At 38.9% G+C, this 144,179-nt stretch overlaps 6 protein-coding genes across 6 annotated transcripts in view; 4 read left to right on the forward strand and 2 right to left on the reverse strand.

Annotated features, from left to right (window-relative positions):
- The window catches only part of LOC118821712 (cytochrome c oxidase assembly protein COX18, mitochondrial), a 23,225-nt gene extending 18,643 nt beyond the window's left edge, over positions 1-4,582 (forward strand). Inside the window, exon 7 of the mRNA XM_036590446.1 lies at positions 4,130-4,582. Coding sequence (XP_036446339.1) covers positions 4,130-4,306 — 177 coding nt within the window. The 3' untranslated portion in view covers positions 4,307-4,582. The remainder of the gene's footprint in view (positions 1-4,129) is intronic.
- A 4,226-nt stretch (positions 4,583-8,808) lies between these two features.
- igfbp7 (insulin-like growth factor binding protein 7) lies at positions 8,809-23,755 on the forward strand. The gene is made up of 5 exons (XM_036589180.1): positions 8,809-9,176; positions 13,964-14,073; positions 16,803-16,910; positions 20,169-20,295; positions 22,605-23,755. The coding sequence occupies exons 1-5, from the start codon at positions 8,810-8,812 to the stop codon at positions 22,625-22,627; spliced, it is 735 nt and encodes a 244-aa protein (XP_036445073.1). The 5' UTR covers position 8,809; the 3' UTR covers positions 22,628-23,755.
- Positions 23,756-28,066: 4,311 nt separating this feature from the next.
- Positions 28,067-45,330, reverse strand: polr2b (RNA polymerase II subunit B). The gene is made up of 25 exons (XM_036589181.1): positions 45,213-45,330; positions 43,923-43,995; positions 43,379-43,529; positions 43,148-43,260; positions 42,715-42,934; positions 42,453-42,611; positions 41,640-41,804; positions 41,169-41,365; positions 40,732-40,851; positions 40,374-40,560; positions 39,965-40,108; positions 38,361-38,500; positions 37,938-38,049; positions 37,472-37,626; positions 36,829-37,027; positions 36,227-36,395; positions 35,993-36,089; positions 35,802-35,896; positions 34,451-34,701; positions 33,548-33,637; positions 32,331-32,438; positions 31,376-31,489; positions 30,253-30,413; positions 28,965-29,160; positions 28,067-28,384 (listed from the first exon to the last, which is right to left on the reverse strand). Exons 1-25 carry the CDS (start codon positions 45,229-45,231, stop codon positions 28,295-28,297), a joined length of 3,525 nt encoding a protein of 1,174 aa, XP_036445074.1. The 5' UTR covers positions 45,232-45,330; the 3' UTR covers positions 28,067-28,294.
- A 206-nt stretch (positions 45,331-45,536) lies between these two features.
- On the forward strand, positions 45,537-51,546 carry noa1 (nitric oxide associated 1). The gene is made up of 7 exons (XM_036590429.1): positions 45,537-46,884; positions 47,055-47,219; positions 47,807-48,018; positions 48,100-48,231; positions 48,433-48,549; positions 49,057-49,174; positions 51,068-51,546. The coding sequence occupies exons 1-7, from the start codon at positions 45,645-45,647 to the stop codon at positions 51,283-51,285; spliced, it is 2,202 nt and encodes a 733-aa protein (XP_036446322.1). The 5' UTR covers positions 45,537-45,644; the 3' UTR covers positions 51,286-51,546.
- A 918-nt stretch (positions 51,547-52,464) lies between these two features.
- rest (RE1-silencing transcription factor) lies at positions 52,465-63,275 on the reverse strand. The gene is made up of 4 exons (XM_036589569.1): positions 63,135-63,275; positions 57,219-58,180; positions 56,806-56,889; positions 52,465-56,386 (listed from the first exon to the last, which is right to left on the reverse strand). The coding sequence occupies exons 2-4, from the start codon at positions 58,168-58,170 to the stop codon at positions 53,706-53,708; spliced, it is 3,717 nt and encodes a 1,238-aa protein (XP_036445462.1). The 5' UTR covers positions 58,171-58,180; positions 63,135-63,275; the 3' UTR covers positions 52,465-53,705.
- Positions 63,276-72,633: 9,358 nt separating this feature from the next.
- b4galt1l (DP-Gal:betaGlcNAc beta 1,4- galactosyltransferase, polypeptide 1, like) lies at positions 72,634-103,674 on the forward strand. The gene is made up of 6 exons (XM_036590352.1): positions 72,634-73,525; positions 77,373-77,608; positions 88,580-88,767; positions 95,601-95,723; positions 97,672-97,776; positions 100,291-103,674. Exons 1-6 carry the CDS (start codon positions 73,228-73,230, stop codon positions 100,424-100,426), a joined length of 1,086 nt encoding a protein of 361 aa, XP_036446245.1. The 5' UTR covers positions 72,634-73,227; the 3' UTR covers positions 100,427-103,674.
- Positions 103,675-144,179: the final 40,505 nt, after the last annotated feature.

Raw genomic sequence — 144,179 nt, forward strand, 5'->3', positions numbered from 1 at the left:
GTTCGAGTGAGCGCTATTTCAGGACAGATTTGTTACAGGATTGAATCAGATCAACCTGTTTTCCATCCGATATCCACTCTAACGTTTCCTACTGATATCGCCCTGATACCAATCCCTGGTATCAGGTCAGTGGCATCTCTAATTTTCCCTTCAGCTTTACTAAATAAATAGTTTGTCCATACTTGAATGTTTTGACTATGTTGTTGCTACTTAATGTAATTATGCACCAAATTAATGTCATGTGACGGGTCATAATAGCATATCTCACCTACTAACAAACCAAACCACGGTGACTTTCCATTATATGGTTCATAAAGGGAATTCTACCGATTCATAAAAAGAATTCTGCATAATTCAGTTGAGATGTAAACAAAGTTAAAAGTGTTTGATGTGAAGCGGTTCACTGAAGAGAAACTTACTGATACCACAGTAGTGGTGATGGGAACCAGGAGTCACAGTGTCTACAACAAGCGTAACTATTATGTTTATTATCAGTATCCACCAGTGGACTTACTTGTGTCTTTTGAGTTTTATATTTTATGTTGATAACGGTCAAAAGTTTTCTTTGGGGCCTTCTTTGCCTTACAACACCCTTCCTGTACCCCTCCACCATGAACAGGGTTTTGAACATATGTTATAGGCCATTTAAAAGATCATTAACATTACAACATGCACAGTAACATTAACACTGAATAGTAACATTGTTATGTAGCTTTTAGAAGTTTCGCATGTCTGGTTCCTATCACCAGCACTGTGAACGGATCTGTCTCTGTATGTTTCTCTAGAGTGCCACATTTCATATCAGACCACTTTTGATGACATTGTTTATATCCTAATGGTTTAATTATGCTGAAAATTTTGAAAAAGGTGGAATTCCACTTTTACTACTGCCTCATAGCTACCTCATGCATGATCTTTCCTATTAATATGGCTGATAGCAAACTGAAAGGCTAGTTTTTTGCATCATGTGAGCATTTTCTTCAGTTCTAAGTAGTAGAAATCAACAAAACTGCTAAGAATACACCCTCAGTGTGACATTTTTATTGTTTAAGACCTGTTTAACCCGTACTGCCCAGCATCGAGCAATTTTCTATATATTCAATCCATTTGTTCAGTCAATGGACAAGTCAGGAAAGCCAAGCAAAAATAAACGTGTTAACATTTTGCACTGTACAGTGTTTTTATTTGATTAAGCAATGTTGCAACAGCAGTTTTAGTAATTGTTATTTGTTATAAACAATGAACCTCATTCACCAATATCTTCCCAAGTTTTTTTCTTAAACTTGTTCTTGAGAAAGGTCCTAAGAAAAGTCTACGTCAGATTCATGACGTGTTCTTAACCCACAGAATTGTTCACACCTTTGAGCTCTTCAGTGTGTGTAGATTCTGTCCTTACCTAAGAACAAATCCCAAATAAGAAAACACTGGTGAATGTCAGAATCTTCATGAAAAGTATGCGAGTGGGTTTTAAGAAAAATTTTCTTGGTTGGAATGAGGCCTAATGTTATTAAGCAAGGCCCTTCTGTAGCAGAACAGATCTAGCTCATCTGTTCTGTCTCCTGGGCTGTTCGCACTGCTCTTGGGCGAAGATCACTACTGTAATCAGCCGTGGCCATCAAAGCCTTTAGTGTTGTGTCTCTGTGCTGCTTACATAAAAGAAGGTGAACGCCACAACAGAGAGTTGCAGAACCAAACACATGTGCTGTGTGCTATTTAAACAGATATCTTCTCCACAGCACCGACTGGAGAAAGCTGGAGAAAGCTGGAGAAAGTCGACGCAGGGTTCCCGCGGTTCTGAGAACACTGGAAAAGTCAGTGTATTTATAAAGTGTGCCGGGTCTGGAGATCTCATGAATTAAAGTAAACTATACAATAGTTTGTCAGATTATACACTCTGATTGGTCTGTTCTATCCATGTTGTATCTGATACATTTTATTTTATTTTATTTATTTATTTTTTGTACCAGAGGGGAACGCTTAGGGCTTCTAGGCCTCCAGAGAAGGACTAAAAACTGGGTAGCACCTTACTTGAACCCTGCTACATAACATTGACATAAGCATGCCATAAACATGTCATGGCAGAGGTCATATGAGTTGCCATAGGAGATTTTGTTCAGTGACAGTGTCGTGACCATTACCGTTAATTGTCATGGCAGATGCTATATCACGACATCAAACACTGACATATGTCATGACAGTTAACTGTCATGGTAGCAAGACACTGTTATGTTATTGGATTAAATGTGTCGTAAAATTTTACCAAAATGTCTAATTTTTAGCTTTTTTTTTTAGTAACTCATTTATCATTATTGTTTAACCCTTTCATGTTCTGCTCAACCATTTGGTAGAGCACATTTTGAGTCACTATACATGCCACAAAGTGCCATCTCAACCGTTTGGTAGACGTGAATATTTTAAAAATTGTGGGGTCAAAAAAAAAAGAAAAAAAAAAATAATAAAACTAATAAAAAATGCAAAAAATGAAATTCCCTCGCTTTTTCTCTTAGTGAGGACATTAAAGGGTTAAACTCGTATCGATACTGCGCTTATTGCATTGTTAAGTTTTGGATGGAAATAAAAGGCTTAAATTCTTCAACCGCCAAATGGAAAATTGTCCAACCAATGGCTTTCTATGTGGTATCTAGAGAGATACAACCAAGCAAGCTCTCCCATTGGTTGCGCCTTCAGTTCAGCTCCCGAAGGCCTCATCAATGGGAGAGCTTGCTTTACTTTGTCCAATGTAAAATTGTTTGTTATCAAACTGTGTAATTACTATTGTTTATTATCAAAACAAATAGAAACTGTGGGCTTGTTACTCCAGCACGTGGAGGACCTCACAAGACCATGACCTGTCCCTGCTTTGGGGTCAGCTCTCGATTCCTAAATGCCAGGAATGTTTGGGCATAAGTGTTTGTTGGGCCTATAAGTGGCTTCCTTTCTTGATGGTCAGGGATTTATTTATGGTATCACAGCAGGTTACATTAGGGCTGTGCAACACCACAATGCCAGTTGGGCGCATCGCTGCTGTTTATTATTTACTTATTGTATTTTTCAGAAGAACGTGTTTGAATGTCCTGACCACGCTGCATAATCTTTAGCTGTGGTACTCAATACTAAAATCAGGTTATCTAAGTGATTTTAGCAGCAAACCTCTTGAATGAGAGATTTTTGTATGCTGTAAAGTTAAATAATTCATTATTTATTTGTTGTCCACCAGAAAGAACTGTATTGATCTACCATGGTTGCATAAAGACAAGTTGACAGTTTTTCAAGCGTTATAGTTTCAGTATCCCTACATAATCCAACACCCTATAGTGGTAAAAAAAGAAACAATAACAACATGACGCACACAAGAACTAAGGTAACATAAACCCTACAGCCGATGCAACATGCCCTTATAGAGTACAACATTCACCCCAATGAAGACGACATAAATTGAAATCATGCTGCCATGGTGGGCATGAAAAATGTTAATGAATCATTTACATGACTATATGTGCAGAAATCAATCAAGAAACAATGATGCACCTTTTTTTTTCCAACTCAGGTTGACATTTTGTGTGTGTGTGTGTGTGTGTGTGTGTGTGTGTGTGTGTGTGTGTGTGTGTGTGTGTGTTTGGCTTTGGAAAAGGCCTTCCTCTACTCTGTCGGGGTATCAGGTATATCTTTTGAATATCTTTTGGAGTGGCTACTTCAGTATTCAGCTCTGCTTTTATTGAAGTCATTTAAACAGTCATGGAATTTTAAATGAGTCTCTGAGAAGTCGTTGAATTATCAGGAAAGTTTTGGAGTTTTGTGTTTGAAATGGTGTGAATAGTGTCTGATTTGCTGGGAAAAGTATCTCTGAGTTTCGCAGAATTTCATCTTAATTGCTTATTGTCTGAGCTTAGATACACAACCAGCAGGTTTGTGTACATGACTTAAAGCCAGCACGAGGCACCAAGAAAGGAATTACACATATGCATCTCCTGCCGTCAGAGTGCCTCCATTTGGATGGGGTATCTTATCCCTGTCATGTTTTATCTTCATCCGTCAGAGATTCCACAGCTAGAGAAGAACAAAGCATGATATTTTTGCAACATGAGAGTCTCTGATTTGTCTGTCTCTGTCTCTCTCTCTCTCTGTCTAGTCCATGGCGTTGTATTGGCTAAGCTCCAGCTGTGTTGGACTGGGTCACAATCTTCTCCTGCGTTCCCCACGTTTCCGAGCCCTCTGCAGAATGCCCCCAACACACTCGGACTCCGACACACCCTACAGGGACATCGCGGCAGCGTTTGTGGCCAAGTACATCAAATTAAAAACATAAGGGCCGGTCTTATCTAAGCATTCTGCAGAATCTGATCACGTCCTCAAGTCTCCATCAGCCTCCGTTTCTGTGGAACGACTTGGACCTATGGTGCAAATGTCAGAGACCAGCCTTCAGTTACTTAATTTCCAGCCAAAATTGCTATTAAGTATTTTTCAGCATATTTCTGAAAAGATGTATGATAATCCACTTGCAGGATTCAGATGTTTCCAAAACTGAATTTAAAAATTTATTAAAAATGCAGAGAAAACTGGACTCCTAACAACCACCTGAAAGACCTGGTAGACCATCAAAACTGTCCCCATCAGATAAACAGCACTTAAAGCTTTCAACTTCGAGAGAGAGGAGAATATCAAGCTGCTTCAGATCTGAAAAAATCCACAGAATTTTTTGTCCATCCTTCCTCTGTGAAAAGACAACTCAGTGCTATGGGTCTGTAAGGATGTGAAGCTGTCAGGAAGCTGTTACTGAGAAAAAAGAAATATAGACAAAAAAGAATATTTGCAAATCAAACAAAGACACTCCGGGTTTTCTCAGAACAATGGACTGACCACTCCATAGTCCAGACCGCAACATCGCTGAATGTGGTTGGGATTACTTGGATCGTAAGACGCAGAAAAAAACATCTAAGGCTGAACTTTGGAGGTGTGGAAAAATATCCCTGCAGATTTCTTTGAAAAACTGAATGTAAGGCCCCCGGAAAACCATGGAAGCCGTAATAAAAGCAAAGAGTGGACACGTTACATACTGAGGAAAAAATATATGTTGAGGCTTATGTGCAATTTGCTGTTAATTGTATATTTTCTGCTGAAAAAAGAAAATCAATAACTTGTACTTAATAACCATTTTGACTGGTGGTCTCTGACTTACGCACAGTTCTGTTTATACTGTAAGCAGAACCACCAACATAATGCCTATTAAGGAATAGCTCAGCCACACTTGCTAATATTGAAGACAATGAATGGACACAGTTTAATAACGCTAGTTGGTGGCTCACTTTCATTCGTTGTTATTTCTGGGATGTGCTCTTTTATTTGTTTGGCATGTTATGTTCATGTATGAAAGTATTTATAAGGGACTTACGAAGTGGGGAATCCACAGTCAAGCTGAATTCTACATGGAAATAAACTGTTGAAGATCCCACTCAGCAGTGTTGTCCTTTTTCATTTGTGAGTTATGATATTTTGTCTGTGAAAAACGGTAACGATTGTGCCTCAACCTCTCACAGCTGTGTGATCCTGGAGGAAAACCCTGGTTCTGCACAGTTTCGTTTGCACCACCAGGGCCTGTTCCTCACTGAGTTACTGCAGGAACCCCCAGTGATGGTAAATATCATCTGAAAATTTAAAAAAAAAAAATAATAATCATTCATTTATTGGTAATTTTATGCAAACCACAAGAAGACAAATTTTCCCACAAAAGAACATAATCTAACTTTTAAACATGTTGAATGTTGTGAATTTATATTACCACTACATTTATTTACCAAACATAAAAGATATTGTTCTGTAAAGGCAGCTGTTGGCCTGAGCTGGTTGAACACTCACTTCTGCAGGCGGATATCATGTTTTAGAGCTGCTGTAAACACATCCGCCTGAATATCTACATTTTCACTGGCCACTTTATTAGAAACTGCCCTGAGCTTGTAGTTCCACCTTGCTGGCATACAGTTAGAGACTGTAGCCCATCTTTTGATATACAATTTGTGTCATTCTTTAGCCCCTGAGTGTCAAATATATGGCAAGGAAGCAAGCAAAGTTTATTTATATAGCGCTTTTTACAGCAGGTGTTGTCACAAAGCAGCTTTACAAGGAAATCAGCATTACAGAAAGAAATCCGGGTCCAAGCCCCCATGAGCAAGCCAGAGGCGACAGTGGCAAGGAACAACTCCCTAAGAGAAACAGGAAGAAACCTTGAGAGGAACCAAGACTCAGAAGGGGAACCCATCCTCCTCTGGTCGACACCGGATAGTAAACATTGTTAGTATAAAGTATTATAGGACAAAAACAGGGAAAACAGGTGGAGCAAATGATTAATTTGATTAGTTCATGCAGCAGCAGCATCAGTGGGGTCAGGTTGTGGGGGTGAGGTTTGCACGGCAAGCAGTGGCACCTGATCAAGGCAGAAGAGGCAGCAGCATCAGACGCACAGGATGGGCAGCTGTTCAACTCGGCAAAGAAAAGAAAGAAAGGAAAAACACACAGAGAGTCAGTACTGTAATGGGTGACTGATCACAAATTACAGTGTTCGCAGAGCAGCGGAGACTCTGGCAGGTATAGAACTGACAGGGAAAACTAATTACCAAAGGCTTGACTATACAAGTAAGTTTTTAACCTAGACTTAAAGACTGAGGCTGTGTCTGAGTCCTGAACATTAACAGGAAGATAATTCCAAAGCTGGGGGGCTTTGTATGAGAAGGCTCTCCCCCCTGATGTAACTTTATTAATTCTAGGTACTAATAGTAAGCCAGCACCTTGTGATCTGAGTAGGCGTGATGGTTCATAATGAGAGAGAAGTTCACTCAGGTACTGAGGGGCGAGTCCGTTTAGTGCTTTGTAAGTCAGTAAGAGAATTTTATAATTCACCCACAAGCCAGGTCTGGCACAATTATGGTTCTTATCTGGCCATCAGATGAGTTTACAAATCATCTTGTGGATCATGATTGACCATCATTGCAATACAATGATCGACACGACACTCTACCAATCACTGCTTAGCAACCGTCTCTAAGCCCGACTTCTTTCAAAGAACTCTGGCTGAACTCGAAACAGTATTGCAGTAAGAACGGTGGCGGCAGTAAATCAGAATGATTACACTTAAGAAGTGGTGGAAAGGAGTTCGTGTGGAACGTATAATGCCTGATATGCGCTATCCTGATCATCTGGAGGTGGAGCTGTGTTTTAATTATTTAAGAATAATTAAATTCTATTATAGAAGTTGAACAAGCTCTAGATTAGGCTCACAGGTCAATGGGTATGCAAGCAGTGATGCCTGGTTGAATGATTGATTAGAAATAAACCTGAATGATATAATTGATTTTAAATTGATTTTTTAGTAACTTTTTCCGATTTAAGTGACTAAAATCTCTATAATCTCATTACCACAACTCAGTGATGAAGATAAATTTGTAAATAATGCAACTGTTTTCCATTATTTGTATACTGGTGTTTGATTTTTTTTAAAGCTAATTATTAAAACATATATACTTTAGAAAAAGTATTTAGCCAAAAAGTTTATAATAAGAGAGAAACATGTATCTTTTGCTATCCTTATAGAGCACCAACTGATCTACTATATTATGTGAATGTTGTTGATCTGCTTCATGATTGCCACATATTTATGGACACAGTTTGAGGTGGTTTTATGAGAACGACCAATTTATGAAACATCCAGTTTGAATATAAAGATGAATGCATGCAGTCTTTGTGTAGCTCGTGTAGAAGACATCATATCAGCATTTAGCGTTGCATTGATCAACTTTAGTCTGATTGTGTAGGTGTCCATTCAGAAAGTACCTTTCAAATAAATGATGATAAAATGAAAACATTTATAAGGAGTTGTTGATGTTGATTTGATGTCGGACTACAGGACTGCTTTTTATGGTTCGGCCCATTTCCCTGCAGAAAATGATGGTTTATGTTGGTCTTGTGCTCGTTTAGCTGGTCACCCAGCCTGGTCATTGGGTTGGCCAGCATATCAGCATCCAAAACTCAACATATCGCTGCTGTCAGAACAAAACCTTCTATCTCCATTTTTGTCGTTTTTTTTTAGTTTTTGATGGCCCAAAATTACTTGGGGGGGAAAAAAGTCTGGTTCCATTGACTTACATTAAAACTAAAGTGTGTTTTTTCCTCCTCCTGTAAAATTATCATCTCAATCCATTCATTTTAATCCATTCATGGTAGAGGGATACATGAAGGGTGTTCAAATGCAAAATAGTCCCCAAAGAAAACAGTTTTTCCACTATTTTACCATCATCAACATTCCATATAAAACTCAGAAGGTTCCTGTAAGTTCACTGGTGGTTGTGGAAGGTAAACAAAACGGCTACTTTCCATTGTAGACATCGGGACCCCTGGTTCCTATCACCACTACTGTAAAGAAATCAGTCAGTAGTTCTCTACACTGAACCACTTCACGCCTTTGTTTTAGCTCAACCACTGAATTATGCAGAAATATTGAAAAACTAGTGGAATTTCCCTTTTAACTCTTCAGATGTCTGGTTCCCATCACCACCATATAAACAGGTCTGACTCGAAGCATTTTAGACTAAACCACTCAGAATGACTTTGTTCACATCATTTCATTATGCGGAAATTTTGAAACAATGGTGGAGTTCCCCTTTAATTTCTTTATTTATAAAACTATATCAACTTTCAGTGCCTACATGGGAAGCCCCGCCCACAGCAGGCAAGGTTTTGTGTCTGCTTTGTTTTGTGGGCGTAGCCGCGTCTCTCGCTGCCCGCTGCGCGCGCCACTGCGCCACATTGCGCTGGCCTCGTCATGTTTCGCCTCCTCGTCCTTGCGCTCGCGCTGTGGCTCTCCGTCGCCGCCGACGGGAGCGCGGAGCGGTCCTCCGCGCCCGAGTCCGAGTCCCCTTCTCGCGCTCCCGGCTTGGGTGAACCGTGTGGCCCGCGCAATGGCCCCACGGCCGCGCGCTGCGCTCCGGGTCTGGAGTGCGTGAAGAGCAAGAAGGAGAAGAAGAGCGGCAGCAGGACCGGCGTGTGCATGTGCAAGAACGACTACGAGGTGTGCGGCACGGACGACGTGAGCTACAGCACCGCGTGCGAGCTGAAGGCAGCGAGCGCGCGCGCGGAGAGCGAGGGCAAGATTGCCATCAAGGTGCAGCACAAGGGCAAGTGCCAGAGAGGTGAGTGAGAGGCTGAAGTCGGTACTAACTTTGAAGAAGCTGTTGTGCATCACATACACCTTCAAGGGGGACTCCACCGAATTTTCAAAATTTGTGCATAATTAAAGGTTAAGATGTAAACAGTCATTCAGAGTGGTTTGGTGTAAAGTGGTTCATTTGTAGAGACTCAGATTTCTTTACAGTGTTGGTGATAGGAACCAGGGGGCACCATGTCTACAACACATTTACTGTCCATTTTATTTACTATCCAAAAAAAAACAAGGCTTTTTGTACTTTTTTTGTACTTTTTAAAAGCATATGTAAAATTTTAGTACATACATTTAATGTTTACTCTTTGAACACACTTTAATACATAGTAAACGGAAACTTACAAAGTTGGAACAACAACATTTTGGAACAACTTACAACAACTTAAGCGAATTAAATATATATTAAATGCTATTAATATATATATATTAAAATATAGTTGTGCTTTTGAGTGCGGTTTTCATGAACAACTTACGTTAAACTTATAGCCCTCTACTAGAGGGGTATGAAGTCACCCTACTTTATACCCCTCTAGCTGACACTAGATGGACATGGTGGCTAGTGTGTGCCCGCCCCAGACCATCTCAGTATATTGGCTAGGCTTTTCTATGGAAGTTATACAAGCCTACACTGGTTCAAGGGTTCTTTAGTTAAAAGAGTGGCTCTATATTAGGGGTGGGAATCACAGGGCATCTCACGATACGATATTATCACAATATGTTGCCCACGATAATTATGATATCACGATACTGCGATTCTATTATACTCAATCCTCTACAATACATTACAACATCTGTGTAAGTGAAGAAAATAAAATGCTCCTAAATAGGCAAATAGCAGGAATTATGTACTTAATTAGTGTCAGTTTCACTGAATTTCACTACTAATATAAAAGTCCATGCATCGCAGGTGTGTACAACACTCTCAGCAGATTGAAGTGCATCCTCCACCTTTGCTCTCATCTTTGCATACAACGCTGGAATAACGTTTTCAGTGAGATATTTCTGGCCCGGTCTGTCATATCTTGGTTCCAGGGTTTGGAGCATTTTGTGAAAACCTTCATTTTCGACTACACTGTATGGGTGAAGGTCCTTGCAAATAAACCCAGTGATAGATTTAGTAATACTGGTAGCCGTTGGGGACGTAAAAGAAAGTTTTGCTTTAAAAACTATATTAATTGTAGGCTGACTTCGAGTTGTGGCAACTGTGGCAGCTGTTTTCTCAACAAACAGATCAGGATGATGACAACGAAGGTGGCTATGCATTTCAAGCATTTTCGTTTGTCCCTTTAATGCTGTAAAGGCCGAAGTGGGCCCAGATCTTCGACTTGAAAGAGGACGGTGCCTTTTTTTATTTGTTTTCCTCAGTTGTCCACCATTTCTCTGCTGTGAGTTTCTTTTTCTTTATCGCAGGTTTACTCTATTTATTTGATTAACATCTTAGCGCCACCATGAAGCTGAAGAAATCTAATTGGAGGGGGAGTCTGTTTAGTTTGTTTGCAGCGCATGCATGTTGCAATTAATAAATCGATATTCAGTGCCAGTGTACCGATAACGTATCACAAAAGAAAGCGATACAATATATCGTTGTATCGATATTTTATCCCACCTCTACTCTATATAGAAGCAATGAACAAAGAACTATTTGCATGCTTAAATGATTCTTCAGACTTAAGGAGAATGTGTTGTGTGTTTTTTCAACCTTTTTGAAAAAACTGGACATCGTAACAATAGCACCTTTTGGTGCTATTCAGAATCATTTTCAAAAAGATTCTGTGTAGAGCCAAGGACTCAACAGCACTTCGAGAAAATCAAGCCCCACTCTTAAAAAAAGGAGTCCTAAAAAAAGTCTACAGCCATCCTTCCACTGTGAGAAGACACCTCAAAGCTATGGGTCTGAAAGGATGTGTAGCTGTCAAGAAGCTCTTACTGAGAAAAGAAAAAAAGACAAAAAAGAAGATATCAAACAAAGTAGCTGTCCAGACCTCAGCATCACTGAACGTATTTGGGATTACTTGGATGGTGAGAAGCAGAAAGTGCAACCAACTTCTAAGACTGAACTTTGGAGGTGTGGAAAATATCTCTGCAGATTTCTTTAAAAACTGAAAGCGAGTCTTTTGAAAAGAAAGTAATAACGGCAAAGAGTGGACACAGTAAGTACTGAAGAAGAGTGACACTGCCTTTAATTACTGAGGCTTCGGTGCAGTTTTGGGTGTTTGGGATTACTTGGATGGTGAGAAGCAGACAAAACAACTTCTAAACATCACAAAGAACAAAGGGACCTAACCAGTCCACCTCTGTCAGAGTTCTGTTCCTGGTGTGAAGCTGTTTATGGTGCAAAATCGTGACTGTAACCTGCCTTGAAGCAGGTTAGATGTACAGCACACAGCCATGTTGATGTAACTCTGTAAATGAGACAGAAACTTTGTGAGACTGGCTTCAGGACCAGAGATCCATAAATTCCACAGCAGACAGACGCAGGTTGAAATATCTCCCAACCTGGTGATTGACGTTACCCTGGAAACGGTTAAGAAGGCTTGTGTGATAGATAAAAACACACCACACTTCGTCACGCCTGCAGTAGATCAGGCTGGATGCTGTTGTGTTTATGCAGGGTGGCACCCGTTTCCCCGTCGCTGAACAGACATGTCTGAAATTCCAGCCTCCCGGGGGGATTTGGGGCGGTGAATGGGAGACGTACTCTGATCAAACACCAGCGTCCCGCTTAGGAACACAGAGCTGCGCTGTTGTTAAAGGCAAATCCAGAGGGCTGTTCACACCACTGAACCTTCACACAGCTCATTACAGCTGCATGATGGCTCTGGATTAACAGCAGGGTCTGTAAATGTAAACGCCTCTCTGGCGCAGTGTCTCTCGTTCTCTCTCTCTTTTTCTCTCTGTCAATCAAATCAGTCAAATTAAACTTAATTGGCATGACAAGCAAACAAAACATTAATGTGATTGATGTTGACTGGAGATGTTAATTAGACACAAACAAATAAATATACTGTAAAAAAAAAGATTCAGTGTATTAAAGGGCCGATTTTCCTCATCATTTGTGTACACTAGAGAGTTTGATGTAGTATGTAAACATAGTTACAGTTTCAAAATTACCATGAATTACCATGAATGCCACCTAGCACAGGCTAGGTGGCATTTACTTGTTAGATTATATTTATTAGATGCTTATTTTTGTTTATTTACTGTATATATTTAGTATTTACTATTATATAATTAGTTTAACAACTTAAGTAAACGTAAAATATCTTTACTGTGAAAAACAGGACTGAACAGTGTACCTGTGGTGTTCACACATCAGCGCACAACAGCTTCTGTGGCTCAAAAACGGAGCTGAATGTTGTTTCACATTCGAATTTCTCAAGTCATTTGTCTCATACATACATCTTGTTCAATTGCGCTGCATCTCTGAGCATCAATTCCGTAAATTTCACCGTCGGTCACGCTGTCAGTGTTAGCGACTTTTAGTGTTTTTTCTGGCTTTGAGCGGACGCACAGGCCTAGCTAGCAGGCTGCTGTGGTAAGGGCTAAATTGAGGCTAAAGGCTATCATTACGCCGAGAGTCCGGTGGTTCCTTCAGCTCAGTCAGTAACATTAACTCAGACTGTGTGGCAACACAGCAGCAGACGAGTGATTGCTGAAAGAAGCAGTTCAGCTGTCCAGGTAAGCGGCTCCGTTAGCTTGTTTTTCACACCAAATGCTGCCGTTACACCGTTCTGCTGTTCTACCAAGAGTGTTTTTGCTGCGGCTTGTCGTCCCAAACCGCTGACGTGTCGTTAAGTTCTGTCTATTGGCATGCATTGCTTTGTGGTATCGGTCACAGGTATCGGTATCCCCATCACCGATACCGATACGGCGTTTAAGCGCCAGTATCGGTGACACTAGTAAATATATAGGACCCTTTAACTTAAAAAGTAAGCAAGCTGGTTGCAAAATTCTTCAAATGAGCTTCAAATAATACGGGAACAGGATGTAAAACACAGTTTATTGTTCTGTAAAGTTACCATTAGAACTTCAATGAACTCACAATTTCAGGACAGCCAGACTACTTAGTTTTTTGTTTTCCCTACATCTTCAACTCTTAATGACTTTTGCTGAACATCTGCAAGAACAACACTTCATATCACTTCAGCATGAATGGGAGAGGCTAAACTGCTATATGGTGAATGGGCAGTGATGTGAATATGGTCATGGTTATGACATCACAGTCACGAATTCAAAATGGCCTTTTTGCAGCCATATGCTGTCACTCCCAGCCGGAATACACACAGCACATGACCACAGTAGTACAGCAGATTTGCTTTGTCTTTTTTGGTTTTAAAATCAAAGAGTCACTTCAAGGTGTTCATGTATTTTGTCTGCTGTTAAGAGAATATCAAGCTGTGTGAGTAGAAATACTCAGATTTACAAACTGGAACATTTGTGAAGTGGATAACTAAACCTTCAGTGAGGTCCAGTCAGAGTGAAACAGGACCGTAATGATCTATGCAGAAGTAGATTAGCCCTCATTTGTAACAGTCTGGCCTGAAGAACAGAGCTGTAAATCATTTGGACTTAACTTTCTGTGGAATTTGTTGTAAAGGTTTGTATGAAGGCTGTTAAGGGTTGTGAATGATAAGATGTCGTTACATGCACACTTTCGCTCTAACGCTCTCTCTCTCTCTTTCTCTCTCTCTCTCTCTCTTCTCTCATCCTTTCTTTTTCTCCCTTCTCCTTTCTCACTGCAACCTTCCTCTCTCTCAGCTCCTTCCATTGTGACTCCTCCTGGAGAGGTGTGGAACGTGACGGGCTCACAGGTCTTCCTGAGCTGCGAGGCGATCGGGGTCCCCACACCTGTGGTCACCTGGAAGAAGGTACACTTCAGAGACACAGTCCTGAATGATTTTACTGACGCTTTAAAGGAACACGGCAGCGTTTTTCAACCTAATGTCTATCTGCTGCATCCGACTCCATCAGTTACCACACATGATCATTTCTTAGTAAATATGCAGATATACAGTTGTAAAATTAAATGAAATGCTGTCTTCTGGCCATAACTGACAATGTAATGACGCTGTGCATGCTTAAGGTGGCCCTTAGCAGCTTTACATTCTCCACTAATTCTCCTTAGTTGACCGTTAACCCAGTCAGAAAACTAGGCAGTGAGTCATTGAGTCTCTGTGTGTGTGTGTGTGAGTGTGTGTGTGTGTGTGTGTGTGTGTGTGTGTGTGTGTGTGAGTGTGTGTGTGTGTGTGTGTGTGTGTGTGTGTGTACAGTATGGCTCAGACTGTGTGAAAGGATGCATGCAGCTATGAATAACACCATACAGCAACAATAGGGCCGGAAACAAGGGAGGGATTTAGGAGAGGAAGTTTCCGTCCAAAATGGCATCACATCATTGCCCATTACAGCTAACATCCTCTACATGCCAACAAACATGACTATACCAGAAATTCTCTATCAGTTCCCTAAGGCCAGAGGTGTACACTGTGTGATATGCAGGCATATGCTGTGTAACTAAACTAAAGATTTAACACTAATAATTGTGGTGAGACTTTAATCCAGTATGAATCTGCAGTGTGTGTAGTTTTTACAGTCTGACAGTAATAAATGTGGAGTGATTTTAACCCAGTATGAATCTGCAGTATTAGCAGTTTTACAGTCTGACAGTAATATTGTGGTGTGTAGTTTTTACAGTCTGTGTTATTTGATGAAATGATTATAGTTCAGTATGAATCTACAATGTGTTGTGTTTTCACAGCCTGACAGTAATAACTGTGGATGTTTTTCCACTCCTCCAAAGTTCAGCCTTAGAAGTTTTTCACGATCCAAATAATCCCAAACACATTCAGTGATGTTAAGGTCTGGACTCTGGGGTGGTCAGTCCACTGTTCTGAGAACACCAGCAGCTTTTTTGTTTAATGTGCAAATTTATTTTTTACAGTTACTCCTTCTTGACAGCTACACATCCTTTCAGACCCTTAGCACCGAGTTATCTTCTCACAGTGGAAGAATGGATAAAAACACCTGTGGATTTTTTCTGATAGGAAGCCAGAGTGGATCATGTTGTATCTCCTCAGAAATTGTTTTCTGAAAAATGAATAACTTGTACTTAATGGCCGTTTTTACTGCACATTACTGTGCCTAAAAAGCTTTTGTCCTACACTTACCAGCCCCTGGTTTGTGAGGTTGTGGGTTGTGAACACCTATCTCTCTTGAAATCTCTACAGTGGAGAAACGGAACGGTTCCTACTGTGTGCTTGTCACAGCGTAGAACATCTCAATGAAAAGTTCAGTCAAAAGCAGATACGCGAGGCTCTTGGTGAATTCCTGAGAAGACACATACATCACTTTTCAATCAGGCATCAGCAGAACTCCAGCAAAACCAACATGCCATCAGATCGACCTCCGGAAAAAATGTGTTTTTGCTGGAGGTGTTTAGAGAATGTTCATCATGCTGTCAGCTCACTTTGTGTCAGTGCTCTCACATGTTGAATGAATGGAGGTCCAGAGCTCCCTGAAGGTGGTGTAATGTGTAACTTTGGTATTTTTGAAATAGTGACCCAGATCAAGCTTGTTTGCTTTTGATCATGCAAATCTTGGACTGATCTCATTGAATTCTCATTGCTTTCCATTATAATAGATCTCATGGTTCTCAAATTCTGATATCATCTCCTCAGAGCCGACTTATGTCTTAGAATTCTTCAACACTTCTTCAGCTCTTAAAGGCCCCTAAGGAGCCTTTTGGGGAAATTAGCAGACCCTGAATGGTCGCTAAATGATCCTAAAAAGTTCCTGTGCAGTGCAGAAAGGTATTATTGAGGGCAACAATTTTTTAATTTTTAATATTTTAAGTTTCTTTTCAACTTCTTGTAGAACTCTTACAAGACAAAGTGAGCCTGAAAAACTTTCCAAAAATACAAGCTCCTAAAAGGTTCTTTGCTTGGATGCACGCTCTTAAAAAAGCGCCACAAAAAGTTCTCAGAGTAACACAAGAAACACAGAAGAAACGCTTTTGGTTCCCTAAAGAACCATGCTTGAATATTTGAGATAACAGTTGAGATTTGTGAGCGTCCAGAAGGTTTAAAGGTTTAAAGAACTGCCACATAATGTAAAGTTTCTTCACCAATTTAAGGGTTCTTCCTGGAGCCTTAACTTTATGCAGAGGCTGCTTACTCCTTAACAAGTTTCTTCACACTCACACATCTCATTTACAAAAATGGTTCGCTAAAGAACCATCCATTGAAAGGTTCTTTAGGGAACCAAAAATGGTTCTTCTCTGGCATCACACAAGGAACACTTTTTGGCATCTTTATCTTTAAAAGTATATGGTTCTAGAGAAAAGTCTTTAATTGGTTTAGAACAGTTATGTTTTGTGGAGGTTGTTTAAACTATAAAAAGGTTCTTCACACTCACAAATCTCATTTACAGAAACGGTTCTTCAGAGAAAGGTTCTTTAGCCTATGACTGTCATAGAGACAACATGATCGTTTGACTTGAGATGGATGAGAAAGGTTGCTTAACTAAATCTAGTTTAGTTTTACTTCTACTGTTCACCTCTTGGATTTTACTTTTTTAATGGGTGATGTTTTGCTTTCTGTAGATCAGCAATGACAAGGGAAAGATGCTGCTTCTCCCTGGAGACCAAGATAATCTGGCCATCCAGATGCGCGGAGGTCCAGAGAAGTACGAGGTCACCGGCTGGGTCCTGGTAAGCCCTCTGGACCACACCAGCTTCCCTAACCACACTAATTAATTATCTGATTTATACCATGAGTCATTAACACATCTGATGTAACTGTTATGTCTGTAGTGGTGTTTTCAACAGACTATGGCAGACAAGTCAGATGCCAATAGCTTATTTTTTGCCAGATAATAATATGCAGAAAAATAAATCTTTGTGTTACCCCGAGTCAGCTCTGTGATTTAAAGGGCAACCCAATTTTTCAAAATTTCGGCATAATAAATGGTTAACATGTCAGCAAAATCATGCAGAGTGGTTTGGTATGAAACGCTTTGTTCTAGAGAGACTTTGAGTCAGAACTGTTAACAGCGATGATGATAGGAACCAAACATCAGAGGAGTTACATCTCTAAAAGCTTCCTCCCAGAAAGGTATTACATGAAATGGTTATGAATACACTGCCTGATGTCTGAGACATTGTTTTGCAGCAACTTTGTGATAAAGTTTTGGTTTAAACATATTTTAATCAGTTCATTTGAATCCATTCATGGTGGAGGGATACATGAAGAGTGTTCTAAAGCAAAATAGTCCCCAAAGACTTTTCAGCTTTACCACTATTTTACCATCATCAACATTACATTAAAACTGAGAAGACACACGTAGGTTCACTGGTGGTTTTGGATAGTAAATGGAATGGCTGCAGTTGCATTGTAGACATCAAGAGTCCTGGTTTTTATCACCATCACTGTAAAGACATGAGTCTGTAAGTTCTCTGCAAACGAACCATGTCACATTAAAACAATCTGAATGAATTGTACAGAAAATTTGAAAAATCGATGGAATTCCCCTTTAAGTATCTCTGCCTGATTCTTGACACATGTAATCTGCTGTTTTTCATTAGCAAGATTTGGGAGGTGACTTTGGTAAAGGGTAGTTCTTTACCTGCTATCATGTAGGCTGTGCTGAATGTTATTTTAAGCTCTATTAATTCTTTGTCATCTGAGCGAGTGAGGGGGTTTCTGTAGGAGCGATAAAATCATGTGCGATTTTATCCTGCGTTCATACCACCAGCGACTTTTCACCTCTTGTCGCCCAAATGATTGGTCATTGGCTTATTTGTGTTTAATCCCCATGTCTGTGCAGTCAGGAAAACTCACCACCACCTTTATTCCACCTCTAGTAGGAACAATTATTTAGGAACTGAAAAAGGACCGTACCGTTTTACAGTGATGGAGATAAGCGCGTACTACACCTGTTGGCAATCGCCACATCACTTCCAACTCCACCCACTTCGCATTTGCCAATTTTCGCGCCACCTCCTGTCGCCAGATCTCATTGAAAATGAATGACCTCTGTCCGCTTTGTCGCGTCGTGACGCAGCCGGTGTAAATTCAGGGTTATGTATTCAACTCTCGCAGTGTTTTTTCACCGTCTGTTATTTTTTAAATGATTCGTTCCTGTTAAGAAATCCATTTTCCAGCTACATCTTTGCTTGCTTTCGAACAGAATTCGCAATATAGTCTGCTTTATGTTATCATATCTGAGCCACGCAAATTCCTGAAGCCAAGAAGTTCTGAAATTTACAGTTATGGTATTCAGCAGACGCTCTTATCCAGAGCTTTGATAATTATTACACAGGTAGGTGAAGGTAGTGTTAGGAGTCTTGCCCAAGGACTCTGATTGGCATAGTGTAGGGTGCTTACCCAGGTGGGGGATTGAACCCCTGTCTACAGTGCAGAAGGCAGAGGTGTTACCACTACAGTGTTTCACTGGTCCTAACTGAGTCAGACTGAGGTTGAGCAGATGACCTCTTAAGGTCTGAAAGAGATGTAGATTGTGTGAAACATCTGATATTTTTCACTTCGCCATTTTCTACACGCCGACATCAGTAACGTTTTAAGATGAAAAATGATAAAAGAAAATATATACACACAAAAACGTAATAAATACAGAACAATAGTAATAGTTACCCATAAAAAATAATAATAATCGTAGTAAAAGTTGCTACCTGTCGCCACTTGCAAGTTAATTAATATTATTACTCGCAAATTAATAATTGTGGTCACAATTGCAACCATTTTAGTCACAGTCTGGAGCTTTGCAAGTTGACTTTGGTTGTGTAAAAGTGCACAAAAGAGGTTCTGTTCTGTTTTGTTTTTGCACAAAGCTGATGACACAACACTCCATAAGCTCCATAAGAACTTGTCCTTAACGCAGTCTGCACCATTAAAACAGATTGTCAGTTGCCAGAAAGTAGTTCAGTGTGAAAGCACAGTGAAACACTTCAAGATTATTAGTGTTTTTCAAATATGCTGTTTGAAGTCACTTGCAGTAATAGCCTTAGAAGATTGAAATAGTACAAACTAGACGCTAGACACAAAATAGACCGTCACATGCAAAACTTTAGTGACCAACTATAAAATGCGGCCTGTGCAAAAGTTATGGCACACTTTTTGTTCCCTATAGAGGATATGTTCACCTATTTTCACTTCAACAGAATATGTAATTTGTTTTAAGTTTTTTTTAGAAATAACAAGAACCTAAATTATATGATAAAAAATACATTATCAATGTCCGTTTATTGTGTTTTCCTTTCAAATTAGCTTCCCAGAGATTTGATCACCACTTTTGAACTACAAGGTATTCATATTTATATTTATAAAATTAATATTATGTATGATCACATGCAAAAGTTTGACCAGCCCTGGTCAAAATACAAAATAATACATCCTATACAGGAACAAACTTAAATATTGCATATTTCTACAAACTGTAGAAATACTTTTGATTTATTTGCTAAGTTTAACATATAAAACAAGCCATAACTTTTACACAGGCCAGGTTTTATGTTTTTTTCCCTAATATGTTAAATTCAGAAAATAAACAGTAATTGGGCATTCAGATATGCAGAAGTGTGTTCTCGGTAGAGGATGTGTGCTTATTTTTCACCTCAACAAAACATGTAGTTTGGTTAGGGGTGTCCAAATGTTTGTATATGACTGTATATTGTATAATTTAGCTTCATTCTTATATAGCTTTCATCTACAGCTCTGCATTAGACACATCTACAGTGTCCTGTTTACAGCTTTAAAACCTATGAAGTGGAATCACTGTATACATCAGTCTAGTTTTACATAACAGTGATTCCAGACTTCTGAGACTGGTGCCTCCAGTGTCCTAGTACAAGTGTTTGCTGATCTGGGACCACCACTTTCTCTCTGAGACAGCTCTGGTATGTACAGAACCAGATGATGGGGGGAGATAACAGCGTGTTTGTGTGTTTCAGATCTCTCCACTCACTAAGGAGGATGCAGGCTCGTACGAGTGCCATGCCAGCAATGCCAAAGGCGAAGCCTCGGCTGTGGGTACCATCCATGTGGTGGACTCCATCAGTGACATCCCCACCAAGAAGAGTGAGTGACCATTTTGTATGTCCTCAATAGCATGTGTAGCAGTTAAATGTTTATATTAGGGCTGGCACAATTACACAGTTAAAATCGATTGCTAAAACAATCCGTGATTATCGAATAAGTTGACAATTTGCATGATAAAAATGCACATCGCTTAATGAAACTAGCATATAACTATATTTGCTCACTCATGTTTAGCAGGTAGAAGATTCTCCACAAGGAGATGCTGTTCAGTAGGGTGTCTAGGATGGATAGAAATTTGACTGACCATTGTTATATTATCTATAAATTCTAAATATACTTTAATTATTATAACATTAATTACATAACATGTACACTAATTTAGGCATGTCTTAGTCAGCATTTAGCAATTAGTTAGCAATTCTTCCGTCACCACTAGTAATAACTATTATTACTGTTATTATTACTAGTAGTTGTGGTGTAAATACATAGAACGTTTGATAAATATTTCAGCATTCAGTTCAACAAAGTATAACTACAGTTAACAGTAAAATTATATGAGACTCTTGCTGAATGTGGGTGAAGTTATTGGGGGGGGAAAAAAAAAAACATTTGCTAGCAAGGTTAAACTGTAAAAGGATAAAACTGTAAATACATGATGACATGATGGGCCGTATGAAGTGAATCAGATTGGTAGATTATCCAACTACTATTATCAAGACTAACTTCAGTTACTATGAATATATTAATAGAAGTGAGAATTCTGCTGTTGACACCTTAGGAAAGTGCAATTCCCAGGAAAGACATTTTAAATAAAAATAATAATTATAATATTAATAATAATACTGCAAGACAATGGCTTACTGGATCTCAACAACATCATCCAGTGCAGCTGCATCCATGTTCCTCAAGTTACAGGTTCTTTGTAGAATAGCATAGGATGTATATGGCCTTTTCTGAAACACCAGAAACCATGTGGCTGTAAACTGGCACCTTGGCAGCAGCATGCAGTACCTGGTGCCAGTTTTCTGAATAATCCAAGGCCTTTAGCGTTCCGCTCCTGTCTCAACACGCTATCAGCTGCTGGCTGCAGGGAAAGACTGGTTGGTATTTAACCCTGTTTAAGAAGGTTTGGCGCTCTAAAGTTCAAATGTATGCAGTTTTTACATTCACCCCAAATATACTTTACCAGACATGTTTGGTGTCTGAAGTTGGCTCCAGCTTAAGGCCACCGTTTACTGGATTCGTTGAGTAGCCATCATGTAGCAGGTACAGTACAAAGCACTGCTATACTACATAGAATGTGTCGCATTGAAAGCAATAAACATCAAGTTTGGGTTTTTTTTACACTGTACTCATATAACTTATATAATAAAATAAACTTTCAACATAATTTATCATGTTGGTCCTTATTAAATCTGCTTTCAGTCTAAGAAAGTTAATCGTTTAAATAGCCAGGGCCCACCAGTGCTCCCAAAGTTTCATTACATACATCTTTAACTTAACAATAGCTCAGCCAGTTTGTACTGAAGCCTCTGTAGTTGCTGAATAATAAGCATTAGTGTGTAATAAACCCAGGATTTTAAGGGATTAATCTTGCTCTTGTGGGCAAGCAACATACATGCACAAGGTATATCCTCTGAATAACTTCCCGATCCCAATAAATGGCCGATGTATTTAGCCTAAATTCTCCTCTTTAGATGTAAACTAGGCAGTTCTCAATTTGGGCAGCACGTGCGTAAGCAGTATCCTTGCCAGTCACAAGGCTGATGTGTTTATCACGTCCAATCAGCTTTAACAAAACTGTGTTCTACTATCTCTGACTACTTTCCTCTAGTTGAATAAACTTACAGAGGAAAAGCTGACAACCAAGCGAAAGCTAACGAAGCCAACATAGCCGAGCCAGCAAGCTAGCTCATCTATCCGCCCGTCATCCATCTGCATTCATTTACACTAGCATTCCATGTGCACTTATAGCAGCAAAGGGAATAAGAACTTTACTTTCTTTAAGCCATCCACATGTAAATGATGGATATTTTTAGTGTGTCATTGACACAGCAGGGTCTACAACACCACCTGCATACCTAACACCCATTTCACTCGTGTTTTTGTGTTTAGTTCTGTGTAGCAACCTAGGAGTGACTGAGGGATGTCAGTCAAGTGTGCTCATTAGAATATTAGGACCAAGCCCAGATAGATCAGATGTTTTTAAGCCATGTTTTATTATATTTCTCTTTTTTTTTTTTAAATGCAGTGGATTATGAAACAACGTAAGGCGTATACTCTTTGATTATGTGATGTGACGAATTGCGAGACTGATTACAACTCTTACTTTGTGTATATGGTTCTAGTGGTCAAGGACGACGAGCTGTAACGGGGCCGTGTGTGTCGCGGGCCCTCATGGAACCTCCTGCAGGATCAGGATCAGACACGGACCAGCTACACACTGCTGTATATGCTTGCACACTGTGCCACCAGGGTCAACACCCTCACATACATACACATAAACCTGCTATGCACTTCACAACACAGTTAGCACTCACAAACACCTGATACTCACCAGGGGGTTATTTCATACAGGGTTTTCTCAGTTAGCCAGATAAGTTAAGCTTTAAGTCAGGCCTAACCTATAGGAGAAGAAGCTAAGGACATTTTAAAATGGGCTTTGAGGAAATAGTTCAGTGAAAAGAGGCTAATGTTGTTAATGGTAGACAAGGAAAGTGGTCAGATCGCCCCCTGCTGTTTGCATTCGAATCGTAGGTTGACAATGAATTGGAGGTGCAGCACATCACAGGTTAGTTAGATGTGGCACAATATCAACGATACTAAGGATTAATTGACATTAAAAGACAAATGATGGCTCAGCAAAATGTTCTGCTATTATACTGTACTTGTAGCTACTGTGCTAATGTGTTTGCAAAATGTTTCACAACAGTTCTAGCTTTAAGTAATTTGTCATAAAAAAATTCTCTGTGGTGAAATGAATGGTGACTCAGAATGTTTTGAAGGCAACCAGTCGATAACGTAGGTCTTTTTCTCCCTGTTAATGAAAGCGAATAGCTGCTACTTAGCATTGTGAAAATGGAGCCATGCTAATGTGGCTAGCTTCTGTTTTTTAGATATGCTGGTTAGCATGTAGGCAGTCCCAGAGTCAGATTAAGGGAAGTCTGGCCACTTCCTCTTCCTACTGTTGTATCAAAAACATGACCGCCAAACACCAGAGGGCGCTCGAGCGAGTCCTAAATGAATGGAGGGTGAATGGAGCTAATCCGCTAAAAACAAAAAGTTAAAATAATTTCTAACCATTTATCCAGGACCTTCTTTTAATTTTGGAAAGTACAAGGATGTATTTTAACTATAAAAGCAAGAAAACGTACCTGTAAATTTCCTTTTTCTACAGCAAACAGGTTTTGGGTAGCAGGATGCTAGCATTACTGCTACTGAGAGCTGATTGGACAGCATTACTGCTACTGAGAGCTTATTGGATAGCATTACTGCTACTGAGAGCTGATTGGATAGCATTACTGCTACTGAGAGCTGATTGGACAGCATTACTGCTACTGAGAGCTGATTGGATAGCATTACTGCTACTGAGCGCGAAGTGTGGCGTTACTGCTACTGAGTGCTAATTGTAGCATTACTACTACTGAGTGCTGATTGGTTAGCATTACTGCTATTGAGTGCTGATTGTTGCGTTACAGCTACTGAATGTTGATTGGGTAGCATTACTGCTACTGAGTGTTGACTAGCGTTACTGCTGCTGAGAGCTTATTGTAGTGTTACTACTACTGAGTGCTGATTGGTGAGCATTACTGCTACTGAGAGCTGATTGGGTAGCATTACTGTTACTGAGTGCTGATTGGTTGGCGAGCTGATCAGCTCACTGACTGAGTGAAGCAGTTTGCGCTCACTGGTGTCATGAATGTACGAGGTGCCAATATAAAGTCCTATAACCCTGTTCATTTTGGGCTCGCACGACAGCGCCCTCTAGTGTTTGACAAACCCAGGAGATACTATTCTGTCAAATTTTAGATTTCTGTCAAATATATTACTAAACATGTAGCTGAAACTAAGAAGCAATATTAAAATATGTTAAGGTAATGGTATCGCCCATCCTAGCTTGTTTTGTTGGTCTCGTTCCCTTTATGTAATCTGGCTCACTGAGAAATCCTGAGCGTTCGCACTGCCATTTTATTGTATGAGTGGAAAACTGACCAAAACTTGACCCGAACCTGTCCATCTTATCCTTCACTCGGCGACTCAACACCCATATCTCCCCACAAGACAACTTTGCAGTCTCTAAAGCACCCATCAGAACACTCCATCAGATTGATCTGCGTGAGATACACGCACAAAACATCTCAAAGTGAGCATGTGCAGCGCCTCATACGAAATCTCTGCGAAATCACACGCGTGTACGGGACAGTGTACGCGCCTATCTTTCACGGTCTTTGTTCCTCTTGGCAGTTTCTTTTCAGATAAGGCTTGTTTTGGATTTTGTCTTTATTCACATCATGTACTCTTTCCATGTAGCCTAGACGTTACACTCGTGGAGCTGAGGAGCCAAAAAAAGCCTGAGTTAGACTTAAGAATGTGAATGCAGGGTGTAAAAACGCATCGGCATGTGCACATGGTAGTTTATCAAGAGAGCTTAAATCCAGTTTTATATCACATTTTTAATTTTATATCACTTCTCTTGATCTAATGTTTGGTGCTATGGAAGCCAGTATGTGAAAGAGATGGACCATGCGACTGTCATTGGAACACACAAGGTTGTTTGGAGCGGTATGTGTTGCGGTTGGGACTCACAGAAAGGTTCTTTAGAAAGGTTCTTTAAGAAATTCTATGGAAAAAGAATGTAAAGGTTGCTTTTTCTCCTCACCGGTTGCCTCATTCAGGATAACTTCCTCAAGATCCTCAATGGGAAGCAAATAGTGTACATGAAAAATTATAATTGATATAATCATGCCTGAACTCACAATAGCATAACCCTGGCATCTGACACGTTTATGGCAGGGTTATGTCAGTGTTATATAGCAGGGTTCAAGTAAAGCAGGGGTGTCCAAACTTTCAAAGAGACCGAGATCATACTGTGCCAAAATACCGAGATATTATTCAAAAATGATTCAAAATATTACATTTTAGAATATCCGTGCATAGAATTAGGGCTCTCTGTGAGCTGCTGTGTTTCCTATCATAGTGTAAAAGATGCACAAGACTTATTGTTGGATTGCTCAGATTTGCTCAATTTGGTAAGCACTTATACAAAAAAATTCAATTGTTTAAGAATAACAGTAAAACATTTTTGTATATTAAAAGTATATTCTTATTCAAGTTTTTACTTACATATAATTTGTTAGGTAAACTTAACAAAAATCTATACTTTTGTTAGACTTTGTGTTCTTTACATATCAAGAGCGGCGACTGCATTCAGAAATCACTTTATTAAAGCATAAATACCCACTTTTATATTAAATTCATTAATTGTTTGGAATATGAGACACATGCATTTGCTGTGGCTCCCAATGGAAAAGAGTTCAAACTTCCATCTCGTCAAAATTGCTAGTTCTCAGTGTTAAATTTGTGCTTTATGGCTGTAGTTTTGACCAGACTTCCTTCAGTAAGCATGTCTAGTCAGAGAAGAAAAGTTCTTTAACTTGAGCTAACTTCGTTACCACAGTGTGGTTTGTTACACTGTAATTTTACGTTACTGTTGCCACCATCAGGTGAAAGGAAGAACTGCAGCATACTAATGACAGGTCATTTATAACTCACTCTGAAACAGAAGCCACCAGTAGGCCTCATTTGGTCCCGGGGCTAAACTTTGGACACCCCTGAAGTACAGTGTTAAACCCATACAGAATCATGTACATATTTAAGGAATAAGCAAACACTCCAACACGGTGGAAACTGTTAGCATGTCACATTTGGCTTTGGGTGCTACGAATTTTGAATCTTTTTGTCACAACTGTAGAGTAGTATTTTACTTTTTTCTTTTTTTTTTCCTTTAGACACCCTAAACATGGTTATGGACTACTAATACATTTGTTTAAATGTTATGTTCACTAATAAATAAAGTTTATAATGTGACGTGTTGTGTGACCTTCTTTGTGTACTAACATGGATAGTGTGAGCATGTTCCCTTTTCTGGTGTTACAGTTGCCCTCAAAAGTTAATGAAATAGTTAAAGGGGAATTCCACCAATTTTTCAAAATCTCTGTCATAATTAAAATGTGGATGTAATGAAAGTTATTCAGAATGGGTTGATATGAATGGTTCATTATAGAAATAATGTGTCAGATTTCCTTATAGTGGTGCTAATAGGAACCAGGGGTCACCATGTCTACAACACAAATATAGCCATTTTATTTACTAGCCCAAACAACAGTGAACCTACATGTGTCTGAGTTTTTATATGTAGTGCTGATCGTAAAATTGTGGTAAATCTCAAAAATTACTTTTCGTTGGGGACTATTTTGTCTTACAATGCCCTGCATGTACCTCTGCACCATGAAAGAAGTTTAAATAACACATTTTAGGCCAAAATCTTGATGACACAATGTCTCAGGCCGCACCTGAGGCATTTTACTCTTTAGAGTAAGAGTAAGTTCCTATCACCACCACTGGGAACGGTTCTGACTAAGTTTCTTCAGAGAACGGCATTTCACATCAAGGCCCAATCCCATTTCTTCTTTTTACCCCTACCCCTTGTTTTCGAGTGTCACCCTAACCCCTTTGAACTGAGTTACAAGGGGTAGTGGTTGAAATCTTGCCCTACGAAATGAGACCCTCAAATAAAAAAAAAATAAAATTAAGTAAAACTGCTTCATTAACAGCTACTAGCGGTGCTCAGTAGGCGACCCAGCCCGTCTTCAGTGATAGCAGAGAAGGGAAAAGTTCAGAAACAACCTCGCTGTTGGGCTTTAGCTACATATTGCGCATCAAATGCTTTTAAAGAGGGGGATAAGACAATCATTTACTATCGCCCACCGCTAATTCTTTGGTGATACGAAGCTGAGGTCAGCTATTTGCCAGCTTCTTGCTCGAAGTTTCCCGTTCCACCTTAAATGGTGCAGCAGTTACATTCCGGCGCTTCAGGCGTCAACACTGCTGGACTATTTAAGGTGGAAAGGGAAGCTAGCTAGTAAGATAGCTACCGAAACATTAGCATGCTATTAGCGATTTTTTTATGCTTGTTATGAAGAAAACGACCATAATAATAATAATACAACAACATTAAACTAAGATAATACGATAGTTACTGTAATTTTTAACGGAGAAAATTCTCACATTTGTGTGTTTCTTTGGTCGCTCGCGCAGCCATCTTGCCGGTTTTTCTTTTTTCCTGATAACACTGTTTGGAGTGTGACTCTGAAAAACCTCCGTTTGGAGGGCCATGTAGCCCTAACACTTCACCCCACCCCTCCATCTCAACAAAAATTGGGACACCCTAACTAGACGTGAACGCGCAAAACAGAGGGCTAAGAGGGCTAAGTGGTAGGGGAAAGGGGTGAAATGGGATTGGGCCCAAACCTGCTATGAACGACTGTTTACATCTTGATTTGAATTGCAGAGCTGCAGAAAGAGTTCCCCAGTAAGGACTGGAGGTCAGAACCATGGCAAGAGTAAACTGCATGTCGTGATAAGCATGCTTGAAGCAAAAAGTTAGACAACAGATTACTTGTCACCATTCACAGCTTGTTTTATGCCAGTGGGTCCTAATCAAAGTTCTGGGCACCTCATTTCAGGCACACTTTAGCTATAACTTCTAAGACCTTTACTGGTTATCAAACAGGAAAACCCTCTCCAAATGTTTAAAAACAAACTACTTTATTTGATTCAAAATTTTACAAAGTCAACTAACGTATCACGTCCAAAACAATAACAGATCAGAAATACTTTGACAAAATAGACATACACAGGTCAAGCCTGAGCAAGCGAGTGCATTCAGTTGACATTTAGAAATGACCCCTCCTCTTCAGTACAGTAAGCCCAGTTCCTCTTGTCTCCTGTTTTTGTAGTAATTCAGCAGTGCTGGTGTTTAGCTGGTCATCATGCGGGGTGCAATGCTCATAGACATCAGTTCCTGAAACAGAAGCTTGCAGGCGTACGGCAGCCGGACCAGAGAAATCTGTAACGAGCACAACCACGGACGAGAGTTATGTTTTCCCCACATTACTGTGGCAAGAACATGGTAAAATATGGTGATGCGAGACAAGCATTCAGACACTGATATTTAATATATTTCATGTGGGTATAAAACACAATGTCTTTTGACTTTATACTTAAAAATATAAATACAGACTTTATGTTCATAGGCATAAACAAATAACATTAGAACTTTGTTGCAAAGCTGTTATTGTGGAGATCACAACGAGCTGAATTATTGCCAGACTATTTGTTTCATCTAAGCAGAATACACTGTCCAAAGAGTTCGGAGTTGTATAAATGCCTGTGTGCAAATTATGGATGCGCATGTCTATGCTTTTTTGCAGCATTAAAATAGTTTTCATGTAACCTTTGTTTATATTTAATATGGTTTCTCAAATGTTTTTCTTCATTTCTTTTTTCCTCCACATATCTCTGTGGAGGAAATATTTATGCTTATAAATATGGACAAAAAGTTCATAAGTACACAGTCAAAACAAATTATGTGTGTACAGCTCTGTTTGTATAAAACAGTGAGGCCAAATATAAGAAAAATCGCCTACCTGAGTCTTGTTACGGCAGCCTCTGCACTCGTAGGTGTGCGTGCGAGTGTTAGCGATGGCCATTAGGCCGCACAGGTTGCACACATGCACCTGGTAGGGGTCAGAGGCCTCGAACAGACGCTCCCTCAGGAACTGTGCAGCTCCATGAGCAATCTGGCAATCTCGCTCCATCTCTCCAAAACGCAGACCACCATCACTATAAACCACACATAAATAAATATAAACCTAAGCAAAGACAAGCAAATGGGAGCAATATAGAAGTTGAAATCACTACAGTCATTCGCTGATATAGTCACAGGAGAACTTGCTTCTATGGCCTTACATTATGGCCATTCTTTTGGTATTTCACAAAGCTGGATAATTTAAGCCTAAATTGAGAGATAGTCCTGACTTCTCCTTCCATTTGAACTTTACAAGTTATCTGTCTGAACCGAGAAATCCTAAAACACTCTACATAAGCAGAATAAATAAGTAGTCATGTTGTGATGACATAAAAATTCATGAGAAGTGATAAAGGCAACAATCTCAGAAACCAATCTCCTATAGCAACTGGTAACATCATTTCTAGGAGAAATTTTTTGTGATTTTAATGCGAAATTCTGGTGCACTCTTGAAATTAAAATACAGGGATAACTGCTGTGGAATTAATTTCATTGAGTTCAACAACTGTGCAAATGCCCGTCATTTGTGTTCTACCTGCTTAATAAGTCATGCAGTACTTGGACCCCAATGATCGCCATTTGGGATGTTTTTGCTCTCAAAGCTGTTGAGAGTTCACAGCTATCAGTGTGTTCTACATGTATTTCAGAAGCAAATTAATGGAAACTGGTTGCCTTGGTTGTTAACAATGACAACCTTTTTTGCCCACCATTCAAAAGCTACTGAAGAAAGAAATCCAAATATGTGAAAACAAAACCAATTCAAGTTTCACAAAATGTGGTTCTTTTAAAATTTCAGTAACATTAACTAAGATTTGACTGGCTTATTAAAAATAAAATACTGGATTTGTTGGTTGGCCAAATAATGACCATGATCATCCACTGGATCAGAGATACCAACTCTCAGTCCGTCTACTTCAGATTCTCCTCCGAGAGTGATGATCGACTGGCCAGTCACTTCACCAATAGTTCAGTTTACTAGCAATGATGAACAGGACCAGAATTCCATTTGAATTCCAGATTTCAGTATCTCTGCCCTAAATCTTTATGGCTCTTATGGAACAGTCTGAAAGAGTTTGATTAGACTGGTCACCAGTAGAAGTGCTGTTCTGATTAGCAGCGTGTCTCACCGTGATCTGCCCTCCATAGGCTGCCTGTTGAGGATCTGGACGGGACCACGTGCTCGTGAGTGGATCTTATCGTCCACCATGTGCTTCAGGCGCTGGTAGTAAGTGGGCCCGATGAAGATCTGAGAGGTCAGTTTGCGACCCGTGAACCCGTTGTACAACACCTGGAGGACCAGAGAGAAAGCAGTGTGACAATCAGTCTACTATAACAATGGTAACTGCTGTACAGAGTGTGTGTAAGAATCAGTGGCATAGCCAGAATTTCGTTTTAAAGTGGCCTGGTTACAGATTGAGTGGAGGGCAGTTAGTTAGCATTAAGGCCCAGAGACATTGATATAGCGAGGATGACAACCACCAACTAGCTTACTTTACTGTTATTAAATCATTAGAAAATAGACCACCCACATACTATATACACACACACACACACACACACACACACACACACACACACACACACACACACACATGAATGCTTACCTCACATTTAACTGGCTAACATTAGTTACTGTATCAACTCACAGAAAACTACAGCAAAAAAGAAAATTAAAGGCTAATTAGCTAGAGGTGTAGATCTCTGGGTGTGAAAGTGTAGGGCAAATGGTTGAAGATAGCACATTTTACATCACTTTCACAGTTTTGAACTTTTTCTTCACTATATCCAAGCACTACAACTCCTTAGCTAAGTAACAACAATAAAAAGGGAACAGGATGAATATGTTTTTGGGGCTGGTAAAATTTTGCTTTGCATCATTTTGTTCAAAGTATTTATCCGAGTTGAATAAAACCAGTTCGATTTCTTGTTACCACGTGAAGTATTCTGGTATAATTTACGTAGTTTAGGTCAAACAAACCATTTTTACAGTGTTGCCCAGAGGAACTACCACTACTCAGCCACGTTCTCAATGTTGTGTCTTTTTTGCTGGACTGACAGCGGCATGCAAACACTGCCATGGCGATATTGTCGGCCAAATATTTGAGATCATCTAAGGAGAGATTTGTCAATGTATTATTTATTTAAGGATGCAAGAACAAAAGCAGCACCTTTGTCATGTCAATCTTGCAATTTCATTGGCGTCTTATCCCCCCCCACCCCTGCCTTATATGTGTGAGAAAGACCCCTCACCTCGTTTCCTCTCAGGTGGTAACCATACTCCGACAGCAGGTTGGAGACTTTCTGCACATTCACAGCATCATTGAAAGGTGTGGCATCACCGATCTCCCCCTTGTTTGCAGACACCTGGTAAAAGCCAGAAATGCACAGGAAGAATGTACAAAATTAGGAAATGAGCAGTCTGACCATTTGTGCTATAAAATATACACTTTTTAAACAATGTTCAAATATTCTAACAAGAACTATAACTATGGATTATTAAAAAAATAAAGAAATAAGTTTACAATTTATTTATTGCATATAGCCAACATAAAATGTTAAGCTTGTTGACCTACAGAACAATAACTTGCATAGCTCACACGACAAATCTGACTCATCTTGTTGAATATATATATATGGAGCATTCATTCAGAAGGAGTTCAAACTGCGGTCCAGCAGTAAAGAAAAAAACTACTTAAAAACCAATTACATGGGCTGTCCCAAACTCTAAGCCCTAAATTTCAACCTGTGGGGGAAAATTTTTTTTTTTTTTGCATTTGCACTACCAAAACAGTCACTAACAAAACATTGGGTAGTGGTTTGATTGTTTTCGAAAGTTCAATCATTTGCTTATGTATAAAATATAAATAAGTCATAGGCTCACTCAAAGCCAAAGGACTTTAAGTCAGTTACGCATCAAAAATGCGTCTTCAACTCTGAACCAACTCAGTAGAATGATCCATATATATAGCTCTGCTTACATGCTGCAATTTCACTTGAGATGTAATAAGCCAACAACAGTCTGGGGTACTACATCAAACTAAGTCAAAAGTTTATTAACAAATAAACATAAAATACATTATTTCATAAATTCCACAAATTCCAAGATGAGTTCCATCATCCATAAAGTCACATTAACAACACTCCATTTCCCACCAAAGACCAAACAAATATTAATAAATAATTTAATCATTGAGAATTTTTATACCTTCCCCTGCAGACACTCGATCAAGTGACCGACTGTCATTCTGGAGGGGATGGCGTGGGGGTTGATGATGATGTCTGGAGTGATTCCCTCACACGTGAAAGGCATGTCCTGCAGAGAAAGATCCACAGTTTATAAAGACAAGAACTGTTCCAGAAAGCTGTACTGCATTTGAAACTGCACTAACAGATGCCTTCCAACAAAAACAGTGCAGCAAAAATATACCCAACAGTAAGAACACTTCCCTGACTCTCCGTAAACTATGAGCTAATCCTGCTGTCTCTGTGACGCTGTGTGGCCCAGAACTAATAATAAGTTACTGGCAGTACAGTTTTATCGTTAGTGTTGTTTATAATAGATCTGGCATGCGAGTCCAGTTGTTGTTGGAGAGACTCGTCTGTGTTTATTAAGTACATCCTGACAAACATGTCAGTCTAAACAAACCAACATCAGAGACCACGGCCTGACCACAGATCTCCAAACAAACCGGACAGGACCTCAAGACAACTAATTTTGTGACTAAGTCTCTATAATCTCTCTGTAAAGTATGTGATCTTTTTTTTTTTCCTTCAAAAAATCCCTAAAATAGAGTTTTGAGAATTTCACATTTGGAGGTCAAACTATGATTTAAAAATCAAGAGCCTAGTAGGGCCATACAATACATTGTTAACATGTCATCATAACATCAGTCTTTGCAATACTAATATTATATTATATTATAGGTATCTGAAATATACAAAGGAGCCTCTAACCAATCAGAGTGTTTTAATATATGCTGTGAGCATCCTGACCAATACCAGGTGTTCTTTGGGTGTTGGGATGAATTAAGATATTCACATTATTTAACTAACCTTAATAATTTTGGTTCAAATTAATGTAGGACAATTTTGTAATAAATTCAATATGGTATTTTGTCCATATTGTGCAGGTCTAACCAAAATACTCAAGTACAGCTTTAAATCCCTCGCTAGATGCCCCTTTTCCATTGATAGACTGAATTATCTTGAGGAAAATTATCATCTGAAAATACTTCTGGGTGAACTTGACACATTTTTTATTTTCCAACTATAAGATTTACTGCATGCATGACTAAATTAACAAAACGTTCCACGCTAAAAGTGTACATGCTTAAATCAGATTAAAGTAATTGTAAAAAAGATTTTCAAACACAAACAAACTTAAGAAATGGCACTAAAGTGCAGTCGGCTTGGTGTCTTTACCTCCTGCCTGTACTGAATTCCACAGGTACCCTTCTGTCCGTGTCGACTGGCAAATTTGTCCCCAATCTGAGGGATCCGGACTGAGCGAACCTGCAGAGGGGGGACAAAAAAAATAAATAAAATATAGAGAAGTTATTACAACTCCACAGGCATGACTTCAACTCAAATGTACAATGACTAAACAAGCATCTGCTTTCATTTAGGTCGATAAATCGGTCAACAGTTAATCACATCATTGGCATCATCTTTACTACAGAAACAAGACTTCTCAAAACCTCTAACTTCTTTGGAAAAAGAAAAAAATAGAACAACCCAGTCTTTAGTGTCATTTCAACACTCAAGTAAACAGAGCAACTTGCCAAACCCCTCAGGGTTTGATTTCAGCACAAAATAATATCAATTTTTAATTTACACTTATTTAAAAATGATTTGAAAAATAATTAGCAAATATCAACATTTGTAAACAAATATTCACAGCAAAACTTACAAAAACCTCAAAGAATCCCACTGTATAATTATAATGCATTATAACGTATTATTAAAAAAAAATAATCAATCCTGTCATAATTATTACATAATCGGCTGATAGCATTCATTTGAGCTGGCATCAGTTATTTAAGCTGAATGCAGATTTCCATGGCTGTTAGCTTTACATGTCATATGTTGACACTGCAACAACTGGGTTGCGTTTTCATCATTTAGTCAAATGGCGAGCAACGTTTGTTTTTCCCGCGTTTGAGCTACAGCTGTCTTTTTTGGGAGTGACTAAATATTGACAACAAGGAAGTAAATCAGCCAGTACTGTAATAGCTGACTACAATAAAATTATTATTTATTTATTTTTAACAAAGCTGTTAATTGCAGTTCTTTAGATTGGGACAGTGGATCTGGAGCCCAACGCACCCGGATCTTGCAGAATTTGTAGCCCTCCTGGTTGAGGGTGACCATGACTTGGTCGACGATGCCGGTCTCGCTGGTGCGGAGGAAAGTGCTGCAGTCCCTCTTGGTGTAGCGCCGGTTCGTACTGTCCAGCTCATCGTCATTCTCGGGAAGAGTGACTGTTTTACCAATGATTACATCCTCACCGGACACACGTACACCCGGGGCGATTAGCCCGTCATCGTCCAGCTTATCATAAATAGCATGCCGCATGCCTGGAGCAAAAGTGTGGGAGAAAATAAGAGAAAGAGAGATTTGTTAGACTCTGAGAAAATGAGGAAAGAAACGTGACTAAATTAAATTAAGAGTTAAAATCACTTCTCACAGTGAGTGGGTGAAACTAATAAAAACATTATCTTAAGGCAAGATGTTACAGAAAGACTATCTTGTTTGACCAACTATTTTTCAGATGAATGTCAATCAATTCAGTGGTTGGTATAAGCGTCAGACTGGGGTACTACACTATACTAATGAGTGTCCTTGGGCAAGACTCCTAACACTACAGATGAATACATCGGTAACATGCTCAATTCAAAGGTCTTTATGGTCAAGAGAATCTGCCAAAAGTTGTAAATGTAAATGTAGTCCACGTCCACGTCCATGCAAGCCTAACCATTTTCCAAAAGGTAGCAACTTTCATTAAAGTTTAGCTCCGCCCACACTCAGAACAATAATGTGTCATATCACTGAAAAATTAGTGTCCTGTATAATCTAAACTAGAACATATTTAGAATACAATTATGTCTTGCTTCCTTTGCACTAATTACATCCAAACAAATGGTGCAAGTTATCTGAGATCTCAGTGGGTAATGCTGGGTCCCATTTACAAATAAAAAAATTCTCAGCTTCTATAATACATGCTTTCATAATGAAAAACATTTGAAATCCAACATCATACAAAGGTCAGATATTTAAGCAGATAATGTCTCATTTCCAATATTCACCTGTCGTGTCTTGCCTTTCGGGTAAGATAAAATCTAAAGGATAGGATTCTGGTGTTTCAGGACTGAGGAAAATCTCACTAAGTAACTTTAACACTCTGCCCCATTTATCTTCAGTCATGTCAATGTGAGGTACATGCTAGAACAGATATAAAAACCATGTCAAATACAGTTTCTATGTCTGATGGCTGACATGTCTACTGATATAAAGACTATATAATTCAGCTGTTGTCACAGCTTGGTCAGCAGGCTTTGCTAGAATTCACGTGGGCGTTCCTAACAAACTATATACAGCTCTTAGGTTTCACATCCAAGAGCTTGTATTGTTTTGGCAAAATAATTTCTAACTTGATACAACTTAACAGGCAGCTCACCTTGACACTCTTCACGCTTGGGTTTCTCAAAGATCTCCTCCTGGTCAAAGCCTTTCTTCGACTCCTGCTCTTTATAAGAGCGATAGAACACAGACCTGAAACCCGTTCAGACAGTCAGCGTTTCATGAGGCTTTACATATAAAATGTTAAAAACCTTCACAAATCAAATTAACCAAGAGAGGCAGGGCTACCTGAAGAAGCCTCGGTCCACAGCAGAGCGGTTCATGATGACGGAGTCCTCCTGGTTGTATCCAGTGTATGATGCAATAGCCACAATGGAATTGATCCCTACGAAAGGGAGGAGAAAGAAAGAAAAAAGGTATTTTATCCTGCAGATAAGCTGTTTATTCCAAGCATATACACTTCTTGCCTGATAATAGGGTTTTCTAAGTAGGGTGTTTAATGTTTAAAGATTATAGCGTCACCTGCTGGTAGCTCTCGGAAGCGCAGGTACTCCATGGAGCGAGTGGTGACCAGAGGCTTTTGGGGGTAGTACAGCACATGGGCCAAAGTGTCCATGCGAACATGAAAGTTAGTGATGTAGACTCCCATAGCCTGCTTCCCCATAGCAGACTGGTAAGTGTTCCTGGGAGACTGGGCACAGGAAACAACATGGTTATATATCTCCTGAGTGTAGTAAATGCTGAAACAAGGGCCTGCTTGTGCAAAGAAGGGCACCAAATAGTGCAACTACTGTAGGTGCTGCAATTTTGAAGGGTATTGGGGTCTTCTGTATGCTATAATCATACAAATGCATAGATCACTACTATTCAACACCCAAAGGCTTCCAGGGCAATCAATCCAAGGAATATAATAATCCAAATTAAATTTCAGAGTTAAGTAAACCATAGAAATTTGGTAAATGTTTTAAGGTTAGATTTGGCCCCATCATTTGATCAAGAGGGTAAATAAAAGCATTGCTCTATACGTATACGTTTGTAATCAATTGTTAAAAGGATGTGTGTGTGTGTGTGTGTGTGTGTGTCATTAATCAAGACAATAGTGAATATGAAGGGTATGCATGTACCTGATTGTGATCAGGGAAAGGAATAATGGAAGCACACACTCCCAGGATCATGGAGGGGTGAATCTCGCAGTGAGTGTAGGTGGAGCAGTACGCCACACCCTTCTCCTGGAGGTCATCTGGGGTCATGGCCAGCATTACAGTTTCCTCCTCCAGCGTATCGATATACTCCACCACCCCACTCGCTACCAGGTCCTGCCAACTACACACACACACACACACACACACACACACACACACACACACACAGCATAAGAAAAGGGTTTGGGAGTAGCTTAAATAGAACTATTAGGCTGTTTCTTCAAGTCTACACTTACTGAATTGCGACCTACACAACATGTATGACAGCAAGGACTAGACGCACTGGGACTGTGTGCTCAACATAGCCATAGTATATGGTAATAAGCAAACCGTTAGCCTAACAACTAAGAATAAACAGACAACATATTACACATTACAAAAACATCATCATTTAAAACATCTTAACAAATGTTTAACTACTACAGATAACTCACATAAACTGATTTATTTATATATAAACAAAACATGAACTGTGCAAGCAACAAGCATAAAGCCAAGATTCTCAAATGAGAGCCATGAGACAGCATTGAGCTGGTGTGTGTGTATATTATGGAGAGCCATGTACCTGTAGTTGTTGTACTCTCGTTCTTTGAGCTGGTCAATGTGGCGCCTCTTCAGCAGAAGTTTTTGCTTCTCAACGATGAGCAGCGGCCTGCAGATCCGTCCGGCATCTGTATAAATTCGGATCTCTCGCTCTCTGATGTCCCGGATCATTGACACCTATGCAGAAACAAAGCATGGGTCAGTCCAATTTAGGTGGCTGCTCATTCAGAAACAAAGCCCTGTTTACATTTAGGCTAGGACTTGGTCTTCTAAGAAACATTACAACACTGACCAAGAAGAGCTGAAAAGGTACACTAGACCATTGCCTGATTTTATTTTATTTATTTCTTACAGAGATATTAATAAAAGTAGTCTTTGCAGGCCTATGTGGTTGCATTACTAAAAAATGTTGCTGTATTACTGTATGCTAGTTTAGTCTCCTCAAGTTTAGTCCTACCTTAAAATTTCCAAGTTAAAAACTCTCTCACCTCCGATACAATGATGTCCATCTGTCTCCTCAGTTTCCTCAGCGTGTTCATCAACTGTTCAGGGTCTTTGTGTATGCCCACCCAGCAGCCGTTCACAAAGATCTTAGTGGCACTAGACAATTACAAAGAAAACCACAGTCAAGATGTTAAACACTTCGCCTAACAACTTACTGACAAAGCTTTCAGAGAGTCTGGACAAAAGCCTAAACCTGTTTTATGTTCAAGTTAGTTACTCATTTTACTTGATATGCTTGTTGAAAACTAATTACAAACTAATAACCACAGTTGCACGTTGACTATGACTAAAATCCAAAACCACCGGATTCAGAAAAAGGCTAGCCCTAACATTAATTACACTAAAATCCCTCTTTTTCGCTCTCTCCCACTAATGAAGTGCTGCCCTCTAGTGGACAATGCACTGACTCTGCAATGGCAGCAGGTGAGATCTCCTCCAGGTTCTCCATGCTCCACTCCTCCAAGAACTCTAGGATGGGGGAGGGCTGGGACCCCACAGAGATGTACGCCATCAGCGCCAAGTTTTTCACCAAGCCTACAGCATGACCCTGCAAGCAACACACAAATGCAGAGTTTCATTTTCAAAAAGAAACAAAAGTTATTGAAATTTTTCATTCTAGTCAGAACTGTGTTAAGGAGTAAAAGGACACACCAGTGAAAAATGCTAATACTGGTATTAATGAACTTGAACTACTACGATACCACTGGGGCTTAAACTCATAGGCAGTTTTGAGGTATGTCAATACCCAGTGAGCTGTCCATAGACTACTGTCTAGGTAGAGTAATTACACCAGCAATTTTCACTCCCTGCAGGCTTAGATTACCCAGCCAAGATTACAACCTAGTGCTAGCTAGGTAGTTAGTCAATAAAAGTATCAGGGCATTTAAAGTCATAACATGAGACAACAACACTAGCTAGTATGCTAAGAATACTGTTGATGTACAGTAGAGGTGGCACAGACTAGTCACCTCTGTAGGCAATCAGTTTTTCTGCTAAAGTACTTTATTAGCATTGAAGTACTGCATGAGCTGAAACTAATTCTACTGCAAGCTGTGTCAGACTGCACTGAAGTAAGCCAGACTCGGTAGGGGTTGACAAAGACCATCTATGATAGGAAAGGGCAAAACAGCCAATCACAGACCATTTAGCATGATGTTCGCACAACAAAAACAAACTTCTATTAAAGAAACGTGTATTACCGCATGTAAAACAGAAGAATCTCATTTACTTACTACCTATAGCTTCGAACAAAGTTAAAGTTCAAGTTCAGGAATAACTTCTTAAAATGAGATATTATGAACACTTCCTGGTTCAGGCCCACATCTTGCTCTTAATTGGTGAGTACAGATGCAATTGCTTGCTACCAGCATATCTACGACTACTAGTATTTAGCTTCATGAACAGTCGCCTGTTCCTTATCAAACTGATAACCCTAGTATACAGAAGCACAGACACCCAGAGACAGTTTAAATTCTCAACGAGTGGAGAGTTTGAGAGCTGCAGTGGTTTTAGAGTGCAGTTGCATCAGACAGTCTGTGTACTTCTGTGGGCAGAGTGCCTAAGGCTGAAAACAAAACCAACAAAACCTTTTCAGAAATGCACATCTCAACCACCCCAATCCCCATTAGCAAGCAACTATATCAAAAGTACTTTTTTATATTGTAAGGACGACTAGTTGACTACCTTTTCAAATGACTAATTGACTGGCAAATTCATGCAATCCCTAATGTACAGCAAATAAAATCATGAAAAAATTAAATCTGTGTGCATTTATTACAAAAACAGAAGCAAACTGCCATCATCCAATTTAATACCTTGCAATTCAAGAAACTTTACCATATCCCCCTTCTGCAATGAAAACTTTCAAGAAGGCTTTTTGTCACACTGTACTCTGGGACTGCCTTACACCAGATCATTTGCTGGTTTAAAATACTGCCTACGTAGGCCAGTCACTATGAATTGAGACAGCCTTGGTGTGAAGCAAATCCTTAAATGCAGGCGTTAGTGATACCTCTGGGGTCTCAGCAGGGCACACCATGCCCCACAGTGTGTTGTGGAGCTGTCTGGGCTTGGCCAGCTTGCCATCTCTGCCAATGGGGGAGTTTACACGCCGGAGATGTGACAATGTGGAGGCGAATGTCAGCCTGTTCAACACCTGCAGAGAATGAAGTTATTGAAGTTACATTAAAAAAAAAACAAAAAAAAACAATGATTAACAGCAAAAACTAAGTAAATACAATGTACAAGAAATGCACACATTTCCATTACATTTCCTGAGTAACCTGAGCCCACATTTTCGCTCTAACCCAGTTCCTGAGCCAGGAATAAAAACACTACCTGGCCAAAGTGTTTTGAGAGATAAAAAAATGAGTCCAAATCTCTAAACCATCTTTACAGAGTGAGGGTGCAGCACGTAGTACCTGAGACACTCCAGCTCTGGCCTGGTGGGCCTTCTTTACATCACCCCAGTTGCCCGTGGCCAAAGAATACTTCAGCCCATCCGAGATGATCCGGGTTTTAATGGCCAGCTCTAGGTTAAAGTCCTTCCCTCGGTCAATAAATTTCTGTGCATAGATCCTTATCTCCTTCAGCAGGTTCTTGAACATTCTGCAAGAAAATATGCAAGTTTTAAACAAAGAAGCAGAGAAGGGCCTTTTGCAATCACAAAACCACTAAAAATGCTCTAATAGCTGCCTGAAGATGGCATCATTTGGTCATTTTTTTCTTTCCATATAAGTTATGGAGAATTCAGAAAGCATGCAAATCCACTCTACTCACCCTCTGAAAAGGAAGGCAAGTAGAGGCCCTGCCAGGTCCAGCCTTTTGTTGCCATAGTGATCTCTGTCATCCAGCTCTCTTCTGCCCAGAGCTGCGAGCAGGAGCCTATGCACCATATAACTACATAAAAAAGAAAAAGAAGAAAGTGAAAAAAATGAACTGCACATAAATAGACTTCTTTTTGGTAAATACACCGGGGGGGCTTCAAACTTCCCACCCCAAAGTTCCCCCCACCTTCGGAGTGCATTGTCAGAAGAGAGTTTTCCTAATTTTTCAACTATGAAAAGTTCACTCTAGTAACAGATGGTAATTTTTCCACTTAGACCAGAGTGTCCCTTCACACGTTCAGATTTTCAGTAAACACTAATGTGCCATACATGAAAAGCAGTTCAATTTAGGACATTTAGAACAACAGTGCACCCTGCTGCAGAACTCACCCTAAAAAGTAGGCCTTCTTGGTCTCACAGAAGTCAGAGACACCCACATGGGGCAGAACTTCCTTCTGCAGCACCTCTTTGGCATATTTAATTCTTCTCTCCTTGGTGACACCAGGCTTGGCTCCTCTTGAGCCGATGAAGTTCAGAGCTACGTTCTGCTCCTGGATCACGAAAGCCTCGTCCAGAGATGGCTTTACCTAAGAAGACAGACAGAAAGAGATGATATGAAAACAAATATGCAAAAGGAAGTGGCTCAATTTCAGAAAAAAAAGACTCAGTGAGACCCTGCAAAATCCACAGTTAAAGGACTAGCAGCAAGTTCAGAATCACAAAGTTAGTTTGTGCAGCACAGTAATGTTCTTGGGTGAAAAGCTTTTGTTGTTGCCGTAAGAAACGTTGGCCTGGTGATTTGATATGCGGCGAGGAATCTTAAAACAAAATGTTTAATGCTGGTAAAAGGCAAGACATTACCATCTCCATCATCTCTGGGTCATCAAAGTCATAGATGATGTGCTCCAGGATGTCCCTGTCGGACACAAAGCCCAGGGCACGGAACACGATGATGATTGGCACTTCTTGTCTGATGTAAGGAAGGGTGGAGACGATTCTCTGACCAATGGCACTCTTCTTCACCCCCTGAAGGGATTTAAAATTTTGAAAAACATGACCACTACAGTCAACGTCCAGGATACAACAACCTTTAGGCTCAAACTCTAAGCAATAAAATGAGTAACTTTTAAACAAAATGCAAGCTCATTTTACACTTTACTCACAAAGATTTAACTGAATAAATATTTCAGTTCCACACATGATCACATTCAATATTCGTTAACTTACTCTTCACAAACTCTGTTTCAGAGCAAAAAGGTATGAGGTGAAATGTGATGTGAAATACGACGACAAGATGATTAGCATTTGTCTGTTTATCGTAAAGACCAAAGCTCCTATACAGAACTTTTTTTCAGGTGGTATAATATTTGAGTATTTTCCAAATAATGCTTAACAAATTTGAAAATTAAATTTGACTGAAATGCCTATCCGTAATTAATACGGCAAAATAAAAGTGAGGTAACAAAAGATAAAAGGACTAGTCTAAAATGCAGTAGGGAAATAAATGTTATACTTAGAGAACAGTACAAGGCGAATGGCAATGGTAATAAAATAGAGCAGCAACAAAGAAGGAAAAGATAAAGGAAATGGAAGGGCAGGGAGAATGCTGGGTGTGGGGCAGGGGAGACAAACATGAGAGTTTTTGTGTGAAATCCTGCATGTGCGTTATCTGACCTGTCCTCCTCTGGCCATCATGCTGACCCAAATCGAGCTGGTAGGTCTGGATGAATTCTCCAGACATGACCTGCACTCCGCTGTGTACGCATATTTGGAATCTTTTTTGGCAAACACATATACTGTGTTGGTGGCCATCTTTTCCTGAGCAATGAGAACCTGCAAGCACAAACAGAGTCATATATTAAAGCACCAAAATGATTGTCAAGATCGTCAAAAAATTACTACTGAAATTGTTACTTTTTCCCAGCAAAACCCTGACCTTCTCGGAACCGTTGATGATAAAGTAGCCTCCTGGGTCCAGAGGACACTCATTCAGCTCACACAGATCACGATCTGTCAGGCCGCTGAGCAAACAGTAGGTGGAACGAAGCATGATGGGAATCTTGCCAATGAAGGTTTTCTGGTGCTGCGTCTGAAGCTGCTCCTCTCCTTCCTTTATGATGGTTTTAGTGATGTCGACATACAGAGGAGCCGAGTACCTAAACGGAAACACATTATTATGTTAAATCTTATGTAATGTGTAGAAATCTTATCTTCTTTTTCCAACCTGACCAGATGCAAACAAGATTTGCTTAATCAGGTATGGAAATCTTTCCTTTAATAATACACCCTTTTAAACCGCTATGTGACTGAAAGACTGGAGAAAAGAGCAGGTGAGACAGGCTCACGTGCACCACAACAGCTGCACTCACGTGAGGTTTCTGAGTCGAGCCTCATTCGGCATCATAGGTGAGGGGGCTCCATCCCTTTCCCAGTGCGTAGGCTTGGACAGGTAGATCTGCTCGAACTTCAGCAGATACCGTGGCTGCAAAGCAAAGCCGCAAGATTTGAAACCGAGTGAACTTAATAGCCAGGGCACAATATCAATCTCCCCAGAAATGTGTAATTTTCTGCAGAAGAAATGCATGTGTGCTGAAGCTTACCGGCTCCTCCACCTCTCCAGAGGTGTGTTGAGCCTCAGCCTGTAGGTCTATAGGTGGAGCGTCCTCAACAATCCTCTGAACAGACATCTGAATGAACTCATCGAAGGAGTCCAGCTGCTGGCGCACCAATCCCTTCTCGTCAAAATAGGAACTGGAAGGAAAACCGCGTTGTAAACATCATTAATCAACAGCATACACTGCCCTGGGCTTGGCCAGTAGGTTTTTCACCTGAGGGTCTAAAACTATTGCTTTGTTTTTTCAAAGAACATTAATATAATTGACATCCCACATTGTTCCACTGCTTTCTCCACTTCCACAGTCTACATGTGTAATTGGGGTAACTTTCTAGGGTGCAGCACTAGAGATGGTAGTACACCATCACTTCTTGTCAGATAAAGACAACAATAATTATCCAATATTCTGCTTTAAAAACTAATAAGTACCTCTACATAGCAAAAAACACTATATTCAAACTCCACATTAAATCCTAACTGTATCTCCCAGAAGCCAATAGTAAAATAAAGGGAAACAACTACTAAAGTACCTGATAACAATCCAGCAGGCTTCCTGCCACAGATCAGGGGTGATCTCATCATCATCTTCATCATATTGGATATCTGGAGGAAATGAGGAAAGATTTTATGTTCGGTATAAATCTGAGCACAATAAACAGAAAATACAGTTATTGAAGACCACTTTCCATTTAAAAGTCAATTTTAAGTCTTTTTTGAGGTGATACATTAGCAAGGCACCTACAAACAGCTTTATAGGCTCCAAAGTAAAAGCATACATATACAGTATATACACTACTGGCACTTTAAATAAAATTATTCAGTCAGATGCTGAACAACAAAAGACCCTAAAGTTTTTGTACTGAAACTTCCACTGGTGCTGAATAATAGGATTAACTTCTTAGATTGATTAAGTCTTCATAGCTTGCTGTAATAATGCTTTGTGTGTTGTGGGTCCCTGTAGTGCAGCTCCTATCTTTACACACCTGGTAAAGATTCTGACTCTGATATTACTGACTTTGGAATCTGGAAAGGTTTCTCCTCTGCATTTGTGGACACAATTCTAATTGTGTTATTAATAAAAACACAACAAAATACCAATATTTAAACATTACCAAAGCATGAAACACCCACAGAAATGCCTTAAATTCTGTTTATTACACAAAAGCCACAAACTTAAAAAAAATGATTCTTCAAAAGGTTCTTTGGTAACAGCACTGGTTCTATTTACAACCATGAGTTCTATATAGAACCATTTCATGCTTAAATGGCTCTTTGCATGGTGAAGTGGTTCTTCAGATTGACGGAGAATGTTGTATATGGCTCTATACAGCACCAAAAAAGGGCTCTGTAAAAAAAACATAGTTCTTCAAGGGTTCTTTAGCAAAACCAATGGATCTATTTAGAACCATAAATTCTATATGAAACCATTTCATGCTTACATGGTTCTTTGCATGGTTAAATGGTTCATCACACTGATGGAGATTGTGTTATATATGGTCCTATATAGAACCTTTTTAAAAATGGTTCTATGCAGCACCAAAATGAGGTCTTCTATTGCTACGACGTCAAGCTTGTACTCATGGTGCTAAACAGAACCACTGCCTTTACTCAGGAACCCTTGAAAAACCATAATTTTAAGGTGTGTAACCATTTCTGTCTTAAACCCCAGAAAACGCAGTTAGAGAAGCTAATTAATGGAAACCGGCGCCGCTAAGCTAACAGGCTAACCAGCTCCGTTGTGTTTACGCATCATCGTGATGCCTTACACTGCCTTACAAAGCAGAAACAGACCGCAGCTACTTTTACTGCCTCGCACATACCTTCATCTTGGTCATACATGTTGTTTTTTTTCTTGTTTGTGTCCTTGTTTACGGTAAACAAGCAACAAACCTTCTCGGCCAAAACGCGCTTTATCTGCTCACTGAAGCACAGACTACAGTGAATGTCGTCACTTCCTGTAAAGGCGTCAGAAGTTCGTGTGTAAAGTTGTTTTTAAACAACTTATAATTAAATGTAATGTATATTAAGACATTTTAACGAAATAATAATTAATATGGTTTTACAATTAAAAGATCAACTGTAAAAAATTAACATTTAAAAATAATTCATAATTCGCTTCCGGTTACACGTTTTTGCAGCGACGGACAAAAACACTCCCCCTCTGTTCACGTGTGTTCGTGAGTTTTTCAGATTTTACTCACTTTTAGATATTTAAAGCTAATTATTTCTTACAGACTGCAGTGGTTGGGACAATGTTTAAATTATTACACGTGCCTGCGTTGCGAACGTCCTCTTGGAAGTGTTTGAAACACGCGTCAATGTGGAAAGAGCTGGAAAAGAGGAGACTGTGTCACCTTTACTTTGGCTTTCTGTCCGAAGGCTCTGTTTCAGTCCACAGTGTTAAAGCTTTACGGTCTCACAGCAGTGCAGCTTCATCAAAAGGCTTTGAACGAGAAGAAAAGGCCCAGATTGTAGCATCAACTCAGCCTCACACTAAAGCAGCATCAGAGACGTACTGTTCTGTAGAGCCAGACAGAGAGGAGGAGTTTGCCTTCCTGGAATTCTCTGAACCCCTGGACCAAGACCATTTTCTTGAGCAGCTTCGTCTAACAGAGTCCATGAAGGTGAGGGAGGACAAGGTGCCTAAAGTGACGAGCTCAGAACTGCGACAGAAGGCACTGGAGCTCCAGCTGAGGGCTTTGAAAGACGTTGTCAGTGAGGAGGTGGACGGAGAACCTTGTATTGAGTTCCATGATGTGGACTTTCCTCTTGAAAAATCTTCCAGAAAGAAGAAAGCGAAGAAAGAGCATAAGGTCTACGGGACGCCGGACTCAGACGTGCCCGTCAGTGACACCTGCTGCTCTGGCTGCGGGGCATTGATGCACTGCACCGTCCCAGAGGTCCCTGGTTACCTGCCTAGTGAAAAATTCAAGCAGTTGGTGGAGGAGGACAAACTGAAGAAGGCAGTGTGCCAGCGCTGCTTCTTGCTTGTACACCACCAGAAGGCTCTGAATGTGACAATGTCGAAGGAGGAATACAGGAAAATTGTCGGCAGGATCAAGTCTGAGAAGGCTCTGGTGCTGCTGATCGTGGATCTTCTTGATCTTCCGGACTCCATCATCCCTGACCTGCCTCAGCTAGTGGGCAAGAACAAGCACATCGTGATCTTGGGGAACAAAGTGGATTTGCTCCCTGGGGATGCAGAGAATTACCTGCAACGAATCAAACGGCAGCTGGCGCAGTATTGTGCAGAGGCGGGGACCCCCACCTCTGACCACAAGGACATCCACCTCATCAGTGCTAAAACAGGATATGGCATAGAGAACCTGATCACAAGGCTGCAGACGTCCTGGAAGTACAAGGGAGATGTTTATTTAGTTGGGACTGCCAATGCTGGCAAGTCCACCCTGTTTAACACCCTGCTCGAGTCAGATTACTGCAAGTCCAGAGCGTCGGATGTGATCCACAAGGCCACAATATCTCCATGGCCAGGTGGGTATCAACATGTAGGTCGCAAAGTGACCAGGATAAAGCATGGTACCTAAAGAAAGGATATTAAGATTAATCCTTTACTTGAACTCTGCTACATAACATTGACATAACCATGCCATAAACATGTCATGGCTGATGTCATGAAGACCTTTATTTTCTTGTTTATTAAGGAACAACATTGAACTTGCTGAAGTTTCCCATCATCAATCCAACACCATACCGATTGTCCCGGCGGGCAGAGAGGCTGCGTCTGGCGGCCCAGGAGACTGAGGAGGACCTGAACCCTGAGGAGCTCAAGAGGATCAAACAGTTAAGCAGGCAGGGATACCTTGTTGGTGAGTTGGAGGAGATTTTGTCTTGCGTTTGGGTTTTAGGCTACATGCTCGTGCCAAAAGAACCAGGCAGTGCTCATTAAAATACTTAGTGATTACACATATATATGATTATTTTCACATCCAGTACTGTGTGTGAAATGTGTTGGCTACTGTTACAACAAACCTGCATCACCATAAAGAAGTTTTCAATTAATTAATTGCATTTTCATATATATATATATATATATATATATATATATATATAATGTGTCACCATTGTCGGAAGAAAACCTCATATCTCCAAACGTTTGATAACATTACTGGAGAAGTCAATGTAAGTCAATGGATCCAGACATTTTTCCCAGTCATTTTGGGCCATTTCTTTTGGTCCATTCTTCATGTAATTTACACATGTAAAGGGCATCAGGCATTTTCAAATTATGTCAAAAATTGAATAACAACAAAAATGGAGATTTTCTTCTGACAACAGCGATATATAGTTTATATTAGTGGTAATTTTTATAGACAGCCAAACTTTTAGGAGTTCATGGGTTTTACAGACACTGTAAATTTCTGGATGCTTTGCTACAGTGTACAATTTATTGTAGGCCGCATTGGGAGGACATTCCGGGTAGATCAGCCATCCAGAAAAAACCTTGTGGAGTTTGACCCTGACCGTCTCAGCTTCGGAGAGGACCTTCAGAAGGACAGTTTTGGGAGGCCAGATCCAGAGCCCATAGAGGAGGGAGAGTTATCATACAATGAAATCAAAGATGCCCACTGGTTCTACGACACCCCAGGCATTATGAAGGAGTATGATGTGAGTCTTTTGGACAGTATGTGAAGTGAAAGTGACTTGACATAGAAAAAAATTTTGGTTGACTTTATCTTCAATTACCAGGTTCTCAGCTTGTTGAATGAACAGGAAGTGAAGATGGCAGTGCCTACACAAGCCATCACCCCTAGGACGTTTATACTGAAGCCCGGAATGGTGTTATTTCTGGGAGCATTGGCACGCATTGATTACTTGGAGGTAAAAATGATTTTCACTGTTAATGGCTCCTACTAAGCTTTTTGTAAAATATTTTTAAGATTGGTTACAAATATTAAATGAATGCAATTAACAAACTACCAGGAGTAGTTTGTAAATCAGCTTGTAAAAACTTAACTCTATAATCAATACTGGAATTAAAAGCACCATCAGATTTTAAAATGTGCCCTTTACCCTCATCAGGGAAATCACCCGTGCTGGTTCACGGTTGTTGCTTCGTCCCGAATCCCAGTCCACATCACCAGTTTGGATAAAGCTGACGCCATTTACCAGAAGCATGCCGGGAACACGCTATTTGCTGTGAGTTACAGCTGGAATCGTAGTAATACAGTTTATCAGAGAAAGTCTGGTCATTTGTATGCCCACAAATACAGTTCTGTGGGCAATGACACCATAAATTAGCACATACTTGTTTGTAAAGATGGGTAAAAACTCTTGACTATGGTTGTTACTTTGAATGGCTGTGAATGGTTGCAGTCTGGAATTTTATAGTTGCATTTCACAAGTTTGGAATTCAGCAACTACCCTTTAGCTTCTATTATAAGCGCATTTCCAACCAACAATTTCTCTCTTCCTTTCTAAGTACAGGAAAACGCAGTGAAATTACTGTCCATAGTGATCAATAGTGTGATACAGATGTGACAGATAGAGATTAGATTGAAAACACAATTCCTTCAGACATGTAACTATAAAAGCTTTGTTCAAATGAAAAGTAGTTCAGTTATGAATGTCCATTGTCTAGACTCTTTGCTAACTTCATAACAAGGGGAAGTTGAGTTTTTTTACAGCCCACTATTTCTTGTCCAGGTACCAATGGGTGGAGAAAAGCGCATGAAGGAGTTTCCGCCTCTCGTAGCTCAAGACTTTGAGCTCCAGGGCCAAGGACTCAACACAGCAGTGACGGACATCAAACTCTCATCAGCAGGTAATGTAAAATGAAGCTCCTGCAGGGTTTATGCTTCATCAGTGTTGTAATTAACCACTTCATGTCCACAAGCCGGTGGTGGCAGCATTATGGTCTGGGGAATGTTCTCGTGGCATTCTCTGGGCCCAGGGGCTGATGGGATCTTCCAGCAAGACAATGCAACATGTCACACGGCTAGGAAATGTCCGACGTTGGTTAGAAGAGCATGGCCAAGACTTCCAAGTACTACCCTGGCACCCTAATTCCCCAGACTTCAGCAGCTGTAGGATGCACTGCAGTCAGCATGGCTCCAGATACCTGTGACCTACCAGGACCTTATGGAGTCACTCCCAGCCAGTCCAGCTGCTGTCCCTATATATTTAATTTGCTGTTCTGCTGAAAAGAACTGTAATGACTATAGTAACTAAATTACACTACCAATGTAATGGAAGAAGGCATTCTGGAGATGTAAAGCCCTGTTGAGTTTACTTCCAACCCTAGTGTTAGTGCAGCTAACTAGCACCAAACCAGCAGATAGACTCAGTCCTGCTGGTTTTTTGTGTCCCAAGTGTCCTGTATCAGAATCACAATCTATTCACCAAGTTCTAGATATATAAAGAATTTCTCTTGGTACAAATAAAATATAGGAAACCAAAATATACAAAACATATGCGGTGTACCACCAAAACAGCTCTGACTTGCTGATGCATGGACTCTACAAGACCTTTGAAGGTGCCCTGTAACAGCTGGCACCAAGAGGTTAACAGCAGATCCTATAAGTCCTACAAGTTACAAGGTGGAACCTGTGGATCGGACTTGTCGTTCTAGCACATTCCAGAGATGTTTGGATTGGATTGAGATCTGGGAAATTTGGAGGCAAACCATTCCCGATCAATGTGTGCAGTGTGGCAAGGCTGCTGAAAAAGCCTATGCCATCGGGTAATACCATGAAGGGGTGTACCTGGTCCGCAGTGATGTTTAGGTAGGTGGCATGTGTCAAATTGACATCCACATGAAAGCCCACACCTAGGGTTTTCCAGAGAATCACTCCCTCCACTGGGTTGTCTTCCTCCCATAGTGCATCCTGTTGCAATTACTTCCCCAGATAAGCGGTGCACACGTACCCGGCCGTCCACACGATGTAAAAGTAAACAGGACTCTTTTGACGCCCAACACCCTGTCACTGATTCGTGGTTTGTCCCTCTTCGAGTACTGCCCGTGACTGCCCCACAAGCTTTGCCGTTTTGGAAATGCTTCAACCCAGTCATCTAGCCGTATGTGGTGCTTGCCAAAGTCACCTGCCTATCACTGCATCTAACATGTCAGCTACAATATCTGTTTGCTTACTGTCCGATGCATCCCAGACCTTGACATGCACAGTTGTTACAAGATAATTAACGTTATTCACTTTATCTGTGAGTGGTCATAATGTTTTGGCTCGTTGTATTGCTGTTTGCTGTATCGGTATCAGTCTCATATTATTAGAAAATGCTGGATCAGAGTGAAGAAAGAATTAATACCATCCTGTAACATATCTATCGAAAATAGACACACCCACTCTATGGAATGGGACATTTTTATCTGTGGAACTACTACTTCCTGTGGGGTAGTGGAGTGTTTGAGTAGTTTGAGAATGATATACTACCTTTAAATGGTCATCTAAAAAAGTGCTTTAATTAAAATTAGCCTCATTTTAAAGCCAAGTAGTTTTTCAAGAAGCGACATCTGATCACTATTAACCGACACTCAAGATTTTAATATCGGTATCAGAAAAGAGAAAGTGGCATCGTTCCAACTCTTGTTCTAACCTGAACCATTTTATACACCAAGTAATTTGCACGTATGGCTTTAGAAGCATCTGATTTGATGGTGTGAGTATATAAACAAACTGAGCTGAACTTTGGCTTGTTGCAGGTTGGGTTGCCGTGACTGCATCGCAAGGGGAACGTCTCCTGTTGCGAACTCATGCCCCTGAGGCAGCTGGACTATGTCTACGGAACCCGCCGCTGCTACCACACATTGTAAACGTGAAGGGGGACCGCATTCGGAAGACTCCTGCTTACAAAACGAAGAAGCCGCAGGCATTGGGTGACACGTGTTTGCCGGCAAAAGCAGAGAGGAAAAGAAAATGATGCTCACCTCCTGAAAGTTGATAGACTCTCATAAAGACTTCAACAAAACATAGTGAGCACAGAAAAACAACAGACTTTCTGTGTAAGTTATATAAATCTTTGGCTCATAAAAGAACGGAATGATGAATGTTGAAAGGATGCTGATTATCTGTGTTTTCACTCATTAATAGTCCATAAACTGGATATATTTATGTAATTTTATGTACATGTAAACATGTACTGTAAAATATTTCTATGGGTTGTTTAAACATGTAGATTCAATAAAATGGTTCTTCAGAATTGCAAGGGATACACATTTGGGGATATAATGTTTATTTAAATCTTGGTTCTTTACATACAACACAGGGCACTAAGTACACTGAATTGCAACAATTTATGTAAAAAAGCCAATTTCATTTCCTCATGGGAACTAATTTTGAACAAATTTAACGTTACAACTGATACTATAACTATCTGCACACATTAAAATTACTAATGCATTTCTGATTACGACAGTTGTAAAAAGAAAATGATTTCAGTTTAGATTCTTATAGTCATAGAAAAGAAAAAAAAAAATCAATAAGTGAAATCTCCATAAATCATGTACTAAGACAGACACAAATTTACACCAGTATATCTTTAAAGGGGTTTAAAGGGGTTTCAGGCTACCGGTGACTGGCCAGTTACAGAAAGAGGGCCTAAAGCTTGCTTTGGTATGATAATCCAATATACATTATTGCACTGAACTCACTAAAGGTGTCAAATTTCAGGCTTTTTTTCCCCTTCTCTTCTTTTAAACAATATGGCACAGATGACACATGGATTCAGATAAGGGCCAACTGAACATGTGAACATGTTCCTGCTTTACACAGTTTGGATCAGCTTTGGAATACTTCAAACTAATTCCTGTGGCAATGCTATCTGCAGTATTGGTCAACCGAATGCCAAGTTCAGGAACGGCAGCAGAAAGAACAGGAGAAAAAGGCCACCTTAAAATTTTTACCTCAGGAAAACAACACGCACTATTAACAAAACAGTATAAAAACAGGAAAAAAAAATCGAAAAGAAATGATTGTCAGAAGCGTCACAACAAAAATGACAAATGGAAATATGTACAGTGTTTCAGCAACAGGCGCAAGAGACGTATACAATCATCTTTGGACCAAATTGTGAATTTGAGACAAAAGACTGATTAAAGGTTAAGTCTCTTTGAGCTGAAGCACTGAAGAGAGTCAAAAAAGGACAACAAGAAAGTCAATATACAATGTAAGATGTGCCTACATGTTTTCTAAAGAATTTTGGTTACTGCCCAAATGTTTACATGATTAAGTAGCTACTGCATGAAATTAATAAACGTACACAAAAGTTCTACAGTAAGTCAAAGGGCAAAGACGTTGCCGGCTGTCGAGAGTTCTCTAAGTTGTTTTTTTTACAGGGACACTGACCAGTTTTGGTCACGCACACCAATGTTAATGCTCGTATTCACAAACTCGCTCCCTCTCTTTCTCTCTCTCTCCACTGGAGTGGAGCAGTACAAAAGGCTCAAGAGCTCTGTTCTCCTCAGTGCTATTCAGAGTCGGACCACCTGGCTCCATTCAATCTCAACTCTCTGCGGGGATGGACAGCAGTAGCCCTCCCTTGTGCAGCAGTGTGGTGATGAGACGGGCAAAAAGATGGAGGCTCTTCTTTTAAGTATCATTACGTCAGTACGCTCCTTAGAGATTAAGTCATTTGTTGATGATTTTTAAAGTGATACATTAGTAAGCACAAATTACTGAAATGCAGGGCACATGTCAGAAATAACTGTACAAATAAATGATGAAACCGAGCATAAACAGATGATGGTACAGAGATGAGGCTGCCTTGAACAATGTTCTCAAAAAAACACACATTTTCTGCATGATGTACAGAGTTTTGAAATAATGTGCTTTGTGACGTTCTAAAGGAAATTACAGCTAAAAAGGCTCTCCCATTGGTACCCACGGCATAGAACTGCATCTTGTTTCAGGTTCAAATGGTCAGCTTGTGAATTACGAATGACTACTATAATGCCGAAGCACAAATTTTGCCTTTTACAATGTAAATAACAGCAGAAGCGTTGGACAATGCTGCAGCACTGAGTTTGCGGTATGTTAGAGTTTCTAAAAGTGCTATGTTGGCTCATTCTACAGGGAAACCTATGGGAGGTCATTTTTGCACTGTATTTTACCACCATTATTAAAACACTGCGAAACATGCAGTCATTTTTTTCAGGAAGAAAAAAATACATTTAAGCAACGTAACTGTTTTATGTTCTGTAACGTAATCACAGAACATACTACATGGGTTCAAATTTGATAAAAACCCTCCTCAGAAGATACAACAACATGATTATAAACTGTTATGAACCAGAAAAAAGTTGGCAAATGTTGCAAAGTTAAAACTGTATGAAGTCCCATCCATCACTTGTCTCCCTGCGTTGCAGTCTCCAGGTAATACACGTTCACAAGGTGGCGGTTCAGGTGCCGCCTGTAGTCCATCTCTAGCGGGAACGTGCGGTCGCAGAAGACGCATGTGTGACTGAGGAGTTGGGTAGGAGTAGGAAGCTCTTCGGTGGGGGTTTCTGGAAGTTTCTCCGTAGCGTTCGCCAACCCATTGAGCCCAGAGTCATAACTTCCCTCAGAGGCACAGTCACTAATGTCACTTCCTCCATCATGACTGTGGATGCCTTCATCATCCTCGGCATCTGTTGGTTTGGAGCATGTTGGTCCGGGTAGTTCCAGAGATGGGCTTTCGACCACTGGTTCCTGGCTGAACCCTGGGTCGCCATCACTTTCGGTGGGGGATGGGATCTCATCACTCGTAATATCAACTTCTGAAGCCCCCTGTGCTGCACTGATTGCCTTGCTCTTTTCTTCAGCAGTGGCCTTCTCTTTTGTAGCCTCAGGCAGTTCCTCTTCGGATGATGGTTCTTCTGATGGGCTTTGTACGTTCTCCCTTATTTTGGGTTCCTCTTCAGTAGCAACACACTTCTTCTCCATTGAGCTGTGATCTGTGGCATCAATCTCTGTTGAGCAGCTCTGCAAGGTAGACTTCTCAAGCTCTCGAGGTACAGTAGGCTTCTCCACGTGTTGCTGTAGAGCAGGCAGCTTTTGCTGTACGGTAGGCTTCTCCAGCTGTTGCTGCTGTAAGGTAGGCTTCTCCAGCTGTTGCTGCTGTAAGGTAGGCTTCTCCAGCTGTTGCTGCTGTAAGGTAGGCTTCTCCAGCTGTTGCTGCTGTAAGGTAGGCTTCTCAAGCTTTTGCTGTAAGGCAGGCTTTTCCAGCTGCTGCCGCTGCAAGGTAGGCTTCTCCAGCTTTTGCTGTGCGGTAGGCTTCTCCAGCTGTTGCCGTTGTAAGGTAGGCTTCTCCAGATGTTGCTGCTGTAAGGTAGGCTTCTCCGGATGTTGCTGCAGCGTAGCCTTCTCCAGCTTTTGCTGCAGCGTAGCCTTCTCCAGCTTTTGCTGCAGGGTAGCCTTCTCCAGCTTTTGCTGCAGGGTAGCCTTCTCCAGGCGTTGCAGCTGTAAGGTAGGCCTCTCCAGGCGTTGCAGCTGTAAGGTAGACCTCTCAAGGCGTTGCAGCTGTAAGGTAGGCCTCTCCAGCTGTTGTTCTTGTAAGGTAGGCTTCTCTGGCAGTTTCTTTAGGGTAGGTTTCTCTAGGGCTTGTTGCAAGATTGGCTGCTCAGGTTCCTGTTCAGGCTCTGCAGGAACTGATACTTCCACTTGTGAAGATTCTGGTTGTTCACCTACCAAATCACTTTGCACATGAATAGATACATCAGACTCCACTGTGCTAATCTCCGCATTCATTGTGCTCTTTCTGCTCTGCTTGCCTTTGCCCTTTGAGACCTTGACCACTGCAGGTGTGGTGGCATTGTGCTGCATTGTACTGGCACTTGTGGATGGCTTGTCTGCATCCTTCACTTTCCTGTGTTTAACCTTCTCTGGAGAACCATCCTGTCCAGAGGAAACTGTCTGTGGAGAATTTGTGCTCTCTGCTTTGCGTTTCTTTGCTTTTTTCTTGCTGTTATCAGACATCTCCTGACTCTGCAACGTTTTTTCGCCATGGTTAACCTTTGTCACTCTTGCCTGCTTCTTGGCTGGTTTCTTAGATGGGGCTTTCTTGGAATCTTTGGTGTTCTCACTCTCTCTCTCCTCACCCTCTTTCTCAAGTTGTGGGCTGCTTTCTTTCCCCAAACTCTCATCTTCCTCTCTCTGCTTCTGCTCATTTCCTCTCTTTTGCCTCTCGTTCTCTTGCCTCTTCTCCAAGTCCGGTCTTCGCTTCTGTTCAGTAACAGTCTGATCTTTGGTGACCGTCTCCTTCACTGTCTTCTCTTTTCGGGAGCGACACTTAGTGACTTTCTCCACAGATTTGGGAGCCTTTCCCACTTTTTTCAGCTCCTTATCCTTTTTACTATCTTGCTTGTCAGCACAGCTTGTGGTTTCTTTCTGGGTGGTGTCAGTCTTTTCTACTGCTTTGCTTTTCACTTTCTTGTTACTCATTTCTCTTCCTTCGCTTTTCTGTGCAGTCTTTTTCTCTGCAGCCTTTTTCTCCACTCGTTTCTCATAGGTGTGAGTAATTCTCCCAGATTTTTCTCTCCCGGGTACATCTGCAGCTTTCTTGGTGGTCTCTGTGCCTGCAGCATGTGCAGAGCTTGGCCTACTGCTCTTCTTAATGGAGAGATTGATGGGGCCACATGAGTCTGTGTCCGAGGTCATCTCCGATCCCCCATCCCGCTGCCGCACCTCTTCACCCTGCTTACCACTCGCAGGAGTGGCGCTTTCTTCTCCATCTGCCTTCTTAACCCTGAGCCTCACTTTTGAGACGTCCATGGAAATGTCTGAGCATCCCGGATGCCTGGACTTGATGTGATATTGCAGGTTGCACTTCTTGGATGCTGCATACTTGCACACAGGACACAAAAACTGGCGCGGGTTAACATGAAGCTCCACGTGCTTTTTGAAGTTGCTGCGGTCAGCCGTCTTGTACTGGCAGTAGGGGCAGCTTAGCGGCTTGGGCCCATTATGGACCTGCCTGGCATGGCGGGTCACCTCGTGTTGATTGGCTGCCAAGTAGCTGCAGCTGTCACATTTGAAAGGCCTTTCACCTATTAGAGACATATGAAAAGCATGGGGTCAGGACAGAACAATGCATCTTTTATTTTCTTTGTACTTAGGGGAATAAACTCAAACACCAGCCTCATGCAGGGAAAACATATACAAAAAATACAAACACAACCTAATCACAGCACAAAACTAAGTCACTTAGTAACACAAACCTTTTACCATTTTATCCAAAGCCATCTGGCTCCATGGTGTGCAACAAAAGAGAAAAAGGTTTTGTGACAAAATGAAGATTGACAGGTCTGTATTTATAGCTTAGCTAAAGAAAAACACCATTTGCACTATTCACACTGTATTGTAATCAATGCAAAACCAAAAGTACTACCGCAGAATACTGAGTGATCAGGCAATTTATCCTAGAGTAAGAGTTTTAGGCATCAGTTCAGATCAGTTCACAACCCACCTGAGTGTGTTCTCATGTGTCTGGTCAGATGGGTCTTTTGTGAGCTTGAGTAGTCACAGTAAATGCACTGGAAAGGACGCTCACCTTGAAAACAGAGAAGGACAACAAATCATATAAATGCCATTTACTCTGGAATAGAAAACTCACATTGTCTACATTTTAATACTGTACTGGCTTAAACACCATGCTTTTTTAGGCTGTGTTTTAAACCAAATTAATACTTCAAAACAACTGTAACGTTGTAAATATTTAGCAGTATTTTATATAGCAACATTTATATAGCAACTATCACACACCATATAATTATAGCCCATGTTTTAAAGTCTTACTCATGTTTTACACATTTACACTTTTACTATTTTGCATATTTACTCATACTCATTTCTTAATAAATCCTATAGCAGCCTACATACCAGTATGGGTGCGAATATGCTGTATGTAGTTATTTTTTCTGTCTGAGAAATAAGAGCACTGGTTGCAGGTGAAAAGCTTGCTGGGAAAATGGTTCCTCAGGTGCTTTTTCCAGTGGTACTGGCTCACTGTAGAGTAGGGGCAGATGGTGCACTTAAATACCCTCTGATCATCCCCTTCATTCTTGTGATGTCGAAGGTGGGCCATGTAGTGGTCATATCGGTTGGTGTTGTAGCCGCAGCGCTCGCACCGGATCACCCCCTTGGTGCATGACACGCCATTTTCTGGTACCTGCTGCTTAGCTGTATCATTGGTTGTATCATCGTCAGACTCTCCCATACTGTTCACAACAATTAGCTTCTTAGCGCTGTGGGTACGGATGTGGTGAATAAACTCCTCCTCGCACTCTGCCTGGAACTGGCATGGTTTGCAATAGAACGGCTTTTTCTTCTTCTTTATTGGTGGCTCTGTTGAGGCTGCAGGCACTATGACTTGGTTCTGTTTACGCTTCCCAACAGCTGGGCGCTCAGGTGGGCTTGAGTCTGAAGGTTTTGAGAGGTCCTTTGGCCTTGTCTCATTGTCACTGACAGTGACCTTTTCGATTACTTGTTCTGCTGGTCCAGATTCCACCTGGCTCGGGGCGTTGTCCTCAAGGTACGTGTTCTCAGATGTCTCGGCGTTATCGTAGCTGTAGCGGACCACATTCTCATCCTCGCTGTCAGAGTAGCTGCTGCAGCCAACGTTCTTAAGCTCCACCATCTGCTTCTCCTCTGTGGAGAATTCGCCCGGAGATGGCTCAGAAGTCAGAGCCACGTTAGCCAGCATCACCAGCTGAGGCGCAGGAAGATCCGTTCTGGGAAGCTCGGTCAGTTCATGGCCATCTTCAGGCAATGGAATGCCACGAGATGGCACAAAAATGCCTGAGGCCTGCGGAAACACTGCCTGAGCAGCCATGCTCAATCAGCTGAGGGACAAACACAGATTAACAGTCATTCCTGGTTTTAAATAAGACAGATAAATAAGACAAATAAGAAAAACCTGACTTGGCCTGGGAAAACACTGCAAAGTATTACACTGTCATTGGTATAAAGGCCTTTACACACCAAGCACGATTTATTTGTGCGATTTATTTGAACAACAACATATTAATTCAAGCATGTGTATAACTAACGGTGTCTTGCACCAAACACGATTTTTTGGACAGCAAAAACGTGACATTCACACTCTGTTCAATTTTTGAGAACCTTACACTGGCAACATAAACAACCAATCACAGTCATCTCTGCTGATGGAGCAGCTGTGTTCCAGCAAAGAGAATTTTTTCACAGACACTAAAAGGAACACCATCTCCGAAAGCAGCTCAAACTGAGCTCAAACTTTGCTTAAAATTTTCGAGAATTTTTCTCTGTGGAAGCACTCCACATTTTAGCTTTTGAATGAAGTTATGAAGCTCTTCATGCTACTTTCACTTTTCCAAAATGGACAGTAGCGCAATGCCACCGTTTGCTTGATCTGTGAGAAGCAAAGGAGATCTTATTTGCCCTTGAAAACATTCAGCTCAAACTTACAGAGATCCTGGCTGTGAGTGAAAGAGTTCATAAAGTGTTAGCTCCTGAAATGAGGTGGAGAAACACTCTGTTCTTCTTTTGCTTTCCAAAAAAAGCATCCTGCACAAAGTCACAGTTTGCCCGATTCATGAGAAGCAAAGGACCTTTTTATGGATATTCTGCCTTTTTTTGTGGTGCGAAAGAAAAAGAAACAATTACAAGAAAAAAAATTGCACTGCATCCAGTGCAATCACATCTGAATAGTTCGCATTTTTGTGTCATTGTTCACATTGCATTGTGTGTAACGGCCTTAATGCTGCATTTCATGGCCAAGTTGGCAAAATCCATTGGAACAGCCTCCTACTCATAATTCCTACTCAGGGTTACTCAGGGTTTCTCAAAATTTCTGTGAGGTTCGACATGGCAGTGTTCATAGAATACACAGTAACATCACATTTTGAATGCTTTTAATCAGACGGTTGACTTTCCATTTGTGCATAATTCGCTATTTGTAAATAATATTTGTAAATCATATTTGTAAATACACTGTGCTATGGGGAGAAGCGAAAGTTTAAGTCATTTTGTGCAAGATTTCAAATAAAACTGTGTGCCATCACGTAATTTCTGGCCCTGTATTAATGGCCTAGCCTATATCAACATTTAAAATAATTGGATCACTAACTAAACTACTTTTAAATTTCTGTGCAAATGCTTTTTATGGGCCATTTAGATGCACTCAGCAGCTATGCAAGCACTAGCTTACTGTGAGCATCCATTTTTTTCCAACTTTGTTGAGGTGGTGTGAACGCTTTGAGGTGGGTTAGGATTATTAGGAAGTTCAGAGCTGAAAAATTCAGTCACCAGTCAGAATAAAAACAGCATAATAGTGTAGATTAAACTCATAAACTGATCATCAAGCCATTAAAGCACTGAATCTGTGCAGTTCTATCCCAAAATGAATGCCAGTCTTAACTAGATAAGGGATTAAACAATATTTCTTATAACAGAACACACAGTCTATTCTCAATCAAAACTAAAAATGGGAATGTTTTGACAAGTGAAGCCATATTTTGTGCTTCATTCAGAATAAATTTCACCATTTTATTGATGTTTTATTCATACACTTGAATAAGATAAACCAAATAGGCTGACAATGGCCACATTATATGCAAATTAGTTTTAAAACAAATACACTCTTGGAAGGGATCTCGAAAGCTGTCAAAACAACAAAGGGACATTTCCATCCCAATGCATTTTAATCCTTAAGACCACCAGAAACCCTACAGATAATAAAAGCTTCAAGAGGTCATACTGCCTAAAATAAACATTTCCTTCCTCAACAGACCAGCTGCTCTCAACCAATCATCAGACTTGCACAAGTGATTCAATCAACCATAACTAGCCTGAAACATTATCGTGAACATTATCATGAGAAGGCGAAAAAGTGGGCAGATCTATTTTAAAAACAGGACATATGAGTTTTACATTCAAGAAGCTGTCAACAAACCTGCTGCAGTCAATCACCAGAGTGCCTTTTTCTGTCCCTACAGCTTTTTACATATTGTTCCCTGACCAAATTTGTACATGTAGACAAATAAAAAAAGCCAGATTTTGACTGCAACAGCTATGTGGCATTCAAAAAGGTTCCTGTTCCCAACCCCCTCACTCCTTTAATTACATTCCACAATCCTCTGAAAAAAAAATGCACTCTGCAAGCATACACAAGTAGAACTGGGCAATATGACAATATTTATCATTACTGTAATAAATTAATTAATTAAAAATATTATAATATGTTACAACATTTTTCTGTGCATATTGTGAAATTAAAATTAAAAATTAAAAAACATTTTTGATCACAAAGAGAACACAATTACTGCTGTTTAACTGAATTTAATGTAGCACAGTGTGTGAAACGTTGAATACAAATAACTGAGTTATTGAATTCATTTGGTAGTATTTTTACCACTTACTTTGTCCATTCTAACTTATAAGACGTCAGAAAAAAAAAATTGTGCCATATTGTGTATCGTAAAAGACGTCAGGTATTATGATATGACCTTTGGTCATATCCCATTAATCGTCCATATCCAATGAGCATTAGTGTACTCCAAAACATCGGGAGAGGATATAGTCATCATTTCACATAATAGTCTTAAGGTCAGCCTGAGTGTGGCCTCCTTTGGAATTGTAACAGACAGCACAGTTCAGGGCTGAAAGCCATGTATGGACATGTTCCTCATGACTCATGGTGATTCAGTTTGGCAAGCATTGTCTCTTTTTCCCCCGTGAATGAGGCCTGAGGCTCTGAAATCAGATTAACTACAATGTCCGAGTATAGCCTACAGTGGTAATGCAAGCATTTGTCTTTTCATGATCTTGGTGAAGTTCAAATAATTAAAAAAGTTCAATGTAAATCTAATGTCTAACACACCTCTAAACACGTGCTTAATTATGGAGTTTGTTTTTGTTTTTTTTTTAGTAAGAAAACAGAAAGAAAGAAAGATCAAAGCCAGGCTTCCATTCTTTCATCACAGCATGCAAAGTCTCATAACTAAAGCAGGGCCTCCTCCACGTTTGCACGCTGAGGAACTCGAGTTCGGCCATTTTACATACAACAGCAGCACCAACTCGCTGCGCAAAGAAAGCCTCGGCAAGTACGCGCTCAGAGCCGAGAGATCTGCTTAAACGGGTCAAAATACAGGCTTAAAAGTCACTCCAAACTTGTAGCTGTCAGCTACTGTTACTAATCAAGCTTGGTTTAGAGTTCCTAAAAGAAGCAGCCTCCAAAACTTTCCTCCATTAAAGAGAAAAAACATTGCCCTTGTTGGACAGCTCCCAGAGCAGGAACAATATCAGAAAAAGGACAAAAAAACACTCAGGCGATCATTAAAAACGAACAACTTTGGTTCACAGAGTTTATGACATGTACACAAGTCGACTGTTTATTGTCGCAAGTCGTGACACAGTTTTAAACGTCGACTTTGACCGACGTAAAGTAACGAGGCTGAAGTTCCTGCTCGCCAGCTTCTTGTTCGAGTTTTCCCGTTCCACCTTAAATGGTGCAGCGGTTACATTCTGGAGCCTGAGGCGTCAGAACGGAACTGCTGCAACATTTAAGGTGGAACGGCAAGATTCAAACAAGAAGCTGGCGAGTAGGCAAGTTGACAAATAAGACGCTGACTTCAGCCTCGTCATAAAAGTAAGCTTTTCAAACTTTTAGAGAGAGGATTTCCGGGCGAGAAACGTTCACAGCAAAGACAGGAAATAGCTTTACAGCAAAAACGTGCAAAAAAGTGGCTGCTTCAAAAGTCGCTGTCCAGCTTAAACCCAGACATCCAAAAAGAAACGGACAGAAACACATTCGCACAGTTAGGCCAGTAACTGTTAACACGACTAAAAGCCGTTAGCGATTAACCGAGTTAACGTTAAAAGGGGGACTCGGCCGAAATTTCAAAGTTCAAAGTATAATTTAAACTTAAATATGTACACAAGGTCAGTCCGAGTGGTTTGGTGTGAAATGGTTTATTATAAAGACGCTTCTTCACAGTGGTGGTTGTAGAAACCTGGGGTCATGATGTCTAAACCCAAGTCGTGATTCTATATGAGTTTTTACATTCAAATTACATGTTGATAATGGTTAAACAGTGGAAAAGTTGGGGGTGGGGGGTGGGGGGTGGGGGGTGAGTTTTCTTTGGGGATTAACGTTACTTTGCCTTCTGACATCTGACAAATCACGTTTTAGGCCCAAATCTTCTCACAACTATCTAAAACAAAGTCATCAGGCTTTGAACTCGTAACCATTTCGTGTGATAACCTTCTGTAAGGTAACGTTAGCTTTCAGAGGCGGGCCAGACGTCTGGTTCCTATCACCACCACTGTAAAAAAAAAAACCTGAGTTGGCAAGTTTCCTTAGAAAGGAGCATTTCAAATCAAACCACTCTACATGACTTTGTTTGCATCTTAACCATTTATTGACACAGACACTTTAAAAATTCGGCGGAATTCTCCTTTAACTACCTCGAGTTGATTCGTTAGCAAGCTAACTAACTTTACTACTTTTTCCCGGAAGACAGGCGCTCCGTTTCGTTCCATAAAGCAGCCAAAAACTTATTCAACTGTGTTTTTTTCGACGAGTTGTGACCTGCTTTGTTAGTAATAAGGTGTTCGGTGTCGTTAAGGAGTTTTTTAGAGGCAGTGTGCTGGAGTTCGGTGTGTTAGCCGTGGTCCTGATCTCTCCGTGCTGAACGGAGAAGCTCAGCCCTGCTGGACAGCGCCTAGATTCGCTCTGCCTCCATTTTTACCTCACTACGACGGACAAAAGTCCGTTTTTGCAACCTAAAACGTCAATGTTTCGTGTGAATAACTTACCGTGTGCGTCCCTTCGGTTCTTTTGCGCTGTTTTCGGTTACAAATGCCTATATTTTCGCAGTTATATCCCAAAAACTAACTTGTTCGGCGAAGTTCGAGCCGCTCGCGCGCATTCCAACACATCACCGAGTTGTGCAGCTCGTGGGGCCTGTCAGTGTGACGTCACCTGCTTTCTCCTGCTGTGTTTTCACGTAGCGCTTTAGCTTCGAACATGTCCTACATACTTTATTTGATTATTTTTAAGCAATTTTACAACTAAAAAATGACAAACTCACAATTTTATATTTATAATTTTGTGCAGCATTCGTCTGTCGTAACAACTTTGCAGCAAACTTAAGTTTTGTGAAGAGCTCTTTAGGTAAAGATAAGCACTTAGGCAAGCTTGCAAACAAATAAATACTTAAATTAAAAGGGGACTTTCACCTATTTTCCGAAAATATCTGCAGAATATAATCGTTAAGATGTTAACAGAGTCATTCAGTGTGGTTTGGTGTGAAATGTTCCGTTCTAGAGGAACTTACAGAGTCAGGACTGTTCACAGTGGTGGTGATGGGAACCAGGCGTCTGCCTCTAAAATCTCCCTCACAGAAAGTTATGACATAAAATGGGTATGAATATGCTGCCCAGTGCCTAAGACATTGTTTTACAATAGTTTGAGGTAACATTTTGGACTAAAACATAATGTGGTGTCTGCCAATGGCTGCCATAAGGAGCATAGACAGTCATGCAAAGTGGCTCTGAGGATGCGCTACACTCAGTGTGATGTCCTCTTTTTTGGTGGCCTGTTCCTGGCTGTAGCTGTCCCACACTCGAAGGTCCTAAGAAAGACCTGGCAGCAGAGCAGACGGGCAGATGTCTGGTGTTGGGCTTGTTTTGGCCAACAGAGGGAGCCGGCTTCTGTTATCTCCCAACCATTTCTACCACTTGCTTGCGTAGTTTTAGAGAATACTGCTGTGTAAAACTGGACCAGAAGCTAGCAAATGTCAAGTGAGTCAACAACGTCACCACAAACGTCTTTTTTAGTGACTTTATTTCTAAAAAACAATGAATGAGAAATCTCACGAGGGGGAAGGCAGGAAATATAAATCCTTTCTCGGAGTATTGTAATATATTCCCATGCATGATTTTCTAAATTGATTTACAAAGATGTTTAGTTAGTTACCATTTTTATCACTTGTGTATCACATCTTCCCACATTACCCCGTCCCTGTGATTCATGTCAGAGTAGTGCTGGGCTGGATATTTCTTTACCTCTGTGCATGCTGAAGAAATAAAGGAGCATTCGGCTGTATGTGCAATGTTGTCCACGTCTTGTTCTGTGCAGACGCTACAATATTTTTCAAGTCCATTCATAGTGGAGAAATACATACAGAGCATAGTATGGCAAAATAGTCCCAAAAGCAAACATGCATTTTTCAGCTTCATCTCTATTTTATTGATATCAGTATTACATATATGATGGACTAATGACCTGTCCAAGGTGTTTTCCACCTTCCACCAAATGAGTGCTCCAGCTTGGGGGGGGGGCTTCTCCACCGCAACCCAAGTGGCATAGATGATGAGTGAGTAAATATTACATATATAAACTCACAAGAAGGTTCATTGGTCATTTTGGACAGTAAATAAAAAGGCTATATTTTCATTGTAAATATCAGCACTCCGGGCGGCACAGTGGCGCAGTGGGTAGTGCTGTCGCCTCACAGCAAGAATGGCCTGGGTTCGATTCCTGGCCGGGCGACCAGGGTCATTTCTGTGTGGAGTTTGCCTGTTCTCCCCGTGTCTGCGTGGGTTTCCTCCGGGTACTCCGGTTTCCTCCCACAGTCCAAAGACATGCAGTCAGGCTGATTGGACATGCTAAATTGCCCCTAGGTGTGAGTGTGTGAATGTGTATGTCTGTCTGTCTGCCCTGCGATGGACTGGCGACCTGTCCAGGGTGTATCCTGCCTTCTGCCCAATGACAGCTGGGATAGGCTCCAGCACCCCACCGCGACCCAGAAGGATAAGCGGTTTAGATGATGGATGGATGGATATCAGAACTCCTGGTTCCTATCACCACCACTGTAAAGCAATTCAAGTCAGTATGTTTCTCTACAATGAGCCATTTCACATCAAAACTCTCTGAAAGACTTTGTTTACATCTCAATGACTGAATTATGCAGAAATTTTTGAAATTCCCTTTAAGCTTCTTTTTCAGTTGGTGAGGTGAAAGCCCTTTGCTAATTTATCAGTTTTGCTGAAAGTAAATGCTGTAGTCTTTTATTATGATAAATGAAATGGTGTTTATGTAATACTGTTAAGATTAGGGACTTTCTGAACAGTCTGATCTTAAATTAGTGTAATTTATATTAATGTCTCTAATGCTGGCTGTGCTATGATGAGATCTGCTGTAAGTGAAGATAAAATTCATTCATTTATTCATGAGATTGGCAGGAATGCGGTCTGGAAAAAATGCACGGAAGCCAATAACTACTAGCTGAAGACTTGGCATAATAATTAGTCCAAGGCTACACTGAAGCACACGCTGACCAGTATCTATTATTAACTTTGTGCAGTTTGTAATACTTTCACCTCACTGACAAAGAAAATATACATTCAAATTAAGCTAATTCTACAGAAAACTGCTTGGCGACACTCTAGTATTCATAAGGAAACAGGGTTGAGCTGTTTGCCGTCAGCTGGAACAAAACACATACTGGCACCTATTCATCAACTATCTTACAGTAAAACTGCTGATCTGTGAACAGTTTCAGCCTTTCATATCCACAGGACTACATTTGAATTGACAGGCTATGAATGAACAGAGCTGATCCTGGATCATCAGTTTGATAAATACACTTCTTTATGTTGGGCTTTTCTTCAGCTTTCATGCCTGCGAAGTCACTGGTTTGTCCAGTCACAGAAGGACCTTTCAGTGCTTACAATCCGAACAGATAGCCTCACTGTCATGCTGCGTTTATGAGAAAGTCACCACATTTGTCTTTGATCAGCTGTAAATGTGGGTCAAATGTTCCAGGCCTAAATGTTGCCGCAGGAGTTAAATATACCATATGGCCAAAAGTATGTGGACAACTGACCCTTAGCTCTATATGAGCTTGTTAGACGTTCCATTCCAAAACCATGGGTATTAATACAGAGTTGTACAGCTGAAGACTTTTATAACTAAAGAATTAAAAATTCCACTTTCAAAACTGGATCAATCGGTGTCTTCAGTCTCAAAATGATTATTAAGAGCCATTGAATTGAAAGGTGATGTGACACAGTGGTAAACATGCTCCTGTCCCAAGTTTTTTGGAACGTGTTGTAGGCATCATATGTTCCAAACAACAACAACAATAAAGTCATGAAATAAAATACCAAATACTGTGTTTCACTGTTTTCTGTTTTTATTGGCATTTCATAAGCTCTCCCAACTTTTTTGGAATCTTGCATTAGTTCTTTAATACAGAGTGCATCATTTATATCCAATATTCTTTCTAGTTTTGTAGTAATCAAAATATAACACAGTAAAATTGTGAGATTTTAAAAGGAAATTGCAGCCTCAATCATTTCATGTGTTAATGATTCCATTTCATTTTAATAAAACGTCCTGGAAAACCTGGAAATTTTGAGTCATGGAAACACCTGGAAAATGAATACAATGTTCTAGAAATATTAGGCTGGCTTTACATGGTGAAACCTTCATGTAACTAGTTGTGAGTTGCCTGCTACATAATTTCAGTGCAACTTGACAGTTGCATGAAATCTAATTTTTATTTATCTGTCTAGTGTGATTTACTATATTTTTCAAAATGAGCTGGGTTTAAATAGTTATTATGGATATAGCCTAAAGGATGTCTCACGAGGACAACATTTCAGTCTTGCCTTCTGTAATAATTTTCATCTTTTGGATTCTGAATGAATCTGTGTGTAAAATTAGGGGATATCAAGAGAGGCAAAAATCAATCTAGCTATGCAGATCATGATAACAGCAGGCTAACAATGAAGAAACCAGCTGTTAGCCTTAGCTGGCTAGGTATTGCAGATGGATACAGAAATGTTAGCTTCAAGGAACTCTCGTTTGTTGCCATGGCTGAAAAAACTGACAGAATAAAAAAAAAGTTAAAATTATTAATAATAATAATCATCAACATCTTAAACTGCTTAGTCCAGATAGGGTCGCGGTAGCAGTTGGGAGAGCAGAGAATCCCAGATGACCCTGTCCCCCGCAACTTTCTCCAGCTCATTCCGGGGGACCCCAAGCTGCTAACTTGGAGATATAATGCCTCCAGCAGGTCCTAGGACGCCCCCGGGGTCTTGTCCCAGTAGGCCGTGCCTGGTAAACCCCCACTATTAATAATAATAAACAAAATAAAATCTTCAGTCTGTCTTCTGTTTTATTGTCTTGTCTATTGATCTGGTGAAAGCGATGGTTTGAAATGACATTGTTTCATGTGATCACATGATACACTGTCAGTGTTTTAATTGGCTTTTTCACAAAAATTTGTTTAGACGCTTGCAATTGTTGCTGCTGAGTTTCAAATGAGTTGCAGGATGCTCAAGTGCAGCTGAGTTTCATGTAGGTATCAAACAATTCAAGTTGCATGAAAGTTTGATCATGTAAAGCCAACCTTAGTAAGGTAAAGAAAGGTTACATAGTTTGACAAATAAGCCAAGAGTTGGTGCATTTTGGTTGCTGATTCTCTACTGAAATTTGTAATGCTGCTACAGGTGGACAGGTAAGCGTTGTTTCGGAGCGCTTTGTAGGAAGATGCTAATAAGCCCTGAAATATTTCATGCTGGTCTGTGCTCAGACAATGAGAGAACGAATGACTAAGCACTTCTAATATACAATTTTGCACAAAAGCTCTTAAGGAACCCATTCATTTTAGACTGGCTCTGCGTCGCCCTCTAGCTTTTGACAAACACTGAAGACATTATGTAGTGGCAGTTCTCACTGCACAACCTTTGCTGCTATTAACACAACAGCTGAACACGCTTGGAGGAGAGCGCTAACTGCCAGTTCTGTTATGTCAGCTAGCAGATGCCTGCGCTGGCTAGCATTGCGCTGAGTGGTGTAGGGGAAAGGGAGGGCTATCCTGCCCTCCCAGAGAGAGTGAGGCTCTTAGACTCCCAAGCATGGTTGTAGCATCAGCAGGGATCGAACTCATGATCTCCTGATGACAGGGCCAATGCTTATATATATGTTTAATATACTATGTAAGCGCATATATCCACTTCAAGCTTACAAACATGTTCTTTAAATTTGCACTTATAACTATGAACAAAAAGGAACATGTTCATAAACATAATCAATTGATATGGGAAAAAAGTATTCAGACACCTTCAATAAATAACATCAGTACATTGCTGCAAAGCCATTGATGGAAATTACAGATTCGACACGTCTACGGTAAGAACCAGTTCGGTTTTTGCAGCAATTTCAAAACCCTCCATAAATTATTCGTGGGGTTCAAGTCTGGAGATTGGCACCTTCACCTTTTTCAGAAAGTTTTGAGTTGTTTTGGCTGTAAGTTTGGAGTCATTGTCTCACTGAAATCTCCATGTTCTCTCCTTTCTTAGCTGATGAGATTTAATTCTCCTCTAATACATGCCATGTAATGCCCCAGTACATTTGGCAGAGAATATGCTCCATATTATGATGCTCCCACCACCATACTTCACTGTGGGAAAGCTGTTCTTGGGTTAATGCATGCAACTTTCTTTCTCCAAACATGATTATAGCCAAAGAGCTCTATTTTTGTTTCATCAGACTACACTGTAGAGTACATTGTTCCAAAAGAGTTCTGATTCATCTAAATGCTTGCACACAAATTTTAGACATGCATCTCTGTGCTTCTTTTGAAGCAGAGGGCATTTAATCATTGGGTATAGGAATGGATCTGATTGCAGGGCAGTTCATAGCTCATTGTTCTCTGAAGAACTGTAGTTTCGGCTGCTTTCAGGTCACTCGGCAACTCTTTGTCTTACAGCTTGTAAAGTTGTAAATGGAGATGTCACTACTTGTCATTGCAAATACTTGTCATTGATGAATAAGACACTGTTTAAACACACATTTGCCTCACACATGCTGACAAGATTCCTTGATGTGCTAATCATCATTTGTTTAACAGCATTAGCAACCTTTTCAGCTGTTTTCTTGATAGGTCTAGCTGCGTGTCAATCACTCCCAACTTGATGAAAGAGTAAGAAATAATAAAAATGCATTTGTAAAACACTATTGAACATGTTTATCACTAATAAATGTAACATAAGAGATGTTTACTTAAGTTTACTTAAACCCACCTGAAGCTGAAAGTGACCCAAAATATGTTGAAATGTAAATGTTAAAAATAAAAATATGACATAATTTTAAAAATAATCTATATATCTAACAGATCATATCACATTAGTCTTTTAATTGATAGCTGTCAGTGTCTCCTAACAAAGATCTCTTTTTGTGATGTTACATGTAGGTTTGTCCTCTTTTAGACTTAGAATGGGCAGTGATTAATTAAAAAGTTAAAAAAGCTAAAATAAACGGATTGTTAAAACTAGAATGATAAAATTCAAACATTATATGCACCTAAAACTATAATAATAATAATAATAATAATAATAACAATAATAATAATAATAATAATAATAATAATAATAATAATAAACCGCAATATCCACAAAAACATTAAGAGAAAATACGCGATTGCAAAAGTTGAAAGTGATTAGTTGAAACTATTCGCAGTGCTGTCTGGGATGTGTAGTTCATTCTGACATTAAACACGTTAAGTACGCCGTCGTGTACCTTTGACTTTTTGTTCGTTTTTCAAAATCTTTTTTTAACTTTTATAATGCCGTGATTTGTCTGGTAGCTGACTGGTTCGGCTGAGTGCTTAAAACTCTTTATATAAGGATTTTTTTTAATATATATGGGGAAAATGAATGGGATTTCTACTTCCGGAACCAGAGCCGCTGAAAAAGTGGGCGGTCACTGCTCACCATCCGGCCTCCGGGGACCCCTGGAGGCCAGAGCTCCTAGCTGCAGCCCCCTAGAGCCCTTTGGGTCTATATAGCCCTTGTGTTTATGAAGGTTTTCAGTCATCTTTCAGAGAACTAGTGTAGAAAAGATCAAATCAAATTCTGACCACTGTATGCAAAAGAGTTTTATCACTCAACGATTCAACCTGCTTGTTTATTTATTTATTTATTTATGGCTCTCACAAATCACATAGTGATAAAAAGTCTTTGTGGCCTTTTTATTACAGCGAATATTAGGCAGGTAATCACATAGCAACTTTAAATTGATGATGAAGAGTCTAAAGGCAGGATAGTGGAGGCAATTCTGGCTTTGTGCAAATGGGTTTATGTGATATGCTAGTATTATAATCCTTCTGTGACAAGTTCCACTCTGCTGTGAAAGCTTGAACATCTTACCAGTTCAAGCTATGTTTTGAGACTTGGTTGACCAGTCTGACCACCAACCAGTTGGCGAGCTGGTCACTGTGCTGGTTGACCAGTTAAATCCAGCATCCCAACATACTTATGAGTTCCTTATATTGATACAATTCACCATTTACATTCAGCAAATCAGTTACAAACACCAAACACTTATCATACCATTTTTCACAATACAGGCTTCTTTTTAAACCATTCAGGTTCAGAGTCTCTTGCTCACAAATTGCCTATATGTTGATGAAGCTATGAACTGTGTGAAACTTAGCTAGAGTTTTAAAAGAGAACAAGCTTTGGATCACATGGGAAATACTTCCAGGTTGAATTTCTAAGGACATTTGTCATTGAAAATGCATTTATTTTAGCCATTTACGCGTTTTTACTATTCTTTTACCTCATTTTTGTTCTACCACTTGTGACCACTAGGTGGCATCCAACATCGATAAAAAAAAAAAAAAACTCAAATTTTTTTCTAGTTTTCCGAAACTTTTGAGGGTCTTCAGTGCCACATTATTTCGGTCTCATATGCATTTTTTTATTCAATTTAATTCAACTTTATTATTTTATTTTTTGCATACCAGTTTGGTCTCAATAAAAGGTAAACATCAACGTGACATTGTGAATGGACTTTGGAGCTGCACTGACTAATACAATCACAATCTCTTAAAATAGAGACGGTTCATTCTCATTTTCTTATCTTAAGTTTGAAATGGTTCGTTAAACGGTTGATGTAAATAATGGTGGAACGTTGTACACGTTGTTATTTCACATTAAGCATTATTAGACTACGAAAGTAAACTATTACCAATAATCCTGCCGCTTACAGAGAGTCATGTCCGCTCCACCGCTGCATTTGACCAGGTTAATTCCACGCGTAAGCTTCCGCAGGTTGCGTAGGCTGCGCAGAGGTTGCGTAAGGTTACGTAACCACGCTGCGTCTTTTAACTTGGAAAACTGTCTTGGAAAATTATTATCCTCGGTTTTTCACTTTAACTTTCTGAACGAGGCAGATCAGATGTCTTTTTGATATATCAGCCTTAAAGGCAAACTAAAACAGCCTGTTTTAGGCGTACAGAGACGTTATGTAAAACTACATTTTAGCTGTTGATGTGCATAAAATCACACAAGTTATGCATAATGCAAATGAATAAAAGGAAAAAAAAATGTAGATTGGAAAATTCTACATAGTTAAGGGAACCAGACATCCACCTCTAATTTCCTCAAAGATACTTCATGAAATGGTTAATGTGTGCTGCTTAATGTCTGACACATGATAGTTTTGTGATAAAGTTTTGGCCTTAAAATGTATTTTAATCCATTTATTTTAATCCACTCATGGCGTAGTGATACATGCAGGAAGTTAGGCAAAATAGACCCCAAAGAAAACTTTTTTTTTTTCTGATTTGCCATTATTTTACCATCATCAACATTACATATAAAACTCAGAGGACGTGTAGGCTTTGTGGTGGTTTTGGATAGAAAATAAAATGGATGCATGTGTGTTGTAGACGTGGTGACCCCTGGTTCCTATCACCACCGTAAATTAATCAGTTTGTAAGTGTCTCTACAAATGAACCATTTCACACCAAAGCACTCTGAATGACTCTGTTTACGTCTCAAGGACGGAATTATTCAGAAATTATTCACACAACCTTGGAATTCCCATTTAAGACTGCAGGGGAACTCCTGCCTGCGTCCGAATACGTGAAAGAATAACCCTTTTCCGTTTGCGGACCCTGATTTTGCCCGATCTACAGCACATCGCCACAGCAGAGCGGACCAGCACGCAGATGTTTATGGCTACAAGATCTGGCAAAACCAAAGCCAACGTGTTGATAGGAAGTTTCATTCACCTGTTTGAATGTGTCTAAAGAAAACTGGATTGAGAAAAGACGAAAGCGATTATTTCCAGCTATTAAAGATTATTTAGACGTTATGTTTGCTAGTCAGCTATTCGTTGTACTGTAAGTGAACGTAACAAAGCGGCTTGCAGCACAACGCTAGTAAACAACGCAGCTACTGTGACTACGTAGGTAACGTAGGCTGCGTATCGTACGTAGTTCAGACTCGCTGTGACTTGTCAAACCCAAATCGTCTCCGTGCTCCGTTACTTCAACTTCAACTAACGGAGCAGCGTTTTCCAAAGGAGAAAGGCGTTTTCGCAAAACCTCGTCTCACGGATTTTAAAACGTCGGGAGAAGTTTACGTATAGTTATTATTCAGCGCTTGTTTTTTTTTATAATCTGTTAGTTTAAGCGACTCTCTTGGCTGTCTAGTTTGATAAAAATGATTTGGCTTAGCTGAGCGGCTAACGCTAGCGAGCTAACGCTAACTCCGCGGAAAAATAACTTTAAAAAAGGGTTTTGGCTGACGGAAAACATAACTGTGGTCGTTTTAATGAGAGGGTTTTTTATGTAACGTTACGTACCTACAAACTAGATATTTTACTCTAATTTAGAACATTAACGTTAGCTCCTTAAAATGCTGGTAACAAACAGGAAGATGTTTGGAGATAAGCTAGCTGTTAGCTCTAAATGCGACTAGTTACCAAGTAACATTTGTTTAGACCGAGATACTAAATCCATGTTTAGATATATATTATATCACTTAATTGTGTGATTTTTTTTTTTTTAGGCTAGCTAGGAAGGTCTGGTCAGATATTTTAAAAATGCGTGATTCAAATGTGAATTTTAGTTTCCTTCACAGGACCTGCACTCTGGTTGTGCTCCTGTGCTTTCTTCACATATCTGTCACTGTGTTTTATTATGTGAGGTCGATAGACTTTAAGCAAGCGTTTGTACAAAACCAGCAAATCCAACAGGACCAAAGAAAGCTGACAGCCTACGTACACGGCAGTGAAGGAGAGGCGAAGCCCACCACCACCTTTCCGCTTTCCAGCCATCACAACACTACTGAAAAGAGCTCGAAAAAGCTTGAAAAATGCCCCGACCCGTCGCCTATACTGGGTAAGAGCCCTTAAACTCTGTGCTTGTGTCCTTGTGTTGCTATGCTTATTATAAATACAGTTTCCATCTCGGTGTCATGGACGTGGATCAAACTGGCATTTGTTTTAGTATATTGGAAGAACGTGGCAGTGTTTTCCCAGATTTTGGATAAAAAAGTGGCATTATTATGAAGTTTTTTTTTACTAGCATTATTGTTCAGATTTGGATCCAGCTGACATTATTTCAGGATTTTATATCTTAATCTCATTTGTGTGACATGTTGCAACTTGATCTCCCATATTTGGTTTGCTGTGAAGCTCTGTTTCCCTTATGATGAAATCTGATAAACCTATCCCATTTATGTTTACTCTGAGGTTTGAGTTTGAGTTGAGGTTTGATATTATCTTCTCTTCACGAGTTTGCCTATGTGGTGTCACAGCTACTCTTCTCTCACTGCTTCGTACCATTAGATTTCATGTTTATGCAGCTGTGCTCCCTGTGAGTGATACACCTTTGAAGCTCTTTCGAGGAAACGTCCTTTGTTCACAGTCTGGTCTGGTGTCAGGGCCATTTGGTCGAGTTGCAGGGTGTTTAAATGCGTTTGGGTATGCAAATGCTGTGATCTGTAAATGATATGCGGTCAGCATTACTTTCCTGTGAAATCTTAAGTAAAATGTAAGGCTTATAAGGCTCCTACAGTTCAAAGATAGCCTAGGTGAGGCTGTACACCGCTGTCAATAGTTGACACGAGATACTAACTTCTCACAAAGCTGACAGTGAAACAAGTTGACACCGTGCAACAGTTTATGGCGTCATTACTATAGTTTCATTTCAGCGTTCAAAATAGCAACTAACTGGGTATTTTAGTCGAAAATTAGTAGATGTACCTGATGAAATGGCCAGTGAGTGTAGGAACAAGGTAAGGTGACAATTCAGTACCGCAGGAAGGCCTGCAGCCCACAGACGGACCCTCCTTACTCAGTGTCGTCTATATCTTATCTTACTTTACTGCTAGCAAACACAAGTGCCTTCATGTGCCTCGAACATGACCAAAGTATGAAGTAGTGCACCTAGGCTAACCATGATAGCCGAACTTAGCAAAGATATTTCTCAGTGCAACCTCAACAAGGTAGCGTATTTGCATAGCCTCCCTTCAATAGAAAATAATTAACCTCATATAAAAGACAATGATTGTCCCTCGTCTAGCTCTAAGCTGAAAGCTCTAGTGTTAGTTCATCTACTGATTTGTTTAGTAAAATTGAGTGTACAGCATTGTTGGTCCATTCTTTTGATACTGTGACAGTAATCCCTAAACTAAATGTAAATTCTTTCCACAGCATAACACCTTTCCTGGGTAAATATGTGTGGCTGTACCTCTGCACAGCTTATTTTGGTAACTGTGCATCAACTGTTTTTGTTACAGTAAAAATGATCTGCAAGCAGATCACAGACTCAGTGTTATTTAGATAAATGTTCTCTATTTAGAACCTAAAACAATGTTGTTGCTAAAATAGACTAGAATTGAAATAGCAGTTCTTGCCATTTAAAAACTGCAGTCTTTAAGATTGATATAAAAATGATTTATCTTTCAGCCGTGCTGTGAACTCTCTGACATATTCCAGCGATGTAAATAAGGTTGAGCTCTTCAGTGAAGCACTGTGTTATCTAGACATATCATCTAGCCATATGTTAAGGAAGCAAATGTGCACTGGTTAAAATCAGTGGTGTGGGAAAACATGCCTGTGGGGCTGATTCTGCAGCCAACTTAGAATAGAACAGAGTTTAACCTGGACTAAGTTGTTTCGATTGCTGTGGATGTGCCTTAGGGGATCTAATAGACGTTTTTTTAGGATATTGGAAGAAAGAGGCCTAATTATCACACCGGACTTCCCCCAGTTTTTCAAATTAAGGCTTAATCATATTGTTAAGATATATAAAGAAAGTTATTCAGAGCGAGGAAGGGCAATATGACAAAAATATTGTATCACTATACTTATACTAATTATACTAATTAGTTTATTATTATTATTATTATTATTATTATTATTATAATGCCATTGACAGTAACTAAAAAAAAAAACTACAGTGATTTTTATTCAGTGATTCAGTGCTCAAACCTAATTGTGCTCACTTTGTAATAAAACATGTCAGTGTTCTTTAAATATTGACTTCCAACTTGACATTCGTCATAATTTAGCGCTGCTGAAACATTTCAGGTGATGCTTCTGTACAAAAAATAAGAAAAAACGTATCAAACCCCTCCTTTTTTGAAGAGATTTTGAAATAAATGGCCAAACGTGGCCGTAGGAGAACGAGGCAGCAGTATCAATGAACAATTAAAAGTGTGAAAGCAAAGTTTAAAGAATCTAAGGACACAAACCAAAGAGTTAACCATGCGCTTTTTACAGTGAGCTCTAATACGTTCTGGCTGATGAGCCCAGCTGGCAGTCAGTGAAGCTTTATGATCGCTTCTGTGATGCTGGCGGCGATGAAAATGAAACCTCTGGGAGTGGATCAGCATATGTTGGCAGTCATGATTGTTTACCTCTAAATGAACGCGCCACATGAAGCAGCGTAAAGCATTGTTCTTTTTCACATGCTGGTTAGTTTATGACTGTGAACTGATTCTGATCTGTTTAGACTAATGTCGCATATTGTTGACAGCCATACAGAAACATCGGATGTGGTGAGAAAATCGGATTTGGGCCACTTTTACCTGCTGAGTGAACGTAGGCATGGTGACCTATGTTGCCTGATTCCTGGGAATTTTTAGGATGTTTTGAGAAGATTTTGTCCTAAAAGCGTATATTTTACAATACGTTCACTGTGGATAGATTTAGGCAGGACATCGTAAGGCAAAATAGTTTCCAAACTTTACTACGTTACCAACATCACATGTAAAAACCCAAACAAACATGTAGGTTCCCTTGTTGTTTTGGATAATAAATAAATGACTGTATTTGTGCTGTAGACATTGTGACCTTTGGTTTCACCACTGTAAAGAAATTGGTTGGTAAGTTTCTCTACCATGAATCATTTCGCGTCAGACCACCTGAATGACTTTGTATATGTATTAATGATTGAATTATGCAGAAATTTGGAAGGAAATGTGGAAGGTTAAGATATTACAAGCTGACGTGAGTATGAGAAATTTGGTTTGGAAGTCCAATTCAGAACACGTTAGTTATAAACTGTATTTTAAGGCGCATGTTCTGATTTATACAGTGCAGTTTCTATTAAGGAGCAGTCATTTTGTCATGGACTAACTTATATTGAAATCATGTGTGAGACAGACAAACTTGGTACTTTGACCCAAAATATTCTTCAGAAATTACACTAGCACATTAAATTTAGAAACAAACTTGTATATAAAATGTGTTAAAACACTAAAGAAGTATTGTCTATGCTAAAAATGTGAACATGTATTCAAAAATCCACTGTCGAGACCTAAAAGCACTGGTAGCAGCAGAAACACCCTGTAACTTGGTTGGTCTAAAACATGCCATATCAGCAGAATAGCAGTCTCGTAACAATGCCAGTAACCTAGTGACTCACTTTTCCATCTTATAATTAAGCAAGGTCCAGCATAGGCTACATCTAGTGTGAAATTATACCTTTGTGTATTGAATGATGGTAACAGAAACAAAAATGGTAGGACCAAACTCACATAATAGGGCCAAGAGGAAGAATGTAAATTTATTCTTGCCTCAATGTTTAGACTTCAGATTTTGTTTGAGATCTTCTGTCATTGTTTCCAAGCTCTAAAAATAATCCAGGGAAAGACTTTCAGGCTTTGCTAACTAGTCTTTGTTGTCTTTCACAAATGGAATGACCAGAGTTTGTTGGGTTCTTGTCTGTTATGGAACAGTGGGTCCGCTCCGGATCGAGTTTTCCTCTCCAGTCAGCCTGGAAAACGTGAGGAAGGAGAACTCGGAGCTGCGGATGGGAGGTCGCTACAAGCCCAAAGACTGCATCGCTCTGCAGAAGGTAGCCATCATCATCCCCTTCCGCAATAGAGATGAGCACCTCAAGTTCTGGCTGTACTACCTGCACCCCATTCTGCAACGGCAGCAGCTGGACTATGGGGTCTACGTCATCAACCAGGTCAGTACTTCCTGTTGTTAATCGGAACTGTGTATCAGTTAATGGGGCCAATACAGTCGGCCTTTGATTGAGTTGATTTTATATGCGTGACAACGGTCAGTGTGAAGATCTCTTATCGTTACTGTGATAAATTACATCACAATATGCTGGTCTGAGTATATTATGGGTATCATTGGCACTTCTGGGTCTCTGGACAACTGTGTGTATAATAAAAATAGACAGATTTAGAACAATTGAATTTCATTCCAAAACGTTGTATTTCCATTTTTGGATACAAGTTTTTAAGTCTTACTTTAATGGAAAACACATCTTTATCTCTGTAGTAAAAATGGTACTGTTTCTTATGTGTGTAAAGTCCGCTTCACACAGCTTATTAGAAAAAAGAAAACTCTTCAAAGTTGCAACTAAACCCTTTAGAGAATTAGAGACAGCCTGCAAACAACAACATAGTCAGTGTGTTAGTGTATGAAAAGCATAGTAACAAGCTATAGCTAATTGGTCCATAATAAAACACATAAATTGTACTCATAGTATTTCTTGACCTTCTTAAATGTTGCCTTTTTAAATAGGTACTGCTTGCTGGTGCATTTTGTCAATATCAACTAACAAACACCCAGTTTGTTTAAACGTTTCACTTAAAATGAGCATCTAAAAGTAGGCTGTGATGCTTAACTCTATGACCCCACAGCAATGAATGCACAGCTAACAACAACACATCATGTGATGTGAGTGGGCGCTATTTCAGAGTAGACATGTTACAGGATTGGCTCAGTGTAATTATTTATTTTTTTTTTTTTCTCCCCTTCAGCAAGGGTAGACATTGCCTGGTGTTCCTGGCCACAACATTTCACTTTTTGTCCACAAAAAATTCAGAGACTAAGGGCCATGTGGTCTTTTTCTCTTTTAACAAACCTGTTTGGTCAGACACAGAACAAACTGTAATTAGTTAACTGTGACCACTGCAATGGGTAATATGTTGTTGTGTGTGTGGTGGTCAGTTCCCCCTGCCCAACCCCCGCTGGGCTGGTCCACTCAGCATGCCGTTCCATTGGCTGAAGTTTGGTTTTAAATATGTGAATGTGTTCAATGAGCTGTTGAATAAGCTGAAAGGCTATCACTACAGTAGCTAATCAGTACCTGTGTACCTACCCAGTCTTATATAAAGTTTGGGCAACACCTGGTAAATTGACCAGTGTTGTGATTTTGAAAATACGTAAAATATCCTCTACAGAGAACAAAGTTTCACATAGTCATTGTAAAAATTTGATTACTGTGCTGAACTTAACAATACTGGGGAAGAAATAAACCTAAAATGTGACCTGTGCAAAAGTTATGGAACATTTTAGATTATATGCTTTTTTCCAATATATTGATCTTTTGTACTTTGACCAGGGATGTTCAAACGTGTAAACGACTGTACTGAAATAACTAATGACATCAAAGCAGAACAGTTCAGCCAGGGAGAACGACCACAGTAATCACAACAGCAGTGCTCTTATTACTTTTAATGTTTTTAATAAATATTTCCCTTTTTAAAGTGACTTTCTGTTATTTTGGCACTAAAGCAAGCGTGTTAATTGTAAATACAGTGTAAATACACTAAACATGTTTCTGTTATTGTTGCTGCAGTTTCCAAATTTTTGGCCAGTTCGCATTTTTGTGTACGCTTGCCTTCTAATATCCAGTCTGAAATTTTCGTCGAGTATGCTGTCTCTATTTGTTATGCATATCATGTATTGTGAAAACGTAGAAAAGTACCATCATGTTATAATTCTGTCACTAAGGATGTGGCAGACAGGTTATAGTTGTGGTAATAAATTACATTGTGATAGGCTTCTTTGAGCATACTGTGGATATCGTTAGTTTAACACCGACCATGCATGTTTTATTATAAAGACAGCATAAGTAGTCCTGTTTAATTGGATTTAGTGTAGCGCAGAATGTAAATGTTGAATAAAAATTATTGGGTTGGTTCTTTTTGATAATGTTTTTAAATATCAGAAAAATATTAATATTACCACTACTGCGCTCTGTTACAAGTTACTAAACACCCGAAAAACGGAATATTGTGATGCTGATTGTTTTGTGAAAGTGCCTTCACGTATCGTCACACTTCTTTGCCATTTCGCCCATCTTTAGTGCACATCAATACGAACATGCTCCAAATTTGGGATCAGTGGGACAGTTTTATTGAATCAGAGGTTGATGAGTTACTTGGCGGCTATGCGTTGTCTGTTAATTTGGGAAGAGTAACTTTTTACAGAAGGAAGTCATTTTCAAACACTGTTCATGTGATGAAAAAGGTATTTTCTGTTCACGTGAAGCTCACATTATGTCATACACTACTGTCTGTTTTTCTTCCTTTTATTGTGGTTTCACCACCTGCAGCATTTGTCTAACCTTTGTAATGAAATGCTGATGTGTAAGTGGATGTGAAACGTGGCACTGAATAGCCACGTTTTTCCTGTAAGATTCCTGTAAGATTCTGTGACTTGCTATGTGGTCATGCTTCTGCCACTGTTTTCTGGGTTGTCAAGTCTTACACAGTTATTAAGAATGTTCTTCCTCCTCATGATTGATCTCTAGTTACATTTAAAGTTTCCTTTACTGTAAATGTAGTGAGGTCACAGTGCCAGTGGCACTTCATGTACTCTCGGCTTTTACCAAACAGTCTGATCTTTTCTTGTGGACAGTAAAGAATCTTTTCAACACCATAATGCCCGCATTGTAAAAATCCAACTTAAGTTTATTAATCTATGTAGCATTTTTGTGACCTGAACTAAGAATCTGAGAAATATTGGTTTAAAGTGTTAATTTCAGTTAAACCAATGCAATTTGACTCATTACTAAAAACACAAAATGCTTAGATTGGAAAAACAATCTTTTTTCAATTTAACTTAAATTTCTTGGCTGACCTAAAATTAAATTAATTGAACATCAGATAGTAAGTTAACAAAATAACAATCTATGTTTTACATCTGTAACATTAGTAACATCATATAAGTTTATTTGATGTTCAGTGAACTTAGTTTTAAGTCTGCTATGTTGCTCACTTTTTACAGTCAAAATATTAATTTTTTTTAAGGTTTGTTATACATTTTTGGACAAATTTAAATCACTTCAGAGGCTCCTGAGCACTTGCCCTGTTATCAGGCAGTTGTAGGTTCTGATGATGCCAGAGCTGTCCTGAACTGGGAGCCCAAAAAATGCCTGGTGGCATTGGGGTAGAAAAATCAAGTGAACCCTTTAAATATATATATTCTATATTGTTCACTGTAACTGAGATGCAGTACTAAAAATGTAAGTTACGAGAACTTTTAACTAAGCTAGGAGGTTTGAGTCAAGTAAACTGCAGTGCCCTCATGCTAAGTTAAAGAGGAACCTTTCAAAATGTATACATAATAAACGTTTGAGATTTAAACAAAGTCTTTCAGTGTGGTCTGATATGAAATGTTGCCATGTCATAATTTTTCACAGTGGTTGTGAATGATGTCTGAAAAATTTAATGCTTCTTAAAACTCTCACAGAAAGTTATTACATAAAATGGTTAGATATGCTACCTGATGTCAGACACATTTTATGATAGTTTTGCCACAAAGTTTTGACCTAAAATGTATTTTAATCCGTTCATGGTGGAGAAATACAGGCAGGACATTATAGGACACAATAGTTCCTAAAGAACTTATGACTTATGACAAATGTATGACTGTTCTACCATCATCAACATTACAAATATAAACTCAGAAGACGTGATGGTTCACTAGTGGTTTTGGATAGTAAATAAAAAGACAACATTTATGTCATAGACATTGTGACCCCTGGTTCCTATCACCACCACTGTAAAGAAATGAGTCTGTTTATTTTTTCCTACAATGAACCATTTCGTATCAAACTCTTCCGAGTGAGTTTGTTTACATCTCAATGACTGAATTATTAAGGAATTTTGAAAAAAATTGGTGGAATTTCCCTATAACTCAAAAAATGTAAAGTGTAATAAGTATTACATTTAAGTTGAGCTGACTTTTCAGTTTTTACAGTGGCATAAAATGTCAATTATACCTCTATTCCTATTGACGAGTTTCTGCTATTGTTTTCTTTTCCACTGAGCTGGTTTGCTTCCCTGTAGTTTGGATTGCAAGTGTTTTCAGGCAAGCTGGTACATGCAACTACGAACAGGAACAGGTTTCTTTTTTTAAGGGGGTTCATTGAAATTAGAAACCTCCCCGGCCAGTGCCATTTTCTCATGTTTGCTTTTGTTGTTTATTTCATGAGGTTTTTTTTATGAGAACTACTAAAGTTCAACTACCAGTAAACATGACCACAGGCCACAATATAGGGCAGTGTGGCTTTTAAAGATTAAAAATTGGTGGCCTGTAAAGATGTTACAGCATTAAAAAAAAGGAAAAATGCAATCGTGCTGCACCCTCCTGTTACTGTCACTGAGTGAAATGAAGTAATAATTTATGAATAGATGTGCGTAACATATTTCCGTCACTGTCAGTCACAGTGTGTTATGTGCTGTCGCGTGAGCATGCTAAATAAGACCACTACATACTTTCCTCTGTATGCATTCAGTGAAAGGCTTGCTGCAGGTGCTGTCTGAGGTTTTGTCACACACAGCGTGACCACCACAACGGTGCTCTGCTGTGTGCAGAGTTATTTGTATTATCATTGTGTGTTTTTCTGTTTTTACTGTCATTGCTGATATTAATGTTACTTAGAATAATTTTCATTATCTGCAAAAAGTGAAACCCGGCGTTTTCGGGTTGTTAAACTATTGCACCCAGATATACATACCTTTCTACCAGACGTGAGTTTCGTCAGGCAGATATATCAAAGATAAAATTGATGGAATAACAAAGCTGTCAGTGAAGTTTGTGCGCGCTCAATGCAATCAGATATGACTGCATGTACAGTTTGCAGTAGAACGAGTTTGCAGAGATGGCAATATTTGATGCTCAAGGCCATCCTAAAGCTCACACTGAGCGGAATTCAAACCACACAGCAGAGTCCCAGACTGGTAGAAACCGCAGATCTCACCAGTCAGTTTGAATTGACCCATCACAAATAGCTGATGAAATTCAGTATGGCAGCCAACACTGTTTAATTTTCCAGTATCTGTATTGTCTTGAAGGCCTGAGCAGTCAAGCTCTTATCTAGAAAGACTGTCGTTTATTCTGCCCGTGAGCGTTTGTTTAGTTTTCCATTTAGGCTGAAGGTTTGAGTTGTTGTGATTGCCAGCTCATGCCACGTTCTCTTTGCCTTGTTGTGTGAGCTGGTAAGAGATGTTTGTGAATTTGCCCAAATAAGGGGAAAGCCAGAGAGTAGGGCTTCTCCATCCAGTCCACTTTTAGTCTCCTGTTGCTGGTTTTCCAGACACCGATTTGGCCAAGCCAGAAACTGCAGTCTCAGTGGAGTTTTTCTGCTTTAGTCTAGGGCTGATCGTATTGTACGTATTTTAATTGTGACCAGATTTTTATCTTTGTCAGTTAATAAAAATTGACTGTCGTAGTGATGAAATTGGCAAAAGTACTTAAATGTTGTTGTCTATGCAGTTGTATGCAAAAGTTTAGGCACCCCTGAACAAACTACATGTTTTGTTGCTTTAGTGAAATGAAGTACACACAGATTTCTGCACCTTTTTAATGCACAATCACTGTTTATTTGCTGAATTTACCATATAGGGGGAAACCAAACATAAAATGTGGCCTGTGCAAACATTATGGAGTATTTTATATATTGTACATTACTTTTTTGAGTTTAAACAAATGCATATAAGAATGATTTATAAAAGTATCGGTTCATTTTACAACAGATGTGATGGAGTGAAATCCACATTTGTCCACATTTGTTTTTTTAGCAATGGGTAAGTTAATATAACCAATGTGTTTATTCAGTATACTAATGAAATAAACTTTATGTATATTACAGACAAGCATAGCTATTCACTATTAACTGTTTGTAAGAGGTTTAGATTAGTTGATTCTGCAGTTCTTTTCCTCATCAGTCCAGACTCTCGAACTTTCTCCAAGTTTGTACAAGTGCAGGGCTCTTGCCATAGCTGTCTACTATTCTGATTATGGGCATCGACTGTGTAATATTAAAAATATATGAATTTTAATTTTACACTGTTTCTAGTTAGCATGGCTTACGCTTTGTGTCTATTTTTGCATTTTTCTGGTGGCTGATGTAAAAGGCTACATTAACACAGCAGCATGTTTACTGCGTCTTGTGTAAATAGGTTTTGTCTCGCACAGTGTGAAAGAAAATGCTGTTTTCTGTTAATTTAAAATGACTTAAAAGTGCAGTGAAAGCACTTAATTCTTCAAAAGTTGTGATTTAAATTATTGTAATCTCAGTATTAAGAAAAATAATCAGGATTATCATTTTAGACAATATTGGGCAGCATTATTAGTATTAGACCTAATCTGAAAAGATGGTCTCTAGTGTCTGTCCAGCGGTATTCCAGGTGTCTGGCCTCACAAAGGGCCACTGGGTGATCAGCTTTTTTTCCCCTACTTTTCTTCTTTCTTGAATGTTGTCTTTATGTGCTGCTCTGCTCACTCTGCTCTCTAATTTTGTCTCTCGCTCTCTTTGCCACCCCTCCTTTCCTCTCTACTTTGCCCCCACCACCTCCCATCCCCCTTTCACCCCCCCGATCCTGTCTTCCTTTTTCCTGACCAAACTGCCAGTCTTTTGCATGTCTGATGGCTTGCACGCGGCTCTTACAACGAGGACAAAGGTGAGAACGTCTACTCTCTCTTTCTCTGGCCACTCACAGGCTACTTCATTGGCTGGGTTTTGCTGCTGGTGATGTTAGCTTCTCAGTTCTTTCTCTCTCTCTCTTGCGCTCTATCTCTCTCTCTCTTACACTTTTTTTCACACTCTCACACTCTTTTTCCTTTTTTTTCCTTGAATTACCTAATTCTTATTTGCTCTTGGTTTTCTGTCTTGCATAATGATGCCGTCTAATCTCTTGTTGAGTTCCAAAAGGTGATTGATTTATTGTATTTATTTTGTTTTATTTGTTTTTATTTGTTGATTTGGATCCCCAAGTCTTAAGAAAATCTTGAATAGTCGCAAACTTGGCCTATTCAGTGAAACCTTTCCTAACTTAGACCAAGATATAGTCATATGCAGTGTGCATGTTTGGGCGGCCATGGTTCACATACCCTCTACAGAGAGCACACTTCTGCACACTTTAATGCACACTCACCGTTGATTCGTTGAATTTAATACATGGAAAAAAATGAAGCATAAAATGTGGCCTGTGCAAAAATTCTGGCACTTTCAGTGTCTTGTTTTTTCCAATATGTTAAACTTAGCAAAAAAATTGAAATTGTGCACTAAGTTTAGCAGAAAAATGCCATTTTGTTGAGGATGTGTTAACTTATTTTGACCTAAATCAAGAACGCATCATTTGATTCATTGGGTTTCTCAAACCTTGATATTGATTCTAAGTCATGTAAGAGTCTGTTCAGATTGAGTCATTGACCAGTATATGCTACTAAATTATGCTCAAAAAATTATACGTTAGATGTACTCCAGTTGGTCTGAAACGCAATCTGAGTCGATCTCGATTCTCTCTCCAACTGTCAACTCTGACTGACCCAAGAATCTGCAGACTAGAGCCAACTAGCACAAACTTAGCCTGATTGAGAATCAAATAAAATCAGGGTAAAAGTTGTGTAGTGTAACCCCGGCTTCAGCTGATTGGATGGCAGAATGACTCTCCACCGAGATGATCAGATAAGTGTAGTGATATCTGATACTGTGGACATTGTTGTCTGCGTACATTCACCCCTTCTAAATTTGGATGCTCTGGTCGTCCTCCATGGAGCCCCTTTCTTGAAAGCCCAGGCCCTGGCTCCAGGGCCTGCCAAGGATGTCCCTCCCACTACAAAGGACAAACGCAGCTCGGTGCCTTTGGGGACCACGGATTTCATTTCCCCTTGTTCTAAAAGAACGCTTTTGCTGCTGTCTGCATGGCATAGAGAGCAGTTAACAGATAGCCTTGTGGCCCTGGAGACGCTTCAGCATTGTCTGTCGCCGACGCAGGAAAAAGTGGATCGCAGACAGCAGGCTTATCCAGCACTCAAGAGACTAAAGGGTAGGGAGAGGCCTAAAAGTGAAGAGGACCTGAATTAGAACTTGAGATGACTTACTGGAAGAATCCTGGAGCAAGGGAATCTCCCGTTCAACAAAAGAGGAACTGTATATGCTACATTGACATTTATTTTGAGCTATATTGTTGTTTACATTTTCATCGTCAAGATCTTGGAATCTGCTGCACCTAAACTTGGGGCCAGATTCATGAAGTCTTTCTTAGGACAAACACTAAGAAGTTCATAAGGATTCTGAAATACAATTCTTGAAAAAAATAAAAACTCAAACATTCTGTTTAATATTTCTAAAGATTTTTCTTCTGTTTCTTTTCTCATTGTAGGCAATTGGTTATTTATCATGTTGTTTATTGATATCATGTTATACTTTAAAGCTGAACAATGTAAGATACTTTTTGATTCAAGTCAAAACTTGGACTAGATAGAAACGTTAAGGGATTAAGATCGTTTTTTGAGGAATAACAATTGGTAAAAGTATGAAGTTAACAAAGCAAACAAAAAAACACACATTTAAGAAGATTCTCTTTCTTTGTGAACCTGGGCCCTGAATTGTTCGTTACCCCTTTGCTTCATACCGAAGCTGCAGTAAGGGTTGAGGCATAGCCTGATTTAATTCCTAGAAAGTTTATACCAAATTAAATTTTAAAAATAAAGCAGTTTAAAGAGTGTTGAACAGGAAACCAGTCGGAATCCATCGCCTGCTTCCTCATATTTGGCGAGTTTGTTCACTGGTTAAAAAATCAGCGATAACTTCCATTTTTATCTCTGTTGACCTTATGTAAACTGAATCCTGGATGACTCACAGAGCAGGAAGCATTTGTGTTGTTCATGTAGACATGTTTAGCTGGGATACGTCCAGGGCTGGTATTTGTAAGGTAACTCAGAGCCATGGTGACTGTGACAGTCATTCATGTAGTCCTATTGTTTGACTTAGTAGCACAAACTAGGTGAGCAGAGGGCTGTTGCCAACAATGAGGCCACACCTTGCAGTTACAAAGATGCACAGTAGTTTTGTTCTTTACTGTTCCGTTTTAAACACAAAGGATTAGATATGATCAACTGTCTTTAATTTCATTTTCTGACCTGTTTACACTATGACTTGGTTTAAACTTGCTGTTCCACCTTGATGGAAGGTCAGTATTTATATATTGGTTCATTAATTTAGTTGAAAACGAAAGAATTTAGTTCCACATTTTACAGCACACCTATATCATTGTCAGTGAAAAAAAAACTGCTTCAGACGCCAAAGAGATTCAGAAAGTTTGACTGCACAACCTCTAAAGACCATCTTTTTTAAATGATTGCTTGTGTTGCAAAATCAAGTATTGTTTTCCAGTATATATATGCATTGCAAATGTAGCAGTAATTTGCTTTTGTAATGTTGGTGATGATTTAACATTTTTTTTTTTTTCTGCACCTTTCTTGAACTCGAGGCCAATTACCTACAGCGTGAATAAAGGCTGCCTCTTTTAGTGCCCCCTGTGCAAGTTTGTCAGTTGAATATATTGAAGCCATATTGGAGAGAACTAGAGATGCAAATTTTGGCAAATTCTTTTGACAAATAACCGTCTTTTAGTTGGCCATTAACCGACAAGCCTAAAATCAAGGACGCGACATCAACATAGCTGACCGAGCTATGTTTGAAACCATTGTGAAATTCTTATCATACACGTTTATGCGTCTAAACCACAGTTGTTTCCATATTAATGCACTAAGATAATGACAGTTCTTCCTTGTAATGACCATGGAGCCATATTAAACAAAATCCACATGTAAATAAAGACTCATGCCAAGTTAAGATCTGGTTGGCTGCCAAAAGAAACAATCTGGACAATAAGCTTTTAATTGTAGGGATTATGTTTTAGCAGGTAAGATTTCATTTCTCATTGATAGTAAGTCAAGCTGTTTTTCAATTCATTATAATTGCAGTAACAGTTGTTACTAACATTATTTAAAATTAAACATGGTATTTTTAATTACTATGGCAAGTCATTTTAGCTTTCATTCCCTATGTTTCTTAATCTCAGGAACTCAATTTAAAAAAGGATTAAAAGCTAAAGCTGCTTGCAATAAAATCAGTTTTCGAGTTTTGTTTAAAACACAGGGGCTGACAACCATAACATTTTCATGATTATGAAAATTGATGAAAAATGATCGGAATATGCAATTATGGTCTACAGAAACTTAAATATTTTAAACGTCTATAGTTTATATATATATATTTATCTCGCATAGCCAGCCTAAGTCAAAAGGAATATAGTTGACAATCATATCGCTTATGAATATTTACTTTTGATATGGTCAACGTTGTTTTATCTGTTGTCCTCAAAAAGTGCTCCTGAACACCACTGTTTTTAGCTGCACGCTTTATTAGATAGTAGGCCTGTCTATGGAACCAGCTGCCTAGCGCCCTCTTGAATACAGTATAAAAACGTTCCTCAACTTCTTTTAAAAATATATATGAATATTAATTTTTAGCATTGGTCAAACAATCATTTATTTGTTGGTTATCATCACTGTTATTGTCAACTTTTTTAGAATAATCGAGCCACTCCAACGACAACCCATATATTAACCATTCTACCAATTTTTGGGTTATCAGTTATTTTGTTTTCTATTTTTCTATTTTTATGTGCAACCATTTCTGTAAAAAGTCAAACTATGCTTTATTTTTGTTTTAATGACGCCTTTATTTTAAACACAGATAAACAATGCCATACCATGCTTACATGATTTTTACAATAAAAGTCACTCATCTAATTGTTCGTTGCAAAGACTCAGTTGTTGCACTACAATATATGTAGTTGTGTCCATATACATGCCTAATCAGTGCTGGTTTTCCCGGCAGGATGGAGATGAGACCTTCAATCGGGCCAAACTCCTGAACGTGGGTTACGCTGAGGCCCTAAAGGAGTATGACTATGAGTGCTTTGTCTTCAGTGATGTGGACCTCATTCCCATGGACGACCGCAACACCTACAAGTGTTTCAGCCAGCCCAGACACCTGTCTGTGTCCATGGACAAATTCGGCTTCAGGTACTAGATAATGCAGTCTTGCTTTCTTATGTAAGTAAAATGTAAAAAAAACAGAAAAGGTCATGTGGCAGGTGGTTTCTCAGGCAACAGTCTCTCTCTCTCTCCAGCCCTCCAGCGTGTACAGCTCGTTGCACATTCTCTAGAGATTGCATTTTAATTCAGTGGAAGTCAGCTGAGCCTCAGCAGCACCTGTATTTTTCCATGATGTTCACACTTATATCCCCGCCTCGGAGTCATAGCTGGTCGTCCAGAGCCTCTTTTACTTTGCACTGGAATGGCAGTTGTTTCTTTTTCTTTTCGCACACCAAGACTGCACTGCGTTAGAGAATGTTTGAGGAATGCAGTGCCCAAAATTAGTCTTGGGTCAGTTTATATCTTGCTTATTTATTACTTTCCAAGATAAAGTTATCATTTATTCATTTGTATCCTTCAAGAAAATTACAAACAACCAGCAGTAATGACCAGGGGCCATATTACAGAAACATCTTAAGTCTGAAATCTTCTCTGCTTAGTCACTATGACAACTTAAGGACGAAACGTAGGAGGAGTTATTACAGAATAACAGTTCTTAAGTTACTACTTTTATCCTTTAACTCCAGATAAGAAAACAGTATTACAGAAAAACAGAAAGTTCTGTCCCGAGACAACCCCAGAGACTTCTAACTTCTGTTTTCGTCATCTGTTTCTATGGTTTTATGCAGCGACAGGCAGCATAGTTCACTATAACTTTCATAATGGTGCTACATTTATCTACATTTAAAACTGTCGTTTGACTTCTGAGGGTTTTTTCCAGTAGCATTTTATAAACCTCAGACGCTGCAGACATGATCTCTCCCATCCCCTTTTATTGCCTTTTGTGTGTTAATGTTGCTGAAAACTCATCAGATGAAATAATACAGTTTATTGTGCTTTAGTTTGGTTTGACTCTTTCTTTTTTTTACATCAGTAACGATAGCTATCTGGCTAACTAGCTTACATGTTTCATTACATATTTCAGCTATGCGTGTATGGTCGGTTGCTAGGTAACAGACATGACAGTTGATTGTTGAAATCGATCAAGTCAGTTAAGATTTCTTGAGATAAGATGCTGTAAGATAAGATAATTTCCTAAATCAAGATAAGATTTGCTTCTGTAATACGATTTTGTAAAAAAAATCTTTTCTTGGCCTACAAATAGATAAGTTTTTCTCTTTTGGATGGCCAGAGCGTGGCAGGGGTTGAACACATCCTGCCTCTTTCTATGATTTCAGCACATTTTTCAATTTTAGAATTGTCAATATCATTTTCAGTTTTTATTACTTTTTGGTTTTTATTATTTTTTGTTACCAAGAAATGATGGGCCAGTTTCATAAAAGTCACAGTAACAGCGCTATGCCATGCAGAATGTGTGAGACGGTATATAAGAGCCAAGGTGGTGATTAGTGCACCGGTGTTTTTCTGTTTTGGTAATCCTGCAATATAGTTTCTTTACTAGAAAATGTTTTTACTACAAAAAAATTACATTTATATAAAAAAAAAGAATAATAATTTGATTTTAAAATGCAGCTTTTAACTGTAGGAAGCATATTTTATCAAATAAGATTTCATTTCTCAGTAAAACTAAGTATTTCACTTTACACATGTAGAAATTACATTTCAGCTAGTAAATATTTAATTCTTGACTGGAATTTGATCTACACACTTAAAAAGTATTGACTACTAAAAAATTCAGTTTTGATTAGTAAGAAAGGAATTTTTACTTGTAAAAATGTCATTTTCACACATGTAAAGTGAAAATCCACTGTAAATTAAAAAAGATTAAAAGCTATAACTGTATACCGTCAATTCAAACATATAATTAGATTCTCAACATGAAACTAAACTCACTGTCTACACCCGGGAGGGTGAGTGGCCAAATGCTGAATTTTTTTTTTTTACAAATTAATTCAACTTTATATTCTGGATTTTGCAGGAATAGCATTTAGAGATATCTGGTTTGAACATGTGCTTTTGAATTAACAGATTTGTTATGATATTGGTGAGCTTAGCTTATAATTTTTCTAGTTTGTTATTGTGTAGTTGGACCAAAAGTATTTTATAAGTTATAGATGAAATTATGTGCTTTTGGTTAAGTGACATTTCTGTAACACATTAGCATATAATTCTGAACAAAACACTACCTTTGTGCATTGTATATTGATACTGAACTACTGTTAAATCTGCCCAGAAATATTAGGGTATATTTAACTGTATGTTCATCTTAGAGGTCATCTCTTGTTTGGTTTTGTATTCTGTATTGGCCTGTGTCAGTAGGTCAGATTCTGGCCTTTTGAAGGTAATGTTGTTTATGCAGATCTTTGTGTATGATTTATGCAAGGTAAATAAGGCAGGAACAGGATGGACTCAACAGTGAGGATGCTTGGTGTGATGTTGGTCAACCACAGGGTTGGATGGTTATTGTTGGCTACAAAGTGAGTCAGATGTTGGTGTAACTATAGACCAGCACAAGTCCCTTCCCCTTCACACAAAGAGCTATGTATGGTATGTATGGGGGTGTGTTGGTATGTAGGGTGTGTGCGGGAGGATGTATATGTGTAAATAAGTAACCAAGAAGTGGCTAATTTGTGTAGACTTAAAGGAACTGTATCCTACATTGTTTTTGCATTTTAATGTTTACTTTTATCCTTTATATTAAAGCTGCACTATGTAAGATTGTTTGGGTTCAAATTGAAAGTCATGAGGAAAGAAGATGCTAAAATATCGTGTCCATGCGCTGCCTCTAATGCCTCAAATAATCATGATAATAATATTGTGTTTTGCAGGAGTATTTCAGACTACATCATATGTCTTCACATACTAATGTCATGTCAACATTGTACTGATAAAGATATGATGACTATATTAGATAATTCACTTACATCCTCTGAAGTCTTTGACTGAGTTCTCTTCAAATTTATTTTGGTAGGCAACTATTTTAGCAGCACAGTGGCAGTTATTTATGTTGTTATGAGATAACAAAGCTATAATCAATCCAGTGGAGACCTTTTGTAAAGGAATACTCAGTTTAAAACTCACTTGTAAAGCATATCAACCAGTATATTTGAGTGTATTGCCTTGATTTTATTTGATTTGTTGCCACAGCCATAAATGATATCATAAATGAAATCTACAGAGATTTCCTGCTGCATTACTTCTACTCCACCCCAAGCTGCATACTAGCACACAAAATAATATGTACATCATGTTCCAAATTATTATGCAAGTGATATATCAGTAGAATTTCAGTATAATGAGCATTCAGGTTTAAGTTGTTCAAATAAAGTGTTTATTTGTCTTATCTTTTTAGATAACTGGTATCAATCTCAGACAGGTTTGTTACTTAGTTTGCCAGGTGATCTTGATTACAGGTAAACTCAGAGATTGTTCCACATTATTAAGCACGTCTCAGTTCTCATGCAGTGTGGGGAGAAAGAAAGTTCTTTCTGAAGATGAAAAGCGTGAAATAGTACATTGTCTTGCAAAAGGCTTGAAAACGCTAAAATTGAAGAGAGATCATTGAACTATGAAAAGATATGTGAGAAATTCAGAGCAGAGGCGAATACAGTCAGATAAAGGCATATTAAGCAAAGTTTCTGTCAGAACAAATTAATTGTATTCAAGTGGTAGCTATAAAATTGAGCAGCAAACGGGTATTTGAAGCTGTTGGTGTCTCTGCAGTCTCAAGAAAGGCTTCGCACAGCCCACATAGTACATAGCACGTTTTCAACTAATTACCAAGATTATTTTGCGTTTCAGTTAGTAAACCTGGTTGTTATAAGTTTCTTGATGGATACAAATGAGTGTCATAAATTGAATTTAGAGAGTGTTTCAAGAGTAATTTTGAGCACTGTAAGTTAAAAACAATTATTTATTCATTTACTTTTGTTATTTATTTACTTAATTTTTTGACCTCCCGATGTCTGTGCCCATGCGGATCATGTTGAGAAGCTGCTGTCACTAATTACCTGGAAAGTATTTTTCCTTGATCTCTGGTCACAGTGGAATGCTGCGTTGCTACAGTTTCCATTTCAGCAACAGCGTACGTGACCAGCAGAGCCTGTCAGAAGTCATAGCAATTTAAAGTAAAGACAAAGTCACTCTCCTGATTTACCAACTGTGGCTAGATAGTTAACTAGAGTACAGTCACTTCTTTGTTTTCCAGGCAAAGTTAATAAAACAGGATGTATAAGCAGTTATAATGGGAGCTGTGAATATTCCTAACCACTTATCCCAGAGCTTTTGAAACTGCAGCACTTTATAGCAGAAAAATCCTAATTTAAATTAAAGGGCCTTTATCCTTTCACACCAGTCTGTGTCTATGTGTTTGCATGTTTTATGGTGTCTTACCTGCATTCTCCCCCCTCTTGTAAATAACTGCTGTGAATGGCTTGTTCTTCCTGCCGAGCTTTTAAAAGCATCTGGTTGTCATTTTCTTGAATTAGCCCACAACAAGGAGTCCGGCAGTTTGTGAAGAATAATTTGCAGAGGCTGTGATGCCAAAGGCCTGTCGAACAGCCTAATTTATGTTTTGAAATATTGTATAGGGTTTAAAGCTAAGTGAATGAATACGACATAGTACTGCTTAAGGTTGTGGTGTATAGCTTAGCTGCTGTAAGTAGCTTTATCTACACAAATGCAGCAACTCTTAGTGGAGACATGAAGCAGAACAGAGAAAAACTGGGATAGTGTGCGTTTCTATGCAATAAATAAATTTATTAATTAATTAAGTTGGCTTAACAAAGCCAACTCACTGTCTTCCGCTGAATTATTCTGCTCTGTTTTTGTGTGGGTTTTACAGGTTGCAGTTTTCAAGCAAGTACCACAAAATTTAGCTGGATCGAAGAGACTATATCTGAGTAGCACACTTGTGCTTTTGGGACCGATCACATGTACAGACAACAGGTGTTGTGCCAAATTCCGCCTACACCGCAAAATCCAACACCATGTTGTGTATTTGCATGTCGCAGAGTCTCGATTACATTTTCGATATGTGCTGTTTTGTCAAAATATACTTGGTTGTCTGTCAGTATAATTGCTATGCAAGCATAAACACCAAAACATATTCTGGCTGATCTCAACCACATCTAAAGATGAGCTGGTGTCTACAAACCTTTGGACATGTTTGTATGTCCAGTGTATATTTGGAGAGCAGTGGTAATGGACTTTGTTTGATATATCTGTATCTTCCAAGAACTCAGTGAATCCTTGTTAAATTAATTTATCTCCTGAAAGGGTGAAAATTAACTAATGATGACATTTAATATTTAAAGTGTTGTATTTTTTTGTCCACGACAAGTAAATTGTTATGTTTATCATACAATAATAATCTAATTTTCATTTTAATGTAATGTGACTGCAGCGTATTTTTTTATGTTTTTACTGAGCAAAATTCTTAACCTAAGCAGGGTAACAAACTTGAAGTTATGTAATGGTCTGAATTTGTCCTTGGGCCAAGCTTGTGAAACGTCAGCATTAGATATTTATTGTGATAGTGCTTTTCTCACTGTGGGTCTCCCCTCCCCCTGCCACACACAGACTCCACATCAGACCACCATCTGTTGAAAATGACTTGATGTTTCCTCTAGACATCTCATTTGCTTATTTCCGTGAACTGTAGTTTCCTCTGGCTTTTTTGTGCCCCTGCTTCACAACAGCTGTGCAGTTGTGTTTGAGCCATAGACAGCTACTCTCTTCTCGTTGCTCTCAGAGGGATAAAGACGGTCTCTTGATAAACTGCTGAAGAACAGGCGGATATCGAATGGGCTTCTCATCAGTAATCTTCCATTGGGAAAATGTTTCAATAAACTGTTACGATGTAAATGGAGTCCATTCAGAGTGGTTTAATGTGAAATTCTAGAGAACCTTGCAGAGAATTGCTCATAGTGGTGGTGATGGGAACCAGATTTCTGAAGAGTTTAATGCCTCTAAAAGTTTTCTTACAGAACGTTGTTACATGACATGGTTATGAATGTGTAGCCTTGTGTTTGAGACATTGTTCAGTAGTATTTTTGAGAAGGTATTGGACTAAAACACGTTTTTTAAAATACATTTGTAGTGAAGTGCGCTGCAAGGCAAAACAGCACTACTTAAAAAAAACAAAAGACGTGTGTAGGTCTAGTAAATAAAATGGCTATATTTCTGTTGTAGACATCACAATCCCTGGTTCTTAACACCACCACTGTAAAGAAATCTTCTCTAGTTTCTCTAGGATGGAGCATTTTAAAACTCTCAATCACTTTCCTTTCACCTTCATCCACTGAATAAAGCAGAAAAATGAGTGATATTCCTCTTTAACAGCATAACACGAATGGAATGGAATAGGGTGGGCGATATGACAAAAAATATCATGATACTTTAAGGCATTTTCTCAATGCACAGTACATATCATTATATTTCGTGTTTCTGAGGTTTGGTCAGTTGGAACAGCGAAATAGGACCCACTAGTTTACAACATACTATCAAGAACTGAGTACAATTTTTATTCACAATTTCATATACCGCACTTAAATCAAATTAACCAGGCCTAGTTAGTCTTTATAATGAAACTTGCAGTTCATCTGTGGTCTTCATTGCCTTATATTAAGTTTATTGTTAAGTAATGATGATGACTAATAAACTGACAACAACTAGACAATTTTAGTTGTTCTAGTCAGTTTATTACACACGCCTGTCTTTTGCTCTGAGGAATTGTAACATCTATTCACATGCTCTTGTGAATTTACCACTGTTTTACCAGCATTACATATAAAAACTCTGAGCTGCTAAGTTTTTGTACAAATGCGCACACCAACACTGTTCCATTTTATCTCTTGCAGGTTGCCATATAACCAGTACTTTGGTGGAGTGTCCTCCATGAGCAAAGAGCAGTTTCTGAAAATTAATGGCTTTCCAAACAACTACTGGGGCTGGGGTGGAGAGGATGATGACATCTACAACAGGTCAGTGAACTCCCTGGGTAAACACACATGACGCCAACAAAGGGCGTTCAGACCCAGCAAATAAAAATCTGGGATTTGTGAAAAATTCTCAGTCTTCTGTTCTGACTTAAATTGAGCTTTTATCACATCATTATATTAAAAAAAAAAGACATGGCAAAGAAAAAAATGATCTTTTCACTATCTCATGCGAAGTCCACGTTTTTGCTGTTTTCCATTTTTCATGGGTTTTTAGACTGATGATCGTCATTGTAAGCCCAGTTTCTTATTGTAGTGGTTTCCTCTGGAACTTGACAGTAAGCTTTAACAACTCATAAATTGATAGAAGACCTAGTTTATTTACAGATACGACTGGCCAGTGGTGAGAAACTGCTGCATGTCAGCCTCACACTGCTCTGCTGGCTAAACATTTGCACAAAGCTTTAGGTAGTTCTCTCACTATCGATAGGTAAGCAAACAGGCCTTGGTCTAAACCAAGCATGTCAAACTGCGGGCCTTTCCAGATTAGCGTTAACCGTCAACCGTCATCTAACGCTGGTGGACTTTTTTTTAAATAATCAAAGCCTTTGTCATTGACCCATGTATCAACACTGATATATACATGGAAAAATATTGGATATCGGCATTGGCCTGCAGTTTCCGTATTGGTGCACTTCTACCAAACATTGAATCAGTTGTTTCAAAGAGCTAAATGAACTAGATTACTTAAGCATGACATGAACTGAAAACGTAGACACGATGATTAAAGAGTAATAATAGAGAGTGGAGCTAAAGAATATTGTGGTTTACAGATCTATTTTAAAGGCCTTTACACAATTTATTTTTGCAGTTTATTTGGACGACTGGAATTAATTTGAGCATGTGTATAGCTGATTATATCTTGCACATTAAATGGAAAAAAAAAACTTATTTTATTCGCCACCCCCCTGTGATTTTTGCAATTCTTCTTAGGCGACATGAACTCTCTGACTTGCAGCTCTTGTCTCGTCTGCTGTTGCCATGGCTAAAACCAAGCTGACAGTTCAGCTGTGTCCTAGCAACTGCAACTTTTTTCTGTGTAGTGAGGAGAATTGCCAATCAGTAATGTCTTAAGGTTAATCAAATGCTACAGGGTGCTCCCGAGTGATTCCAGAACGAATGGGTTTGCAAATACTTACTAATTTTTAAATAGAAAATAACATAACAGCACAAACTCCATTTATAGGACATACTAATTGTGCCTCAGGTACATTTGCGACGTCAGTGAGAACGAAACGCTTCACTCAGCCAATGTGCTTATCAGCTCGCCAACTATTCGGCACATAGTAGCAGTAATGCTAGTGTCCTGTGACAGCTGAAAAACTGGTTTGCTGTAGGAAATCGGATGATGTTAAGTTTTCTTTCATTTTTTAATTGAATACATCTTTCTGCTTTTCAAAATTAAAGGAAGCACAACCTGCTCAAATGGTTAGAAACAAGTTTAATTTCTCGTTGTGTAACAACCCTAATTCCTACTAACACATTGGGGCTTTATCTTAGAACACGTAATCTTTTGCATAACTTTATACAGGGATATATTTGACCCCTTTTCTTATACTCAAAAGTGCATAAGCATTATTTAGAGAGCACTGCCAGCAGTAAGGCAGTGTTTATTTTCACAGTATTCTTGTTGCTGTTGGCAGATTACTTGATGTCGTCCAGCAGCTGGTCCTTTTCGCCAGTGCAGGTCTGTTACAAAATTAACTGAGATTTATCAGGAAACTTATTTACTCCAAAAAACGTTTTTACGCTGGCAAAAAAACAAGTGTCCAAGATGGACTTTAAAAAGCGCTTTCAGCTCCTTGGAAGTACCGTCTAATTGCTTCTCAGCATAGCTTATCTTTATTAGGAGTGCATCATTATTAATCAGCAGCATATGTAAACACAGAGCGGAAGAGTGTGTACTGAAACGAAGTTGTTCTTGTTTTCTCAGGCTGAGCTCCAAAGGGATGTCCATATCAAGACCCAGTGCCGTGGTTGGGAAATGCAGGATGATACGTCATGAACGGGACAAACAGAACGAACCTAATCCTCAAAGGTGCGGCTATTGATATTTACATAACATGCCACGCCGACCACTCCGTCCAACACATATCAGTGTGCTTCTTTATCTTCCACTTTCTACTTTTTCACTTGCCGTGACTTGCAACAATCTCAGTGTTGCTGCTTTGCAAAGAAGGCATTGAGATGTGATAATTTTTCTTTAAACCTATGTGATTTCAAAGAACCAGCACTGATGTAAATGTCAAACCTAAACCTAAACCTATATAAGCTGGGTAAACATGAAACAGAGCTTAGGTTTACTCAACGTGGGTGGAGGTTACATACATTTGAAGTACCTTGCATACCTTTGACCTCTAAAGTCCTTAAAAACTATGGTGGGGAAAAAATGTGAAAACCCTTTTCTGCTTCTCATGATCCAAATAATCATGTTAGTGTCTCTTTTCAGGATAACGATGTCTCTGACACTTTCAAAAATAAAAGCAATAATCAAAAATTTGCTAAACAAACATTAGGATGGTCTCAAGTCTCATGAAACTTGCTTTAGAAAGTTGAGACTGTTGTAGCTGTTGCGAGTTGCAGGTGAGTTCCAAGAGAAGTTTGAGTGAAATTTAGTTTAATATAACTAAACTTGTGTAAAAGTTTCAGAAAATGGGTGTACATATCACTGGAATGAATTGAGGCGGTTGTTATGCATTAAGGGCAATTCCTTACCAGTTTTTAGCAGATAGTACAAACTGCAGTTATAGCACACACTAAGTGACACGGAAAGTGCTAAAAAACATCAAACACAAGCTCAATTTGCACTCTTCCTTTGTAGGTTTAATGAAATGAAAGGTTCATCTTCATTTATAAAGTCTAACTGTACAGCTAGAATGTACAAGATAAAATACAATGCGACTGTTAACATTAGCTGAGGTGAAAACGGAGAGAACAGTGACACCACTTCTGCACATTCTTATGCAAAGTTACTGTTTATTTGCTGGATTAAACATACTGGGAGAAAATTTAAATTGAAGTAGTAAATAGTACATGTCAACGTGAGCCTGAATACCCCACCCGTATTCAGGCTCTTCAACGTAAAAGTCCTGGTAAAAGCAAAACTAAGGCAGCCAAAATTTTCTTTTCCCACTGAACTTCTTACACCACAACGTGGCTACACCACAATCGGTGAAGCGGTAGCTGCGTGTAAAGGTTATAACACCAACAACCTCATGAAATACAAATACAACATTCTGAAGCAGTGCAGTGTTTTTACTTTGCTCAGTGCAGCCTCCTGGTCTTAACGCATAATTATAAGTAGTTCCCTGCATAAAACGCTGGGTAGGATATTTTGATGGCTTAAATCACCTTATTGAAAATGCTACAAGCATAAAAAAATATGAGGCTGAGGTTGGGTTCCTATCCGCCAGCTCCTTGTTCGAATTTTCCTGTTTAACCTTAAATGGTGCAGCGGTTACATGCTGGTGCCCCAGCTGTTATAATAGAAACTAAGCAGTATCAGTATTGGTATCAGTGTTGCTAAATCTTAATGACACCCATCTTAGTGTTTGGATAGCTGATTGTTTCAATGTCTCTTTGAAGCGTAACCTTTCGTTGATTTAAGTAAAAATAATTTCCACAGATCCTCCACAGCGCATGTGTCCTCACGGGCCAAAACACTGCAGTCTTCGGCACACAGCCTCTTTAAACACACCTGATTCAGCTCATTGGCTAGTTGGCAAGGCCTTCATGAACTGAATTCAGAGCGTTAGGTGAAGGTAAACGCTGATCTCCGCAGCACTTTAGGCTGGAAGGTCCCCAGTTTGACATGCTTGCTCTACAGAGAACACACTTCTGTATATTTTAATACACAATTATTGTTTATTTGTTGAATTTAGCATAATAGTAAAAAAAAAAAACATGTGGTCTGTGCAGACATTATGGCACATTTTGTATTATAATAATAACACAAATAAATTGTGAACTAAAATTTGCAGGAAAATGCCATATTTAACTTTGTTCCCTGTGGAGAATGTGCTAACTTTTTTTTAGTTAGAAAATGAACAAAACATGCAATTTAACCCAGGTGTAATAGGCAAAATTTACATTTCCATAGCCTACATCGTCAACCTTTTTCCATTTATAACATTTTTTGTAACAACCCTTTAGAAATGTAGGCACTGTTTGTTGTTTACTGTCACAGTAACAACTGAGTTAGTATGGCGATAAATTGTTGCTGTCCCAAAAAAGAAAAAATCTCCAAAATAGTCATTTTTATGTTACAAGGCAAAAGTGTCCTGAACTTTCAATGTGATAACAGGAAGGAGTTTTTATTTCAACTAATTTTGGAGCATTTCTGTTGGTCAATTGATCCTGATTTCTCACTCACTGTAAAGGGCAACTACTGTATTTAAACATTTAAAAACAAAAATAAAAATATATTTATTTGTATATTTTGGACAGTGACAAAATATTGAATTTGAAATTTAATGAAACAAAGCATTGTCCTAGGTATTTTCAAGCCCATGCTTCCATGTCGGTGTTAACTCTGCCATTTTTCATGTCTCAGGTTTGACCGAATAGCTCACACGAGAGAGACCATGCACAAAGATGGCATCAACTCCTTACAATACAAAGTGGTCAACGTGGAGAGGGACCAGCTGTTCACCAAAATTACAGTGGATGTGGGCAAACCTCCAAACTGACACCTACAATTATGAACATCTACTGGATACAGTAACCAAATGTGCCTTGACTTTTGAGAATTGCATTGGAGTTTTATATCATAAACTCTGTCTTTTTTGAAGAGAATTCTATATTTTTAAAAGACCTTTCACAAATTTCTTGCCATCTTTGCACAACTGCGAGGGGGAGGAGGACGTGTGAATCTTTTACAGTGGAGGGTTGCGAGTATGCCGCATGCAGAGGGAATCGTTTTTCCACACAAACTGACATGTCTGCTTTTTCTTGTGGACATGCTCTTTAGCAACCCCCCACCAACTGTTCGCCTGAGAGACTGCTGCTAAGGAAAGAGCCAGCTGTCTGCCGTGATCGATGTAAATTGCTGATTTGGGTGCTCCTGCCCTTTGCGGGCATGTGAAAAATTGAAGCTTACAGTGTGTGTGTGTCCATTTTGGAGTTCACTTTGATTCGAGTTGATGTGTGGTTCAGAGAGAGGGGAGGGTGGTGGACTCTTTACGTTTGCTAACATGTGTCAGCACTTCTTCATTCCAAGTTAAGCAATGCAAAGAATTCGGGCCAGTGCCAGCCTAGGTCTCAGTACCGTGCCTTTCATTTTTATGCTCGGAACCAAAAATAACCCCCTTACAAAAAAGCGATTTTTCTCATTTTAATTTTAACTATCTGAATGTAAATCCCAGGCTGTGTTCCAAATACAAAGGGATTGTAAAAGTATTTCCTGCATATGCAATAGACAACCAAAGTGGAGTTTTATGCACCTGTTCCCCAGATACAGGCTAAGTCTTGTCTTTGGCTATATAGATGTTACAGGAATCATTTTCCTGTGTTACCTCTAACATACAGTCATTTACCACTGGCAACAACAGTTTATAGTAATAGAACAGAAACACTTAAGCTACTGTTTAAAAGTTTAGAATCACTCGCCTAATTACTAAGTTTTATTATTTGATTCAGGCTGAATCTTCTTCCGTCTGCTGTCAAAATTCACAGATGACATTGCTGTGGGGATACTTGAAGATAACAAAAAGCATGCTAAAAATATTGAATATCTGGTAGATTTGACCCCATGGTAGTTTGTTCCTCACTGTTCCTTAGATTATAATATTATAAACTCTTTACCAACAAATATTTTTTGGAAGTTTTATTCAATATTTAAAAAATTTCACTTCTCACTTCTTCAACTCTGCGAAGAAGTGAAAAGAAAATGATAATGATTTATTTACATTGTATTTTTGCCAATTCATGATATTTGATCTCCACTTTTCAAATATGATGATCTCTGCATATTAATTCTGTCAGATCTTATTTCACAATGATCTGTACATTTTTTTCTCAACATTCCTTTGCCTAGTCCATCAACTCTTGTTGGACTAAGCATTTTCAGTCTAATAATTGAAACAAATATATTTGACAAAATATAGTATTTTATCTCAGTAAAGCACCGTGGCAGCCATTAAGGTTTTTCTTTTTACTTGCAACACACTTTTTGTTTTGGTTTGCTTTTTTAGTGTTTGAGGTAAAAGAGATTCTGCAGTTAAAAGCAATGCAAACTGGTTGATAAAAGCACATATATATATATATATATATATATGTGTATATATATATATATATATATATATATGTGTGTGTGTGTGTATATATATATATAAATATATAGTTAATGAGAAATAGATATCTATAGTTAATGAGAAATAGATATGTGAACACATTTTGGTAATTCTAAATGGGGTAAAAAAAGTCAGAAAAAGGTAGAAGTAGAAAGTTGAATAATTTAATGATTTGCTCCAGATCCCCTACTAAATTATATGGAAATTGTTTAGCTGTGTTATGATTGTAACACTCAAATACATGAAGCATATCCACATTGGCCCACAGTTCTCATAGTCTACGTAATTTACACATGAAAATGTGATTAAAAAATATTTTTGGGCGTGAAGTTTTTCATAAAAAATTTAATTCTTTGATTCTTTTTTTTTTTTTTGATAGAAATTTTTGATGTCAGAAATATTTTTTTTACTGGTGAAAATTATATTTTGGTATCAAATTGTAAAAATTCAATTCATAATAAAATTATAAGAAAATGTAATTTTTCATTTGTGAAAATATGAAAAAATATTTTTTTTACCAATATAAAAAAAAAAGAGTAAAAGCTAAAATGACTTGCCATAGTTGTCTATTCTGAAGTACAGGGTGGTTTTTGTTGGTGGTAACTGACTGTATGCTGTAGATGTGGCAGGTAGAGTTCAGGTTGAGGAGAATAAAAAGCTTCCTTTCATATAAAATCTGTGCATTTATTCCTGGATTAGGCTTCTTTTGTGTCTCCCGAACAGCCAGGCTTTAAAAACAACGTTCCCTTTTTGTACTTTGTCCTGTACTCGCTCGATATTGTGGCCTGTTCATTTTGCACAGTGACCGCTGACCTGTAAGAAAGCACATATATGCAGTAAGCTGTTGTGGTGTCTGGGTGGGTGGAAGAGGGTGTGTGTGTGTGTGTGTGTATGTGTGTGTGTGTGTATTAGTGGAAGGGTGAGGGGGGCTGGGGATCAAAGCCATTAAGATTTTGACTGGACTGAGTTAATCAGCAGCGTAAATATTGTTCTCGTATGCGTCTTCAAACGGCCTTCTAAACTTGAAGTACCTTCTCAACCTCCTTCTGACCAAATTCCTTTCCTCATATATACTGAGCAAGGAAAATTCAGCCTCAGCAAGATGAATGTACAGTTGGAAGCCTGGGGAGTGACTTTTCCAGCTGTTGGCTGAAGTCTTTTCAAGACGGAGGTTGCCAGTCATTGTGTCTGTGTGTCAGAATGTTGGTCTTTTCCTTTCTTTTTTCTTTAAATGCCAAGACGGACAATATCGCTTCTGACTTTGATTGGCTTGTAAAACGTCAGTGCTGTCTACCTTGCCTTTTAATCTGACACAAATCTGTCACAAAGTGTCTGTTTTTTGTGTTTTTAGATTATGTATTACCAGGTTGTAGATCTGTTTGGACAATGGCCTTTGATCAGAGCCAGCGCATAACTACACTTCAGGGTGTTGTCGTTTTCCTTCTATTACAAAGATAACTGCCTTATCTGTTCTCTATAAATCGTTTATTTTCTTCAGTTGTGTTCACTGTGCTTTTTGTTTTCTCCACACTCATACATGCTATTTGTTTATTCACTGTCTTACTTGATTTCTGAAGCCTTTCTATTGTAATGCTGAAGATGAAACCAATCATGATCTTAAATAATTAAATTACTATTTGATTTAATTGATCTCTGGCCAGTTTTGTTAGGACGTCCCCCTCCCCTTTGGCCTTCTGACAAATTCTGAAAAGGGGAAACATATTTTCAGATTCTTTTTTATTTTTTTGGCAAATAATGATTCTGGTGGATGTAGCCTAGCCAGCGTATTTGTTAGTGATTTGGTAATGGCATTCTGACTCTCTTCTGTGAGTCAGATCAACTGGCTCAGCTCTCCAATAAGAACAGGCTCTTATGGCTCTCTTCATTCAGTAGAATGAACATTTGTTCCCAGAACTGGTGAAGTTAGTGATGTCATTCAATTAATTTTCCATAACACCTCTCATGTGTTGGCTGTACTTCAGCTTGGCTAGCTCTCACTGTGTGTTTGCTTAATGCTTCAAAACATTACAGCCACCAAATAGGTGAAAAGAACAGTATAGGAGTAAATGCTGTGGCTTCTATACACAGTTGGGTAATTGAAAAACATAAAATTATGATGAATTAAGTTACATTTATGGTCTAAAAACAGCCATTAGGGTGAACCAGAAGAAATATCTGTATGCTGTCAGAATTTCGCAGATTACCTTGCTATGGGAACAGGAGAAAGTGTTATATTTTACCCCACATTAGTTTGTCCATGAAAACAGCCAAGAACAAAACCAGAGATTAACTAACAAGCAGCAGTTTTGGGAATAATGTAGGGGCGGATCCAGGATGGGGGGTCTTTTGATTTGCAGCTACAGCATCATAGCAAGATCAACCCATTTGTTCTGTCCTACCTTACAAAACAAACACAGCTATTTAATTCAGATTGGCTCACGTTGTTCATCTTTAAGAGCCAGCTCAACATCACGAATGACACATCACTAATATTTGTGAAGAACAACAAAGTGTGCACTGTTGCAGTTAGTGTAGTGTTTTTGCTTGACACAACCTCGTCTTGCGCAAGTGAAAGGTTCAAAGTGAATTTGTGACGTGCAGCTGCTCAGGCTGAAAATTGTAAACATGAGGCCTTCTATATGAGTCACTGCTCTTTAGTTCCAGTTTATGGCTCCTTTTTTTTTTTTTCTTTTTTAATAGAATGCACCAACAGGCTTTGTTCTTATCTGTTGTCCGCATCAGGATCACATTGTAGATGACTAGAAATCATGAGCCATTTACATGATCTATTTAAAAACCAGTTGACATGACAGTGATTGGCAGTAATAAATACTCCCAGAGCGAAAAAAATTAGGCCAAAATGGAAAAACATTAAGCTTTTAATGATCTTAACGACAAATGGATGAAGTAACTTAGTATAAGAGAGATTTTCCCTTTGATTTCTTTAAATGTTGAAGTCTTGTTGGTAAACTTGCAGACAGCCCTTAATAGAAAGAGGAGTCGATTGTGTTCCACTCAGCTTCTGATGGCTTCGAACAGTTGAAAAACATTGCCAAGCTAGTTTGTGTTTAAAGTGAGACCAAATATTCTCTATAGGGTTTAAATTTGGACTGTAAATAGGCCAAAACCATTGGTGAAAACTTGGAACGCATTGCTACCGATACTGGTGACTCTGTGGGTGTTGTATTTTATGTTAATTGGTAATGTGAGTGAAACCACTAATGATCCTAAAGAACTAAACACTGTTGTTGGTAGCATTGCTAGACGCTGCTTTCTACCTATGTTAGCCACCGGTTACGGAAACGGTCCACCTTAACTGTAGGAATAAAAATATAATATTAATATGTTAGCGTAGTGTTATGTTATCTAATCACAGCCAGTAATTATACTCGATAGGCATGACGTACAATAAGGCACACGAGAAATTTCTCCACCGTGTATGCAAATATGACCAGACCGACTTATAATGGGAGCTTGTGTGACCAAATAACATTTTGCATAGAGAATTACATTCATAAATTAGAAAAAGAACAGTTAATTAGCGGAAACCAACAAAACCGCTAAGTATGCTGGTAAGCTTTTTGGGCAAGGACTCTTCAGTCTGTGGGACTTATCCAAATTAATTAATCTTAACTAGATTTACTTCAGTAACTAAAGGTTATGTAAATATTATTTGATCTGTTATTAGTAATTTTAATAAACAAGTTAAGCAAAAAAAGAGAGCACAATTATTATGTTCTACAGAGCACCTGTCATAAGCTGAAAGCCTGAGATGTTGAGTATTACAACCCTGTTTCCAAAAAAGATGGGATGCTGTGCAAAACTTAAATAAAAACAGGGTGAAATTATATCAAATGTTGAAACTGAGAAATTTCATTTTTTGAAGGATATATGTTTGTTTTGAATTTAATGCCAGCAGCACACAAAAAAGTTGGGCATGTTTACTACTGTGTTGCATCACTTTCTTATAAAAACACCCTGTAAGCATTTGGGAACTGAGGAGACTAATTGCTGTAGTTTTGAAAGTGAAATGTTTCCCCATTCCTGCTTGACACAGGGTTTCAGCTGTTCAACAGTTTGGGGTCCCCTTTATCATATTTTTCATTTAATATTGTGCCAAATGTTTCCAACAGGTGAAAGGTCTGGACTGCAGGCCAGTTTTTTTTTTACTATGGAGCCATGCTGTTGTAATACATGCAGAATGTGGTTTGGCATTGTCTTGCTGAAATATGCAAGGCCTTCCCTGAAAAAGACGTAGTCTGGATGGCAGCATATTGTTCCAAAACCTGTAAATATCATTCAGCATTAATGGTGCCTTCACAGATGTGCAAGTGACCCATGCTATGTGCACTAATGCATTCCCATATCATCACGGATGCTGGCTTTTGAACCGTACTCTGATAACAAACCGGATGGTCCCTCTCCTCTTTAGCCCAGAGGACACGGCATCCGTGATTTCTAAAAAGATTTTCAAATTTTGATTCGTCAGACCACAGAACACTTTTCCACTTGGCCATATTAAATGAGCTTGTGCCCAGAGAAGGCGGCGGCGTTTCTGGATCCTGTTTATGTAGTTTCTTCTTTGCGTTTTAGAGTTTTAACTTGCATTTGTGGACGCAGCGACGAACTGTGTTCACAGAAAGTGGTTTTCTGAAGTGTTCCTGAGCCCATGCAGTGATTTCCATGACATCATCAAGTATGTTTTTAAAGCAGTGCTGCTTGAGGGCTTGAAGATCACGGCAAACCAAATATTGATTTTTTGCTTGTCTCTTGCATACATATATTTCTCCAGATTCTGTGAATATTTTTGATGATATTATAGATGATGAGTTGTGAGATGTTCCACCAGGTGTTTTTTCAGCTTTGCACAACTTTAACAGTCTTTCATTGTCTCTGTCTCAACGTTTCTTTGAAATTTGCTGCCGGCAAGTTCAAAATGGGCATGTATTTTTCATTTTCAACATTTGATATTTTGTCTTCATACTATTTTCAATGAAATGTAGGGTTTGAATGATTCACTTCACTGCATTCTGTTTTTATTCACATTTTGCACAGCGTCCCAAACAGGATTGTAGCTACAGTGGTATAATTACGTCTCTAGAATGCCTATTTGATGGCTTCTTCTCTGTTTTGAATTCAGCATTCAGAGCTGCCGAAAGGAGGGAAGTGGTCTATTTTTCTGAGCAGGGCGGGCTTAAACATGCACGGCTGAACCCACCGGTTGTTTGGGTTGCCAGAGAGTCATCACTGTGAATAATTTTTTGTTCTGACATGCCCACACAGCTCTGCAAATGTATTTAGTGAGACCATAAGCTACAGATCAGCCAAAATCAAGTAGGGTATTTCAACTACTCTTAACCAGCCCAGCCTGACGAGCCCTAAAACACTGCGTTATGACATCACATTCACAAGCCCTACAGTAGATAAATGCTCCAAAAATTCCAAGCTGCTGCCATGTTAATTGATAAAGTCTACACGGCTAACAAGAACAAAAGGAAAGGCATTATGTCACAGTTCTCCAAGCTTATAGCCAGACAAAGCTTTCGTTCACACACATTATGTGCCGCTTTTTTTGAAACATTTTGCATTGCAAAGTTTGTCTGGCCAGTCATTTAGTTTACTGACACTAACCTGATTAGGTTGTTGTGTTCTATTTGAATTATCCTTCTGCTGCGTGGGGCCACTTCTGTAACATTAGCTGTGACCCACAGCTCCGGGTGGTGAGTCGACGAATTGAAACAGGGCCCTTATCTCTTTCAATGAGAAACCTGAAACTAAACCATCATTTCAGAAGCATATTTAAAGTCACGGTTATAATCTCACCAAAATTATTAAAATAGTTCATAGCGTTTAGCTCAAATAATGTACGGAAAACTTGTTCTGGCTACTAAGCATGCATGTATTTCCGCGAGGGGGCAAATTATTCAGCGACTGCATGAAATAAATGTAAATTTTTATTTATTTACTTATTTTTTGTAAAAGCTCCCCTCAAATTAACAGGGCATGTGTTTTATGATCATACACATATTGCTATATGCTTACAATTTACTGCTGAAAGCCAAAAATCTTAGACGCTCTTATCATTTTTACAGATCAGATCACTGAAGAAACGCCATCTGTTTATAGATTATAGCTCAGATTTGTGGAAAAATGGGTTGACTTTCAGTAGAAAAAAAAAAAGTTCAGCTTCTTTTATTATAAAGTTTTAAAATTACATTACCCATCTATTTGACTGGAAAGAAGACAGTTACAGCTCTCATATGACCCCCACCTTTTGAATGTAGCTTATGAAATATGAAAGTTATGAAGAATATGAAGAAGTGCGTTTTGGAATCACTGGTGGTTCCAAGGAGTTGAAAAGGTTAATTATTTATTCATTTTTAATAAATATAGATCATAACCATGTTGACTGCATTCATTCTGCTGTTTCTTTGCTCAGAAGAGTTCTGATCATGAGATATCTAAATATGTAAATCTAAATGGCATCCAAAAGGCAGTAGATGGCAGTAGATTGGTAGAGTCCACTTTTAATAGTGTCTAGGTCCACCCACGGCTTGTCTTGGGCGATGCTTGCACATGCACATTTCAACTATTAGAATCAGTCAGTCAGTCAGTGACTCAGTTAGAGACAGGGATTCTTGTTGTCTGGCCGGCTGTGGGGTCCAGCAATAAATGCATAAAGCTGGTAATGATTTTGTAAACTTCCTGCTACACAGAAACATCACAGTGCAACACAGTGGCACCTGCATTGAGTGTTTACTGCCTGTAGCCTTATCTCTGAGATAAGGATGAGCCAAAGTAGATTGAGCAGCACAATTACATGCACACCGAAAAGGCAGGGCCTTTTCCTGCTTACCCTGAAACGGGAGAAGCTGCACTAAATGCCGTCTTTATCATGATAAATGACATCAAGTTACATTTTACTGAGCACATCACAGATATTGTCGGTATTTCAAGAACACTGGCCAATAACATGCTTCTTGAAAAACAACAATAGACCAATTGGAGAGACCACCATGGGGGGCACACAGCCAAATTAAAACTATGTAATAAGAAGTAGCTGATTTTATGCTGGGCCATTATGCCATTATGTACTTTTGATCACTGGTTTGGTTGTTCAGATCTGTTTTTATTTAACAATGTAACAAATAAGGCCAGCAAAGAAGGCAGCATACATGACCCATGATCTGGTCGTAAATACAGTACTGTGCAAAGTCAGAGTCCATCCTGTTATTTATTTAATTTCAAGTCCAAATGAACATTAACAGCAAATCAGTATTTAGTGTGTTCAAGTTTTGACTTTATTATGGCTTCCATTCTATTCGAGAAACTTGCTTTCAGCTTTTCAAAGAAGTCTGCAGGGATATTTTTCCACACCTCCAAAGTTCAGTCTTAGAAGTTGGTTGTATTTTCTCTTCTCATGATCAAAGTAATCTAGTTACAAATTTGTACTTCATTAGTATCCATTAAGTTCACACATCCGGTTTTGGTGTCCTATCATTCTTTGTATTTTTCAGACCTGAAGTAAAAGTGGAGCTTCATTTTCTCAAAGATGAAATCTTTAAATGGTGTTTGTCTGGTGTTGAAAGTTCCGGCGCTGTTGTTTCCAATCTTTTAATCGTCTGTTGAACTCTTTTGAACTTCCTTATTAAAGTGGATCATCATATCTAACTTCCTCATATCATCATATCCCACATCTTCTGAAAAATGACTCTGACTTTTGGACGGTACCAGGCTATACAACTAGTAATGACCATTTATTCCTATCGCAGCACATGAACACACCCACAGTTAAGGCTGTTGGTCTAGTTCTAGTAAATACTGTAAACACATGGCTAAGGCAGTACAATGGAATGAACCCTGAAAGCACGTTCCTATATCTGCTCTGATCTCAGCTGATTGTAATGTTTAATGGTTACAGTTAAGTAGCAAAGATAAAAAAGGTTGGAAATAATGAACGGATACTTCTTTTTGGAGGAAGGCAAAGGTGATACAAATGTTTTTATGTAAAAATGAATTACTGTTATCTAAAATTACAAAGCCTCAGTAGGTCGATGGACACGACTCAAGGTTGGTAGTTTTTCAATTTGTCAGTCTCCTAAGACTTGACAACAAATCTGAGCTTCTTGAAGATAATGTTTCTCTAACCAGCTGCATTATCTAGCCAGCTAATGGCAGAAGTTGTTTGCTGTTATATTCAATGTAGCTAGCTTGACTTTCTCCTCTTGACATCCCCTTATTTTACATTTATTTGGAACTTTAACATGTAATATTTGACAATTCATAACTTGCAGATCTACACGTTATCTATGTCACTGTGTGTCCTTGTCCTCTATTGTGTGTTGTTAAAACTAGATGAGCTGTGCCAACTAAAATTATTGAACATATGAATGCAGTTTGCAGACGGGATGACACGTCTCTGGTTTTCCATTTTGAATTGGCCAAACATTCCCTTGCAGATTTACGTTTCCTGGGTATCGAGAGGGCCTGGGTTTGATTCCCGGCCGGGTGACCAGGACCCTTTCTGTGTGGAGTTTGCATGTTCTCCCCGTGTCTGTGTGGGTTTCCTCCCACAGTCCAAAGACATGCAGTCAGGCCAATTGGAGATGCTAAATTGTCCCTAGGTGTGAGTGAATGTATATGTCTGTCTGTCTGCCCTGTGATGGACTGCTGACCTGTTCAGGTTTCCTGCCTTCTGCTGAATGACTTCTGGGATAGGCTCCAGCTCCCCCCGTGACCCAGAAGGATAAACGGTTTAGAAAATATGTGGATCAAGAGGGTTCTGATGCAAAGAAGAGGGGCAGATTAGGACGAAAGCTTATTACAGAGGGAGGCATTTTGGAATTTTGTGAACTTTTATCTTTGTTTTCTAATGGTAATGAATCTTAATCTCAATTGTTTTCTATGAAAAAGACTATCTTTGATTAATGTATTATATTTTGAAATGTTTTTTGATGTATTTGATCTTTGATTTTTGCAACTATATATCGCTGCTTTCAGAACAAAACCTTGTATCTCCAGTTTTGTTGATTTTCATTTTTTTCAGTATCTGAAAATGCCTGTTGCCCTTTACATTGTGTGTAAATTTCAGGATTAAGATTAAATTTCTTCTCCTGTAAAGTTACCATTTTGGAGATACATGATTGTGCTCCAACAGCAGCGATATATATAAGTATATTTGCTGGTGTACTGTCACTTTAAGAAGGCCTTAGCAGAACCTACACAGGTGAGGGCAATTTGTCTGGGTCTTCAAAAGGAAGTAGGTTGAGAGAATTGCTTCATAGTAGTTTCATGATAGAAAGAAGCAGAGACTGAAATGTGGAACACGATGAACATGTGCTTCTAGGACAGAATGAGTGAGGCATTAATGAGACTGGAAGAGCTGCTAATTTTCAAAGGCTTAACATACACAAAGCAAGGCAAGACAAGTTTATTTACATAGCACTTTTATACACTGCTGTCATTCAAAGGGCAATATGAACAATAAGAAGAATATGGTGTATCAAAAATACGAGATTCTAATTTGGCTATCCAGTGGAATAACTGAATGTGTTGCGTGCAACTTTGTTATTGAATGGCTTTATCTAACTGTCAAGTTGTACTGAAATTATGTTGCAGGCAACAAGTTGCATGGAAGTTTCACCATGTGAAGCCAGCCTTAGCATTTGCGGTGCAACCACATTTAGTAATAGGAAGATCTGAAACTTAGCAGTTAATTTTCCGTTATTTTAAATAGTACTGTGAAATTCCTAGAATCTCCTAGGGCCTCATCCCCATGTAGCTGGATATTTCTGGAAGCATGTTTTCCAAAAAACAGAATTGACACCAGTAACAAGGCCTCTCTATCCAGATAAGAACGCAAAGCTGATTTGAAAATGTTTGGGTTGTGGAGCAGTGGAGCTTCATTCCCTGGAGTGATGGAACTCCATCCAAAACCTCTGAAGTAAGGAGTGGCATTGTTTACCAGAGCTTCTGTTTAGCAGAGCTTAGATCTTGAGTTCCTGAAATGGGCATGATGCCAGCTAGGAAATGACTACAGTCTGCAGGCACAACAACTAAAAATGCTGACAGCACAGTGATATGAATGAACCAGCTCTGTGCGGTCAAACTGCTGACTGCTGCCTGAAAGCACAATGGTTGTACAACAAAGCTTGGCCAGGCTTGGCTGTCGCTGTATCGACCCTTACTGCAACACATTTTAGAACACAACGACATGCAAAATCCTGTTTGCATTGTCCAAGGCATTTGCGTTGTGATGTATGTCTCTGGCCTATCACCATGTCCAATGCCAAATGTTGCCTAAAGGAGTATAAAGCTTCCCAGCATTGGACTGTGGAGCAGTGGAACCGCATTCTCTAAAGTGATGGCGCTCCTTCCAATATCTTTGGGACCTTTTTGTCCTCAGAGGGTGTTAAATATTTGGACAGGGCCTCCATGTCCATCTTGTGCTTGCACAAGCTCCAAGGGCGTTTGTTACCGGCGCACTTCATGTGCTGGAGATTTTGTAAGCTCTACAGAAGCTGAGAAAAGAATGAATTCTATTTAATGAATGTATACGTTTGTACTGGAGACCTTAGTAAGTCCTGTTTTGCTCAGCAAAGGGGTTCTTTGGAACGATGCCATTGAAGAACCACTTGTGGTTTCCTACAGGGCATTTCAGTTGATGGTTCTTTAAGGAGAAAGTGAGTATGAAGAACCTTTTGGAAATGTAAAGAACGTCCACATAATATAAAGGTTCAATTTTACCTACAGCCAAACATCCAGGAACCTGTATTTTTAAGAATGTAGCACCTTATTTGAATTTGGATTAACCCAAACTGAAATGGATCAAATATTCAAGTCAAATATTTGCACAGGTTTCATGAGTTATGTCCATATTATCAGGATGCTATTTAAAAAAAAAACATAGGAGAGATCCGGGAACAGCCTAACGCAGGGCACAATTTAACATAGACTTTTTATGTTATTAAAGAGGGTCAAGTCAACTAATGTCAGAAATATGTGTGTCTATCAATCTATCAATTGCACTGTCTGTCTGTCTTATAGATAGATAATTAAAAATGCAGAATTTGTATATTTGTAAAATATATTTGTTTCTTACAGCACAGAACTATATTGAATTAACATTGTTTGGCAGACTTTTAGCATCACAACTGTCACAGTTAACCCACCCATGGGCTGAACTGTAGCATTGCACTTCCCCTCATTTTCGGTGGAACTGTAGATTTCAAAGTGATTAATTTCACTTGTAAATCATTACAGAACAATGCAGTAAATTGTAAATGGTTTAATGAGCATAAAGTTTATTATGTAATTTTACAAGTGCTCAATATGACCTCGACCAACTGTACAGACAACATCAACGTGATAGTCAAATTCATCCCATACTCGATTGAGCATGTCGGGTGTCACTGCACTCACGGCTCTTTCAATGTGATTTCGGAGATCATCCAGTGTTGTGGAACCAACGACGAACGCTCTGAGCTGTTGGAGGTTCACTGCCCACGAAAATCATGCTGCACAGTTATGACAGATTCAGTCTTATTGAAGGGGAGAATGCAAAACGCTTTCTGCTCAGGGGTCACCATCTAAAAGCAGACTGAAGGGAGCCATCTTCTGGTGACAGTCAGAAATTCTATGACCCCCTCTTTCAATTGGTATGTGATTGGTTCCTAGGTGCCTCACGGTTGTAAAAATATGGCACTTTGATATTGCATGCATCTTTCGAATCACCGTGTATAAGAATTATGAAAAACTACAAAGCCTATATATTTCTTAAACCAGAGATTAACTGCACAATGTCAGTGTTAAATGGATTAGCTAGCAAGTACTGATTATTGTTGCAGTAGCAGACTAACAGCTAATTTTAGATAGCTGGGTAAACTATCTTGCTACTCTGGTAGCTAGTTGGCTTTGTAAGTTAGCTAATTACAGTAATATCATTTAGCCAGGTGGTTAACGAACACCAATCATAACCATATTAGCTGATCAATGAACTGTATTCCTTAGAATCAGCTTTTACTTTTTGTGCCTGTTTTGTAGAGATGAAAATTTCTCTAGTTAGTTTCTTTAGCTAACATTAGCAATAGGTGTTGCTAACTAAGTAACTGCTTCTGACTAGGAAAAAAGGCCTATTTTTAAAATAATTTGGTCAGTGGGCAGTAGCACAGTCACATGAACTCCTAGAGCTGGGGTTCACAGTGGTTCTCAATCATATGACAATTATGAAATAAGGCCGCAGAACAGATAACATCTCTAGCATAAATCAGCTCTTGGACATGTTCTGCTGCGTCAGAGCCAGTGCAAACACTCAACGAGGAGGCTTTTTTTGTTTGTGCTTGCACACAAGCCTGGTGACCTTGAACACTTTCTGCTGAATGCTGTCCAGTCAGGCAGCCAGGCCAAAGAAGTATGTGAGCTTTGTAGGCCTAGAGGTCAATGATCTTGTTTTGGGAACATGGTCTGAAAAAAGAAAGATTTTGGCCCAGAGAAAGAGCAAAAATCTGGAGATGATGATTTAGGTTAAGTAACTGTGTTGTACAGGAGGTCCAAATGTTTTTTTTCCTGGAAGAAATTAAAAAAAATTATTTCCATCTTAGTGACCGCCAAAGCTCTCCTTTCATCATTGCTGGTTTTTAGCAGCCTCTGTCACCATGGTAACATTGCATGGCTGCATGCCACCATCGGTTGTGCACTGTTGCTGTTTTAAACTCTGCAATAAAACATGTCTTTCTTCTAAAACAACTTATTAAAATGAGGTTGCCAACCTCACATTTGTGATAGATCAGGGGTGCAATGCTACCTGCAACCCAAATCTGTAAACCGCACTACCTTAAAATGAAATTGAGGCTATGCCACTGGAAAAGACTTTTGGTTTACTATACTACTACTACTACTACTACTACTAATAATAATAATAATAATATTGTCTGAAATATTATAATAGTCCATACAACATGCAAATTAAAACACAAACTGATTAGCATAAAAATATTATAATAAAGGACAATGAAACATAACTGTAGGAAAGCATGTTATATGTTGTTTTTGAGCGCACAGTCCAGCTTGGAGCTCTTCCTCACTCAGTCTATCAGCAGGTCAGGCCATGTTGAGCTGGGCTCCTGCAGGGTTTGGCAACGCTGCAGCTCCAGCACTCCAACAGCCTGAGAATTAGCCAGACTCATAAAGCACAGGCTTAGCCAATTTGCTGTGAGACATCTGTTTGCATTTTTGCACTTTTGAGAAAAGCTGTAGAGCTGTAGATATTTGGGCTGTGAAACAAAAACTTGTTCTTAAGCTAAGAGTTATAGTCATTTCCTAAACAACACCATACAAAAACGTATCTTACTAGTTAATAGAAACTACTGTTTACTAATCAAAGAACACATAGCAATCCAAACAAGCTTTTCAAAAAGGCAGAGGCTACAAAGAGTCTGCAGAGCATCAAAAACAACTACTAATGCAGCAGAAATACTGAACCACCTCTTTCATGATGTGATCTAGACTGCTAGAAACGTTCAGCATCCAGTTTACTTTGGAGGTTTATATTTAGATACTTCCATTGAATGAGTGGCATTAGCAGGCTAGCTAGCTGAATATCAGTCATTGCACTATGCTATATTCCAGTCGCATGCTAAATTCTAACTAACATGCTTAATTCTAGTGTACTGAGCCCACTGACTAAAATTATAAACACACACATTATCGATAATATTAACCACATTGAGTATAACTACATATCCAGACAAATGCCACCAAAGAAAATTAGAAAGTGAAACATCACTTTTATTACCAATTATGGAGTTTCTTGGCTGCTTTCATGTTTCAAACTCACTTGACAGGCAGACCCTACTGCAGCACCATGATTTCCACAGACCCTTTTCACACTTTCGTGTTCGACACAGTGGAGGTCATCACAGTAGAGAAGATGAGTTGAGATGTAGATGAGTAAGTTTGTCGAGGTCTACATTAAAAGTAGACCACTGATGCGGCTTTAGCCCTGGATGGGCTTTAAAGAAGGTAAAAAGCTGGTTGTGATCAGGAGAGAGAATATGTGACATTTATCTATCAATAAAATACAAAATGATTGTGTCACCGTAGTTATCTAACATTGGGTAGAACTGTTTGGACCGGCTGCAGGGTGGTGTGTGGCGTTTGTGTTGATTGGTGTGTTTTGATGCTTTTCCTCAGGAAACATTAACTTCCTATTCACCAGCTTCTTGTTTAAATTTTCTTTCCCACTTTAAACAATGGAGCATTAACTTTCTGGTCCACGCAAATTTTCTGTTCCACCTTAAATGTAGCCTCAGTAACATTCTGGCACCAGTGAGTTTTTGTTTTACCTTAAACAGTGAAGCAGTGACATTATAGTACCAGTAAATTTCTGTTCTACATTAAACTCTGCTGTTATATTGCTAGTGAATTTTCTGTTCCACCTTAAATGGTGCAGCAGTAACATTATGGTCCCAGTGGATTTCTGTTCCACCTTAAACGGTGCAGCAATAACATACTGGTGCCAGTTAATTTCCAGTCCACCTTAAATGGTGCAGCAGTAACATTATGGTGCCAGTGAATGTTTGGTCCACCTTAAATGATGCAGCAGTATCATTATGGTCCCAGTGGATTTCCGTTCCACCTTAAATGGTGCAGCAATAACATACTGGCGCCAGTGAATTTCCATTCCACTTTAAATGGTGCAGCATAACATTCTTATACCACTGAATTTCCGGTCCACCTTAAATGGTGCAGCATTCTTGTGCCAGTCCATTTCTCTTCCACCTTAAACTGTACAGCAGTTGCATTTAGACATCGGAACAGCCCCCATCTAAGCGTTGACCCTATCATCAGCAGATGATGATGCCACAGCCATCCGTGGCTGGGAGTCCAAGAGAGCACAACTGGCCGCAATTGGAGGAATTAGCACTGGTGGTATCATGTGATTGGTGAGTCCTAATCAGTGGGTGGAATTGGATACATCTGAATTGTGGACACAATTGGGAAAAAAAGCATGTAACAGAGTTTAAGGTGCCAGTGAATTTCGAGTCTTCAAATCTTCAAAAATTCTTTTTTGAAAATCTTGCTTTGGACACAAATGACATAGTGTAGCAGAGTTGTAGTGTTTGTGTTCATAATACCAAGCCTGGTGCCATTCATGCTAAAGCCTGTTTGGGCAGAAACTTTCTAAGATTCCAGAGACTAAGCAGATTAAGATCATGTTAATGTATAGACGGGTCCTATTTCTGCACAGGTGCGTACTAAATTACACAGCATTTTTTTGAGTGTGAGAGACTGGGGCACAGCCAATTGTTGTTGTTGTGCCAAGTATGTGCGCAAGGTATTTTTTATTTATTTATTTATTTATTTTTTTACACAATCTACAATTTTTAACTCTAACTTTGTTTCCTGCATCTACTCTTTGTGAACCATTGACCCCATTAGTGCATTCAGGCCCAGATCATCCTATGTGTTTTATGGGCGCGAGGGGGGCCTTCACGAGCAAATTTGACAAATTTAAACAGCTGTTTTGACTTGTGGTTTGAACTTTACTAGCAGAAACAGCAAAAAAAGGGACTAATTTTAACCTTATGGTTACAGTTTGAATGTAACTTTGTAAAGTTCTACTTTATTTACATGACATCTTTAGTACATTTGTGCTTGATCTGTAAATAAAAGGTAAAAAATGAACATGACTTCTCTCATTATTTACTTTGGGAGGCTTAATTCTTACACTGTGATTAAACTAACCCTGTCGTGTGTTGGCTGTAGTTTAGCCTGGCTAGCTCTCACTGTGAGCTGTTTACATGCTTCCATGCAGCCATGAAGAAGTGTATTAAAACAATATAGGTGTGAATTCTATGACTTACGCTTATATAGGTTATATTAGTGATATAAGCAATCGGCCATAACAGTAAAATCACCTCTTTGTATCTGCGCTCATTGTCCATTTTATCAGCTCCAGTGACCATATAGGAGCACTTTTTAGTTCTACAATTACAGACTGTTGTCAATCTGTTTCTCTGCATTCTTTGTTAGCCCCCTTTTACCCTGTTCTTCAGTGGTCAGGACCTCCACAGGACCACCACAGAGCAGGTATTATTTGTGTGTTGTGCTGGTACGAGTGGATCAGACACAGCAGTGCTGCTGGAGTTTTTAAACACCTCAGTGTCACTGCTGGACTGAGAATAGTCCACCAACCAAAAATATCCAGCCAACAGCGTACTGTGGGCAGCACACTTTGACCACTGATGAAGGACTAGAGGATGACCAACACAAACTGTTGAGCTACTGTCTCTACTTTAAATGTACAAGGTGGACCAAAAAGAGTGGACAGTGAGTGGACACAGTAGACAGTGCATCTAAAAGAGTGGACAGTGAGTGGACACAGTGTTTAAAACTCCAGCATTTATATTTACATTACACAAAGGTGCTTTGTCTAAAAAGTTGATATCATAGTTTATTATTATTATTATTATTGTTGTTGTTTTATTATTAACTGTGTCAGAAAAAAAATTTATAGTCCTTTTATTTTTCAAAAGTTCTCAGAGTAACAAGCCTAGGATCCGGTTCTGCCCTGCACATTTTGATGAATGCTGATGGGAAAACAGTAAACAGTAAAGATCCCAGATCTACAGCTGATATTTATGCACCCAGGTGGTTTCCTGCCATAAAATCAACTCAATTGCTCTTCCTTCAGGGCTGTGCTAATGTATGTGGGTCTGTCATGTGGCCAGTGAGTCTGGAGAAAGAAAGAGAGAGAGAGAGAGAGAGAGAGAGAGAGAGAAAACAAAAGGTCCCGAGATCAGGAACGACACTGCAAACACACTTCTGCTCCCACCTTCATCCAGACTCATTCACATGTGATGATTCATTTCCATTCAGGGCAATAAAGAAACAAGCTTGAAATATTTACGGTCCGTGGCACAGTGGGGAGCAGGCCGCGGTGTCCACTCGCGCTCGGCCCAGTCGGTGTTTGCCCTCTGTATGTTATTAGTGCTTCTGAAGGGCTTTTCTTTTCTTCTGCGAGAACGTTTAGCTAATGCTCGGGCCTCGCCAGGGCTGTTTTCTTTGGCAGCAAGCGTGACTCTGAGCTTTTCTACAGTCCGCGTCCCTGGAGAAGCATAAATGCACATTCATGGAATAAACAGACAGAGAGAGAGAGAGAGAGAGAGAGAGAGAGAGAGAGAGAGAGAGAGAGAGAGGGAGGGAGAGGGAGAGAGGGAGAGAGAGAGAGTTGCTGTCACAGCTACTTATGAGTGAAAGATGATTTAGGGTCAGTTTTCCGCCTTTACCTTCTTATGAATTTGGTTTTATGGTGGAACATGATCATGAGCCCTACTGTATATGGATTATTTGAAACTGGCTAAGTACTAAAGTTTAAGTGATTAGTGACAGAATCCCTGATTGTAATCCAGTATGAGTTTGCAGTGTGTATAGTTTTTATAATCTGACAGTAATAACTGTGGAGTGATTTTAATCCAGTATGAATCTGCAGTGTGTGTAGTTTATAATCTGACAGTAATAACTGTTGAGTGATTTTAATCCAGTATGAATCTGCAGTGTGTGTAGTTTATAATCTGACAGTAATAACTGTTGAGTGATTTTAATCCAGTATGAATCTGCAGTGTGTGTAGTTTTTATAATCTGACAGTAATAACTGTGGAGTGATTTTAATCCAGTATGAATCTGCAGTGTGTGTAGTTTTTATAATCTGACAGTAATAACTGTGGAGTGATTTTAATCCAGTATGAATCTGCAGTGTGTGTAGTTTATAATCTGACAGTAATAACTGTTGAGTGATTTTAATCCAGTATGAATCTGCAGGGTGTACAGTTTTTATAATCTGACAGTAATAACTGTTCAGTGATTTTAATCCAGTATGAATCTGCAGTGTGTGTAGTTTTACAGTCTGACAGTAATAACTGTGGAGTTATTTTAATCCAGTATGAATCTGCAGGGTGTACAGTTTTTATAATCTGACAGTAATAACTGTGTGTGAGTGATTCACTCCAGCATGAATCTATAGAGTGTGTAGTTTTCACAGTCTGTTAGTAATAGCTGTGAAGTGATTTTGACCCAGTATGAATCTGCATTGTATCTATTTTTTATAATATGACAGCAACAATTTTGAAGAGATTTTAAACTAGTAAAATTGCAGTTTCCAAAGTTTCAGAGTAATAATTATGGAGCAATCCAGTATGAATCTGCAGTGTATTTAGTTTTTTGTCTGAGAGTAATGATTGTCAAATGATTTTAACCCAGTATGAATCTGCACTGTGTCTATTATTTTATAATCTGACAGTAATAATTGTGGAGTGATTTTAAACCAGAATGAATCTGCAGTATGTGTAGTTTTCACAATCTGAGAGTAATAATTGTGAAGTAATTCAAACCAGCATGAATCTACAGCGTGCATAGTGTTTAAAGTCCGATACTGATAGCTGTGAAGAGATTTTAATCCAGTATGAATCTGCATCGTGTCTATTTTAATAATCTGGCAGTTATAATTATGGAGTGATTTGAAACCAGTATGAATCTGCAGTGTGTGTAGTTTTCGCAATCTCAGAGTAATAACTGTGAAGTGATTTAATCCATCATGAAACTACAGAGTGTGTATTTTAAACCAGTATGAATCTATAATGTGCGCAGTTTTTGAAGTCTCACAGTAATAATTGTGGAGTGATTTTAATCCAGTATGGATCTGCAGTGTGTGCAGTTTTAACAGTCTGATAGTAATAATTGTGAAGTGATTCAAACCAATACGGATCTGTAGTTTTAACAGTCTGACGGCATGATTTTAAAGTCTGATACTGATAGCTGTGAAGAGATTTTAATCCAGTATGAGACTGCAGTGTGTAGTTTTAGCAGTCTGATAGTAATAATTGTGAAGTCATTCAAACCAGTATGAATCTGTTGTCTGATAGCATGATGTGAATTAGGTATGAATCTGCAGATAACAAAATCTGTTAACAAACACAGACATGTGGAGTATTGCTATTGTCACTGAATGTGTTGCGTGGTGTAACGCTAATGAACATCCAGTTTGTAATGTTGTAATCCAGGATATCTGAGGGTTTTGTGGGAAGTTACGCAACCTCTCAAAACCAGTCAATTCGTTACAGAACCTCTTCTGGTGGAACATTACACTTTATTACTCATCAAGAACAAAATAGACTTGAAAATGAAAACATGAGATCTGAACAGTTGGCAACATTGGTTACAGAAGAAGCTACAGCAGCATTACAAAACAAAGCTGGCATGAGCCCTATTCCAGCTGGATTAGTTTTACCAGAAAAGGTCTGGTAGTGTACACAGTGCATTTAATTGGCTGATTCATACCGGACAAAACATCTGTGTAATTTCCCAAAGTTACTCAACATAGCCTGGATAAAAACATTATCATAACATTTACATAAGCATTATGTGACAGGTGCCCTTTTTTTTTTTTAAAACAGTAACAACACGTTATGCAGATATATAAATATTAGATATTAAATATGGTTCCAAAAAAAGTGACACTGGAAGAGGGAGGAGACTTTGTGTCTCATTTCAGTGTAGGATGATGTGAGTTATCAGAGGCAATTTGAAATGATGGTAAATAATTGTAGTGAATACAAGGGAATATACACCGAATTGTTATGGATATCAGTAGTCATATAATGAACTCGATGATTAAGAAATTGGGTCGAATCAGGCTCCATTTAGCTGTTAGCCTTGTCTTTAAGTTGCAGAAAAAAACAGAGGCCCGATTTTGTTTTCACATTACTGTGATGTCGATTCGAGCTAAGGGAGCTCTGGGTTTGATAAATTATAAGCCCTATTTGAGCTGGATTAGTTTTACCAGTAATGTAATTTATGTGTTATTTGACTGGCCGATTTGTATGGGATAAAAGATCTGCGCAATTCCCCAAATTACCTCAAACAGCCCGAATCAAAACATCATTGCACGGACATTCATGTCAGCATTACACGTCAGGCTCCACATTTTGAAACAATATCATGATATGAGGCTAAATGGTGTATAGCAAAGTGGGTTCATTCAAATTCAAATGCCACCCAAAAAGACAAAAAACATTGCCTTGCCAGAGATACTTTTGAGAGATTTCATTTTCCATCTCCTTGTAATTCGACCATCCCCGAAGTGTTGTGGATTGCAGTAGTTTTGTTATGAACCCTAAGCTCTTAAGGTCAGATTTTTATCCTGGGCTCATCTTTTATGCTTGCGGTCAATTTGACCCCAGCAATTTAAACCTCAGGGAAATATCAAAGTTCTGGTGGGATTTATGTCCCCCTCCCCCTCCATGTTGTGTGAACTATAGTTATGTCAACTAGGGTTCTTCTATTGTTACGATGTCAAGCTAGTTACATTAGAAGAACCCTTTTTTGTTGTATATATAACCCTTTTCAAAAAGGTTCTATATAGAACCATCTACAGTACATTCTCCATTAATCTGAACAACCTTTTCACAATGCAAAGAAGTCTTTGATCATGCAAAGGGTTCTTTGAGTGTTCATAGTTCTATATAGAACCATTTTCTTTGCTAAAGAACCCTTGAAGAACCTTCATTTGTAAATGTTTACATTAGAGTTGGGGCCCTAAAGCAGAGGGAATTTTTATGAAGCCAAAATTGCACAAAATTGACCTCAATATCAAACCAAACAAACGTGTTTAGAATATTGATATTTATGTTTCATACAGCTAAAACAGCCTGGGGTCAAACGGACCTCAAAGAACGGTGATGCGTACAAAACGTGTACAAGACATTGAAAACATATCATCATGTTAATGTTATGTTTACCCAGTTATCTTCATTAAATTAGGAAAAGTCATTAAATATGAAGAATTATTTAGATCAAATTGACCCCAAAGATAATAGGAGGGTTAATAAATTGGGTCAAATCAAGCTCCATTTTAGCTGTTAGCATCTTCAGGTCACAAAAAAATGACACTTTTACCTGGTTTGATTACATTATTGTGATGTCGATTCAAACAGGACTACTAGCACCAAATTTGATGAACTATATAAGCTAATTCACTCTGGAATTCTTACTTAGCAGACGTATAAAAACTACAGGCATTGCAGATTCATACTGGATTAAAATCACAGATCTCATTGCTAACAACTCAAATTACAGCATCTCCTCAGATAAAACTAATCCACTTCTACCAACACAAAAATTCAGCTGCAAAAGCTTCAACATATCCACCCTCTTCATGTTCGGGATCACTGTGCACAGCTGAATGACCATTTGCATCGAACAAGCCAACCGCTATGGAAACAATAGACCCTTTGAGACGTTCTAGTCCTTCTGGCAGGTCTCCGACAACATAGACCTGATGGCAGCAGCTCAAACGCTTGTAGCAAAGGATGGTCCAGACAGGCCAAGGTGGTTTTCCAGCTTTCTTGATGACTCAGTTATTCAGCCGGCCGGTGATTCCAGTGATTCTACTCACCACTTTTAAGGCTGTTGATTCAGGACAACTTTGGTAAAAAGTGTCAGGTAAAAGGTGTGTAATGATGCATAATGCATTACTTGTTAGCTTCATTAGCCTCATAGCTCCAAGAACCAGACCTCCGACACTGAAAATGTCATTGCTGGTCAACTACATTTGAAATAAGGAGGGATTTTTCACCAAACTATTGTTTTAACCATCTAACCATGGATGCATATTGGATGCTTTTAGGAAACGAGGTGTACTATAGCCATAATTCGTAGGTTAGCAGCAACTAACTTGGTTGGCCTTGAGCTTAAACCAGGAAAAAACTGTCCAAATTAAGTCTGTTGTGCCTTGAATCAAGCCAGCCCACGTGCAGTTTAAACCTCTAAAGTATTTCTGTAGCGATTACACAACGTGCCTGATGTTTAGCGGGTTACAGTGGGTATGTAATCCCATAATGACAAGTTGAGGCAAGACTGTTCAGAGAGTTATGTATCACCTCCTGTTTCAGTGTGTTCTGAGAATCTCTTAGAGGCACATTTTGTGCTTTTTTCAGCAGCGGTGGAATGACCCTAACATTCACACACTCTGTGTATGTTATTGCTCGATAAGCTGGCCAAAACTATCAGGATTTCATCAGTTGCATTCTGTTTGGCTAGCCACACTTCCGTGCACTGGGTTTAATCTGTCTTATGGGAAACACATTTTTTGCCCGCTCTGTGTGCTGTGACGTGTACTGTTCGGAGAAACAAGCATTCAGACACTTTTGTTTTTAATACACCTCTTTGTTTCTACACTCTTCGTCCATTTTATCAGCTCCGGTCACCATATAGGAGCATTTTGTAGTTCTACAATTACAGACTGTAGTCCATCTGATTCTTTGTATGCTTTATTCTTCAATGGTCAGGCCCCTCACTGGACCACCAGAGGGCAGGCATTATTTGGCCCCAGCAAATTTAAGTCTCCATGATGCTTTTGTTTTTCCAAAATGCAAAGTAAGCTGCTCAGTGGCAGCCTTTGCCTTTTTTGTGTGGTACAAATGGTGATGATCTTTGTCACATTCTGCTGTTCTTATGGTCCAAACAATACAGGGAAAGGAAAAGTTTTGCATCTTAATGCTTTTTTCCCATCTTATGCAAATAAAACTGACCGCCAAAGCAGATGTGATCACCATGGCAATGTTTGCAAGTTTTCACAGCTGCATGTAAACACAGCATTACCCTGCTCCACTGTTTCTCCTGACTCTAGGAGCTCAGCTCAGCTGTGCAGGGTGCTAACATAGGCTTCTACTTCCATAGCTATAGTTGACTGTGGTGAAGAAAAAGTTTAGAACTGAAAAGAAAAGAAAATTGCAGTGTTCACTGATTTACACATCTATGGCTAGTGCTGCACAAGGTAGAGCCTTGGTGTGCTGTCAGCTGCTACAGTAAGCCACAGTGAAGCAGGCTAGCTTTTACCATAGCGATGATTCTGAGACATAAATATTCCTAGCTGGCTTCCACAATGTGGCCTTCCAAATTCTAACCAGAAATCTGATAAATGGCAATTTATGTGTTTCAAATGCATGACATATATTATCATATATGTATTTCCCTCATATATAACTTATTTTATGTCACATACGGACATATATGTTTAAGATATTCCAACTTATTTGAAATTGGCCAAACATATTTCAGACAAATACCAACATATATCAACATGTACACTGACCAAGCAGGAAGACCTCCTTGTATCTACACTCATTGCCCATGTTATCAGCTCCACTTACCATATAGGTTCACGCTGTAGTTTTTCAATCACAGACTGTAGTCCATCTGTTTCTCTGCATACTTTGTTAGCCCCCTTTTACCCTGTTCTTCAATAGTCAGGACCCCCACAGGACTACCACAGAGCAGGTATTATTTGGGTGGTGGATCATTCTCAGCACTGCAGTAACACTGATATGGTGGTGGTGTGTTAGTGTGTGTTGCACTGGTATGAGTGGATCAGACACAGCAGTGCTGCTGGAGTTTTATACACTGTGTCCACTCACTGTCCACTCTATTAGACACTCCTACCTTGTCAGTCCACCTTGTAGATGTAAAGTCAGAGATGACAGCTCATCTGCTGCTGTACAGTTTGTCTTGGTCATCCTCTAGCCCTTCATTAGTCCACTCAGACCAGTGCAACACACACTAACACACCACCACCACATCAGTGTTACTGCAGTGCTGAGAATGATCCACCACCCAAATAGTACCTGCTCTGTGAGGGTTCATGGGAGTCCTGGCCAATGAAGAACAGGGTAAAAGGGGGCTAACAAAGTATGCAGAGAAACAGATGGACTACAGTCTGTAACTGTAGAACTACAAAGTGCACCTATATAGTAAGTGGAGCTGATAAAATGGACAATGAGCGTAGAAACAAGGAGGTGGTCATAATGTCATGCCTGATCGGTGTATATGCCCATACATCAGGTTTCCGTATAGGCCCGGTGTCACGGGCATAGTTTTGGCAGTTGTTCATCACCTCATCGTTTTGTTTTATGAATCAGTGCAGTCTCCAGTTTGCCTTGTATAAAGACATCTTCGTAAAAAACCTTTTTAATTTAATATGACCTTAAAAAGACACATAATCCAAAAGTAATGAAGAGTAATGTTAGCTATGTTATGTAAATATTGTAATTCTTTGGATTAGGTTACGTATTACATTTTTTTTTAACATGTATGTTAATAATCTGTACTAGAGTACATTTTTTAAGTAAATTTTCCACCCTGCACTGTTAGAAATAAAGGTTCTGTGCTGGTACATGAAATGAAATGAACCTTTTAGCCAACTGTGTCTGAACACATCGGAATTAGACCTCCGCATTTAACTCATCTGTGCAGTGAAACACCACATACACACTAGGGAGCAGTGAGCAAATGTGCCTGGAGCAGTAGGCAGCCTTATCCACAGCGCCCAGGGAGCAGTTGGGGGTTAGGTGCCTTGCTCAAGGGCACTTCAGTCACGTACTGTCAGCTGAGGGGATCGAACCGCTGATCGAACTGGCGACCTTCTGGTCACAAGGCTGGTTCCCTAACCTCCAGCCCATGACTGCCCGAATGTTTTGTTCATCAGGGTGCAAATAATGTAAATGTACCTTTAAAGGTCCAACAGTGGTTTTAAGGTCCAATTGTGAACCTTAAATACATTTTTCCAGGTGAAAAGTACAGATTTGGATCTTTTCATAACCGAATGTTTTAAAACTGAACAATAAAATAAAAAGCCTGAAGACGAGACGGGGTGTGTGGTACAATTATGATCCCTGACTAAAGGTACTGAGATGCACCCTTGAGGGTACCACCCCAGTGACGAGGGGTACTCCCCCAGTGACAGTTTAGTACCTTATTTCTGAAACTGTGGCTATTTAAACTAGTAAACAGTGTAGTAGTGCTTAGTCAATTAGTCAATTTTGTGCTAAAAAACAAAGAGCTCCACTGTTACATCTTGCCTCACTGTGGGGGTAGGGTGTGATAGTTGGTGGAGTATGTAATATAACACTGTGTATACGTGTTAAAGAGAGAAGGAAGCTGCGGATAATGTAACATGCCTTACCTCGCTGGGTCCATGTAAGAAATGCGAATGGTCCTGTTGTTCTTTGGTCTCCCTACGATACATGTTGTGTTATAGTCCACCCCATCCTTAGCAGCCGGGACACTGCTAGATTTGTTTAGCATGTATGTTTGGAACTTGTGTACATTTAAATATCAAATTAAACTACTAGAAATTGTTGATTTAGACCATAGGAGTTGGAATGTTAACCTCTATTTGTATGATGACTAACCAAGAAATACACCAGATGTGAAATTTGACCTACTTACCTAAGAATCAGATTTCTGTGAACACTAATCTAATTGCATTGTTTACTCAAGAGAAGGGCTGCCCAATGAAGACATTCGACTTTGCGCTCACCTAATAAAAGAACAGCTTATTTCTCTTTTAGTTTAAGCGCTTTCAAACAACAAAACATATGAAGTTCAATTGCGAAAACAAACATCTCCATTTTAATGAATTTTATGAATCAGGTATTGTGCACTTCAGGTAATATCAATCAAACTGCAGTTGGGTTGTTTTGATTAAGTAAAAATAACTCAATAAAATACAGGCAAATTTATTTAAATTTGTTTTTATGGTCATTTCCAATGCTCCAATGGTCATTTCATGTTTCAGAGTTCATCAAAGATGTATAATGCATAGAAAATTTCTTTTAAGTGCAATATTTAATGATCTTTAACCTAAAACGTAGATAAATTGTTTAAAACTGCAATACAGCTCATTATTAATGCGCAATAATAAACATATATAAGATCAGACCTTGGAAAATCCTAGGGCTGAATCTCAAATGTCTCACTGCTCCTTATGTAGTGCACTATATGAGTTATGAAATTTTGGCCTTAACACCCAAATATTGCTCTTTATATCCAGTATGAATTGTGCACACATGTCTGAATCCAAAATGATTCTTTGCTAGACACACTGTGCTCTGTTTAGACGCAGTAGCCATTATTTTAAGACCTATGTACTGCACTTTGTAGGGGGAAGGGAGCCATTTGAGATACATGGATATATGGATAAAAGGATTTATCAGGTTCTGCTGGAGAACAGTGCTGGTGTTTGACTGTTTCTGCTGTAAAATGTCAACTTGCAATGCCTTGACAATGAACAATAATGGCATTGGTGACCAAACCCATTTAGGGTTCAGAATGTGCCATGTGTTCAGTCAGCACCTTTTTTAAAGGATCCTGTTTATTGTTTTTGCAAATGAACTCTTCATAATGCATAGTGAACATAATGCTATTGTCATTGACCACAGTGCAGATGTAACATGAGGTTTCCACTTTGAACCTAATGACGAATATTAAGGCCCAATCCCATTTCATCCTTCACCCCTACCACTTAGCCCTTAGCCCTCCATTTTGTGTGTTCACATCTAGGGTTAGGGTGTCCCGATTTTTGTTGAGATAGAGGGGTAGGGCGAAGTGTTAGGGCTACATGGCCCTCCAAACAAAGGTTTTTCAGAGGCACACTCCAAACAGAATGAGAAAAAAAGAAAAAACACCAAGATGGCTGTGCGAGCGGGTAAAGAAACCTACAAATGTGAGTATTTTCTCTGTTAAAAGGTTCCCGAAACCATTGTATTAACTTAGTTGAATGTCATTTCAAGTATTTTGGTCCTTTTCTTCATAACAACCATAAAAAATCGCTAATAGTATGCTAATGTCTCAGTAGCTACCTAGCTAAATTTCCTGTTCCACCTTAAATGGTGCAACAGTTACATTCTGGTGCCTCAGGCATCAGAACTGCTGCACCATTTAAGGTGGAATGGGAAAATTCAAACAAGAAACTGGTGAATAGCTGACTTCAGCTTCATGTCACTGAAGAGGAGTGGGTGATAATATTTGCTGTATGGGGGATTTGAAAGCATATGATGCCCTAAATGTAACTAAAGCCCAGCAGTGAGGCTCCTGCACTTTACCCTCCTCTGCTATCACTGCAGACTGGCAGGGTCACCTACAGAGCAGCGCTGGTAGCTGTTAATGAAGTAATGCTCTTTTTATTTGAGGGTCTCATTTCGTAGGGAAGATTTCAACCACTATTCATTGTAACTCAGTTCCAACGGGCAAGGTGACACTCGGAAACAAGGGGTAGGGGTAAAAATAGGAAATGGGATTGGGCGTAAATGTTACCAGAGGTGATCCATGGACAGGAAGTGATTGTGAAGACTGACTGAGACTGAGTTTAAATGTGACAAGACAATGTGCCTCATAAGGAAGGAAATCGTCTTGGTATTTATAGCATATAACATTCATCAACATTAACCAAGGTCAAAGTTTCCCCACATATACTAGCAGCTTATAAATCATAAGACTAACAAGTTGTTAGCTAGCCTGTGTGCTCAACATGGCACTCTCCTGAATTTCGAGAGAGTACTGCGAGGTAGCTCTGATTGCAGAAATGATCGCTTCTTCTTCTTTTTGGCCCTCAACCCCAACATTTTGCCTCCTCAACACAGCAAGTTTGGACACCCCTGCTCTGAAGATTCTGAACCAAGTCTGCAGGGTCATCCAGTCATGCACATATTTCTTCCACTGGAGGTCTCAGAGTACCTGGACCATATAATGAGGATCTAAAGCCCTTGATTATCTGACTCAGATGTACTGGGAGCTGAAACAGGACAAAAACATAAGCTATCTGGGGGGGCTTTAGGATTTACACAATCATCAAAATGGAACACTAGTAGAAAAACCTCTAATATCTGTTTATGATTGAGTTAAAAATTGCTTTTTGCTCCTGAGGCTTCCAGGCATTCTCCACAAGAATAACTGTATTTAGAGCATGAATAGAGAAGTCACCCTGATGAATAGATGGAATGGAACACAAATGTTGGTTTATGATGGAGTGAAAAGCTGCGTTTTGCTCCAGAAGCACCTCAGAGGAAAGTTCTACAAGATTAAGTGTATGTAGACCATGAAACTGATGTTTGGAAAAAGTCGCAATGGCATTAACGCTGGAACATTTCATACTTGTGATTCTCCTCTCACTTTTCTTTCTCTTCCTCTCTCTCTGGTTCTCACATAAACTGACACCAACACCACCTGTAAAGAGAACTGCCTGAGGCTCTGTACCCTGAAGCTGTAACAATACTCTTACGCCTCAGGCAGAAATGCTTTATTAACCTAATTCTTCAAGCAGCGCTCACTAAGTACTAATCAAATTAAAGGACATCATAACTCCACCAGCTGAACACTAGGGCCATATGTTTCCAGTGTGGAACCCTCAGGGTCTTCTCAGCCTTCAGGAAAGGCCTGATGATTCCTGTGGAACTAAAAAAATGTCTTTATTTTTTTGAGTACATTTTTACTTAACATAATCTTGATGATTGTTGTATTTCATTGTAAATTTTGGTTGGAAACAAAGGAGTTAAAACCCTCAAACGCCCAACGGAAAATTGCCCAATTAGGATTGTTTTGCCTGTGGTCTCTAGGTAGATACAGCCAAGCAGCTCTTCCATTGGTTAGGCCTTCAGGAGCTGAACTGAAGGCCTAATGTGTCAGATTAGCCAATAACATGGTTAGGAATTGACAGTGGAGTCAACCAATTGATTTTCAGTGGCTGAGACCAATTTTGTGGAAAAAAAAAAGGGGTGCCCGCAGAAATTAGCATGATCATGGAGGTGTTCAGTGGTGGACAGTAACTAAGTAAATGTAATCATTACTGTACTTAAGTGGTTTTTGTCGTGTTTCTGTATCTTTACTGAAGTATTTCTATTTTGGGTGACTTTTTACTTTCACTCCATTACATTTCAAAGTCAAATATCTTACTTTTTACTCCACTACATTATGTGAAATCTGTCATTCATTTTGTCTTATGTGTGCCTAAAAACATAATGTCAAAATGAAAGAAGTGGGAAGCAAGAACACCAATCAGGGTTTTGAGCTTGTTTTGACCTGTTGGACATCCCTACCCAGTGCAAGTATACGGCTCAACGTCAGTGCAGCAGAGTAAAATTTTGGGAGAGTCTATTCCAACATAAATGATGAACTAAGCTAACTTTGTGTAAATAGACCACAATATAGAAATATGTACACATATGCAGTTGTGACTGATGTGTCTTTTTCTGAATTTATATAAACACTACTTCATGTTTATAGTAAATTTGTTTTGGCTAGTTTATGTTTATAAATAGAGACCTAGAGATGCAATACAGTAAAGGAAAACTCATTTGTGAACCTGTTTAAAGTGAGGTTTTATTAAATTTAAACTTGTAACTAAGTTGCGAATAAATCTTAAACTGAAACTTTGCCTGTTCGCAAAAAGTTATTTCAGAGCCACTTAGTTCAACCTAATGGAAATTGTTTGCCTTCAGTGTTTTGTGCTGATAATTTTAACAGACATCAGCGTCAGACTAATTAATGACATTCTATTAAAAGATTGGTTTACCAAGAGTGACACTGGAGTATTCTCACCTAAAATGAGTTAATGAATCAAGAGTCTTGTTACAAAAAATGATCATTTTTAATTAATAATAAATTCATAATTAAAAATTCATAATAAAAAAATCATAATTAATCTTTTAGTACTTTTACTTTCGATACTTCAGTACATTTGAAGGCAAATACTTTTGTACTTTTACTCAAGTGGAGGTCTAAAGGCAGGACTTCTACTTTTACTGGAGTAATATTTTACTTGGGTATCTCTACTTTAACTCAAGTACATGACTTGTGTACTTCATCCACCACTGGAGGTGTTACAGTAAGTTTTGCGAAAGTATATGCTATGGATGTTTTGCAATCTACTGAATATATAACAATGTATTTTGTTTTCATTGGCATGTTCTACAGGGAGAAATGTTCTAAATCATTTAAACAGCGCTGCAGCATGTTTGCTCCATTAACAGCATGTCTCTCTGCAGCTTTCCGCAGCATTGAAACACTGAATGACATCCTGCCTTTGTTTCCTTCCTTCTTGTAATCTGGAAGCTCTGGCGTGAAACCTCCGTGTTGCAGTTTGTGTGAACCAACAGGTGCTAGTCATATCATGTTAGCACAGTCAGGCGTCAGCAGTGGGTGTGATCCGGTAACATAAAACTTCAGGTGATTAGTGAGCTGAGGTATACATCAGCCTGGGAACCAGGAATAAAGGGCTTTGGAATTGCTGTATACAGTTCAGTTGGCTCATGTATCCTGGTTCGCTTCCTAAAAGCTTCAGGGGTGTAGAACATGATGAATCACGGTCTTAGCAGAATAACTGCAAGTTCTGGGCCGTTTCTGTCTCTTTTTTTTCATAAGGATTTGTGGTCGGCACATCTAATGCGAGGCAGATGTGGCTTCTTCTTTACTTGAACGTTACGGGCCTGAAACACGGAGCGCTGGCTTTCCCTAAATCCAGAACCTAAATCCTTAAAAAAGCTCGGACAATTCAAGAAGCTCTCAGTCCATATGTAAAAGTGTAGGCTGATCCCCAGTGAGCTCCTTGATTCACTGTCTAGCTTCACCTTTTTGACTTTAGTGTGTATAGATTAGCTTTTGATGTTAAATGGTTAACGTTTGCAGCTGTTCACAGTCACGTAAAAGTTATTGGCTGCACATAAAGGCGCTTAGCCAGGAGCTTGCGCTTCCAAAGCATGAGCAGCGCACGTTAGGTTTCAGAATGACAGGTTTCAGAATTCAGGAAAACAAGTCATACTTCCCTACTGAGAACAGACATGGCCACTCCAGCTGCTGGAGCACCAAATAATGTGATGGCGCCCTCTGGTGGACAACACCTGCAAGTGCAGTCATGCTTTTTACGACGTTCCCAGGGTTTTCGACATGTGTAATTGTATGTTTTTTGTAGTCTTAGACATGGTGATCTAAAGACTTACATTCAAATTTGTTTCTAAAACAAATACAGTTAAATGCAAAAGTTTTGGCACCCCTGGTCCAATTCTATGCTTTTTGAAGTGTAACTAAGTTAGCACATTCTATATAAAGAGCACACTTCTGCACATTTTTATGCACAATTACTGTATATTTGCTGATTTTAACATACTGGGAGAAAAATAAAACATAAAATGTGGTCTGTGCAAAAGTTAAGGCACATTTAAAATTTATGTTTTTTTCCCAATTTGTTAAAATGTGCACCAAAATAAATAAATTTGCTATATTTATGTCCATGTAAACACTGGGTTACCTTATTTTCACCTACAAATCAACAAAATGTCTGATTTTATTCAAAGTTTTCAAACTTTTGCTATTTTTGCTACTTTTGCTATTGCTATTTATTCAAAGTTTTCAAACTCTATAAACAGCATAGTTGATGACTAGGTTTGAATTCGTTTTCAAAACAAAACCAGTGTTGAGTAACAACAAGTTCTCAGCGTATGTAAATTTGCTTCAGCCCTGTTGGAAAAGCTTCCCAGGCTGCATCAAGACAAATGGGGCTAGAAAATAGCTTTGATTTGATTAGCATTTTAATTTAGTCACTGCATAATTCTATATGTTTAATCTTACAGATTTGATGTCTTAGCTGTTATTCTAAAATAGGCAGATATGTCCAAACCTTTTTAAAAGGATGTAGTATTAGATTTTAGTTACAAAAGTTGATTTATACACAAAAGTTGGGACATGCTAGTACATGAAATGCTATTAAAAGAGAGTACAGTGCAGTAAATTCTGTTCGACCTGTATTACACTGAAAACAAAACATAGCAGTGTGATGCTTTACCCTCTGTACAGAGCTTCTGTGTCACATTTTGAGCTTCATTTTGAGACATGTTTTCAATAGGATGTGGTTCTTGACTGCAGACAGGTCAGTCTAGCACTCACACTCTCTGATTGCGCAGAGATGCTGTTGCAACATGTGCAGAATGTTTCTTGATGTTGTCATGTTGAAATAAGCATGAACTTCCCTGAAAGACACTATCTCGAAAGCAACATGTTTTTTTTTAGTGTTAACGGTGCTTTGAGAGATGTGCAAGTTCGCAATAATACCCTGTATACCGTGACAGACCCTGACCTTTGAACTGTATGCTGTTAACAGTCTGGATGGTCTTCTTCTTCTCCACAGTGCATAGTGCAGTTGTAACTTGCATTTGTCGATGATTTGTGGATGCTTTGTCAAAGTATTCCTGAGCCTATGTGGTCAATAGAAAGATGCTGGCCTTTAATGCAATGCCGTCTGAGAGACTGAAGGTCGGTTGGTTTCCGACTTTTCTTTGTAGGGTTGTTGTTCGCAGGTGTATGTTTTGGCCTTGACCCATGCTTGCTCATAAAGCACTACGTCTTTTCTGAATGCTGTTTTTTTTGTTTTTTGTTTTTTGAACATTTCACAGTGTTTCTAGTCTGCTCTGATTGTATCTCGTCTTTGTGCTGTTTTTGTATACGTACAGGTCAAAGTGAATTTACAAATAAAAAATGATTTTATTATTATGTTATTCATGTCTATATTATAGTTCTTGATTTATTTTCTGGTTGTTTGAGTCAGTTTTCTTTCTTTCAGTATTTCCTTTTTTATTTATTTTGCAACACTTGTAAAGATTACATACATACATACATACATACATACATACATCATCTAAACCGCTTATCCTTCTGGGTTGCGGTGGGGTGCTGGGCGGCATTGGGCGGAAGGCAGGTGTAAAGATTACGTTTCATTTTATTATCTGTATTATAGTACTGTATCATTTGGTTTCAGTCAAACACTTTCTATGACATGAGCCTTGAATTCCATATAACACATAACACAACGTCATAATTACAAAATAATGAACATATGTAGTTCAGACAAATCACAACATTACCTACTGTTAGGATTTCACAACATTTAACATTAATTATATATAGATGAATACTGTGTTCATCATTTTAGTGTGAAATTGTATTAAGATATTTTCTGTGACAACATAGCAAACTACTGTGAGGTTAATGTTGAGCTTTACTGCACAGCATTATGGGATATGGCAGTGATTGAGAAAGTATGAACATTTGAATAAAACCATTTTAAATGTTTTCATTCTGATGATTCATGTTTGTGTTTTAAAGACAAAGTTTTGCATGTTTTTAAATTGTCTAAATGCAGTTATTTTTATTGGTATTGCTACATAGAAGTTTTTGGTCATGTTAATGTAAATTATAAGAAAAGTTTAAATGCCTGTAAATTGTGTATTTCCATTTTTTTTAAAAAAAATGCAGATTTGTGATATTTTGTGTGTATACAAAGCAAAACGTATGTACATTGATATTGTTTTTTTTAAATACACATGTCAGTATTTAATATGTACATTTACAATAAATTACTGGCTACTGAGCTGTATTACTTTTACAGTTGTTATGTAAAAATACAGCAGATTACTGTACTTTAATTATAGCTAATTACTAGAGATGTACACAGTAATCTTGTAGTCCAGGTAAGTGTGGAGTCCCAGTAAACAGTTGGTATTTCACTGTTATTTACTGTTGATATGGTATGGTAAGTTACCGTTACAGTAACATGTTTAGTAGCCACACTGTAAGCAATTTAGTATAGTACTAACACCAACTTGCTAGCAGTTATTTTCTCCAGTAATTTTTTCCTGAATCTGCATTTCTAATGAGCAGCTCATATGTGCTCTAACATGCAACCACAGCTGTCTGAGAAGCCTCCATTTTTTACACCATGTGATACGGCATTTAAAGATATAAACAAACTTGTGAAATGAACTGTAGAAAAAAAAAAAAAGCATTTACCAAACTAACAAAATCACAAGGAATGCTGTGATTCCCATCACTACAACCTTCAGAGACAGGTTGATGAAGAATGCACAATGTACTGACCACTTTCCCAAAAATAACGGTTAATTACTGTAAAATTCAATATTTATTTCTCCCAGAATGCAGCACTTCTTTACAGCAATCTGCTGTATTTAAGGAATACAGTAGATTACTGTAGAAGTACCGCTGCAAATTTACATCAATTCTGTACAGTGCAGCAATTTACAGTAAGTTACTGTAAAAAGTCACACAGACTTTAAAATATATGCTGTTGAGTAAAGAAGTCATGATTAATACATGATTAGTAATTAATTCTATTTGTACTGCAACATCCTGTAGGGAATGTGACTCATTGATTTGCTGGGCCTGAATCACAGCCATTGCTTTGGTTCCTGGTTTGGTTTACTGAAGAGATAATGCAAATTAACAGCCTGCAGCAATAACTGAACTCTGTGTTTGGTTTTTATCACATTTTTATCCTGTCTCTACGTCTTGCCATTTAAAGTGTTCACACTTTTTTCCTTATTTTGTTTTGTTACAGCTTTAGACTAAAATAAATTGACTTTTTTGACTCAATTTCAAAAATTAAGAAAAAGCATAAATAGGTTTCCACAAAGCTTTACAATTTCTTTTTTTACTGTCGAAGGCAGAAAACACCCCCAATCCAGTTACATGTTTTATTGATTTTTCCTATGAAAAATAAGTACATGCTCTATGAAGAACACAGTTAAATACGGCACTTTTCCGCAATTTGTAGTGCATAATTTCTATTTATTACATTCAACCATCAAACCCTCTGCCTTTGTTTAAATCCAGCCTCAAAACACACCTATTTGCTCTTACATACAACCTTCCTCTGTGTTGAATCTGTTGTCTTCTTGACTTCTTCTTCTGTGTTGTGATTTATGTATTTCTGTCATTTTTTGTTGTCTGTATGGTTTGTTTGATGTTGACATTTCATATTCATCCAAATTGTAATCTGTGAGCATCTTTGGGTATTTAAAGAGTGCTACATAACCGTCATTTATTTATTTATGTATTTATTTTGCAGATGTGAACATATTAGCAAAAACAAACAAACAATACAAAATATCAAGTGTGCCATAATTTTGCAAAGGCCACATTTTATGTTTTGTACAGCAGTGTGTTCTGTGTAGATGATGTGTACAAAACAGGTCCTTTGACCAGGGGTGCACAAACTTTTGTACATAACTTTATTTAAGCTGCAGCACAAAACTGTGGCGAATACAATATACATTCATTCATACAACTCAATGCAACTGAAATTAAATGGTGGGAAAGCTGAATAAATACATTTGGGTCATTCTACAGAAACATCCACTTTTCTCCTCATTGGTGTTACACATAAGAAAGGTAACACCAGTGACATTTTTAATGTAAAATGCATTTTACAAAATATCTGCTACAGAGCATCAAACCACATGTTGTCAGTCATGGAATATCCACTAAAATATGTAATTTAATCCATTTGTATTCTATTTTTTCACATTTATCTAAGAATAAAGTAGGTCACACCAGTGACTTCAACTAAAAGCTTCATATGAAATCATGAACTAAATGAGATAACTGAAAAGACACAGTGGACTTACTATGTGCTTTTTTCATAGATCCTCAGAAAATAGGTAAAAGGAAGTCAAGTGATGTCATCGGTGTGATTTTTATTTAAAAATAAGATTTTACGCAGTAACACCAGTGACGACTCCTGGGGACAACAACTTTCATTACATATTTTCTAATATTTATTTGGCATTTGTTTTCTTTGTCATTTAATTTATATATTCCATAATCATGTATAGATTACTGTGGTTAAAATAGTGATCAAAATACGGCGCTCACCTTTTACACATGACTGTGGGGACAAGCACTTCTGTGGTGCTTGGATACTAGATGATTGATTTAAAAACCAGTGTTGCTAAATTGACGGCTTAGAAGATGTAATTGTTAAAATAACTTGTTTTATTTTATAATATAAATAAACTGTAACCATAACATGTTTTTGAAGTGTAATAAATTTGTAAATGCTAGGGACACAAAATGGACGTTTCTGTAGAATGACCCATTTTCTTTCGGGGGCTATTTTGCCTCTCTGCCATGAATATGTCTTATGTCAACATTGCCATAAAACAATGTCTAACATCAAGCAGTATACTCATATTCAATGTATTTCCTGCTTTCTGTGAGGGCGGCTTTCATGGCATCAAACGCTTTAGACGTCTGGTTCCTTTTGTGCTGCCTCTTTTTATGCATCTGGCCCTCTAAGTTGAAATAGTGTTATTCTGTTGGTAAATATTGTTTTAGCACCTGTTTGAGACTCGTGTCTCAAACATCACTGCATGGATGTTTACGTCAGCAATATTTGCAGGGTTGGGATGTAACAGAATACAGATACTGGAAATACATATTCAGTATCAAGTTACATAATAACATAATTACATTATTAGTTACATTACAATCAGTATGAAGTCCAAGTTACATTTGTAAAAGTATTCAGGATTCAGAATACAGTTACTTATTACATATCCCCATACCAATGAAATAGACTTGTCTCCCCATCCTTATACCCCTACCAATGAACTAGCCCTGTCTCCCCATCCTTATACCCCTACCAATGAATTAGCCCTGTCTCCTCATCCTTATACCCCTACCAATGAATTAGCCCTGTCTCCCCGTCCTTATACCCCTACCAATGAATTAGCCCTGTCTCCCCGTCCTTATACCCCTACCAATGAATTAGCCCTGTCTCCCCATCCTTATACCCCTACCAATGAGTTAGCCCTGTCTCCCCATCCTTATACCCCTACCAATGAATTAGCCCTGTCTCCCCGTCCTTATACCCCTACCAATGAGTTAGCCCTGTCTCCTCATCCTTATACCCCTACCAATGAATTAGCCCTGTCTCCCCGTCCTTATACCCCTACCAATGAATTAGCCCTGTCTCCCCATCCTTATACCCCTACCAATGAATTAGCCCTGTCTCCCCGTCCTTATACCCCTACCAATGAATTAGCCCTGTCTCCTCATCCTTATACCCCTACCAATGAATTAGCCCTGTCTCCCCGTCCTTATACCCCTACCAATGAATTAGCCCTGTCTCCCCGTCCTTATACCCCTACCAATGAATTAGCCCTGTCTCCTCATCCTCATACCCCTACCAATGAATTAGCCCTGTCTCCTCATCCTTATACCCCTACCAATGAATTAGCCCTGTCTCCTCGTCCTTATACCCCTACCAATGAATTAGCCCTGTCTCCCCGTCCTTATACCCCTACCAATGAATTAGCCCTGTCTCCCCGTCCTTATACCCCTACCAATGAATTAGCCCTGTCTCCTCATCCTTATACCCCTACCAATGAATTAGCCCTGTCTCCTCATCCTTATACCCCTACCAATAAACCAGCCCTGTCTCCCCATCCTTATACCCCTACCAATGAACCAGCCCTGTGAACATAAAAGATAACCTTTAGCACATTTCTTATACAGGGAATCACTCTTGCATCAAATAGTGAATTCCACTGTATGCAGAACGTTGCATGCATGTCTGCACAGCATTACATTTTCAGGGTTGGCATAGCCTGTGGTGGGGCCTATTGTGATATGTTTTCATGGGACCCAAAATCCATGGTGGTACCTGGTGGCATAGTATTGGTTCTGTGTATAGTTTTTGTCATGCCCTTTGTGCGTGTTCCTCTGTATTTACTGATATTTACTATTTATTACTATTTGTTTTCTGTATCATTCATTTACACATTTCACAAGATAGTTGATCTTGTCCTGATTCTGACTTAGAAAAGTTTCCAGTAGAAAGCAGGATCAATTCCACTGCAACTTTGCATGACAATAGTGAGTTCCGGTTCTTACTATGCATGACCAAAGTGCCACTCTCCCATGAAGCATGCATTCATTAATATGCAGTTATTTTTTTCTTTCTTTTTCTATCTATCTATCTATCTATCTATCTATCTATCTATACGTTTTATGTTTCAGTTCTTTTCCAATATTTGTGAAAATGAATATTTGTACAGTTGTCCAAATAAGTATTATGTTATAGAGCTGTTATGCAGATATACTGTGAGGGATTAAGGTTTTTGTTAGTCTCAGTTGCAGTTTAAAGTATGAGGTGTGGATTATGAGTGCTACACGTCTTGGGAAAAAGCTGTTAGCATGTCTAGTTGTGGTGGCTTTGATGGCCCTGAATCTTTAATTAAGTATAATTGAATGAAATGTTTTCACATGTTTGCTACACTTTTTTGCAGTAAAGGCACAAACAAAAAGCAGTAATTTATACTTAACTTTCTAATGCTGTCAAAAACAGTCATTAATATTACTGACATCCTGTAATAAAATGACATTACCTAATTATTCTCATTAATTCTCACCAGTTTTGTAACTCTTTACAATAAGATTACATCTCTTAACAGTACCTATATATACCCTGGTATTCAGGGTTCCCATGGTGGCTCACTATTCGAGCATTGGTTGGCTGCCAACCCGCCATAACAGCACTGATGCTAGCTTCAGTGGCAAAAAATGTTTGGATTACCAATGCGTCTTCTGGAAATGCTCTTTTCTAGTTTGGTAATGTGCTCTTCCACACATGAATTGAGATCTCCTTTCTCCTCTTTTGTCTTTGTTTTGATAAATGAGTAATCATTTACTCTTTCCACCTCACTCCTTGGACAATTGGGCATGTTTCAGATTTACAAATATGTTATGGCGTATTGTAAAAGTTTTCAGAGGTATTCCAGGCATAGTTACAGTAACTAGGCTATGCATGATCAACTGGGTGAACCAGTTTGCTACAGCACCACCCTGAGGTAGACTAATGCTGCAGCTCTATTCAGCCAAAAATACCAAAGATAGAGGCTCATCGATTGTGGGCGAAGCAGCTACATAATCACAGCACAATATCATGACATAGTCTAGGACCAGAATTTTGATTTTGAGACATTAAGGGAGTCCAAAATGTTAATGAGGGGGTCCCTGACCACCCATGACCCCCCTGTATTTCACATCTTAGTAATAAGCATCACTAAATGGCTAAATGGTTAAGTAATGTAGCAATTAATCATTAACTCATGATAGAAATAAGGACTAATAACCAGTATTAATTTAGATTTTATTATACTGAATGTCTCAATTAAGTAATAATAGTAATGACTAGCAAAATGATGTATAACTAGCATATATACATTATATTTTACAGATCTTAGCTTTTGCCAAGAAGTCTTAACATATCTCAGCACATAGATGAAAAATGGTTAAATGGTAGAGCGAGTTTTACACTGAATACTAAAATTAACGTTAAGATGCTTTTGGAAAACTTGTTCTGAGGAGTTTCTGAGGAAGTAGTGCTGAGAGAGAGCTATGAGGCATGTCTATCATTGTTTTTGCAAAGAGTCAGCAAAAAACATGGAATTAAGAACCGAAACAAACAACTTAAAAGGTTAAAGTCTAAAAACAGGGAGCTCAGAGCTGTTGATCTGGAGCCACACACACACACACACACACACACACACACACACACACATATATATATATATATATATGTATATATTAAATGTGCTATTACTTTTGCACAGACCACATTGTATTTAAGATTTTTTTTCCCCATGATGATAAATTCAGCAAATATTCAGTATTTGAGTTCTCTGTAGAGGATATGTTTACTTGTTTTCACTCAGAAAATCAACAGAACATATAGTTTGACCAGGGACATGTTAATTTTAACCCAAAACATGGTGAAATCTTTCTATTCCCATTTATAGATAACACATTTTTGGTTACTTTAAGAAAACAAAATGAGAAAAAAGAGTTAAAATGGGTAACACAAGTTAGTGTGTTGTTATTTAACACGTCATTTTTCCATTTGATTTCACCCATCCATCAAGCAATCTTAAAAACATGACCTCTAACCCTTCAGAGCTCACTAGTTTATTGTCTGTTGGTTCATTGGTTTGCTGATTTTCATCTACTGCACTACACACAGACATGTATGACCAGGAATAGCATTTTTAAGAACATGCACAGGGAACTGATACTTCTCTGCAGTTAAGTTCACGTCTATAAATATAATATTTTATTTATCAGAAGACTACAGAAGTGAAGTGCATTACAACCTAATTCATGTGTTTCAGTTTTTATTACTTGGACCACATGATGAAAGAGCAAAAGAGGAATCAACTCTATGCACCTGCTACTGATTCTGTTGGTTAAAACCTTTGACATTATTAGATCATTCAAACCAAGCATGAGAAAGCTGCCTTTATACATATTGCGTCAACTATGTAATCACCTTTAGCTCAATGCTCCTTTCTTTAATTAACTGCTATTGCTGTATTTTTCAGTTTCAGTTTTCAGTTTTCAGAGCTAAAGGTGGCTTGTGAGACTTAATGTGCTTATATTTAAATTCTGTTCCTATACTTTTATTATTATTATTATTATATGTATTTTTTTTACATCTTTTCATGTTGATGACCACTGAGGAGCCCTCAGGGCCTTCTAGGCCTTCAGAGAAGGGCTAATGATTTCTGTTAAATAAATTATTAGTTCATTTTTATTTTTTTAATTATCTAACATTTGTGGATGACCATCAGTCCTGTTGAAGCTTAACATCACTTAAAATGAACAATTGAAGAACACTGTGGTCTTCACAGAAGTGGCCAGCCTACCAAGACTATAGCAACGACTCATCCAGGAAGGAACAACAGAGCCCAGATGAACATGAAAGGAACTGCAGGCCTCTCTCATCTCAGACAGGGTCAGCATTCTTGCTTCCACCAAAGAGAGTGGGGCAAAATCTGTATGCATAGGAGAGCTGCAAGACTAAAAATACAGCTACGCAAGAGGAAGATAAAAGATCATATCATATTCATAATAACTGACAAAACCATTAATTCTACTTTCTATAAGAAAATCCTGCAGATGAAAGGCCCGTCATCAGTCCATGATTTTGAGCTCAAGCACAACTGGGTTATATAGCAAGACAATGATCCAAAAGCACAAGAGCAAGCCTACCTCTGATTTTGGAGTGGCCGAGTCAAAGTCTGACCCCGTTGCGATGCTGGGGCATGACCTTAAACGGTCAGTTCATCCCTGAATTAAAGCAATAATAAAGCAAAGAAGAATGGGCCAAAATTCCCCTAGAGGAATGTATAAGATATATTTTCAGTTATAAAGTGTTCGGTTGCAAATGTTGCTTCTGAACATGGTACATCTGTATTGTGGTGTTCCTTTGGTCTTTGATTTCATTTTCCTGCAATACCTGCAAGATGGGAAAAGTGTGAAGCCATTGTATTGGGTGGGTTTTAACCATGATGAACTTGTGGGCCTTCCTGAGGACCCTGGTGTGCTTTATATCCTTTAGTGGTGAGACAGCCATTGCTGAGATTATCTGGGCTGTTTTGACCACTCACTGCAGACACTTTGCAGTCCTGGGCAGACTATCATGACGCTGGTGAGTACTCTCAGCGAATGCGTTTACATGCAATTTATAATCCAATAACGGCAGAAAATCAGATTTTGTCAACGTGTTTACATGCATAATATAATGAGGAAACTCCAGGTCTCCATGACTCAGACAACAATCGTATTTCTGCTTTGTAACAGGCCAATAGACTCACAGAAGACATGACGTAAATGTAATATAAAACTCAAATTTTATGCCGCAGCTTTTTTTACAAAAAACATTACGCCACTTTTCCTGAAAATATGAACATACATCATCTAGAAGATGAAGAATATTCAAATCCTTCATTTTGTCAAATGTAGTCGGTTTTAGTGCCACTTCAAAAGTGTTTCGCTGCCATCTTGTGGAAATGCTGCGTGGTCTGTTTCACACGTGCAAACTGAGAAATCTGAAAGAAATCAGAGTAAGAGTACAAATGCACTGAGAAATCTGATTACTCAAATCCAGTCATCTTTCTCAAATTTCTTAATCAGATTTCTAGACCTTACTCCGATCTAAGAAATCAGAGTATGCTGTTTACATGGCCATTTGAATAATCAGATGACTGCAGATGTCTGATTGTTATAGGATTATTGAGTGCAATTAAACACACTCAATGATGCACCTTTAGAACTTCCTCAGAATTCTGGCTGACATTCCAATTTTCTCGACTCTTCACAGGAATTGCAATCATTGCTGGGCTTTCTTAACCAGGTATATTGTGTTTTGTTGGACCAGCTGAGATCTTTACTGACCTGTACATCAGGAAGTTTGAAGGTGCTCACTCTCTCTACCTCTGTTTCAGTTTTGAGTAGTGGTTCATGCTGCTGTGTCCTTTTTTGAAAGTCCACAATCACCTTTTTGGTTTTGTTGACTTTTTGTTGACATTGTACCCTCAGTCTTGCCACTTCCTTCCTATAGGTTGTCTTGTTATCCCCAGTTTGAGACTATCACTCATCACACCTTCGTCAGTGGTCAGTTTCAGACTGCTGACTG

This window comes from Colossoma macropomum, unplaced genomic scaffold (genome assembly GCF_904425465.1).
Source record: "Colossoma macropomum unplaced genomic scaffold, Colossoma_macropomum, whole genome shotgun sequence".
Lineage (NCBI taxonomy): Eukaryota > Metazoa > Chordata > Actinopteri > Characiformes > Serrasalmidae > Colossoma > Colossoma macropomum.

Bases quoted from the DNA above. Each gene is read 5' to 3' on its own strand.
- rest (XM_036589569.1), bottom strand. From the start codon at position 58,170: ATGGCTGCTCAGGCAGTGTTTCCGCAGGCCTCAGGCATTTTTGTGCCA. The intron at 56,890-57,218 runs GTATGTAGGCTG...TCTGTTTTCAAG, and splicing joins GCATATTCGCACCCATACTG to GTGAGCGTCCTTTCCAGTGC. The intron at 56,387-56,805 runs GTGGGTTGTGAA...TGTCTCTAATAG, and splicing joins ACACATGAGAACACACTCAG to GTGAAAGGCCTTTCAAATGT.
- polr2b (XM_036589181.1), bottom strand. The intron at 32,439-33,547 runs GTAAAGACACCA...CTTTCTCTGCAG, and splicing joins GAATTCAGTACAGGCAGGAG to GACATGCCTTTCACGTGTGA. The intron at 31,490-32,330 runs GTATAAAAATTC...GGCTTTTACCAG, and splicing joins TCGAGTGTCTGCAGGGGAAG to GTGTCTGCAAACAAGGGGGA.
- b4galt1l (XM_036590352.1), top strand. From the start codon at position 73,228: ATGCGTGATTCAAATGTGAATTTTAGTTTCCTTCACAGGACCTGCACT. The intron at 77,609-88,579 runs GTCAGTACTTCC...TTTTCCCGGCAG, and splicing joins GGGTCTACGTCATCAACCAG to GATGGAGATGAGACCTTCAA. The intron at 97,777-100,290 runs GTGCGGCTATTG...TTCATGTCTCAG, and splicing joins AACGAACCTAATCCTCAAAG to GTTTGACCGAATAGCTCACA.
- noa1 (XM_036590429.1), top strand. From the start codon at position 45,645: ATGTTTAAATTATTACACGTGCCTGCGTTGCGAACGTCCTCTTGGAAG. The intron at 46,885-47,054 runs GTGGGTATCAAC...TTGTTTATTAAG, and splicing joins CACAATATCTCCATGGCCAG to GAACAACATTGAACTTGCTG. The intron at 49,175-51,067 runs GTAATGTAAAAT...GGCTTGTTGCAG, and splicing joins CATCAAACTCTCATCAGCAG to GTTGGGTTGCCGTGACTGCA.
- igfbp7 (XM_036589180.1), top strand. From the start codon at position 8,810: ATGTTTCGCCTCCTCGTCCTTGCGCTCGCGCTGTGGCTCTCCGTCGCC. The intron at 9,177-13,963 runs GTGAGTGAGAGG...CCTCTCTCTCAG, and splicing joins CAAGGGCAAGTGCCAGAGAG to CTCCTTCCATTGTGACTCCT. The intron at 16,911-20,168 runs GTAAGCCCTCTG...TGTGTGTTTCAG, and splicing joins AGGTCACCGGCTGGGTCCTG to ATCTCTCCACTCACTAAGGA.